This window comes from Manis javanica, chromosome 3 (genome assembly GCF_040802235.1).
Source record: "Manis javanica isolate MJ-LG chromosome 3, MJ_LKY, whole genome shotgun sequence".
NCBI lineage: Eukaryota > Metazoa > Chordata > Mammalia > Pholidota > Manidae > Manis > Manis javanica.
The window spans coordinates 157629097-157773275 of NC_133158.1; the positions used below are offsets into that span (position 1 = coordinate 157629097).

Below are 144179 nucleotides of genomic sequence, written 5' to 3' on the forward strand. Positions count from 1 at the left end.
AAGAGAATTGGATGTGAGCATGACATCATCAATATAATGGTACAGCTGCACCGTTGGCAACATGGGAGAAATGTTTCCTGTGGTTGTTTTAAATTTCACAGCCACATTTGGGGGTAATCTGTTATACAGCAGTAGCAATCAACACAGGAAACATTTCTCCCATGTTGCCAAGTCCTGGTCAACAAGTCCATGACAAATGGTGTGGCTGTGGAGGTATCCCTGTGGAAGGACGGTGAAAGTCCATTGTTGTCCTTCCCACGTGAAGGCAAACTGTTCTTGACTTTCCTGCTCAATTTCAATGGAAAGGAGGCATTAGCAAGATCTATGACATAATGGTATGTTCATGGCTGAGGGTATCCATCAAGTCTGGAATAGAGGGGACAGCAGCATGCATAGGGGATATGACTTTATTCAGTTCTCTGTAACCCACAGTCATACGACAGGAGCCATCTGGCTTTTTTACTGGCCACACTGGGGAATTGAAAGGACTATGGGTGAGCTTTATAATACCCACCTTTTCCAGCTCCTGGAGAGTTTCTCCAATCTCTTTACGCCCTCCAGGCAGTTTGTATTGTTTGGTATTAGTCACCCACCGAGGTACAGGCAAAGCTATGGGTGGGTGCCTAGCATGTCCCCTCAGAACTGCCTTCACCACACGTACTCTCAGTCTGAACCCATAGACCCTGCAGGATATCAATCCCCAAAATATATTCAGGGATAGGAGATATATACACAGTATACTCTTTAGGGGGTAGACACCCTATTCCCAAAATGTATTTAGGCTTTTTTCACTCTGACAGCCTTACCTCCAAATCCATCTATGACAGTGAGGGTCCTGGGCAACTGCTCAGGGTTACCATGTATCAGTGAACATTCAGCTCCTGTGTCCACCAGAGCCAGGACACATTGTATGTTCACTGGGGACCAATGGATAGCTATTTCAACATGTGACCTCTGGTCCCCACCTGGTCCCTCAGGGCAGATACCTTGACCTTTCCCTCAGTCAAACCATGTTCCCCAATCACCTTCCTGTGTGGGCTCAAGTGAGGTTAGCTCATTCTCCAGCAGAAAGTCTTGCAAACACACAGGTCAGACTCATGGCTCTGTCTCTGACCTCTCCTCTTTGGTCTTAATAGTTGGAACTGCTGCTCTGATTTCAGCTGCTGCCAAAGCTCTAGTAAGATCCTATTTGACTTCCCATCTAATTTTGTTCCATCTGCTCCTGCCCGTATTAAATCAACCCACACTTGGGTCCTCATAACCTTCATGGGGCCCTGTAAATTCTTCTTATGAGTAACAGATCTTATTTCTTTCTGGGTTCTCATTGCTTCAGCCTCTCCTAAGTCTCCTACTGTACATGTCACCTCACCTATGGGATGGCCTAAGTCTGGGGAAAAAATGGCCACTAGAGATCCAAAGAGCGATGTGGGAGCCATTTGAAGTACAGTATTTCTCATTCCAGTAGTGAAAATCTCTTCATCTGTGCTATAATTCTCTGGACTACAGATGGCATTTCTTATGCCTAGCTCTTGTAACACCTGTTGGAGTTCAGCGTATGTCTGCCATCTAACGAGAGGATGGTAGATCACCTGGATTGGGCCACACAGCACAAAGCGCAGCCATAAGCCAATCAAGGAGTGAGTGACTCCCTGGGGTCTGGTGTACATTTTGTAATCGCTGTCTCAAGGCAGGCTGCACTGTCAGGGAAGCCAGCTTTCCCATCTCTGATCCTGACAGAACAGTTCTATCCACCCCTAAGTCTCACAGATACAGGAGCCAAGCTGATATTGACTCTGAGGGCTTCTGCCTAAACCAGGAGCCCAAATCCACCAACTCAGCCTGAGTATAGGGGTGCACCACAGAGTGCTCCACGACCTGGGGAGGGGGCTGCTCCTCTCCTTGGGGAACTTTCAGCTGCTAGGTCTTTATTTCCTTTACAACCACTGGGCATGTTTCCAATACAGGAGGGGCCAGTGTCTCCAGCACCACCCTTTCATCCTTCCCCAGCTCCTCCATTTCTGGGGCTGATGTCACCTTTCTCTCCCCTCCCCCCAGTGCCTCCTCTGCTACAAACTTTACCTTTCCTTTTCTACAGTGCCTCACAGCAATGCCAGCTCAGTCTTCAGAAGCTCTCTTACCTTCACCTCAATGCTTCACACTGTCGTTTGCGCCACCTCCGCCTGTGCTTCCCTCAGGAGTTTGTCTTTTTCCTTATGGCCTCTTCCTCCTTCAGAACCACCTGGCAGCACTGCCTTTTTGTTCTTTTAGGAATTTTTTACCTTCAGTGGCACCTTGCTGCCGGCATTCTCGTGCTGCCTCCTCTTGCATCAAGGCCATCTCCTTCTTCAGGTAATCCAGCTCATGTTCTCATACTGCCATTTCTTGGGTCTCTTCTGTAGATCTTTCTAATACTGTGAGAAGCAGCCAACCCACATTTCCTGCTGCCTCACGCACAGTGCTCTGTCTCTCAAAAGACCTACTTACTATACCAAGGGCCACCCCTACAGCCTCAGGTGTCATCTCCATTTGCCTCCAGTCCTGGGGTGGGGCCCAGTGCTCTAGGAGGCAAACCACCTCAGACCACATACCCACTGGGGGACAATCCACTGTCTCCGTATTCACAGGGGCAGCCCGCTGAAGCACCCCTCCCATAGGGCAGCCTGTCTTTTTCCTTGGTCAACAATGAGCCCTGCTGACTTTTGCCAATTGTCTTACCAATGGGTTTCAGCCCTGGGCAAGTTCACTATGGATTCAGTGTGACCAAAGAAATTGACAGCAAAAAGTTCTTTGGGGTGAAAGGGCTTATTATCCCACTTGTTCTCCCTGCTGGCTGTTTGTCCAGCAGTAGCATCTCTGCCTCCACGCGGAGCACTGGGCCGCGCTTTCTACATAGCGCAATAATAGCTTATTACCTAAGGGTGTGGAAATGGTAGCCTTGCAACAGACCAGTTACATCATCAGGTGGTTTAGGTTCAGTGACAATCCTGGCCATAGGAACCCCAACTTCCCCACAAACACTTACCAAAATTCTTTGTAAACAATATGCAAACAATGTGTAAGCAATATGCAAACATTCCCTATTGTATTTAAAAACCCCTAACTTTTGTTTCCTAGTGGAACACAAATTGGATTGTGTGGACAAAGTGAAGGTTCTTATGGCCAGGGTTCTCACGTGGCCCCGGTTGTCCTGCTCACTACATGTTTGGGCAATACGTTGCTATTGACTCTGTAAAGAGCCCTGCCCAGTGCTCTGGGTGACACAGCAGCACAGCTGCAGGAGAGCAGAGAGCAGAGTGGTGGCAGTACTGAGGATAGAGACTGAGATGGCTGTGGGAGCAGAGAGACTCGCTCTGAGTGGACAGGATTCTAGTGATTGACCTGCCACTGTGCTAATAAAGTTGGGTATAAATCCTTTCACCCCAAGAACATTCTATTGTCATTCTTTGGTCTCATTGAATCCATAGTGAACTTGCCTGGGGCTGAAACCCATTGGCAAGACAGGTTGCTATCTGAATCTGTGCTCCCTGAATTGCAATACTGAGACCCCCAAATAAATGTTTTTGTTTTATCTCAGTTTCTGCCTCCTTTCTCTGCTGACACACACACACACACACTCAAACTCACATAAATTATAAACCTTTTCAACCACATACAAGTAGACAGAGACCTTAAGGAAACACATCTGGTTATTTCTGGGTGGTTGTATTATAAGTGATTTGATTTTCTCTGTTTTTACTTTTTCCCATTTTCCTTGCCAAGCTTTCTCATTCAATCCTTTCACATCTAGCTCTGTTAGCAAAGAAGGCCTAGATCCTTCTCAAGCCCAATCCAGGTAAATCCCACACTGTCCAAGTCTATGTCTGTTTCACTGGGCTCTGAAGTCTTTTACTGCTTCTCTGTTTATTTTTCATCCCTGGGCCCAGGTCACAGGGTAAGACTGTTCTTTACCTTAGCTCTAGAAAATAGTTATTTCTCTAATGACTAGGCATTTAAAAATGCCTGGAACTCAGGTGTTTTTAAAACATGTACACAAAATTCTCTGACACTCCTATTGTGTGATGGAATCTGTGTCCTCTCTTCTTCAATATAGGCAGCCTTGTGAGAGACTGTTTCAACCAATTAAGTATGGTAGGAATATACTATGTGACTTTTGAAGCTGGGTTATGAAAGGCAAAGCAGTTTGTAAATTTTTTTCGTGCAATACTCATACTTGGAGTCCTAAGTCACCATGTAAAGTCGGCCTACCTTAAGGCTGCCATATCATGGGTTAGTCTCAGCTCTGTGGAAAGACCACACACAGGTGCGGAGCCCAACAATGACAGTGAATGAGCCCTCAGGTGATTCCATCTCTGCAGGATTTCTCCCAGCCTTCAAATCTTTCCAGCTGAGGCCTGGACATGGAGAATCAGAGTCAAGCTATTCATTCTGTGCCCTGAGTTCCTCATGGCAGAATCTGTGAGCTTAATAAAATGGTTGTTTTAAATTTCACTGCCACATTTGGGGGTAATCTGTTACACAGCAGTAGCAGTGAGCACAGGAAACTCTCACCCAACTCACATCAGACCTCTAACAAAGAGCTGAAGCTGGCTTTTTCTCTGTGACCCAGAAGCCAAAGGCAACCATTCTCCTCCAGTTGACATAATGCTTTTCCAAAGTGTTCCATCAATCCAACCAGCCTGAAAGAGAAACATTGCTTCCTATTACAGAGATGCCCAGGAGGCCCTCGGAGAGACTCCTTTCATTAAGTCATATCTTTTCCTTAGTAAGGAAAGATTCTTAATAAGTCATACTCTTCACTGTGAAAGTTTGGATCTCTGGAATTTAAGGACTCATTTTCTTTGTCTCCCAAATTCTAGAAATCTTCTCACTGCATAGAGATTAGTGACACCATCAGTGATGGAATTGTATTAGCAAAGCCTTGTGAGGATTCAGGAAAATGTAAAACCTCCATCTCATTTTCAACAACAAACTTTTTATGCTATCAGATCAAAACCAAACTTTCTTCAAATGATGTGGCAAAACGCTACATAGATGTCTTTCACCAAAGGACATAGAAAGTCTCAGCAGCCATTGACGAGAAGGGTATAAATAATGACTTGGATTGCTTTAACCAGAGACAGTTTGGCCAGAGACCAAATCTTCACCTCAGCCTTCAACACTGTGTGGCCTCCTTCTCCAGCAGGACCCCCTTCACACCCCGTTCTGCCTTTCTAGGCTCACCTCCTCTCACACCCACCTTACTCACTACTGATCAGAAATTTGTGCTCATGCTTCTGCCTGTGACCTCCACATCTCCAGAGAAGCCTCTCTCTCTCTCAAACCAACTGCTCCTTCACCTAATCAAATCCCCCTTTAGATCTTTGTTTAAACGTTTTCTAATTAGAGCCCTCTCCACTTAGGGCATCCCTCCGCACTGCATACCCACCACAGCCACTCTCCCCCTGCCCACCTCCCTTACCCCCCCAGCATTTTGTGCTTCCCCTGCCAGAACATTTATCATCCTTGTAATTCCTTTTCTCAACTTTTCAGTCTCTGATAGACTGGGTGTTCCAGGAGGACTGGCAACACTTCTGTCTAATTCGACAAACATCTTGCGTGCACTCAGGAAGCACACATTATCCACAGCTTTACAAATGAATTGCAATGTTTGGCATTTAACAAAGTATCAAAATAGTTTGAATAAAAGATGTTTTCATTTAGACCCTTTCAGCCACATCTATTGATTTAAAACACCACTAGCACATTTTATTTATTCAAGGGGAAACATAAATAAAGGTGAGCAGTTTAGTGAGAACCACAAATATGTTTCCGCTGACAGATGAGACCAGCACAGGCTATCTACAAATCTTATTAAAAATAAGAAATGCTTTAATACAAGATTAAACATGTTTAAACATGTCAACATGTTTAAAAACATGATCACCTTGTCCCTTTAGATCAAGTTTAGATTTTATTAAAGTCAAATAGATACAGTCAAATGAACAAATTTACATGTTATCAAAATGTATTCTATGTAAACAGAACACCAGTTAAGATACAGAACATCTCCCTCACCACTGAAAATTTTTAGTGCTTTCCAATCAATCCCCCTCCTATCCCAGCATCAAACACTGTTGTGATTTCTGTGCCCCATACTCAGCATCACAAAAGGAGAAGCAAATGATATAGGTAGCTACATGGATGAATCTCAAAAGCATTATGTTGGATGAAAGAAGCTAGATATAAAAGAATACACATTATAATTCCAATTCTCTGAATACTCAGATTTTAAAATGCTTTCTTCAGCACACTTTTGGCTGCCCCATGTGCTGACACAGATCTCTGCTGCTAAGACATACAGCACATACAAGGTCTCAGGCTTTGAAGACATACACGTGGGGAAAAAAATCACTTAAAAAAATACAACAAAGATGGTTAATTTAAAAATAGTTTTATCAAATACTTTTCATTCTTTCAAATTTCATCCAGCAGACTATAATCACCTTTTGAAATTTCTAGCCTCATGATTCAATTAATTCAATTAATTATATGTATGATGATTGCTAGATGCACACCAAGACCTAGTTATCTACACGATAGGAAAGCAAGTATGTTTAAATAAATTCTCTTGGCCCCAAGTTAAATCTTTTTAGCTCCTTAAAACACATACAACCTAATGTCCTTAAAAAACTTCATTTGTAACTCTGAGGGAAAATCTCGGGGCAAAATACCTCTAAAACTGAAATCACTCAAAAGGAAAAATGAAGTTTAAGAAACCTGTTTACTTCTTACAAGCAGTCGTCCAGTCTCTCTGTTGACCAGGCTGCAGCAGCAGAGAGAGTGACACCCGACCTCTCTCATCCAGAAAAACCTTTGCATGCCTTTGTAATTACCTATTGATATCTATATGGATCACTTCTCTCAACCCCTTGAAATAGCTATTGATATGGAGATGACTACTTCTGTCCAACCCTTGGAAACATCTACTGATATGCAGATGCACTAAAGCCAGGCAAGAGATTCTGGAAGAATTACAATTTTACCCACACCATTATTCAACCCCTTGGAGAAATGACAAATATTTTATAGCAAACAGTTGATATGAAAATGAATGCCTTCTGAGAAAATCACCATAGCATCATGTTATTAATGATGCCTAGTCAAGATCGACTTTACAAAGTACTGGCATATATTTTATCAAAATCAGAAAAGCTTTATATAACTTTATGTAACTATCAAGTAGTTACAGTTTTGTAAAGTTGCCTGTAAATTGCCTCGTTTTCCTACTGACATCTACTACCAAATGAGAGTGGCACTCCCACAGAAAACATTTTGGTTTTTATTACATATTATTATTTCAAACCTGATAATATATCACACCTGTCTTTAATGCTTTAAATGTCAGTTTTCTGATAATTTTGGTAAGATTCATAATAAATCATAATATAAACCTGCAAAGTTACATTACTTTTCATTTATAACAAAAAATTAGAATTTGACAGGAAAAATTCATGGCTCAACTGAGCAATCCCTCACTGGACTGAAAAGGTAAAATCTGCAATAGTCTCTCTTGCCAAAATGGTAGCATATGATAATAGGCTTAATAGTAACTTCCTAGCATCTGATGAAAAAGAAGTAGAGAAGTAGAGATTTATATATAATAATGCAAAAGAGAGGGGGCATTAAAAATGGGGAAGAACAATTACAATATATAGTGTTTAGATCAGGGGTGAGCTTATGGTTAATATTATGTAAGAACAGTCAAAACCCTGTTTTATTAATCCTGGTAAGTAAAATAAGTATATATTAACTACTGACACTGGTTAGAAAAGGGAACAATGAATTGGGTCTATATATGTGAAAGAAAGGGAGAAAAATATAAATGGACTCATTCATTCTTTAGGTATTTATTGCATGTCTGCAATTTTCCAGGCATTGTGCCAGGGTTATGTGAAATATAAACATGAAATCAGTCACGGCCCTGCCTCAAAGGAAAATACAACCCATGTGTGAGGAAGTACGTCCACTTTGAGACAGCAAGGATGGTGAAAGGACGCAGATGAAATGGCAGGCAGGGCAGAGAGGGAGGGAGCATTTGTAGCTGCAGGATCGGGGAAGTCTTTTAGTGATAAAATGATTAATTGCTTCCCTTTTTTAATGGAATGTCCAGACACCAACAAGTTCATTCTTTAGTGACTTAAACTCATCTTTTTTAAAAGGAATATACCTTCAATAATATGTTGATCACTTGGACTTCATATGCCTTTAGTGATGATGGTTTCTATCAAACAAGACTATGGAAGTCCCTCAGTTTTTTGATAAATGAAGTTTCAGAATTTGAAATACAGAAATATTTATAAATCCATTTCAAGTCTATCTGTCCCTTGCCCAAATTATTTTATAAAAACCACTAGTTTCCCTTTAAGAAATGATTACAAAAATGTAATTATTTGTAACCACAACCAAGACAGTTATTTGCTGGGGGTGGGAAGAGGGAGGTCATCAATATTTACCAATGACAGTGAGGTTTCTTAGCTTCTAGTTTGATGACTTGAGCCTAATGAAATCACCTTATGCCTCCATCTCTAAAACATATGATTGTAATTGCAAAGATGATTGCTTTAGTTAATTAATAGGATCTTATAATGCAAGTATTAAAATTTCAATTTAATTTAATTAGAAACAGAACAAGCAACATTTCTATTCTTCTGGAACTTTTAATATAAAATAGAATTTGGGGGCGGAGCCAAGATGGCGGCATGAGTAGAGCAGAGGAACTCTCCTCCCAAAACCACATAGAATTATGAAAATATAACAAAGACAACTTCCTAAAATAGAGACCAGAGGACACAGGACAACATCCAGACCACATCCACAGCTGCGAGAACCCAGCGCCTTGCTAAGGGGGTAAGATACAAGCCCTGGCCCAGCGGGACCCGAGCACCCCTCCCCCTGGCTCCTGGCCAGTGGAAAGAAACCGGAGCATTTTTTTTTTTGGAGAGTGCTTTTTGAAAGCCTTACAGGGACACGGACCCCAATATCAGGGAACAGGGCAGTAAGGCCGGGGAGCAGGTGCCTGAGACTGGCACCTGAGGACAAAGAAAATCGCACGTTTCTCCCTTTTTTTTTTGGCAAGTGCTTTTTGGAAGTCTTAAAGAGACAGGGACATCAATACTAGGGAAAGAGGGCAGCAAGACTGGTGAGCGGGTGCCTGAGACCGGCACCTGAGGACAAAGAAAATCACGTGTTTTTTTCCTATTTTTTTTTTTCCTCTTTCGTTGTTGCTGTTGTTGTTTTGGTTTGGAGAGTGCTTTTTGGAAGTCTTATAAGAGCAGGACAGGACACTTAGCCCAGAGGCAAGGAATATGGGGATCTCTGGGCACTCTAACCCCCTGGGCAACAGGGACCACAGAGGCCCATTATAGAGATAAATAGCCTCCTGGCCGCTCCTCATCCAATGGGGCTCCACCATTTTGGAGGAGCAGCCCCAGCCAGGCCACACCCACGGCAACAGCAGAGATAAACTCCATAGCACCCGGGCAGGTAGCAGAAGCCCTGTCTGCACAAGGCTGCCAAGCATAAGCCACTAGAGGTCGCTATTCTCCCAGGAGAGGAAGGCCACAAACCAACAAGAAGGGAAGCTCTTCCAGCTGTTACTCATACCAGCTCTGCAATCTATCTCTATCATCATGAAAAGGCAAAACTACAGGCACACAAAGATCACAGAGACAACACCTGAGAAGGAGACAGACCTAACCAGTCCTCCTGAAAAATAATTCAAAATAAAAATCATGAACATGCTGACAGAGATGCAGAGAAAAATGCAAGAGCAATGGGATGAGATGCAGAGAAAAAGCAAGAGCAATGGGATGAAGTCCGGAGGGAGATAACAGATGTCAGGAAGGAGATCACAGAAGTGAAACAATCCCTGGAAGGATTTATAAGCAGAATGGATAAGATGCAAGAGGCCATTGAAGGACTAGAAACCATAGAACAGGAACGTATAGAAGCTGACATAGAGAGAGATAAAAGGATCTCCAGGAATGAAACAACACTAAGAGAACTATGTGACCAATCCAAAAGGAATAATATTCGTATTATAGGGGTACCAGAAGAAGAAGAAAGAGGAAAAGGGATAGAAAGCCTCTTTGAAGAAATAATTGCTGAAAACTTCCCCAAACTGGGGGAGGAAATAATCGAACAGACGATGGAATTACACAGAACCCCCAACAGAAAGGATCCAAGGAGGACAACACCAAGACACATAGTAATTAAAATGGCAAAGATCAAGGACAAGGAAAGAGTTTTAAAGGCAGCTAGAGAGAAAAAGGTCATCTATAAAGGAAAACCCATCAGGCTAACATCAGACTTCTCGACAGAAACCCTACAGGCCAGAAGAGAATGGCATGATATACTTAATGCAATGAAACAGAAGGGCCTTGAACCAAGGATACTGTATTCAGCACGACTATCATTTAAATATGATGGTGGGATTAAAAAATTCCCAGACATGCAAAAGCTGAGGGAATTTGCTTCCCACAAACCACCTCTACAGGGCATCTTACAGGGACTGCTCAAGATGGGAGCACTCCTAAAAAGAGCACAGAACAAAACATACAACATATGAAGAATGGAGGAGGAGGAATAAGAAGGGAGAGAAGAAAAGAATCTCCAGACAGTGTATATAACAGCTCAATAAGCGAGCAAAGTTAGGCAGTAAGATACTAAAGAAGCTAACCTGGAACCTTTGGTAACCATGAATCTAAAGCCTACAATGGCAATAAGTACATATCTCTCAATAATCACCCTAAATGTAAATGGACTTAATGCACCAATCAAAAGACACAGAGTAATAGAATGGATAAAAAAGCAAGACCCATCTATATGCTGCTTACAAGAAACTCACCTCAAACCCAAAGACTAGTACAGACTAAAAGTCAAAGGATGGAAAAACATACTTCAGGCAAACAACAGTGAGAAGAAAGCAGGGGTTGCAGTACTAATATCAGACAAAATAGACTTCAAAACTAAGAAAGTAACAAGAGATAAAGAAGGACACTACATAATGATAAGGGGCTCAGTCCAACAAGAGGATATAACCATTCTAAATATATATGCACCCAACACAGGAGCACCAGCATTTGTGAAACAAATACTAACAGAACTAAAAAAGGAAATAGACTGCAATGAATTCATCTTAGGAGACTTCAACACACCACTCAAAGGATAGATTCCACCGGGCAGAAAATAAGTAAGGTCACACAGGCATTGAACAACACACTAGAACAGAGGGACCTAACAGACATCTATAGAACTCTACATCCAAAAGCAACAGGATATACATTCTTCTCAAGTGCACATGGAACATTCTCCAGAATAGACCACATACTAGCTCACAAAAAGAGCCTCAGTAAATTCCAAAATATTGAAATTCTACCAACCAATTTTTCAGGCCACAAAGGTATAAAACTAGAAATAAATTCTACAAAGAAAACAAAAAGTCTCACAAACACATGGAGGCTTAACAACATGCTTCTAAATAATCAATGGATCAATGAACAAATCAAAATAGAGATCAAGGAATATATAGAAACAAACGACAACAACAACACTAAGCCCCAACTTCTGTGGGACGCAGAGAAAGCAGTCTTAAGAGGAAAGTATATAGCAATCCAGGCACACTTGAAGAAGGAAGAACAATCCCAAATGAATAGTCTAACATCACAATTATCAAAACTGGAAAAAGAAGAACAAATGAGGCCTAAAGTCAGCAGAAGGAGGGACATAATAAAGATCAGAGAAGAAATAAACAAAATTGAGAAGAATAAAACAATAGCAAAAATCAACAAAACCATGAGCTGGTTCTTTGAGAAAATAAACAAAATAGATAAGCCTCTAGCCAAATCTATTAAGAGAAAAAGAGAATCAACACAAATCAACATAATCAGAAATGAGAATGGAAAAATCATGACAGACTCCACAGAAAAAGAAAGAATTATTAAAGACTACTATGAACTTATATGCCAACAAGCTGGAAAACCTAGAAGAAATGGACAACTTCCTAGAAAAACACAACCTCCCAAGGCTGACCAAGGAAGAAACACAAAAAGTTAAACAAACCAATTAAGAGCAAAGAAATTGAAACAGTAATCAAAAAACTACCCAAGAACAAAACCCCGGGGCCGGACGGATTTACCTCGGAATTTTATCAGACACTCAGAGAAGACATAATACCCATTCTCCTTAAAGTGTTCCAAAAAATAGAAGAGGAGGGAATACTCCCAAACTCATTCTATGAAGCCAACATCACCCTAATACCAAAACCAGGCAAAGACCCCACCAAAAAAGAAAATTACAGACCAATATCCCTGATGAATGTAGATGCAAAAATACTCAATAAAATATTAGCAAACCGAATTCAACAGTATATCAAAAGGATCATACACCATGACCAAGTGGGATTCATCCCAGGGATGCAAGGATGGTACAACATTCGAAAATCCATCAACATCATCCACCACATCAACAAAAAGAAAGAGAAAAGCCGCATGATCAACTCCATAGATGCTGAAAAAGCATTTGACAAAATTCAACATCCATTCATGATTAAAAACTCTCAGCAAAATGGGAATAGAGGGCAAGTACCTCAACATAATAAAGGCCATATATGATAAACCCACAGCCAGCATTATACTGAACAGCAAGAAGCTGAAAGCATTTCCTCTGAGATTGGGAACCAGACAGGGATGCCCACTCTCCCCACTGTTATTTAACATAGTACTGGAGGTCCTAGCCACAGCAATCAGACAAAACAAAGAAATACAAGGAATCCAGATTGGTAAAGAAGAAGTTAAACTGTCACTATTTGCAGATGATATGATACTGTACATAAAAAACCCTAAAGACTCCACTCCAAAACTACTAGAACTGATATCGGAATACAGCAAAGTTGCAGGATACAAAATTAACACACAGAAATCTGTAGCTTTCCTACTAACAATGAACCAATAGAAAGAGAAATCAGGAAAACAATTCCATTCACCATTGCATCAAAAAGAATAAAATACCTAGGAATAAACCTAACCAAATAAGTGAAAGACTTATACTCTGAAAACTACAAGTCACTCTTAAGAGAAATTAAAGGGGACACTAATAAATGGAAACTCATCCCCTGCTCATGGCTAGGAAGAATTAGTATAGTCAAAATGGCCATCCTGCCCAAAGCAATATACAGATTTGATGCAATCCCTATCAAATTACCAGCAACATTCTTCAATGAATTGGAACAAATTATTCAAAAATTCATATGGAAACACCAAAGACCCCGAATAGTCAAAGCAATCCTGAAAAAGAAGAATAAAGTAGGGGGGATCTCACTTCCCAACTTCAAGCTCTACTACAAAGCCATAGTAATCAAGACAATTTGGTACTGGCACAAGAACAGAGCCACAGACCAGTGGAACAGATTAGAGACTCCAGAAATTAACCCAAACATATATGGTCAATTAATATTTGATAAAGGAGCCATGGACATACAATGGCAAAATGACAGTCTCTTCAACAGATGGTGCTGGCAAAACTGGACAGCTACATGTAGGAGAATGAAACTGGACCTTTGTCTAACCCCATATACAAAGGTAAACTCAAAATGGATCAAAGACCTGAATGTAAGTCATGAAACCATTAAACTCTTGGAAAAAAACATAGGCAAAAATCTCTTAGACATAAACATGAGTGACCTCTTCTTGAACATATCTCTCTGGGCAAGGAAAACAACAGCAAAAATGAGCAAGTGGGACTACATTAAGCTGAAAAGCTTCTGTACAGCGAAAGACACCATCAATAGAACAAAAAGGAACCCTACAGTATGGGAGAATATATTTGAAAATGACAGATCCGATAAAGGCTTGACGTCCAGAATGTATAAACTGCTCACATGCCTCAACAAACAAAAAACAAATAACCCAATTAAAAAATGGGCAGAGGAACTGAACCGACAGTTCTCTAAAAAAGAAATACACATGGCAACAGCACATGAAAAGATGCTCCACATCGCTAATTATCAGAGAAATGCAAATTAAAACTACAATGAGGTATCACCTCACACCAGTAAGGATAGCTGCCATCCAAAAGACAAACAACAACAAATGTTGGCGAGGCTGTGGAGAAAGAGGAACCCTCCTACACTGCTGGTGGGAAAGTAAATTAGTTCATCCATTGTGGAAAGCAGTATGGAGGTTCATTGAAATGCTTAAAACAGACCTACCATTTGACCCAGGAATTCCACTCCTAGGAATTTACCCTAAGAATGCAGCCATCAAGTTTGAGAAAGACAGATGCACCCCTATGTTTATCACAGCACTATTTACAATAGCCAAGAATTGGAAGCAACCTAAATGTCCATCGGTAGGTGAATGGATAAAGAAGATGTGGTACATATACATATACACAATGGAATACTACTCAGCCATAAGAAGAGGAAAAATCCCACCATTTGCAGCAACATGGATGGAGCTGGAGGGTATTATGCTCAGTGAAATAAGCCAAGCAGAGAAAGAGAAATACCAAATGATTTCACTCATCTGAGGAGTATAAGAACAAAGGAAAAACTGAAGGAACAAAACAGCAGTGGAATTACAGAACCCAAAAATGGACTAAACGGTACCAAAGGGAAAGGAACTGAGGAGGATGGGTGGGCAGGGAGGTATAAGGGGGGGAAGAAGAAGCGGGGTATTAAAATTAGCATGCATAGTGGGGTGAGGGAGAAAGGGGAGGGAGGGCTGTACAACACAGAGAGGACAAGTAGTGATACTACATTTTGCTATGCTGATGGACAGTGACCGTAATGTGGTTTTTACGGGGAACCTGATATAGCGGAGAACATAGTAAACATAGTATTCTTCATGGAAGTGTAGATTAAAGATTAAAAAAAAAAATCAGTTCCTGTGTGCTGACCTCTAATGAGTTCTACACAGTGGTATAGAGGGCATGTCAAAGTGTGGGCAAAGTGTCTGTTTCTATGCAGAAGATCAAGGCCTAGCTTGGCTACACAGAAAATGAACTAAGATACGATATGAGGAGGAGCTTCTGGCATCTGCACTCTCTGGAGGACTTGTGCCGGGGGTTGATCATCAAAAAGCCTCCACAGGGTTCGGAGTGATGCTATGGTTGTTGCTGCGTCCACCCCACCGTTTCCTGGACTTCCCATTGGAATGAGGAGGGAGATGTCTAGGCTGGCATGTGCATACAGTGAGACAACGAATTTGACCGGATCTGTACTGTTGGAACTCAATCAGGAGTTGGGAGGGGTGCAAGTTGTAGTGCTCCAAAATCTTACGACTATAGACTATCTATGGTTAAAAGAACATATGGGATGTGAACGGATCCCAGAAATGGGTTGCTTAAATTTGTCTGACTTCTCTCAGACTGTTCAAGTACAGTTGGACAATATCCATCATATCATAGACTAATTTTCACAAATGCCTAGGGTGTCTAAATGGTTTTCTTGGCTTCACTCGAGATGGCTGGTAATTATAGATTTGCTTTGTTTATGTCACCGTATTCCTATTATGTTAATATGTGTGCGCAAGTTAGTTAGTAGTTTAAAACCTATACATACTTAAGGTACTCTACAAGAAGATATGTCAAAGAAATAATCAACCCTCCCATGTTTTCTTCCTTATGCTACCTCTATAGCTTTTCTTCTTCCTTCCTAATTACAACCCTTAAATAGAATTCGTGCCTCATATCGAATTTACCGAGTATCATAATTCCTCCAGGTGGTAAAGATACCTCGAGACAAGTGCTGGGCATAGAAGCCACAGGGCATAAATCTGCAAAGAAGTAAAAAGCTAACCTTTTCAAACAATATGGCTTCTCTCTCACTTACCAACTTTACATTTCCCTGTATGGCCCCGGAAGATGACTGGTTAGCCAGAGACGGGTAAGATTCCTCAAGGGAGGAACAACCTAAGACAGGCACAGTCGCAGGGGGGCCATCAGGTGAGAAATTGGGGAACAACAGTGGTGAAGCTTAGAACCTCTGTTGAGACAGAGCTTCTGCATCCATGGATGTTTTATTGCCCTTGTCTAGCTCAAATTAGCACATAGTCTACAGGCATACACCTGATCATCTACAATTGCTCTCTTACAACACTAAACTATGTTTTCTACCTTTATCTTGCATCTACCTACCACTTCAGCAGTTTATTAAAAATAAAAATAATAATAAAGGGAGAAATGTGAGATCCACATATAAATCAAGTATAAAAATCAAATGAATATTCATATTTGACCTGATTGTTTATAGGTCATAATGCGTGATCAAAACCGAAAGTTTCTGTGATGAATGCCCTTGTACTGTTCACCATGTAAGAACTTATTCACTATGTAAGAATTCGTTCACCATCTAAGAACTTGTTCGTTATGCTTCAGAAGATTGGAGACTGAAGAGAACTAGTCTTGAGATGGATTAATGACTGTGCATTGAGCATTGACCCCTCTATACAGAATTTTATTGTTGTTAACAACCATTTGATCAATAAATGAGAGATGCCCTCTCAAAAAAAAAAAGAATTAAATATATTTTTCTATGCATCACTTGTATACAAATGTATGTATATATGTTGCATAACCTTAATAATAATAACAATAATAAATATTAAGTTGCTGTGTGTTAAGTAACATACCAACAATTTTAAAATTTTGCTACTTTAGTTCATCACCATACCATGAGGTAGGTACTGTTCATAATTCTCATTTAGTGATGGGAAAATTGAGGCTTAAAGTAGTTAAGAAACATACACCTAGTTAAATATCTCAGATTAAAGACATGCGTTTAGGTCTACCTTCACTAAGAATCCTGCTAAGATTCTTCATTCTTAGATAAAGTGATTCTTAGATAAAGTGAAGGAATAAAATCCAGATGGGTAAACCCAAAAAGTAATATGAATAAGATGAGAGTGGGTGATGTCAGTAAATTATGGGGAGACGTAAAGCAGACAAACCTGTGGCAACTGTGCTAGGGTAAAGGCAGCTGAAGTCTGAGCGCCAAGGAAAGGGATTCCGATGAGAAACAAAACAGTTCTTTCCAGAGAAAGGTTTATAATTCGGAGCTACCAAATACCTTGGAATGTGAGTTTAAGTTGTACAGCTACAAGCAAAAGAATTGGTTTAAGGTCTGTATAGAAAGTTCACAGGCTTCAGATGCCCTGTCTTACATGTTGTGGCCAGAAACTTCCTCACTTGATTTCCCACTCTCTCCCCTCCAGCAGCACGGAGATTTATTCTCTGCAGATTATGGAACAAGGGGCCAGGACTCAGGGACCTACATCAGATGAAAATGATCTAAGACAACACACTGAAAATGAGACAGTTAAAATTCTAAACATGTAATTATTAATTCAAAGAAAAGCAGAAAGCATACAAGAAAGGGAATGAAACCACAGTATATGACTTAGTTAAACAGTGAATATTATTTAAACAGCCCTAATCATTCAAACCTTAGATATTAATATAACTAAAATCAGGACATACTTTGGGAGTCTTGGAGACAGAGAGAGAGAGAGAGAGAGAAAGAGAGAGAGAGAGAGAGAGAGTGTGTGTGTGTGTGTGTGCGTGTATAAAAGTACTAAATCCTCAACTTCTTGCTAGCCAGTGAACAAAGATAATGGGCTATGTTGCTATCAACCATTTATTCATTCTTTCTAATGGAATCTCAATATTGTTTAAGTTTCTAAAGCAAACTCCTTCCCATATAACTCAGAGATAGCTGACTGTCCACAGCTCTAGGGAAAGATCCTGACCAGCTAAACAGGAATGGCTAATCCCTTTCCCCTACCATGTTTGGTTTAGGAATGACTGTGTGACCTCATTCTGGCCAATGGCACCAGGAGAAGTCTCTGAACACTTTTTTTTGGCAACTTCTGGACAAAGACATGAAAAAAGGCAGTTCCTTTTCTTTTTGGGGATATCTTCCTGTAAGAGAAATGCCCAGGACTCCTGCACACAGAACCAGGGTGGGGTGGGCCAAGAGCATCAGAAAGAAATAGAGCCAGACACCCAGCACTCTGTCCTGGGAACCTCCCTGTTTCTGGACACCTGTGGATGTGCAATAGTAAATTTTCTTTAAGGTCAGCCAGTTTAAGAGATCAAGAAATCAGGTTAAGATCTCACAAGTATTAAGCGGTAGAATTAGGATTGGAACCCAGGATGTCCTCAGTCAAAGATCTGAGATAATGTCATATCACCATTGCTGAATTATCTTCAGAGAATACCTTAAAAATGGGAATCAATTTGTGACAGAAAAAGAAATTAGAGTAAATGAAAGTTAGGTGACATACTCTATTGGTCAAGACTAAAGACTGCATTAAAACAACTAATAATTTACCTTTCATTGCTTTATTTTTGCAACAAAAATGGTATTTGGTAATTATTATTTTTTTAGGAACTAAAGTATCAAAATAATTATTGCTTTTGTTCACAATATACTTTCCAAAAAGAGTGATACTGAGAGTTGACATGGGCAAAAAGAAAAAAACCCACAAAAGCACATATTGTAACATTTATTTGTTTTGATTTAGGCAAAAAACTGCACTTACTGAAAACTGAAGAATTGAAAGGGAGGCATTTGAGGAATTCATTTGATAATATTTCTCATTTTGAGATATTTTTAAATTTTTAAGGAAACATATTATTGTTTAAAAACTTGTTCTTTAATTTTTTTGCCTCTTATAATCTATACCTAAAACATTTAAAAAAATACTAACAACTTTTTGCACCTAAATAGTGTTTCCACTTTGGGCTAAAATTGGTGTTAATTATCTCTGAAATGTGATTTTTAAGAATCATATTAACAGCCAGAAAAAAATAAGAAGGCTACACATTAAGAAAGTGACATTAGAGTAGTAATTAAGAAAAACACTGTGACTGGAGTAACAAATAAATTAGAGGGAAAGCAGTCACCAATGGCTACCTTCAGATACCAGAATGGTCTTATGATAATGCCAGAGAAATTTGCAAAATATGATGCCTGCTGGGAGCTCACTGAACATTTCACCTATGATAAAAAGAGGCTCATAAGCAGTCAGTAAGTGGGTTGCCTGATCATTATGGCTATCTTTAAAAAGTATAGAGGGGCTCTGTGGATTGTGATCTGTGTCTAAAATACAGAGAATTGTGTCTGATGCAAACAACCTCTTATGGAAACCTGTAAATGGAAAATGCTTTAAAGAACACAACACTTACTATTCTCTGTGCTGCATCTATCTGGACATGGCATGGTACATTGGCCAATGTGATCCTTTTTTCTATTGGCACACCCCTTCAAGTAAAATCTCCTTCATTTCAGTTGTATTGCAAAAAATTTTCCTTTATTGTATATCATAGAATTCACTTCCCAGATTTTAGCAATGACAGAATAAAAATACTAGTACTTTGATGGCATATTTCTGCATAGTATCCATTTCTCTAAGACCGAAGCTTTATAATTTTCTATAATTTTATCCTCTGCTCTTTTTTTATAACATCTAATATTAGAATTATTTACATCTTCTTATTGAATAATGGATCTGTACATTTTCCTAGTTTGGTTATGCTTGATTTTCAATCAGCATCTTTGGAAATCTCAGCAAGTGAGATGATAACACAATTGTTTAGCTTGTAGTATTCTGTTTGAATCAAACATTTATAATCAGTGTATGTTAATTCAGTTCTGCCATAGTCAGGTCTGCCAGAACAGGCATGCCCCAAATCAGCAGACCAGCCAGTCATGGGACAGGCACACAAGGAAGCACCCATTGCAGGTGGTAAGCTAATGCCAGTAGGAGATCTGAAGAAGGTTCAGGAGCTGGGAAGTGACAGAACTCCATTCTCTGGAGACTTATGAAAAGACAAGGGAAGATCTCCCCCTGAGATGAACTAGGCTATCAGATAAGGATCCAAGATAATGCTGAAGATACGTAAGGCATGTAAAGAAGACCTCAGTCACAGAGGGGTAAGTAACAGTACCATTGTCAGAAGCTGGGCATTGCTTATGATCAGAGTTGACTCAGGAAGGTCCAGCTCCATGCTGAGCCCAGGAATTGTTGGTCACAGACTCCCTATATTACCAATACTTGTGGAAAGGACTGGGTCTAGTTTCTAGGGATAGGACAGGATCAAATAAAGTTTATATCATTTTAGGGGCCTTTAAGAAAAAAAAAACTATAGAGTTACAAATATAAAATAAGGTAAAGAAGTGAGTCTTTATTTAGGACAAGGATAGAAAACCTACCAATTTAAAGGATTCTTGGGACTCAGGTCTCTATTTTCCTTAAGCTCTCCTTCGATGGATTCTGAGAAATGCTTTCTTAGTGATTGTTCCTAATTACACCCTGGCTTCCTTCCCAATCTAGGATATTGTACAACTCCCAGCCATTCCCAGCACTCACAGAGGCACTTGTAAGTGAAAGTGAGGAGTGTTGATATTTCACCTTTATTAACTTCAGGGCCAATCTGCTCTGGGCAGAGATGATTCCTGAGAAAAAGGAAAAATGTTCCTGAGGAGTGGGAGAAGGAGGGACCATAAGGGCAGAGTTATGAAAAATTGTAAGAAACTATTCTATTGTTGAATAAGGAATTTTTGACACTCTATTGTGGTTAATCATAATATCATTCTTGTGTTACCTATGTCAACAAATATGTCATAGTTTGAAACTTTGGTAAAATATGTTTTGAAGACTGAATGCAGAAGCCACAAACTTCTGCTGACCTTGTAGAATGACTCACATCCTAGATAGCTTCCAGTAGTACTAATAGTCATAAACATCTGTTAGGATCATCTTTGGAATACTTGTGCTTCCTGGCTCTCTATACTATCCTGGCTTGCTCTTCTTACGTTGAATCTGGAGAGTTTAGCTTTACAGCTTACATCATTTTGCTAGGTATCAGGGTTTCCTATCTACCTGGGGAAGATTCTATACAATCATGCTCAAATGACTAAAACATATAATAAAAGTTAAGAAAAAAATGTCCTTTGCCTGGAATGAGACTTTCCAAAAAATGTACTTTTGCTGAATGAGAACTGGGATGGATAAATAAAGAGTTCTTATCTTTTTCTGAAGACAGTAAGAAACCAGAGGAGTGAAAAATTTAAAAAGATAACCCCTTGCACCTGTTTTTTGTTGGGTGAAGAAACCTATTTTGCTTATGATATGTAAGTAGTTCACTTTGTTTACTCATACTGGTTTTGTTTGAAAGTCTCATTCTTAAAAAAGTCATTTTAGGCTTGGAGTTGATTAATGATTGTGCATTGAGTCCCCTATACAGAATTTTATTGTTGTTAACAACCATTTGATCAATAAATATGAGAGATGCCCTCTCAAAAAAAAAATAGTCATTTTGGACCTCATTTCCCTCAAGTTGCAGCTTAAAGAATTTAAAAAGAAAACCGCTGGCTCCCACAGAGCATGCTACAAACTTCTCATATATAGAAAGTACCTTCAACTTGGTGGCAACCTGCTTGCCCTAAAATTAGAAAGGCTGCCCCCTCCACCACCACCCCCAGCCCCCACATCTGCAGGACAGGCCTGGTTTAGACTAAAGAGTCACAGCATGAAAGTTTGCTTTACTGTGTCCTCCACACCCCCATCTCCAGTTTACATCTTATACTCACTGTGGTTTCTGCTCCCATCTAAGGTTTTACATCTTACATCATTTTGCTAGGTATCAGGGTTTCCTATTCTTAAACTTAGGTAAAATCAGTGCTAAAATCAGTGTTCTTTTCGCAGGCTTCCTCCTTTTTCCTATCTCTCTTCTGTATATTTTTTTCCCTACTTGTCTGACTTTATTAATCTTCTTTGCAGACTCTTCCCCTTCACAAAGGGTCTTCTCTGAGTTTCAGCTCTTGGCTATATGGTGCTTTTTCCTTCTGATCCATTTCATTTAACCTTCACCTCCCTCTCCATTCCCAGGGCTATTATATGTGTCCCCAGGGATTACTCCTAGTTCATTCAACAAATATTCATTGAATAAATAGTCCTGACTTCTTTTTTTTCTCTTACACCCACATTCAAACCATCCAATTTTGTTGGCTCTATGAACTGACTTGCTTTTACAGCTGCCAACTGGGTTGAAACCACCATCATCTCTTGGACCACTGCATTAGCCTTGTAATTGCTCTCCAGGCTTTGAATTTCATTTTCCCACCCATCTCCCTTAGTCTTTGTCTAACCTAGCATCTGGACTCTGTGATCCTTTTCAAACCCTACATCAGATCTCATGCTACTGCTCTGTTTAAAACCAACCAAATGACTCTCCTTTTTTCAACTATGGTAAGAACACTTACCATGGTATCTACCCTCTTAACAGATTTTAAAATGTATAATACATTGCTGTTATCTACACAGTGTTGTATATACAAATCTCTAGAGCTTATTCATCTTGCATAACTGAAATTTTATGCTCATTGATTAGCAGCCTCCTCCCCACAAGTCCCCCAAGTTCCTGGAAACCACCATTTTATTCTTTGCATCTATGAGTTTTATTTTTTTAGATGTAAGTGGAGTCATGCCATATTTGTCTTTCCATGACTGGCTTATTTCACTTAGTATAATGTCCTCAAGGCCAAAGTTGTTATGGAGCTTTTCACTATCACACTGTCTGCTTATCTGATTACCCCCCACCTCCTTCTTGTTGCTTCTCTAGGTTCATCTCCTATTAAACTTACCCACAGTGACTGAACTGCACATTTTCCACTTGCCTTCTTACAAAACTGCAGATATGTTCTGGCCTCAAGGTTTGCACTTGGTGCTTGAATCCTGGCTCAGGGTTGGCCTTGGCAAGAACCCAAATGAAGATAGTGATTCTAACCCAAACTCTACAGGATAAAAATGACAGTCTTTAGTCTGCTTTGGGAGATAATAAAGCAAACCAGACTGGTTAGGCATAGGGAATAGGGAGAGGTGATTAGGTTTCATAGCGAAGGACTTTGAATTCTACGTTAAGGGATTTGAATCGTTTCCAAATCTTTGTGTTTGGGGACAAAGTAATTAAAAGGACTTTCCAATACGATGAATCTAGTTGTGGTATATAGTGCTATTACACTGGGATAGGGAGGGTCTACAGGGATGGCAATCAGTTAGGAAACAGTTTAAACAGTACAGAATATATTCAGGTAGGTCTTTGTGAAGTGGCAGTGAGAATGGAAAGAATAGCTGGAGAGAAAATGTGAAGGGAACGAATGACAGGGTTTGGCATCTAGCTCTGTGTGTTAGGAGAGGTTGGGGAAGAAAAGTAGAAAATGTTTCAGGCTGTGTAAGTTAGAAAGCAGCAGTATCATTAACAGAGATGAGGAAGTTGTGAGTAGGATCTGGATTTGATGGCTTAAAGACATCTGGAGTTTGTGCCAGTGGAATGTCCAAGTAGAAATGTTCAGCAGACTGAAATGTTCAGTTGGGAATATAAGGCAGGAAAGGTTTGGTTTCAGAATTGGGACTCTTTCACACGGCGATAAATGTGTCTGGCTATTTTGAAATACCAAAGAAACACTTTATGCAAGTCTCACAGTTCAGATCTTATGACTCTTAGTGGAGAAAGAGGAATGACATAGTAACCACATTTTTGGTGGATGTTGCACTTGAAATACACATACACTTTTGATGGGGAGAGGCTGTAAGCATACATGAGAGCAGGACGGGGTGTGGGAGGGCAGAAAGCTAGATTTTAACGAGGCAAGTTCTAGAAGACATTAAACAACCAGGAAAGCAAGAAGTCAAGTTCCATAAGTTTGGCAGAATTCAGACACAGCAGACAGGCTTGGAAGTCTGAGACTGAGATCTGGCCAAGAGATGAGCCATTCCTAGCAGAGTCCTCAGACTTAGAGGATTGATGCTGTTTGCTTTCTGACTAGTTTTATGGAGGGGTGCTGCCATGCACTGAAGGAATCCATCCCTTAGCTTTTTCTTCTTCAGGCTAAATAAACCTTATTTCATTCTTTACACAGGTCATACTTTCCATTTCTTTATTTGTTACTCCTCTCTGAACTTTCTCCAATTTTCCTCTTAAAATACCGAGACCAGACCTTCAACACACAGTTACAACCGGCTTAGTTCTGGGCACAGGCGATGATTTTCTAAAGTGTCATGTCCAGGCAACATTTCTTTGCAGGTTTTCCACCTGCTTTTAATACGACCAGTTAGTACTCCTTTTATCTAGATACCATGTTAATTTTAGACGAAATATAATGATAATTGAACATATCTTTTTAACCTCAAAGGCTCAGAGTTGGAAAGGGTATTGGATCAACTCAGGTTTTTTTTCTTCCATTTTAGGAAGATAGAGGTAGGACAGAATACTTTCATACTGCCAGTCTGATGTTCTTTTTCCGCATAAGATAGCTCACTCGTGCCAGGAAGTATATGGGGCAAAGTTGTCATGCTTTTGCCTCAATTTGTACTTTTGCCCTGCTCATCCCAACAGTTTCAACACTGGGCTAGCTAAAACGTTGATGAGAAGAAATACAGAAAAAGGGAATTTGTTTAGACATGAGTCAAAACTGGAAGCAGGGAAGACGCGCCAGGAAGCTGAGAGATTACTCTGACATCTCTGAAAGTAGTTTTCCATGTGGACCAAAGATCTTGTAAGGCACAGCCCCAGGTTACACACACTGCACTCCAATTCCACAGGCTTTTCAAGCCATTATTGGAGAGAGTCTGCAGCTCTCTTGGCACAGGCGGGAGGAAGAAATGTTCACTGGTTAAAAGCACCTCGGTTTACAGAGTAAAAACAGGGCCTTCCATTTACATGATTAAAAAACTCCCCCTGAGTTAAAAGGGGTGTAGGGGTGGGGTAGGGAACACCCACTTCCATAGCTTAGTCTGGAGAGGTCTCATGCAGCCGAAACTGCGAAGGATTTGCAGTCACTTCTGCCTTGCGGATAGTGTTCACATCCAGAGCAGCACAAATTCGCACCCCTTGAAGCTACCGCGAAGCTTCTGGGCTGGGGCAGCGCGGCCAGACTCCGGGCGGCTCCTCCCCCGTGTCCCAGCCCACTCCGAACTTAAGTACAGGCTCCATTGTTTCAGCCAGAGGCCCTGCGTGAGCCTCTCCACGTAGCCGCAGGCAGCTCCTAAAATAGGTCGGAGTTGAGCAAACAATCCCAGACGTGAAGCTGTAAGGCGAACGGAGGTCCTCGCACCGGCGCGGGCAGCAGCGCGGAGCGCCCGCCGGCGACCAATAGCTGGGGTGCGACCCGCCCCGTCCGCCCAGTCACCTCCCCCTGGGGAGCCTATAAGTCTCCCGCGGCGGCGGGGCGCCTGTTCCTCCGCGTCTCCGCCAAGGCCTGAGCTCGGTCGCCCTCCCTCCCCTCGGGCTGCCAGCGCGGGTCCGCTACCCGGCTCGGCCCGCCACCTCCCGCCTGCAGTCGCCGTCCGGGGCCGACCAGGGGGCCCCGCGCTCTCGCGAGAAGTGCGCCGCTGCAGGGCGGTGGGGTGCGGGAGCCGACGCCCGCCCTCGGTAAGCCGAAGATGGGGAGCTGCGCGAGGAAGCGGCAGCTCTTGCTGCTGGCGCTCGTCCTGCAGCCCTGGAATCCCTGCCTCGGTGCAGACGCGGAGAAGCCCTCCAGCAACCCCACAGGTGAGCACTCCCGCGGCCCGCCCCTGTCCCGCGAGGATCCTTCATCCACCGCCCTGGGCAAGAACCTTGCCAGGTGAGCAGGTGGGGGCCCGTCCCTCCCAGGACCGCAGAAGTGAGCAGGTCGGACCCCGCCCTTCCCCAGGAGCACCGACGTGAGTGGGGCGGACCGTCCTGTCTCCTCAGGACTGCCGAGGTCTTCCTAAGAACCGCTCTTGGGCTATGCTGGTCCCGGGAGAAGTGTGGGAGCCCGGCCCTTGTCAGCTCTTGGAGTTCCCCTCAACCGGAGAGCGCACGATTTTCCTTCAGCACAAGTCGGGGTTTCCTTTTGATCTTTGCAGGTCGTTGGGCACCAACACCTTTCCTGCAACTCTCCTGTCTCCTTCCCTGGAGTTGGCTTGATTTGTCGTGTTGGATGAGGCAGCCCTCCCTCTGTGACCTAAACATGGGGCTCAGTGTATTTTCTGATTGATAGTGACACATTCCTTCCAGCGCCCTAGGAAGCAGCCGGTAACACCTACCTCTTGCCAAAATCAACGCTCAAAACCTTGGTTGTTTTCAGCAAGGCTGCCAGGCTACCCAATACCTCCAGGCGGCAGCCTTCTTCCTTGGGGATTTGGAGGGGAAGCTGTGGATACACAGCTTCTCCCCTTAGCCACCCCTTTCCTAAGCCTGGTTCCATTTCTTGTTTTCAGAAGCTGGAACTGCAGCGAATAGTCCAGTCCAGTTCATGTAAAACAGACCTTTTTACATTTAGCAAGACTACAGAGTCTCACCACATGTGTTTCTAAACAAACTTGCTGCCCTTTGCCGCACACGGAGATATCCTTGGAGTTCTCCACTTCTGTGCTTTCTCTGCTCAGCTCCCTGAAATTAGATCTTGTATTTAAATGTTCTTTGCTGTACATGTTGCCTTTTTTAAAAAAGTTAGGATCATTTTGTCGTTTGTTGTTGAGTAAATAGAGCGATTTTCTGCTTGAGCTTTCAGGTTTACATTCAGAAGTTGACATTTGGTGAAGAGTCCAGCTAATCCATGTAAGGAGTAGTTTTATCTTCATCTTTAACTGTTCCAGAAAACTGCAGTGGGCTAAGTTGCCCATCTTTGTACATTCCTGCAACAGTGCTTGGATTCTTAGCTTGAGAAACTTTAGCAGTCAGATGGGTTTTTATCAGTTAAATGCTGCTTTTCTTTCTCTCAGAAATGTGATCATTTCAGAATGGATTTCTGAACTCTATTTGGTTCATTTAAATCTGAACTAAAATTTTTTGTAACTTGAAAATTTTCTTTTAATGTGTAACACCTAGGAAATAGACAATGCCTTCGGCAAACCTGGAAATGGAGACATTAAAAAAAAAACCAGAAAAACGACTTTCTTTGTTGAAATACCCAAGGAAATTTACTTGGAAATACAATAACCTCTAAGGGCTTTGCTATTTTGGAGAACTTCTTCGGCCTTCGTATATTTTATTTCACTTCATTACCAATGCCTTACTTTTAATAGAAGGCATCTCTTTGTAGTCGCCTTTACATTTACAATTGAAATCGTCTTCCTTTCCCACCCTGGCTTTTGAGTTTCATGGAAGTGGACAGTAAAATCTTAATGGATTGTTAACATCAGAGAAAGGGAATTTCATATATGAATGTTTTCCTCAGAAAATGACCACATAAAAGCCACTCCTGCAGTATGAGGACTGATTGCTTTTTGGTGGTGAGTGTGGGAATTCATTTATCACCTAAATGCAGGAAAATACTGATTTGTAATAGATGGAGCCAGCAATAGCCAGTTTGATTATGAACTTTTGTGTAGGTAGATGTGATAACCTGATATATATAGACAGTACACTGCTTGATAACATGGCCAGAATCATGGACTATGTTTCATTTTCTCCCTAAAATATTGCAACTGAAAATTGCTAAATTGGAAAACTGTGTTTATGTAACTATCAAGTGAACTTTAGAACTCTTAAGTTGTCTAGCTTAATAGGAAGTCCTTAATAAAAGTACTTATCTTTAATCCTCTACATTTATCACCATATCCCAGCTAACCATGAAGACAGATTAGACCAGGGTTTCTTGGTCCTGTCAACATTTGAGCCAGATAATTCTTTATTATGGGGAGCAGTCCCGCACTCTGTATGATGTGTAGCATCCTTGGCCTCTACCTGCTATATGCCACAAGCACCCTCCTCCAGGTGTGAGAATAAAAAAACTCCTGGAAATGAAAAATGGTCAAATGTTTCCTTAGGGGCAAAACTGCCCACGATTGAAAACAGTTGGGTGAGTCAAATCTATGTGCATTTGAGGCAATGTGGCATTACAGTGTTATGGAAATTATAATAACTATTTGTTGAAAGCAAATATATATAATGATTTTCCATTATTCTGCTATAGAGGAAATGTGCTATTTGAATCACATTAATCAATTTTTGGAATATAGGTTTTCCTAGCTTTGATACTGTGTGTTGATCAGAGTTGAGAACACTGCTTTGTATTGTATTTACTGAGGGTTCTGCTTTATCCTGTGTTCATTCTTTTTTGGTTGCCACTTGTTCTTAGCATGGAAAGAATCTGAACAATATTTTGGTTAAAAATAATAATTTTCTCCTAGAATCAATTATAGGAATTTCACTTTAAAATTTTATTCCCGTGGAGCTTTCCAGGCAACACTCTCCTAGCGAGTGTATACAATTCAAGTTTATACCCTTGATTTCTATTTCCTGCATTTTTCTGCCTTTTAGATGAGAGGAGGAGAAGAGTGTATGTATTCTTGCCAAGCATTTGCATCTATGTTTCCAGACCTGAATCAAATTTTTTTGTGTGTGTTTTCCAGGGTACCTTGAGTATTCCATGATCTAAATTGGGCAGAAACCAAGTTTTGGGCAAAAATGGCGGAAATGGATTCAGATGTTTCTGTCAAGACCAGTATTTTTCAACCATGTTCATTTATAAAACTCTTTAATTTACTCTGGCACAGTCAATGAAGAAAGGAAAGGTTTGTCCCTATCTGCTGATGCAAACTGGCAATTTTGGGGGCAAATAGGGAAAGATCAAGGCCCTGGAGAAACCTCTGGAAGGGAGAGAGAAGCTTACTCTCTTTGTTTTTTCTGTGTTCTGGGCTCCAGCCACACAGAGAAATTCATCATCCTTAAACAGATTATGGCTTTCATTTCATAAGATAAAAACAGACATATGAAGCAACTCTAGAAATGTGAAGACAATAAATAAAAATTAAATTGAAATACCCTTTTATGACCCATCACTTTGACTAAAGCATTTTAAAGTTAAACTGATCATACCAACTGTGGTGAGGATGGGAACTCTCAAGTAGATGGAAGCACAACATCTTTGGAGAGCAATTTAGTAATGTCTAGTGGAACTGAGAATACATATAACCTAACAAACCTAGATGTATACATGCACAGCTGTCTAAAATTTCTTTGCCTGCCTGCTTCTCCTTGAAATTCAATTCATTGTTTAAATCTCCCACCTAGGAAATTCTTCCCCTTACTGTTTTTTGTTTGGTTCTCTTTCTGACTTCTCAGTGTGGTAGGTTTATACAAATCATACCTGCTTTGTCTGATAGATGCTATGGTATGTATGCTATATATAGTAGGTTTGTGTTATAAATTGTATGAAGTGAAGGACAAAATCTTACTCATTTTTGTGTTCCTTGCAATATTTTACCTGTCCTTTTACCCTTGTTAAGATTCTCAGTGTATGTTTGTTGGGTTTCTGTTCCACTTGGAGAATTGTGAAAAGTAGCATGTAGTCAGTGAGATTACTAGCTGCTCATTTTCCCAGAATTTTTAACTAAACTTACTGAGGTTTCTTTCTCTACCTAGGGACCCATACTCTACCATGATCTAGCAATGTAGCAATGTCATTTCAGGCAATCCCTTATTTCTGAACTGTGGCTGGCAGTTCTCCATAGGTTGTATTTTCCACTCTACCTTCCACATTCTGTATGTAGTCACACCTCCAGAAACACGTTTATGTAGTTGGACACCATGATCCTTGTTTATAACATGGTCACAGGGAGATGTGCAATGGGTATGTAACTTGCAGAAGATCACATAGCTGAAAAGCAACACAAGAGGGGTTTATGCCCTTTCTTCAGGCCATACTATGTGTCTCTTTTGGTATCTTCATTCTTGTGGTGGACTTTTGGGACCTATGGGAAAGAAATAGAGACTAGGCATCAGAGACCTAAAGCAGCAAAAAGAACACTTTCCTAAAGAGAAAACACATAATTTGTAGGTTTATGTAAATGGAGGGGAAAGGGATTGGCACAGGCTAAAAGAAAACTGGGCCCTAGGCCAGGGTGGCAAACTATGGCCCATGGGCCAAATCCAGTGGACCACAAACAGCTACCTGGTTTTGTATGGCTGGTGAACTGCAAATAGTCTTTACATTTTTAAATGGTTGAGAAAAATCATAAGGAAAATCATATATCATGACGTGAAAGTTATATGGAATTTCATATTCAGGGGCCATAAAGTTTTACTGGAAATATTGAAAATATGGGAAATAACTTTTTTAATGGCTCACAGCCACATTCACTTGCATATTGTCTGTGGCTACTTTGGTGTAACAAGGCAGAGTTAAATAGTTGCCACAAAGAATGTATGGCATGTAAAGTCTAAATTATTTACTATCTGGCCCTGTACAGAAAACTTTGCTGGTTCTTGCCTTAGGAGATGACATTCCCACTTAAGCTGTGGCTCATGTAGATCTGCTGCTCTCTTGGAAAAGAGCAGGGTTCTGGACAATAGTAGCTGATCCTGGGCATTTGAGAGAGAGTCTGTTTTTCATTTTAGACTTTCCAGTGATTGCTATGGTGTTCTGAATTCAAACGTACAACTTCTCTCTTTCATCTTTTAAAACCCAGTGCTTGATATTAACTAAACATGTACTTTGGTGTAAATAGTGTATTCATGATTAGAAAGGATTAAAACACTCAGACGGCTGATTGGAAAGGAGATGCATATTTCTCCTTCAGAGTTTGTGGGTGTCCTGGAATTTTGGTTTAGAATACAACTTGGCCATGAGTTGGTGGATTAGTTCCTGGGAGGAAATGATTAGTACACTTATCAATGCACATTTTTATTCTTCAGCCGTTGCTATAAATTCAGCTAAACTGAGAAATTGGTGACTTTTAAAGTGACAAATACTTTTTAAAAACATTTTACAGTTTGCAATTTGCTGTGGTGTGTTTATCTCACTAAACTAAACTTAAATAACAGAACTGATTTTCAGAGCAATTGAGGTAGTAGTTAGCCAAGAAATAGTCATCTAGAATAGGAGAATTATAGACATTGTGCTATGATTTGTGATCCTTATACTATGTATTACATTAAGGCCTATTTGGTGCAACCTGTGTTTGGAAATGATGCTACTGAAGATGGTCTAGCAGTACAGAATTGATTACTACCCAATTAACTATGTCACAAGAATGCCTCTTCAAAAGTTATTGTTTATAATTAAAAATGTAGTAAATTCAAGTAAGTTTTAATGTTTCCCACTCAGTAACACAAAGAATGTTATTGTTATACCCAGAGGAAAGATTTTCATTACATGTTGTCTTCTGTGTCTTAAAAGAGGGAAATTGACTTGTTAATAATTTTAATTTAGGCTTTTAAAAGTAAATACCTTTATTAATTTACAGACTTGGTTACAGCATTTACAGATTTAGTTACTGGATTAACTTAAGTATCTTTGAGGCTATAAATTGTATTGCTAGCATACTCTAGCAATTTTTTTAGGAAAATAGCAATCATTTTTTTATTTGAAATATGGATGTCTTCCTTCTTCTTAAATTTATTTTTTAAAGAAGATATGGTTAATTGAGAAAATGCTTTGTTATTGTGGAAATACACCTTCATTTTTCTATAAGAAATCTGGTTTGAATTGTAAAGGTTTAGAATTAAGCTTTGTCTAGGTAAAACTTTAAATAACAGGTAGACAGTCTGCTTTCATTTCAAGAACACTCAACACTGAAATCATTTATTGTTCTTTTTGGCTTTTCCTACAAGGGATATCATTTCTATGTAAGTTTCTGAGTGATGGAGACAGTCTCCAGTCATCATCAAGACAGATCCATAGGGTCTGATGTAACTGGGTATCCTTCACTTTGAGCTGAAAGTGCATATTTCTGAAAAACTACAGTATTTATAATCAAACTTTTCACTAGAAATGAAAAAAGCCCCACATTTTAATTTCAATACAATTCAAAGAACATACAAATAAACTGTATAATATATACTCTGTAATAAGTATACAAATGTATTCTATAAAATGTGTATAACAAATAAGAGTTTTGGTGAACATACAGCTCAAATGAAGGGCTGACTGAGGGGTGGTCAGAAAGTTTTTAACAAATATGATTGTGTTTCTAAAATAGGCCAGAGTTAAAATTCAGCCTCATTTGCTATATTTTTATATTGATTTTAATAAATTTTTATTATTTTTTATATATAAGACATACTTGTTTCAATTACATTAACTGATCATCTGCTCATTTTCTTTAGGGTTACATTCTCAAATTTTTAAAAGGAATTCTATTTATTTTCTGGTTACTGCTAATTTGCTTTATAGTTCCTTCCAAAGAGAAAGAGAAGATTTTCCTCTGATTTAATTGCTATGGTTCTGCTTCTCTGTGCTGTGGACACGATTAGTTATTACTGGTTCTTATGAAGGAACTTCTGAGGCTCACACAATTTTTACTGCTCTCACCATCACCTCAGTCACTCCCAGACACTCCAAGGACACTAAGGAGATAATGAATGTGCATCATGTCATACAACTCTGCCCTCCCTCAAGCAACAACAGGAAGAGGTGCATGAAACTGGCAGTTTTGGGTTCCTGATTTTGGGGCCTTGTTCGGGAAAAGCCCCAGAAGCTATATTTCTTAATTCCAAGTTACTACAGATTTCCATCACAGAGCCAGGGTCTCATCAGCAAGTCTCTGTGATTGACTAGTCTTTTTTACTGGTTTGAAGCCACAGCTTGTAAGGGGACTTAGGGTATTAATTACTTACAGGTACTACATATAGGGCTAAGGAGGGAGCCCAGGTACTTTCAGGTATTTTAAGTGCATCCTCTAACCTGTTCTTTAAATATTTCATCCTTTTCTTCCTGTTTCTAGCAGTATATTAAACACCAGCAGCTATTTCAGCATCTCAAAAAAAAATGCAAATATAGAATTTAAACCATTTCTTAAAGAAAAAAAAAACATGGCTAACAATTTGCAGGCAGACTAAAATGGCCTCTCTAATTCAGTCACCTGGGAAGTCTCACAGAGCTGTTATACAGAGGGCAAGCTGGCCCTTTGATGGGATTTTCCAGTTTTGCCCAAGTGCTCTGAGGCCCTTGTCTTCAGAGGTGGCCCCTCTCCTGTTCTAGCCTTACTGGATCCTTCCTGGCCTCCAGCTGGCACTACAACTGCGACCAGAGTGCCCTGCTTGTCCAGACCCTCTGAAATTCCTTCTGGCCACGTCTGGAGAAGGACAATTCTCCTTTTCTTTTTAGTTTAGTTTAAATGGGGTTGGAATTTTTTAAAGTGACTTTACTAGGTAACCAAGAACAAACAAAACAAAACCCCAAACTGGAAAACCACTGAAGCAAAGAAATGAAAAGATTTACAAAATAGAGACTCAGAGTTCTTTCTCTGCTCTGACTTAAGTACAGTTAGAGACTGACATAACTGGCACATCCTTGGGGGTTCATGGGCTGTGTCCCTGCTCAGCTCTGTCTCCAGTCTTTGATCTCACTCCTCGCTTCTCTAGAGTTGGAGTCCATAAAGTCCATGGGTGGATAAGTGTTGATAGGTTGTGAAATAATAAGAAATACATAATTTGGTCTCTGACCCTGGTTCCTTCTAATATTTGGTCTTTGACCCTGGTTCTTGACACAGAGCTCCTAAAACCCTTGCAATTTTCTGATAAAACTGTCTGACATGGAACTCCTAAATCTCTTTGAAGTTTCTGGGTGATAACAGTATCTTTTATTCTAATGAGGCAACTCTTGGTGGGCTCTTGGATGAAAGCTGGCCACCAGAAAGACCAAACCATGAATAGAAGTTTGAAACTTTCAGCCCTACCCCTCATCTTCTGGAGAGGGAGAGGAGTTAGAAAATCAGTTAATAATCAGTCATACCTATGTGATGAAACCTCTGTAGAAATCCCTAAAGCATAGGGTTTGCAGAACTCTGGGTTGGTGAATGCAACCATGTGCCAGGAGGGTGAAGCACCCCAGCTCCACAGGCACAGAAGCTTCTCCATTTGGGATCCTTCCAGACATTGCTTTGTGTATTTCTTCATCCGGCTGTTCATTTGTATCTTTTAAAATATCTTTTTGTAATAAATCAGCAATAGTAAGTAAGCTGTTTTCCTGGGTTCTGTGATTCTTTCTGGCAAATTATCGAACCTGAGGAGGGTGGTCTTGGGAGCCTCTGATTTGTAGCTAAATCAGATAGAAGTTGTGAGTAAACTGGGACCTACTACTTGTGATTGGCCTTGAAGTAGGGGTAGTCTGGTGGGACTGAGACCTTAAGCTGTAGGGTTCACATTAATTCTGGCTGAACAGAATTGAATTATAGGACACCTTAGCTGTGGAGTATTGGTTGGTATGGGAAAGAGTCCACACATCTGGTGGCAGAAGTATTGTGTGTACTGAGTAGTATAGGAGAAACTGCAGTGTTTTCCCTAGACCTAGCTAGACTAGAAATTTTTTTCCATAAGGACTATCAGCATAACCCTAGCATTAGGCAACCTGTTCCCATTTATGGTTGTGCATTTTTGCCTATAACTCTTTTGATACTGCTTTGATTCTTTTTTTTTTGAATAGTAAATTACATTTGCTTTTAGGAATCTACATACTTTGTCAAGTCTACATTTATTTAACTTGACTTTAAAAATTCTTCCAGAATACATTTTTATCTAGAGGTAATTAACAATATTGTAACTTCTTATATACAAATGTATAGTAATAATAATTCCCATTATTGTTATGTAAGACTCTGAAGTGTGTCAATATTTCAAATTTTAATTTGAGTTATTTATTGGCTAGTCTGTGTTCAAACAGGTCTAAATTCTAATCCTTCCACTCACCAACTTTGAGTCCATTACCTCGCCTCTCCATATTTCCTTTGCGATTTATTATCTTTGTAGCTCTGTTACTTGATGTTTCTTGAATTCTAAGTGTCAGGATGTGTACTAGAGAAAAAGTGCTTCAGGAATGAGAAGAGGCCTCAAGGAAACTTAGTACTGATACATTTATTAGATAAAAAGAAGCATAGGTACAAAGTTGTTTTGTATTTTAATATTCTAGTTATTCTCTCTGGAGCTGGACTTGGACAGTCCTGGATACTGCTTTTTTCCTAACTAACTTTTGATTTAGAGGCAAGAAAGTAAGGCCAAGGATAACTGGAATTAAATTTACATTTTAAAATATTCCAAGTGTTTTGATAGGAGAGGAGAAAACAGTCTGGTCTTTATATGAAGCTATTTTCCATTTTCTGAGAGGAATTGTGTACTCTCAGCACATTTAAATATTGTAAACTGTTTTAAAAAAATTACTTTATATTCCTCTGCTTCAGTCCCGACTGTTCAAGTCATATTGGTTAATAAAAATGATGCTGGGAATTATTTAGAAGTTAAACAAAATTTTTAATGAAATATGCTATTTAAAAATTGGAGGCCCTCCTCCAAATTGTTCCTAAACAGTTATCAAACCATCTAGATCTACTCTGTGGATTAATTAAATATCTTTAAAATATGATTGCATTTAGTAAACTGGAAACATGGTAAATAGAAAATCAGTTTGTGGGAGAAAAGTATTTATGTGTGTGTATGCATGTTTCTAACCATGAGAGTACTTTTAAGCCTTAAAAATGGAGTAGAAAGTTGGATGCTTCTTGATCTGGACTTTTCCTTGATACAGTGCTTGATCATCCTTGCCACAGCAGCATTTATTCTACTTGTTTGCACCCTAGAATGGAATATATCTAGTGAGTTGTGTATAGTCTTAGACCTGATTATTGGAGGGGATGGTGGTGCCCATTGCTTTTTGTCTTTTCCTGGCTTTCCCCCCAACTGTTTGCAGTGGGATTTTAAGTAAATTGAAGGAAGCAGTTAAAATAAAACATTTGGAGGGCTCAGTGGGTGGCTTAATTTAAAAAATATATACAGTTGTTACTTTTTCAAGGTAAGGTTACCAAAAAAAATCACAGAACCATTTAGCCTGGATGTTGTTTTTGGAGATTAACTATGATTTATTGAATAGTAGCATATGTTTCTCCTGTAGAATGGGTAAGGTTAAAGAAAAATCTGTGTTATTAAAATGATAAACTAACCTTTGCATTACTCTTTAATATAAAGTAGTTGATATTTTATTTTCCTCAAGTATAAGCATAGGATTTTTTCATAGGATGTAAAAATCCCAAACAGCCAAGCTTCTCTTCTCCATAGCAAGTCATTGAATGGCTCTGTAACACTAGTTAATACCAGCTGCAAAAACATGGTGAGCTGCAGTTTAGGGCTGAATGGATAGATAAGATTTTTCTGGTTGAGGTAACAGATAAACTAAGAAGTTGATTTTAGGCCTCACTGCAAACTAGGAAGTGACTACAGTTGATAGTTATATCTCCCTTTCTATAATTGGATTTAAATTCTTTGTAGATGTGGTGTATGAATTTTTCTTAGTTCATACATTGCTGGAATAGCCCACCCTTGAATTAGGTCAAGCATTTTTGAATTGTAGAAAATCCTTTTGAAAGTGAGTCTTATTCAGTGTGAAGAAGTGATAGATAAGAGGTGGAGGGTTTAGTAGAGAAGGGGAGGTGAAATTGCCTGCAAACATGTTAGAAAATTGTAAAACACTTGATTTGAATGTGTTCAGACAATTAAGAAAAACACGAATTAAAAGCCACTGCCCCAAATGGTGGCAGAGGGGAATTTTCCTTATGTAAAATTGGTCATGCCATAAACATAAATATAGTTTGAGTAGTTTCATATTTGAGTAGATTTATTTATCTGGATTATGCTAATTGATGGTATAGCATTTCATCTTAACCATAATAAATTATACATCCTAGCCATTCTTGCCATTCCATGACTCGCACCCAGCAGTCCTGTGTGCATGGACCCTTGCAGGTCACACACCTTGAAACAATGTATGGTACTGAATTCACTCTCAACTTGGTTGCAGGGAATTTGCTGTCTGCTTTGGTGATCACCACAGATTCAGAAGCCCCTCCCATCTCCTCTTTCCCTCCCTCCTTCCACAAAGTGGAAGACTGGAACACTCTTGCAGAGTCACCTCACATCTTCTGGAATTTACTTACAAATAGAAACAGCCAAACGTAGTGGGGAGGAACCCATCTGTCTTCTAAATCTCATAGAAACAAATCTGAAAAAATGGACATAATTTTCATTGAGAAACTTAGCTTCAAAGGATTGGAGGAATAGAGCTTATTATTTAAGTCTTTTTGACAGTAGGGTTGTTATGTGTGGGCTCAGCCTTACAGGAAACACATGCTCTACTTATTAACATGGAACTGTGTTACAAAGTTCTAAAATTATTGAATGCTTTCTCAAGTTTCAAGGACAACTACTAGAGAAAGTCATGGGAAAAAAATGAAACAAAACTATAAAATGAAACAACTAATTAATAGGTATTTATCTCCCCTCATCCACTTTTTGTTTAGCTCAGTGGATCATAACCTATGTGGGGAACAGTGTAGTGCAATTTGTCTCTAATTATAATTTTATAGTGTTTATTTGACTTTCAGCTACTTACTCATTTTCTTATTTTCTAATGCTTTCATCTTATACAGTACTCTATTAGTTTTCCATAAATACTGAGCTAACTCAAGTCACTTTTCTGAGATGAAACAATTGGGGCTTACTCAAGGCTTCTGGAATTTCAGAAGGTCAAGAGATAATGGAAAAATTCTGGCTCATTTAGGAAGGAAGAACTTAATTTGACTCCACTTCTTAAATATTCATGAAAGCAAAAGTACAAAAATTGTGGGTCAATAACTGTAGTTTGCTGTACTATATAACTATACTTTATAACTAGAGATTGATATTTAAAGATTTTTATTTGAAAGTGTTCTTCTTTTTACTTTTGTAGTTTCTTTGTTCATAGCAGAAACTATAAATAAACTTGTGTCTAAAACTTCTGAGTAAATCTACAGAGGAGTATCTCACATTATAATTACAATGCTGGTCTTCCTCAGAATTATTTGGAGTTGGGACATGCAAATGTTTCATTTTACTGGATTTGTCTAGGCTCTAGGCTTCCCACAACCGAACCGGACATGTATTTATTTTTAAATTACATTTGTATTTCTTTACACAAAATTACTATTTGTGATGATACCAGGTGGTAAATATATACAGTGCAATGTTAAAATGAATGAACAAACAGAACTGTATTGGAAATGGATAGGTCAAATTAATAAATGCCTATATAAGTTTAATATGCTGCCATGGGGATTTTAGCTTTTTGGTTGTGTGTGTGTGTGTGTGTGTGTAAAATGATAAATCGCAAATATTTTTGCTTTCATTTTGGTGAAAATAAAAATAAATCTGGATTTATTCTGATGACATTCACCTAATAACATGTGCCAAGTGTGCAGTTTAGCCCTTTCCAATGTTTTTCATCTATAAATCACTCTGAAAGCTATAGCAATAAATGATAGATCTTTTATAAGAAATGTTGAAGCACCAGTAGGAATCAGTAAGAACTAAGATGTAACAAACTTCATGAAGATGATATAACTGCATTTAGAAATTGTATTTTTGGTTATAATGAAAATACATGTGTATAACTGGAGATGAAGACATTTAAGAAGATTAAATTTTTCCATCATCTGTAAACCATATAGAACATTGTATTTTATTCTTTTTTTTCTGTTCAAACATCTGTATTTTAAAAATAAATTTAGGGTACAAATACATATTGACAAACATAAGGGATAATTTTCTGTTATACCTTATTCACTAAACCCTATATTGTAACTATTTTCTGATGGCTTCAAAAACTCTTCAAGTCATTATTTTTAAGTAATATTTTGATATCTGTTTGGGATTATACTATAATCTGTATAACCATTATCTTATTTGATGCATAGTTTCCTTGCAATATTTTTAAAAGAAGTCCACTTTCTTCAGTATGCAAAAAATTATGAGTAGAACTAAAAGTAAATTAAGCATTATCACATTTGTTTACACTACTATCTAGTTTCATATGAACTTTACTATTCAAACAGTAGAAAGTTGGTGGTTGTTTACGGACTGGGAAAGAGATAAAACCAAAAAAAATTTTTCTACCAGGTCTGTTCTACACTGTGTATTGTTGTGCTCACAGAGATGGCTTCTTTTACTTCCTCACTATGCAGAAATTCAGAAAAATTATTACAGGGATGTCTTTGAAAATGAGCTTTGGTCTCCACTTCTACAGCATAGGTTCAAGAAACAAAATATTAAAATCAAATGATACGACACTCTTGTATCTCATTGAATATTATCAAGTTGCTTTCTAGGAGGCTGTATAGATTTTTATCTCCACCAGCAGGGTACCAAATGGTCTGTTGTATGGAATTCTCAGCAGCATTATCTTTAAAACAATCTGTTACAGTTTTTAGGGGAACATAGGTTTCAGTCTCTTTATCCTCCTTTTTATTTCTTAAATGTATAGTAATTTCTTGCCAAAATAAAAGCATTTGTTGTCACTGCGATTTCTTCTGTGAGTTGCATCTCTCTGTCAATGGACTGTACATTCTAGTGGAATGAGACAGGACATAAATATATCGCGTGGATATAAGTACTGAGAAGAAACATAAAATGGGAATTGAGGGTGAGAGTGTTGAGATTGGAAATGCCATCATAAGTCGTTTCCAGGAAGGTTTTTTGTATGGGTTACGTTTGAGCAAAGGCATGAAGGGAGTGGTTATTGCTGGGAGAAGAGCATTACAGACTGCAGAAATCACAAATGCAAACTCCCCGGTCCGAGAATGTGGTTGATGTGTCCCTGAAACAGCAAGTTTTTTCGAGTGCCTGCAGTGGGGCGGGAGAAGCTAGTGGTGGAAGAGGAGATCAGAATGACAGGACCAGATCACTACGGGACTGGGAGACTGGTAAGAAGGTTGGATTTTATTGAGAACAAGAAGGAAAATGTGGAACATTTTGAGGCAAAAAGAGACAAAATCTGTGTGAATTAGAGTAAATTACCTCCTTCTAAATGGAATAACACTAGACTTCAGCCCCCTTTGTCCCTTCTAGCACCTTTGTTGGGTGGCTATGTGGAGTACAACTGCTCAGCTGTACATTGTAGCCCTCAAGCGATAGAGCTGTAGATGTGTCTGTCACTGAAGGGGCAGGATAAGTGCAGGGAGATCCTTTAGGAGTTCATTTCAGTGGTCCAGGGAAGAGATGCTGGTGTTCAGATTTAGGCTGCTCACAGAGAAGTGGTCAGGTGAGGCTGGATTCTGTAATGCTGATAGAATTTCAGAGAGATTGGATCAGGGATGTGAAAGGAAAAGAGGAGTTAAAACCTCGTATATTAAAATTTTAAATTTGCCTAAAAATCGACATCAGTTAGAAATACACTCTACCTGCCATTCTTTATATTCTCACTCTCGTTTACATGACTTGGAACTTCCTTGAGGTATTTTGGTAACTATTTTACAATTATCTTAATCACCATTACTAAAATTTATAGTCTTATTTGGTATCCATGATGTTATCCAAGTGTTTACTTAGTAGGGTGCTAGTGCTGAAAAACAGGCTCCCACAACAGAAATTTTGCAAAGGAAGTCTGAGGGTTAGACTCTAGGAAGAAGGCCAGACAGCTGCTGGGTTTCACTGAGCTGTGAGTTTGGGAGAGAGCGCTCTGCAAAATGATGGTTGATATGCTGATAAATGACTTAGCAGCTTGAGAAGCAGATTTTTAAGTTTACAGAAATTGCCTTATTACCGAAGGAAGGAAGAGGGAAGCAAATGTAAGATAAAGTTGCTGCTCCAAGCCTCTGCATCAGCTGTGGTTTGCACTCACACATCAATATATTGGATTTGACAGGGGATTGGAATGTGCTGATGTGCCTTGCTCTTATAATTTGATGCAGTTTTGTTAAAGAAAGAGCTTTATTTTGAATTTCACTTTTATTTGTTATTTGCTATGCTTAAATATGTTGAATGGCAAGTACCAGCAGATTTATGTGTCCAGAAAAATACACCCCTCTCCTCCTGCTTTCCATTTACTTCAATGAGAAAATTAATCTTATAATAAAAGAGGTTTGAGTTTTGTAGTAATGTCACTGACCATACTTTGCATAAAAAAATGCAGCTCACTGTAGTTGGAAAAAGATCCCTAGGTATTCTGAATGTGCTACTTACAGTTTTCCAAAGGAGAGGGAGGGAAAAAAAAAAAACCTGGAAGAAGAGACTGAAGAGGAATAGGTAAAGAGAGAAAATTAGAAATGTCAGGAGGGAAGAGTTTCATACAGCTGGACAGTGAATTTGGCACTAAACACCTTTGCTAATTGAATCAAGACTTGTTGGATTATATAATTTTCTATTTGCTGAAAAAAGAAAACACGTTGATTTAGATGACCAAAATGTTTGGAAAAAAATTAGTTTCTTTTAATGAAAGGTATTACATAACAGTAGACAGTAGTAGCTTCAGTTGTGGTTTATTGACTTACTTTTAAAGGAATAAATATTTTCTTTATCTTTTTGAGAAGTAAGGAAGGAACTATGATGAACTATAACTTGGTAATTGCTTTTCTGACTGGAGCATTTGGTCAGTGACACAGTAGGGCTGTTGTTACCGATCCTCTAACTCTGGGAAAGAAATGAAAAAAAATCCAGAATAGCTGGCAAAGAGGGGGCCTCTGAGACATCAGTATTGCTGAATTATATTCAGTTCCACTCCCTTACACAAACAACACATTTCTTCACTTAATGTCATCTTTCCTTCTGGTCTCAGTTTTAAGTGTGAATTCCTGAGTTCATCCCTGACCTTCCCATTTAACACAGCTTCCTCTGTTAAAATCTCATATCTCATATTTACTTTGAATTAATTCTTAGCATTTAGAATATAGTTAACTTTGTACTTTTTGGCCACAATTTTTACTTGTACTTATTTATGCAATTGTTGCTGTCTGCCACTTGTATTCCCACCCCACACTATATTGTAAGATCCATGAAAATAGAAATTGACTCTCCCAAAAGTATTTGAGTGCCTTCCTTCCTTCCAAAAATATATAGTAAATGCGGTGTGTCAGAAGTTGGGGATACATCAACTCTTGAAGTTTACATTGTCCTAAATTGTGGTGTTTTCTTTTTTACCAATTTTATCTTAAATGTTTAGCACAGTGCCTGGTTGACAGAGTGGTCAATAACTATTTGTTTAAAGAATGAAGATGAATGCTTTTGAGGATTATATGTAGGGCTCAAAGATACGTGCAGTTAACGTTAAAATATGTAGTTCCGGAATATAAACTTCTCTTGAGGCTAGGTCTCTTTTCTTCTGTCACAGGCTGAAATTTCCAGGTGCCTCTGTGGCTGTCATACTCCTTTGGTGCACAAGAGTTTCTCTCTGATCACAGAGATCTATCTCTCTGACAAGGGAAATAAGGATAATCCAGGGATTCTGAATGATTAATTGGTCTGGAAGGGGTTCTGGGCATCAGTGCTTTTAAAAAGATTTTTAGGTGTCTATATTATTCGAGCAGGGTCCAAAATTACTATCCCCAAAGTGTATGGAATATGTAAAAAAGGTTCTCTTCTCTTCAAATACTAGTTTTATTTTGACAGAAGAATTTGTAGGTAGGGTGTGTGCATATATGTGTGTGTTTTATTCTCCCAAAAGGAGTTTGAATTTTTTCCAGGCCATTCTAATAATTATCAAAGTCACACAATTTGTTATCAAATACCATGGAAGCCTAAGATATTTTTCACTTCTTTAGCCTGAGAATGTTTTAGATCAGCCTGATTTTCTTTTCATAAAAACTAGAACCTCTCTAATGTTAGCTATTATTTTGTAAACTGCATCTGGGGAGTGTATATAGTTTAAGTATGTGGCAAGATAAATTTCTAAAGACTTCATGTGGTAGTGATCATTTTACTATTGATAAACGTTTATGATATACAACATAATAATTTTTATACAGTTAACTTTGTACTTTTGGGCCATACTTAATCTAAACATCCAGCTGTTTCCTTATATTTCTTATGATTAAGTATAGGAGAACCATTTACTGACTTTATTTAATATATAGTATGAACAAATGAGTTTTCTATCTTTCAGTACATAATATATTAAAAGAAATATAAGGGGGCAGTAACTGTAGAAACATGCTGTGTTGTTAGTAGAAGCAGTCATAGTGACACACAGACATCAAAATGAAGACCAAGAAATTAAAGATCAGAAACAGCATATAAGAAACATTCTGTCTGGGACCACTTATGGGGATAAATAGCTGTGTAGAATTAGATGTGTTTTGGGGGAATACTGCATCACTCTAAGGCATAGTAAGAAATGATCATGAAACATCAAGAAGAGTTTATATTTGTTTGGTATTCTTTGCTCAGTTGCAATATTTCATTGAATGGTTTCTGTTAAAAATGTTTAAAAAAGGTAAAAGATTCCATGGTTTAACTGATGGGAATGCACAATAACTAAAAATGCTAACAAAGCAATTTGTGAATTTGAGAAATCTTTCCTATTTTTCTTTTGAGCCATACTGTGTATTTCTTAGAAACTACCAATACATAGTATGGTTTAATACAGACTCTTTGAGACAATATATATATTTAACAATCTACCACTTTATGACATTATTGTGAGTTTTCTTCACTTTGAGAAATTCTGGAATTAAAAACGAATGAGGAGTGTTAGAGAGGTCATTGATGCTGAGAAATACTGAATGCTTACCCCTGCTTCTAGGTCACCATGAAATCAGACTACACTGGGGAGTTCTCTGTTCAGTAATGTCATGAACCCTTTCAGCAAGTGAAGTCTCCTTGCTTGACTCTGGAATGTAGAGGCTTTGTGAGAGCTTAGATTTTTGAGGATTTCTCACCACAGTTCCATGTGACACTGGCAAAACTTTTCAACCAGGGGATCTTCGTTCCTGTCACTCAGGTTCCCTGAATGAGCTGCTGACTCATTTAGATACAACCTGACCTCATATAGGAGCATCCTGTCCTTGTATGGATTTATACTGCTGAGATTAGAATGCATTCAGAAGAGAGCTATTTTATTAACATCTGCTTTAAATATGTGTCTTCTTTATGACTACTTAATGTCCTTGCTATGTTTTTGTTCTTTTTGAGGAACCAGTTGGGGAACCATTCTCTGAGGTGTTGCAGCTAAGTATTAGCTCAATATGATCACACAAGAGACAGGGAAAGAGAGAGGAAGGGAGGGATCAAGTTTTTCACACTGACCCTTCCTCTAACTGTGCTTTGCCAACAGCTGATATTTCTTTACCCCTATTGCTTTTTTATCAAATATATATTTTTAACTGAAGTATAGTTGATATGCAATATTATATTGGTTTCAAGTATACAACACAGTGGTTCAGTAGTTACACACATTATTAAATCCCCACTCCAACTAGGGCAGTTACTATCTGTCAACATAGAAAGATGTTACAGAACCATTGGCTGTATTCTCCATCCTATACTACCATCCCTGTAACCAGCTTATATTACAATTGGAATTTTGGGGCTCTTTTCTCCTCCTCAGCCTCCCCACCCAACTACCCCAACCCCTCTGCTATGGTAACCACCAGTCACTTCTCAGTGTCTGAGTCTATTGCTATTTTATTCTTTGTGTTTTGTTTTTATATTCCATAAATAAGTGAAATCATATGGTAAATGATTAAAAAATTTTTTTCTGTGTCTGGCTTATTTCACTGAGCATAATACCCTCTAGGTCCATTCATGTTGTTGCAAATAGCAGGACTTCTTTCTTTTTTATGGCTGAATAATATTCCATTGTGTATATGTATCTCACCTTCTTTATCCATTCATCTGTTGATGGACACCTATCTTGCTTAATAAACATAGGGGTGTATATGTCTTCTCAAATCAGGGATTTTGTTTTCTTTGGGTAAATTCCCAGAAGTGCAGTTACTGGGTCACATGGTATTTCTGTTTTTAGTTTTTGAGGGACCTCCATACTGCTTTACAAAGTGGCTGCACCACTTCACATTCCCATCAACAGTGTAGGAGGGTTCCCTTTTCTCCACATCGTCACCAATACTTGTTATTTCTTGTCTTTTGGATAGTTGCCATTCTGACTGGTGTCAGATGATATTTCATTGTAGTTTTGATTAGCGATGTGGAGCATCTTTTTATGTGCCTGTTGACCGTTTGTATTTCTTCTTTGGAAAAAAGTCCATTCAGGTCCTACACCCATTTTTTAATTGGGTTATTTGTTTTTTTGGTGTTGAGTCATAGGAGTTCTATATATATTTTGGATATTAACCCCTTATCAGAAAAATCACTTATGAATATATCTCCCATACTGCAGGTTGCCATTTGTTCTATTGATGGTATCCTTTGCTGTACAGAGGCTTTTTGGTTTGATGTAGTCCCACTTGTTCCTTTATTATTTTGTTTCCCTTGCCTGGGGAGATGTATCCAGAAAAAAAATTGCTTGTGCTTATGTTCAAGAGATTTTTTGCCTATGTTTTCTTCTAAGTGTTTTGTGGTTACATGTCTTATATTTATGTCTTTAATCCATTTCAGGTTTTCAAGTTTATTTTTGTTTATGGAGCTACAGTAATCAATTTTCATTCTCTTGCATGTAGCTGTCCAGTTTACCTAACACCAGTTATTGAAGAGACTGTCTTTTCCCCATTGTATATTCATGGCTCCTTTATCATATATTAATTTCTGGGTTTATATCTGGGCTCTCTATTCTGTTCTATCAATCAATGGGTGTGTTCTTGCGCCAGTACCATACTGTTTTGATTACTGTAGCTTTGTAGTATAGCTTGAGAGACCAGGCTGTATCTACTGTGGGTGTCCTGGAGAGTGTGGTTAGCTCCTCCCCTCCTCAGGACAGGGGTCATGCCAGGGTGTGACAGCCAGGTGTGGGGAGGGGGTGTGGTAGTCTTTCTTGCGAGGGATGCACAGTTTGACTGAGGCTGCCTGCCAGGTATGGCTAGGCAGAAGTTGTTTTGGAGAGGTACCTGCTAAGGTGTGTCCTCAAGACCACACTCAGGCAGTGCAAGCAAGCCACGCTAGCATGGTAAATGGAGAGTTTCATAACTGACTCACATAAGTGTCTGGCCAGGTAGGCCGAAGTAGGGCAAGAAAAATGGCACCAGCATCTCCTCCCTCTACAAAAGCTCTTGCAGATCCCTGCCCCTTTGGTGCACATTCTGTAATCAGTCAGTAAATTTCCACCTGTAATCTAGGTATAATTCAAACTGCTGCTTCTATGCTGGGTATCAGCCCTTTAAGATCAGAGACTTGGTTTCCCATAACCCTCTGCTCTCCTGGAGATAAATCCCTTTGATTTTCAAAGCTCCTAGAGTTAAGTCCTGCTGATTTTCAAAGCCGGATGTTTGGGAGCTGGTCTTCTGCAGGGCCAGGGGTACTCAGTGTGGGACCTGATCCCTCTGCTCCTCTGTGCCTGTTGCATCCCTCCCACTCTTAGTTTGCTGCATTGAGTGGGGAGGTTGTATCACATCTGTGCCTGTTGCCTTTTGCAATGTGGCCTTCTCCTTATTCTTTAGCTGTGGAAGAACTGTTTTGCCACTATTCAAGTCATCTTCAGTTACTTGTACATATGTAGCTGTCACTTTGGTATGTTTATGAGAGGAGTGAACTTAAAACCTCCTCCCTGACCATCTTCCTGCTTTCTCTCTAGGTAGTCTTCCATTTTCAGTACTAGGTCATACAGCAGACAAACTAAACATGTGCATGTATCATTAGTAAATATGGGAACCCCAAAAGAAAACTAAAAAAAGGTAATAACTTTAGCATGTCTACAAACTTTTAAAATTTGAAATCAAGTTTAGAAATATATATTATGATTCAAAGTATTTATACAGGACAGAGGTGTTCTTAGTCCACATTGACCTTTCAGGTGCCTAGGGCCTCTGGAAATCATGATCTGATCCTGCTTCACTTGGTATCTGTTGTTGGTTGACCTTCTGGTTCTAGAAGAGTTTATCCTTAGCAGAATGCCATCCTACTCCTTGTCTCCTGGATCATTTGTCACCCAGTCTTTTGTATATAACTGGCAATACTCACTCTCTCTAGTCCCATATTGCTAGGGAGTCCACCTTGTCCTGGTTTGCCCGGAACTTTCCAAGTTTTAAAACTGAAAGCCCCGTGTTCTGGGAAGCCCCTCAGTCCTGTGCAGACTGGGATGGTTTGTCACCTACAAAATACCTTCCCCCACCTCACAGCACAACTCTTAATTTGCTGTCTGCTGTCCAGGGTGGGCTGTGGAAGGTCATGCACCCATCCGAATGCTAATATGTGTGAAGATTTTCCCTGTGTAACTTCAGTGGTTGGATGCCATAAACTTTTTTTTCTTCAAACATTCCTTTCTTCAAACCCCTTTCTTACAAAAATGGTAAGGAATCCTCTGATGTCTCTTTGACACATCCTTTTTTAGGTTTTTCCATATTGAAATTGTGGCATGAATTTTCCTTAAGACATTTTTGTTTTGAATTCCTTTTAACGATTTCACTAAATGAAACGCTTTCCCTTGTCACTTAGACTCCATGACTCAGTTTATTTGTCATGGTGTTCAGGTGACTCAGCCCTTAACAAAGCAACAAAATTGTGCAATATGACCTAGGAACACCATATTTTTAGTCATTGGGAATCCTGAGTTCCAGCCCTAAGTTGGTTATCACCACCTAGTTGTAGGATCCTGGACAAGTCTTGTTTTCTGTACGTCTTGGTTTCCCCTCTGTAAAAGAAGTAGGACATGCTAGATTGGTCCACAAGGTCACAGTTTATGTTAAAATTAAATGACTCTTAGTGAAGGAACAGGGTATGATTGTCTTAGGGACCAATTGCTTCTTTCCTGGACTCTATTTGGAGAATCTTCTGTATCTCTAGCCTGGCCTCTCAGCCCAGTACCTCATACCCAGCCCATATCAGACACATAACCAGTTAGGTCCATAGTGCCTCTTTCAGATGAAGACTTGCTGACTGTAGCTAGAAGCATAATGGTTCAGGCACCCCCAAACCCCTCCATCCTCAGGTTTAACCATTAACTAGGAGGACTCAGGATTTAGTATTTATCACTGAAGCTATGATTTGTTATTGTGAGAAGATACAGGCAAAATCATTAAAGAGAAAAGGCACATGAATCAAGTCCAGGGAAACCAGACACAGATTCAAACAGGGACACATAGACAGGCATAGCCTGATTCCCCAGCAATGAATCATGACAACATATGTGAAAATTATTTATCAGGAAAGCTCATTAGAGATTGTGTCCAAGGTTTTTATTAGGGTCTGGTCACATAGGCAACCTCCTTACCAAAATCCCAAACATCTAGAAGGAAAGCATTAAATACATTTTTGTACAATTTAGACACATTCTTACCTGGGAATGGTAGAACACCCCCTCCATGTCTGCCTTGCCCCACCCCAAAGACAGCTTTACAGTGCCAGCTAAGGATAAATGCAGCAAGCAGGTCTTAGGAATAGAAATCTCAGGTTTGCTATGCTGTCTCTTTTCTGCACATGTCATAGAACTCAGTTTGCTTCTAGCCCCTTGACTGACTTCTCACTGCCAAGTGAGGTCACATGAAATATTGGAAAGAAATGAACTTTGGAGAATAGCTGAATTTCTACTTCTGGCCTTGCTAGTAACTTGTTGGGTGATAGAGTAAGTTACTTATCCTATTTAAGGCTTCCTTTCTTCATCTGTGAATTGGAGTTAATAAAGCTAACTGCAAAGGTATTTTGTTGAGAACAGATTATTATCTACACACGTAAACATGAAGCATAACATCACCTGTCCCTGAATCCACTCATTTAACAACTGTTTATTAAGAACCTATTTACTAAACACTGCGATAGGCAATGGAGGTGTTGTGTTGAGCAGAAGGCATCCTGCCTTTCTGGTATTTATAGTCTGGTTGGGGAGAGAGACTTTAATTTCAAATAATAATCATACAAATTTATATACTATTACAATTTGTGTTAAGTGCCCTGAAAGAGAAGTTGAGAGTTCAGTAAAAATATATAATGGGTATTAACCTATTCTAGTGGGTCAGGGAAGGTCTCTCTGAGGAAATGACGTATGTGTAAGAATCTCAAATTTGAATAGGCAGTGGCAACGTCAAGATATCAGGAGGGACATTAGATAATGGTCTTGCATAATCTCTTCTCTTTTGGTGGGAGAGAGCAGGCACTGTTGGAGAATCAAAAAAGGTCAGTGTGGTTAGAGCATAGAGAGCAAAAGGGAGAGAGGTATGTATGAGATTAGAGAGGATAGAGGTATTTAAGGACCAATTGAGTTCATGGAGCTATGCTACCATCCTAAAGCTATTTAAGGGTGTTTAGCAGTGGGATGACATAATCAGATGTCTAAGTGTTTGGAAAGATCACTCTGGCTGCTTTGTAGAGAGATGATTGAGGTGGGTTAAGTGGGTTTAGGAGGCCATTGCAGGAGCCTAGGCTAGTGATCATCATAATTTGAGTTAATGTTATAGCTTGCTTACAGTTGGAGATAAATGTGAAGATTTGAGAAGGTGTATTTAATATTTTCTTGCTAAATTATTAGAATGAACAGCTTCAATTTGAAGTGTGTGTGTGTGTATATATATATATATATACTCAAATAGATAAATATGTATTTATATAATTTATATATGTATATGTGTATATATGTGTGTGTGGTGTGTGTGTGTGTGTGTGTGTGTGGTGTGTGTGTGCACACACACACCACACACACACACATTTTACCATACTTGCATCATAAGCCCTTGAGGTGAAGAGATACTACATTCTTCAGTAGAGAAAGAGATGGTGTTAAAACCTGCTGACATTTGCACAACTACAACTTGCCTTATCCGTACATTTACTGAATGAAAATAGTAAGGAATCTCCTATCCAATACTATCCAATGTATAAAACCTACAGTATGTCAGCCACTTTGTATATATTACCTAATTTAACTCTCACAGCAAACCTATCACATAGGTGCTATAATTACACACATATTTTAGATGAGACACAGAGTTTAAGTAACTGACCAATTTCTAGCAAATAATAAATGGTGGAGCTGGAGTTTGAGTCCAGGTAGTTTGGCTTCAGATTCATATTGTCAACCATAGTGGCAACCTATGCCCTCTAGGCCAAATCTGGCTTATGGCTGTTTTTTTTATAGGCAGCCAGAAATGAAAAAAAAATTTTTTTTAAGCATTTAAAAGAAAAAAAGAAAAAAGAAATTCTGTGACAGAGGTTTATGTGACCGCAAAGCCCATTCAGACTTTTACAGTAAAACTTTTCTGGCCCCTGCAATATGCTGACCATTAGGAAGAATACATACATGTGCCTTAAGTAGAAAGTTGAGAGCTACTACTGATTTTTACAAATTAAGGACATGTCTGGTTAGCTGCAAAGTGAGAATAGTGTACTCACAATATGGTAGAATTATTTTTCTTGATATTTGCAAATTTAAAATGAAGAACCTGTTTGCCTGGGGAAAGTTTCTTGGGAAAATAGGAGGTTTATCTCTCAGTCATGGGATCAAAGGCAGCTGGGTTCGTGCTGAGTTACTTAATGTGATGTCTGTCATTAAGATGGTGAATTTCAGATGGATTTTATGTTCTGATTTTGCATTGGAAACAGGACTTAATAGCAAAAAACTCTGTTTTTTTAAACCTATGGTTTGATTTTGAAAAGAAAAATCATTAATTAATGATAAATTTTTGCTTTTACATCAGCAACTGTGTGGAGAAAGAAATGGCTATGTATTGCACCCCTTCTCCCCTTCCAGAATTATAAGTGCATTAAAAAAAGAGAACATTGGATGTCTTGGCCTTTCTAAAGAATTCTTGATTCTTGGAGAAATTTTCATATTCATTTGAATTTTTGTAGAGAGCTAAATATTTAGCCACTGCAATATTTATTACATCTTACTATAGTGATAGGTGTTTTGAGGAACTTTGTAAAGATGATTACAGAAGTTTTTTTGTTTGTTGTTTTGTTTTGCTTTTGCTATGATGTGATTTTCATTGGCAAGTGGTGGTTGTATTCTACCACATTCTGCGGATGTATTACATGTTTTTTGTTCATGCAAATTATATTTGTCTATTTCTAATAGAGTCAGACAGTGGTTATAGAGGTTACATTTGGATCCAGTTGAGCTTCCATTTGCCTTTTTGACACCATTGTAAACTGGTTTGTAGTGGTTGATGAGTGCCTTTTATTCAAGTCTATTTCCTCAATCATCTCCCTTTATCATTTTGGTTGTGGTGGGTAGATTGGGTAAGGCACTACTTATAGTTGTTAAATTATAATTTGGTTGGGAAATTTCTGCTGTTTCATCTTTTACTTAGATGATTCAGACTGTTAAGTTTTACACTAAATATTTTTCTGTCATTTTTCAGATTGGAGGTTTAGGGATTGTGTATAAAGTTGAGCTTTCTTTTTTTAATTGTAATTTCCAAATGTAAACAAAAGGAATCCAAAAGTCATCACATATGGCCAGTCTTGTTTAATTTTTATCCTCCTCTGTTGCCTCCTGTCTATCCCAAGTAACTTTACAAGTCACAAACACTATACTTTTCATTGGGTAAATCCTTTAGATTTATGTCTTTAAATTATAAGACTCTTTAAAAAAAATTCAATACCATTAGCATGCTAAAAATTTCAGTAATTTCTGAATATCAACAAATATCCAATTAGCATTCCAATTTTCCTAGTATTCTCAGAAAAACCTTTTGCATTTAGTTTTTCAAATCAGTAGCCAGCTGAAGTCCATGATTTGCATTTGCTTGAATTGTCTCTTAATTCTGTTAATGTACTGTAACAGTTTTCCTTCCCGTTTTTCCGTCTGCCTTTGATTCCTTTGTCTGTTGTCCTTATATTTTTGGTAAATTTGTAGTGTAAATTTTAGAGAAAGCTAACAGGTGTATCAAACTTAGGTTAACTTTTTTGGCCAAACATTCTTCATCAGTGATGAACAAATTGGGCTCTTAAATGGTTGTGCTTGTGACCTATCAGCACTTCCTTCTTTTACTTCCTTCAATTGAATAAGATTTATTTCTTGTCACTGTAATGACACTGAATAGCAGGTAAGGGGAAACATGTTTATATATGATATCAATAACATTCCCTCCCTTTAACCAAATTACTTACTTATTTGGTTTTTTGTAAAGAGCAGAAGTGCTGAAACAGGAATCCTTACTTGGCATAGGATTTCCAGACACAGTCAGACTATACATTTTTAGTTTTGCCTTCTGAGTCATTGGATTTGGTAACATTTCTGTCTGTGCAAGGGTCTGGCCAACATTACTTTTCCTATTAAAGGTGATGAAATCCTTGACTTTAATTTTATACTGGAAATGATAAGTTCAAAAACCCATCTAGTCAAAATTTAAACCTCTGCTTGTTCTTAAGATTTATGTAGAAAAAGTTAAGTAAGTCTTTAAATGCAGACATTTTTTTCAGAGACTTTAAAATAAAGCTCTTTAGTCTTATAAAATAAAATCTAGTATTCCCTATCTTGAAATTTATTGTGAATGGTAATGTCAAAATTTGAAACTTTTGGAACTTTACAAATGAAATAATTTTTTTAAAAAAGGATAACTAACTGAAAAAGTACTCTTTTTTTATGTTTAAATGGGACCTGACACTTTATGAAAATGATTTATGTATATTAATATCTATGTTCATAGAACTGTTTTCCTTTTTTTGTTTGACTAATGAATGTTTAAATTTATTATTTCTTTATGTGTATTGCACTTATTTTACTGTGTAGTTATTTTCAAAATTTGAAGAACTACTTTGATTTATATATAACTTCCAATTTAGTCCTATAATTCATTAATGCTATTTCTGATGATCTATCTATTATTCAGTAGACACTTAACACCTTCTGAACTTTTTCTTATTGATAATGGGCAAGAATCAAATGATACCGTGCAATGCGTAGAATTTTTTTTTTTTGAGAGGGCATATCTCATATTTATTGATCAAATGGTTGTTAACAACAATAAAATTCTATATAGGGGAGTCAATGCTCAATGCACAATCATTAATCCACCCCAAGCCTAATTCTCATCAGTCTCCAATCTTCTGAAGCATAACGAACAAGTTCTTACATGGTGAACAAATTCTTACATAGTGAATAAGTTGTTACGTGGTGAACAGTACAAGGGCAGTCATCACAGAAACTTTCGGTTTTGATCACGCATTATGAACTATAAACAATCAGGTCAAATATGAATATTCGTTTGATTTTTATACTTGATTTATATGTGGATCCCACATTTCTCTCTTTATTATTATTATTATTATTATTATTATTATTATTATTATTATTACTATTTTTAATAAGATGCTGAGGTGGTAGGTAGATGCAAGATAAAGGTAGAAAACATAGTTTAGTGTTGTAAGAGAGCAATTGTAGATGATCAGGTGTGTGCCTGTAGACTATGTGTTAATCCAAGCTAGACAAGGGCAATAAAACATCCACGGATGCAGAAGATTTCTCTCAAAACAGCGGGGGTGAGGTTTTAAGCCTCACCTCTGTTGATCCCCAATTCTCACCTGATGGCCCCCCTGCGACTGTGCCTGTCTTAGGTTGTTCCTCCCTTGAGGAATCTTACCCATCTCTGGCTAACCAGTCATCTTCTGGGGCCATACAGGGAAATGTTAAGTTGGTAAGTGAGAGAGAGGCCATATTGTTTGAAAAGGTTAGCTTTTTACTTCTTTGCAGATTTATGCCCTGTGGCTTCCATGCCCAGCATTTGTCTTGAGGTATCTTTACCACTTGGGGGAATTATGATACTCGGTAAATTCGATATGAGGCACGAATTCTATTTAAGAGTTGTAATTAGGAAGGAAGAAGAAAAGCTATAGAAGTAGCAGGCGTAAGAAAACATGGGAAGATTGATTATTTCTTTGACGTATCTTCTTGTAGAGAAACTTAAGCATGTATAGTTTTTAAGCTACTAATTAAATTGCGCACACACCTTAACATAATAGGAATACAGTTACATAACCAAAGCAGATCTATAATTACCAGCCATCTCCAGTGAAACCAAGAAAACCAGTTAGGCATCCTAGGCATTTGTGAAAATTTATCTATGATATTATGGATATTATCCAACTGTACTTGAACAGTCTGAGAGAAATCAGACAAATTAAAACAACCCATTCCTGGGAACTGTTCACATCCCATATGTTCTTTTAACAGTAGATAGTCTGTAATTGTAAGATTTTGGAGCACTACAACTTGCACTTCTAATTCTTGGTTGAGTTCCAACAGTATAGATCCAGTCAAATTTGTTGTTTTACTGTATGCAGAGGACAGCTTAGATAACTCCTTGTTCATTCCCATGGCAAGTCCAGGAACCAGTGGGATGAATGCAGCTACAGCTGTAGCAGCGCCTGGATCTTTGTTGAGGGCAATGTGTAGAATTTTAAAAGGGTGTTGATTTTATTTTCTTAATCCATGGGTCCTCTGTATCTTCAGGTTAAAAAAAAAGTCCCAGCCCTGTTGACATTTCCTGATGCACTTGTTACTCTTATGCATTTTCCAACCTGTCTTTTCCTGATAAGCATTTTCTTTACTATTTTATAGATATTTTGAAATGATTCCTTAAATTTACCTACTTCTACTAAAAAGTGGTATTGTGTTGGATTGAAAATAATAGCCCTTTATAAAATGATGACTAAAAGCTGTGTATTTACTATGGCAGTGATGATTTTGGTTCCTTTATTCATTATAAAGCACTGAAAGTGATGTCAATGTTGTGCCTTTTAAGACTTTTAATTACGAAAATTCATCAATAGGGGAAAAAGCTGAGATTCTTTTTGTAAATTATTTGATCCCAATTCATCAAAATTTGTTTTTAAGAAATAGGATCAGTCTCATAATTGGGTCCTTGATTTGTATGTGTTGGCGTTTTGATGAATGTAATGCAGTTCAGGTCTCACCATTGTGTGTAATAAATCGTGGTGACTTAATAGGCAACAGTGAAGCTGGTTGATTAGATAATGTCTAGGAGAACCTCAGTCTTTACAGATAAAAGCTTTTTGTATTTTTATGGGAGTATTTCTCCTAGTGTTGAAATTCTTTTTTGAGGGCATGGCTTTCCTTAAATGTTCATGCACTTTCTTACTGTTAAAATAATTCATTTGATGGCTCATTTGGCTGTACTATAACCACTTTGAATTGCCTGTTTATCAACAATTCTTTGTTTAGCCTTATGAAGATTAACAAGCCAGAGCATTCCCATGGGTTTAATGAGGATGCTAATCACTTATAGTGAGTTGTAAAGTGGGAGCTTTTAGCCTCTTGGTAAACCATCTTACCGTTATTCCTGTCTGTCTTTGCAGATAAATTATTAGTCATAACTGTAGCAACAAAAGAAAGTGATGGATTCCATCGATTTATGCAGTCAGCCAAATACTTCAATTATACTGTGAAGGTACAGTATACTTTTAATTCATAGAGATGTTAGAATATGTGCCGAAAGTACATTTTTCGTAACAATAACAACAGCAACATGATCTTCAGTCCATAGAAGGACAATGAAGTTTGGTTACATAATTGCTATTGGTTTACATATACATACTTGATTGATTTAAAGATATATTTTGGCTTTTTTAATATTCTGCCACTAAGGTAATAATTTTTAATATTTGCTAATGCTTTGTATAAACATTTTTCTATAAAACAACAGAAATTGTATGTATTTATGTTTCTTTTTGGGGTGTCATATACAAGCAAAACATTATGAAGATTTGACAGTAATTTTTTTCTTTGAAGAATTTTTTTCTGTAATGGACGTGTCTTTATAGTTTCTTTGCATACAGAGAATTGGAAACATCACTGGGAAGGGTATACCTTTTCTGTCCATTATTAAGAGTTGCTTTTCCTATTTGTTTGCTTTAGAGGAATTTGGGGACATTATAAAAATATTTTAGACTTGTCTCCAGGGATGTATCCCATTGATAAATGATCAGAGGAAATCTGGAGAATATGATAAGACTAGTAAACTAAGTTGTGAAAAGCTGGCCTATTTTTATTTACTCATTTATTTTCTTTATAGAAGTGAGGATCTGTCAGCCAGGTCTTTTCTACAAATAAGAGGAGAATGGGAAGGTATCCCAGGTAGGAAAATAAATGAACAAACTTCACACATTTACAAAGAAATCCCCCAAACAACCCACAAAACTTAAAAAAAAGGGGGAACAGGGAGACATTGCTTTGCCTAGGGAGAAATTAAGCTGTTCCAGTATGTAATCTAGAAAGAAGGCAGTATTCGTTACATAAGCACTGGAAGACTAAGTACAGATGCCAATATAGAACAAATTCCTAGAGGCTAATCTTTGCTTGAAAAGAGATCTAGTGCTAGCAACTAGATGTTTAGTACAGGATAAATGAAAAATGTGCTAGAAGTTTGTTAGGCTAGAGGAGAAATATAGTGGGTGATAGGAAGCACCCTAGAAATAACAGAAAAATCAAGGTAAAATAATCTGAAATCCAATGATGGGAATCTTTAGGGTTCAGACTAGGGAGAGTGTGGAATGTTTCTTATGTGTGAAGTACTGTGTTAGGGACTTTATATATGGTATGCTGTTGATTGATTACATAAACCAGGTAAGATAGATACTTCTTTGTTTTTGAGTGAGGAAAACGACTTGGGGTATGTAGCTGTAAAGTGTCAAATCTTAGACCACAGCCTCCTTTTGACTGATGGGAGTTTTTAATTCTTCTGTTGTCTTCCCATTATGAGATGTAGTGGTTCTTAAAGTGTAGACCTCAGACCACTAGCATCAGCATTTTCTGGGAAATAGTTAGAAATGAAGATTCTCAGGTCCCATATCAGACCTACTGAATCACAAACTCTGGGAGTAGGATCCATAAGTCTGTGTTTTAGCAAGCCTTCCGTGTGATTTTGATGCAGGCTAAAGTTTGATACACTGATGCAGTAGAAAGAAAATAGAGAGCAGAGCTTAACATAATGCACTTCACAGAGTATGCTCTCAATGAGGCTGGGCTTAGAATTACTGCAGTATTGGACAAGTGCAGAAGGATTATGGAACAGGACAGTAGGGTGACAACTCTCAGGGCCAGAGGAAGTCATTTTTTTAGGACAAGACCTAATGCTTCTATTAGACGAGACCCAGTATGAATCCAGATCCACATCACTGCATTTTCTTGGCCAGCATTTGTCCCCCAACCTTCAGTATAGGTATTGATGAAGTGAGCTTAGGATCTGAGGGTGGGAGCCCCATGGACTTTGCCAGCCAGGTTTATATTTGGCTCAGTGTTTAGTAAAGTTGGAACTAATAATGTTTGTTCTCTAAATTTATTTTATCCACTGTTTTTTGTATTTATTTTTAATTTCATTCCCATTTGATTTCATAAATCTCCTAGTAGATCATTATCTTGGAACTTGAGCCTTTGTTTTGATGAAATTAAGATACAAGTTGTATGTGGTGGAGGGGGACATACACTTCCCTCCTCCAGGCCAGGAGTGTAACCATGCACTTCCAAGTCAGGAGGCAGCTGCTGAGGCTAAGGAAAACAGCGATGGGAATGGCTACAAGGGTAGCTCTGATGAATTATGCTCAGGCAATTTCTTGCAATGATAAATTACTTTTAATCTTTTGAGGGTAATGTAAGTTTAATATTTCTAAGGTGAAGACGGTGACATTTGGCATGCTGCCTTCTGTGTATACCTGAACAAACCATTTGGCTCAGTAGGAAGATGGCTCAAGGGCCCTGTGTCCGGGAGTCACCGAGCATCAGTGGCTTTCATTGTTCGGGATGCATATTTCCTGCCAGATTGAAGTGTTATGGAAGGTTTCTTCATTTTCTTTTTCATTTTAGTCTGAACAGATAGAAATAAGTTATGAGAGATACTTTTTGTGGGCCCCCCAGCTCCCAGCCTCCTTGAATTAGACTCTACTTTTGAAATGGTAAATGTGGAAATGGCATTTAATGGGTGAATAACACTGAAGAATTATGACCTGACCTAGGCATCGTTATTTTCTGTCTAGCATCATGATTTAGTAAAATGTTTAAGCAGTGCTTACTATGTAATACCATACAAGTTGCTGATGACTCCCAGTTTTTATGATACTATCATAATCGGAGTTTTGCTCAGGAATGAAATGTTAATTTCATTTATAGGTCCTTGGACGAGGAGAAGAATGGAAAGGTGGTGATAGATTTAATAGTATTGGAGGGGGCCAAAAAGTGAGATTAATGAAAGAAGTCATGGAACATTATGCCAATCAAGAGGATTTGGTTGTTTTGTTTACTGAATGGTAAGAGAAATGAACTGTGGATTTTTAAGTCTATATTAAATTATTTTTTTAGTAAATTTAAATTCATATTTGTAGATTATAGATTACATTATTTTATTCATAAGGGATTATTGTTTTAAAAAGTAGATTTTACTTAGAATTATAAAGCCACAGTCTGGCATAGTTATGTAATATGATCAAATTTGTTGAGTTACCATAAACACCAATGAAAAAACAAGGAATGAACTAGCATTTTTTTTTGTAATATGTCTCAGTCATGACTTGAGATAAAGTAAAGATCATGGTGAGCTTTTTTATTGAAGAGTAACTCAGTGGATTGTGGTCAACTGGGATTAAATAGATCATGAAAAGTTAGAAGTGAAAAATAAGAAAGCCTATGTTTGCTAAGAAAAAAAATGCTTTCTAATAATTTTTTTGTCTGTATTGTTTTACTTCCCTTCTAGTTAATTTGAAATGTCCACTGTCTTTCTTTACCTTCTCCTAACATGTTTTTAATGATGTCAGGGTGTCATGAGTTATTAGTGGGTACCACTTTCTATTTTCCACTTTCTCTACCTTCTTTTTTATTTTTATTTTTTAATCATTAATTGTTCATCTTAAATTCCCGTGCATTTTCCCTCTACCTCAGGGAAGTTTCACTATTTCTTTCCTTCAGTTTGAAAATCCAAAATCACAAATTGTTGCAGGTGAAAGTAAGAGAAATGCTTTTTATGCAAATGAGCAAATAGGAAAGGATTAAGTTTTGAAATGAAAATAGACACAATGAAGTCCTGGTGCCATCAACATTTAAAAGTTTTGGAAGAGTCCATATACTTGCATCTTTAGAACTTCCCTAATGTCCTCTAGGAAAGGAATGAAGTTCTGCTTATAGTTACCTATTTCTGCAACATAAGATGTGGTATATCTGCTGTTAGCATGTATACTGGAGAGTTTTTCTATAGAATCTTATAATATATACATTTCTACCCTTGGAAAAAGAATAAGAAGCTCATTATAACTATTTGGTTTAAATGTTGAATATGGTTTGGTTTAAAATTACCATGGATTTCAAATAACCATTTTAGTCAACTTGAACTTGCTGCTTGTACATTTTGATTTTGCCTTTAAGGAAAATTCTCCTTGTAAAAGTTACTATACGTGAGCCAGTAGTGGTTTTAGTTTCCTAAGCCTCCTTTTGCATTTTAGGAAGAGCTCCTTTTTCTCTGCCTTCAGCCTCCTATTCCATTTCCTCTTTCCACCATCTGAGAGTTGGCATTAACGGAAACTGGTTTAATAAGGGGTCAATTTATTTCTAATAAGAAAAGGGACACTTTGAGGTATCTGAAGCCTGCTTGAGGTTGCATTTGTTTATTTAGGCAGTGCTTTAAGACAGCTTGATAAAAAAAGAACAAAATTTTAATGGAAAATGCACTGCCAGGTACTGTTAGTGTGGGATGTATTAGTGAACTAAACAGACAAATTTCTGACAACTTCTACTGTGAGTACAGCCAGCTGAGTGAAAGGATGGAGGCCCCGCTCAGCCAAGCCACTGTCTAAGAAGAATCATTAACATTCTCTGTCACCCACCATGGGCATCCTCCTGGAAGTACCTGGAGATGAGGAGAATGTAGCCAAGGAAAAGAGGGATGTGCAGCTGGTGCCACTTTGGAGCTTGTTTCTCCTGTTATTAATTTTTTTTTAAACCGCACTCTTTAAAAAAGGTATTGTATACAGAGTCATCAATACAGTTGAAAATTGTGGGTAACCTAAGGTCTGGGAGAAATGAATTAGGCTGTTGATAAATTATTTAAAATGGGATACCATTCTGCTAATCTTCTAATTAAGCTCACCTCTAGTCAAAGCTAGAATTCAAAATATATTTATTATATTGATTTTAATAAACAAATTAATATTTCTTAAGTGATTTTTAAAGAACAGTTTCAACTTAATAGTTTTATGGAAATACAGGTCACTGCTATATGAAAAAATATACAAATTTATATACTTAATTTAGATGGGCTTTTTAAAAAGACAGCTTTATTGAGGAATAATTTATATACCATGACATAATAGTCCTTTTAAGTGTAAAATTCAGTAATTTTAGTGAATTGCACAGTTGGGCAATTATCATTACCACTCAATTTTAGAACACTGCTAGTGTCACAAAATGATCTTTTATAAGTTAATTTGGAAATAATTTTATAACATTGCTTCCATGGGAATATGTATTCTAAACTGACTTTTGCATGAATGTTTAAAATTAGAGACTAGATGTTTATATACTCTGAGGGTAAGGTTTATCGTGTTTAATTTATATAAAATTAAATATTTGTCAAGGGTTTGGGTTCTTAAAATGGAAACTGAAGTCTTCATAGGAAAAAGTCCGTGAACTTTTTTTTCAAGTTATTTCATATGGCAGGGTGTGTATGTGTCTGTGTTTTATTGCACTTAAGATGATTTGTAAAGCTGACAGTTTTGCCTTCATTAGAGCAACTACCAATAAATAAAATGAATTTGATAATCTTAATGGACCAAATGCTATGAGTTCTTTTGAATAGTCTCATAAAGATTTTGGGGACAAATATTGAAATTTGGTAGCTGCAGATTCCCTTATGGGGAAAAATTATTATATAATGATTTTGTAATTCACCTTAGTCAAGGTGATGGAGCATTTTGAGTTGTATAATAAGGTACTTTACATTACTTCTAGAATTACATTGTAGAGGATGTATTTCTGTTACTCCAGTTACATTGTATACAGACAGAACAAATTATTATTATATAGTATGACCAGTTTAAAAAAAAATGATATTTAGACCAATATGTAACAAAAGGTGTTTGTCTAAGTAAATTAGGTACATAGTGAAAATCCCCACAAACTTGTTATGTGCTGGATATAGTAAGATAACAGCCAGCAGAGTCCAGACCCTAGCTTAACCATGTGGTAGAATATTTTTGGGTATAAGATAAATGTCTAATGAAACTTTGGTTGTTTATTCTTTTTCTTTTAGACTGAAGAAAATTCTCTAGGAGAAAAGTAATTGGTAATGAAGTCTATGCTATTATTTGACTTTGAATTTGGACCTAGCAGAAATTTTTATTTTTGGTGGTATTGAATATAGCTAATGCCAGTAGTCAGAATGCACATGTGCTTCATTTTGAAAGACTCCCAGTATATGAAATATTTGAAAGACCTATTTGCTGGTGGCTATTGGGCTACCAAAGGAGTATTTCCTCTAGGAAAGTATTTACCCAAGCATTTTGGTGTACAGAAACACCTCAGTTCATTAATGTATGTGTTTAAATATATTAACAGTATGACTTTGAGGTAAGATAAAGGAATCAATTTTGCAATTTATAGGCTTTTGCTAATGACAGTCGTAAGAAAGACTGAAGTTAAAACACTAGACTGGACTTAGTCATTGTTACAGTCCAAAAGTTGATATAGAATTAAAATGAATATAAAGTAAATCCATTATTATAGTAGTTTTCTAGCTGTGGTCTGGGAGACTGATCCAAGATAAAGGAACACTAATTGAGAAGTGAGGAATGTCTTAATCACACTGCTCTTTGCTGTTAGGGTATATGCCTATCATTTTGATTGTATATTGCTAGCTTCTATTTACTGATTATGTTGAACTATAATTGTATTTCCAGAAATTCAAGCTGGGGGCTACTGGTTTATAAATTATTGGGATAAATAACAAGGAATCAAGAAATATTAGATAACAATAAATTACATTAAAAGAGGGAAAAACAGATCTTGCAAGAGGGAGAAATATAATGGATACTTTGAAACTACTTTTAAAGATTATTTTTCTGCATTCATTTGGAGAAATAAAATTATTTATAAAGGTAGAAGAGAATCCACATTTTCTAAATCTCAAAAATTGAAATTAATTCAAAAATTTGAATTTTGAATAAAAACCATGAAAATGACACTGTTGCTTCTGACTTTCATGTGTCAGCCAGTGTTTGTTTCTGTTGGCTTCTAATTGAATTTATTTTACTGCAAAAGTGAGATCAGAGAGCAGATTTTTCACTTTGCATTTAGTATACTTAAGTGCAAACTGTGATCCAGGCTTTGAACTTAACTGTATAGGAAGAGATGAACAGAAATCTACCCTCAAGGAACTCTCATACTAATGCTGGGAACAAAGCTGAACAAACCTAAAATGAAAGAAAAGTGGTTATTTTCAGAAAAACTTGAATGTTGGAATAGTCTCTTTAGAGTCACTTACTTTTAGAAAATTGTGAGATTATGTTTTATTGGATGATTTTGCTGTGGAAATATTTTTGGTTTTGTTATTGTGATAGGAAGTATAATTTATGTGTATTAATTCTGTAGGTGATTAGATCCTATCTTTTTGTATTCTTTGAAATACATATTTTATCCCTCACATAATTCAAGTTCATAATCAGTATGTTGACATTTTATATTGTAACACAGTTTGTACAGAAGACAGAGTAAAAAGTTTCTGAATGCAAGCTCTTCAAGTATGATGGCTATAATTTTAACTAACTATGGCAGATTTGTTGGATGGACTCCTTCCTGGCAGTGAAGACAGTTTAAACTTGCAGACACAAAGAGCCTACTCATTAGCAGTGGACAACATTTCATTACGATAGCATGAAGGAAAACCAAAATACATCAGAGTTTTCTCAGTTTCTTTAGTACGTTTTTCTTCTTTCCTTTTTCTTTGAAGGAAGGATTGAAATCATTAGCTGTCATTTAGATATATTGCACTGCCTTCTGGCTCATCCAGATATTACGAAATACGTTTAGGAATTAAGCAGCAGATAAGTGACTTTTTTTCAAATTTTTCAAATGTTTTTGTTAATATCTGCTGAGTATATTTGTGGGTATGTGGGAATGAGGAAGAAACAAATTGTACACAAAAGCATTCAACATTAAATCCATACCATGGTACTCTTCATATGTATTTGTCTATTTTATGTGTGTGTGTATAAATATGTATACACACATATGTATTATATGTTTTTCACAAACCATATTGTGTACACCTTGAATTTTGTTCAGGTAAACATGTTTAAGCATATGTTATGTGCAAAATATGGTACTAGCTCCTGTGGTTGGATCAGGGGGCTGACTGGGACAGAATCTCACCCTCTTTATACATCTTTCTGTCCATAGCTCTATATATATGTTGTATCTGACTGTTGTAGCTATGTAATAGTAAATGTTGTAGATTTAAAAATAGTTTTTAAAAATTTCTTCACTGATTCAGTGAATACTGATTGTGCACTAAATATGTGTCAGATATGAAAGTTCCAGTGTTGCAGAGGTAAAACTTAACTATCACTTAAAACTAGAGGGCGATTTTCATTTAATTAACCATCTTTTAACCATTTATTTTACAAATAGACAGACCTAAAAACAAGTGGTGTGCCTCACGGCCCCACACATACCTAGCAGCTAGAGCAGTTTCACGTCTTACCACCATTCTCTCGTTGGCTGCTGTCTCTGCTAGGTGTTACTCCAGTGTACCCCATTCTCAGAAAGCAGTCTGGAGAAAGTGACCCTGCAGCTCAGCCGTATCCTCACTGATGCCTCTACCAGCCTCAGTAAGAATTCTATATTCTAGAAACAGAATTACAGACATCTCAGTAATGTTTAGTTTTTAAGTTAGTACCCACTTTATATGAGCCAATTCTTTTCCCTTTCCTCTATAATTTCTACATAAATGTAATCATTTCCTCTCTGATTTTATTGTATTTTATTCTGCAAATTCAACTGGGTGGACATTTTCAACTGGTGTTTTTTTTTGGGGGGGGGTGCAGGGGTGTTTCCATAGTATTAGTTTGTAGTATTATCTGTGGAAATACAGATTTCTATTAAGATGAAGGCATGATTAAGGATAAAAAAATCAGGTGTGTTGCTACTTATGTGGTTCCATGGCATTAGTCTTTAAGCTTTTAAACACTAGCTACTAACAGTGTGGATGATTTTAGCATTGGGCTTAAGTTTATATCAGTGTCGGTGAAGAAAGTGTTGAGTTAAGGAGGAACGAATAACTAAGGTTAGGGAACATTTCTGTTGCTTTCTTCTCTGGCTCCCCAGGAGCTTTTGATTCTTAAGACTTGGGATGATTCATTCATTCATTTACTCATTCATTTGTTCAACAAGTATTTATTATCTTCAAAATACAAATCTAGGGAAATATACACAGGTGAATAAAGACATGAATCTGGCATATGAAGGAAGAACATGCAGGTGAGCATAAGATAGTTGCTCCCAGCATGAATAGCAGAAAATAAAACGTTTGGTGAAAGATGAGAAAAGCTGTGGGAATTAAGAGGAAGGAAACAATCTTTCCCATTTATGCTGATCAAGCAGAGGTTTGTAGAAGAGGTGGCATTTGAAATGGGTCTTGAAGGCAAATTCTTGAGACCCGATTGGGAAAAGATGTGTTAAGCAGATGAAAAATCATGAGTAAAGATGTGGATGACAGATCAAATAATTCAGTTTGGTTTCAGAACAGGTTATTTAATGGAAAGTTATTAATGTGAGGCTGATGCATTTAGACTGAAACACTATGCTCATTTGTTTATTTATTGCCTATGCTTTTACACCACAGTGGCAGAATTGAGTCTTGTGAAAGAGACCATATTGCTCTCAAAGCCTAAAGTATTTTCTGTAAAAGGCTAGAGAGTAAATTTGCTTAGTCCCATTTTAGATCACAGTTGAGAACCCCACTGATCCAGACAAGGGACTAGCACAGAATGGTTTTCAGGAGAGTTTGTCAGACAGTTCTTACTAGAAGTGGGAAGGTGATGGATAATGTGGAAAGAAGCTTGTAGGGTTTTTTAATTAATCTGGTCCAGTGTTCTCTGGTGGAAGTCGGGAGGATTTGAATGCTAAATAGATTAAGTAGATGAAATCAATAGGATTTGGCGAGAGATGTGATGAGAGGGCACATAGAAAGGGAGGGGGCAAAGCTGAATGAAAGATTTTTAGCTTGGGTGACTGGTTGACGGTGCCACAGAAACAGGGAATACAGACGACAAATACTCGTAAAAGTTTCAATGACCTGTCGGAGATCAAATACTGACATATCTGGTGGAGGACTCACATAATTCACATAACCACAGAATGTGGAACCTTACGGTTTTTGCAGGACCCAGGAATATTTACCACAGTTAACTGTGGAAAGTTTTATTCTATTCTTCATATTTAAATAGACCAAACTCCTATGAGAATTATTTTTATGACCCTTGTGAATTTTTTAAAAAGCCTGACTACTTGGGTTGGTGTGGCCAAAGTAATTTTAAGTAGAAAAACTTTCTTGACCTTTGAAAAATATTAAATTGGTTCCACAGAAATAACAATGCCACTAGAATAAAATAGGAAATCTTCAGTACCTTAAATTTCTTTTCAAAGTCAAATCCTCATTTGAATTATGTGAAGATAGTTTTTGCCATTACATTTTACTTTAAAATAATTGCTTTTTGTTATAAAGGTAGTTAATGTATGCTTGCAAAATAACCAAATTATAAAAAGTAGAAGTTGCTCCATCTCCTCCTTTTGAAGCTATTGACTTCTGTTAAGCTTGAAATACATGGTGTAAATGCTATTACCTTCACTAGGATTGCAAAAACATTTTCCAAACATGCATTTATAACTTTGAATATATGATGCTACCTACAAAATTTCTGAACCAGTTTGGTCCAGATCTCCAATTATACATAAGCTCTTTTTTTTCCATCTCTAGGCAATGTGGGTTTACTCTGCAATGTGCATAGCAGTCTCTGTATCAGAAAGTTTGATTTATTTGCACTGTCTCTCATGCCTCACTTACCCATAAAACTGTTCTTCTATTCTAATCTTCAATTTAAAAACATTTAACAGTCTGTAGTCTTGAGGAAAATACCCCTGTAAAAAAGAGAATTATCTTAGGAAGTAGAAATGTTAAGTGGCTATTTGAGGAAATCAATTGTATTGATTTATAAGAAAAAGAAATTTCATATAGTTTTGTATATATGATTTTGAGAAGTCAGATTAATTTAGTTCTTAAATAATAGGGAAAAGTTGGTTCAAAGTTAGAACAAATTTATTCAGATTTAAAATTTATCTTAAAATTTATGTGTGTCTGGCCAAAAATGAAATTATTTTTTAAACTAGAGATTGGTGTAAACTTAAAAGTGAATTTTCCTTCTGCCTTTCCCTTTACTCTAGTCCCTTTCTTTTAGTAATAATAATGTTAATATTTTGTTAACTTTATTGGGTGCTATAATGTACCATGTATTCTTAATTTTTTATGTTTTATAATAACTTGGTGAGATAGTTACTAAACATTTTATACTAAAGAAACTGAAGCATAAAGAATATAAGTAATTAACTTGTCTAAGGGTGTTCAGATAGCAAGTGGCAGAGCTAGAATTAGAAACCAAATGTCAAACTTTAAATTGTATGACCTGAGTCACTTTATGATTATGTTACTAATAGTATTAATAGTTTCTTGCTTATTGATCCTGAAAGAAAAATACAAAGTACCAAAATGTATATGTATATATGTGTATATACATATGTATGTTATGTTTATATATATTTATGTTTTAATTTTGAAGTGTCACTTTGGAAGTAAAATGACAACAAATGATAAAATTGAAGTCCTTTAGGACAATTTAGATGAAAATAAATAGTCTCTCTTGCTAATTCTAATCCTATTTTTACTATTTTTTAAGAAATTGGCTAGGCTTAATTGCTAAATTAAGTTGCACATTAGCAACATTTTAATCCTCATGTTTTTGTTTTTATTTTTTCCAAAGATTCAGCAGTGGTCTATATAGCTAGGGTGTGTATGTCAAATACTTTTTACTTGTAAAGTCTGGTTAACCGTGAAGAGGAAAGAGAGAGAGATGGGAGAATCAAAGGACAGGCAACTTTCCTTGTAAAGACCAGGACAGCATGGAACCTGGAGATTACAGGAGCACATCAGGTCCACACACATTCTGCTGGATGGACTGAGTCATGTGGCCACATCTATCTTCAGAGTAGTCTTCAGCAGGATGGCCATTCGCCCAGTTAACAAGGGGGAATTCTGTTATTAAATCCAGGCATGGGAATGTGTGACGGGTCAGTTAGCATCTCTGTCACAAGTGTAAACTTACACTCATTTGCTAAAGTAATTTTGAAAAACTTCATTAGGTTTTTATTTTTATAGAGATGAGCAATAATGTGTTTTATTTTTGTAAAATAATTAATATATGGAAAGTTATTAAATTTTGCCTAATTCATTCCTACTATGCTAGCTTATAACAAGCTCCTTGACAGCAAGTTGGCTGGGAAAGGTTCATGGGCCAACCTCCTTGCTCCTCCATTCAGCTATCATGGCAGTGCATCTAGAGTTTTGGCTGTTACAAAGACCTGGTGCTGAATTCAAGAACATTAGTTCTGTTCTTATTGTTTGCCACTTTAAGTCATTATCTTGGAAGCCTTTGGCCTTGAGGTACTCTAATGTAAAAAAAAGTGCAAAGATTGTGGTTGTACAAGCCTAAAGAACTCACTGCAGAGTGGAAGCGTATTAGGTAGAGACTTGACACTTCATGTACTTTGTTAAGTCTTTGTGATTATGTGGATGAACTATGACAAAGTCCCCAGAAAAATCAGTGAAACTATAGGCATTAAATTATACTGTAAATTTTTACATTATTTTTTCAACTTTATTGAGCTTTTAAAAGATGTGCTTATCTATAAACTTTTATTTTAGGATTTCAGGTGAATAGTGATTCAAATAGAAATTCACATTGATGACATTTAGTAACTGAACACATTGTCAAAGATATATAATGTAAACACTAATAATTGAATACAATCCATATCGTTTAAGAGGAGGGAAAATTGTATGATGTACTCTGTAAATAGGTGGTATTAATCGTGCATTGGATTCTGAATTCTTACTTTTCTTTGATACTGTGTCTTAGTTTATGTGCCTGAATTCCTTGCTAAATACACTTGCTAGTGTATTTTAAAACTTCTTTTCTTCCTTATTAAACAGCTTTAGTGTCATATTTGCTGGTGGTCCAGAAGAAGTTCTAAAAAAGTTTCAAAAGTCAAACCACAAAGTGGTCTTTGCAGCAGATGGAATTCTGTGGCCCGATAAAAGACTAGCAGACAAGTATCCCATTGTGCACATTGGGAAACGCTACCTGAATTCGGGAGGTGGGTAAGATACTGTCAGAAATGTGTAATGCAAGTCATAGTAAATTATAAATATTGATGAAGCAACCTCTTTTGGTATATGTAACTAGACATGAAGTTTTAAATAACCATTATCTTCTTACTGTTTTGGAAAATTATATCAGTTTAAAATCCAGAGTGCATTTTATAGTTGACAAAGCATTTTCCCATGTTCCCCACATTTAAGTGACTTCTAAAGACAGTTTTTAAAGGAAAAGCCACTTGGATCCAGGTCTTCTGGTTATGGTGTCATTGAGAATTTTCTGGCTATAGAATAATAGGTTTAGTAAGTTTCCTTTCTTATGAAAAAGTGCAGACTACAATCACATAGCTTTAAAAATAGACATTACTTAATTTTATGTATATTTTAAAATACATTAGAGTAAATGAGTGATTTCTCTTTAGTTCACTAATTGAAAATATTCAACACTGAGTATCTGGATATACTTAACAGTGCTACATTGGCTATGTCTCCATGGTTTAAAGAAACAAATTATCCTACCCACCTTTCAAAAAATGAAATTTGTACATTGTTGCGACTTCACATTACTCCTTAGGTTGAGATTAATGTAAACATATGGTCAGAAGACATAACCAAATAGGATTGGAGACATATTAGAGAAACAAGTTTAGTGGAAATTGCAAGCCATGTTAGGAAAATAGATTTTTTCAGGGGTGATTTACATATGTATAACTGATACTATTTGGGCTAGTTCAAATGTGAGATAGCAGCATGTCTGGATTCTAGGCTTTCTCAGCTACTTAGAGGGCAGTGGAATCTGTAGCAAGTAATTTACTTTCTCTAAGACACCTCACTTCCATCTCTATTCATCTGCACGTTGTTTTAGAAACCCATTTCCCCCATAGTTACACCTTGGAACTTTGTCAGTCCATATATATATATCGTACTTCTGAAACCTTCAATTCCTTAAGTTTGTACTGCCTAGTTTCAGCTTACTTTTTCTCACTATATGGTACATCTACACTTGATGTTTTTTGAGACCTTTTGGTCATTTTATTTTTCTCCTATCTATCTACCTCCTTTGGATTTACATCCACATTCAAGTCAGAACATAGGGTTACTCATCTTTGTCATCCTGTCCCTATTGTCTCAGCAGTCTTTTCCACCTAAGTCTACAGCTCAAGCCCTGACAAAGCCCCTCTGGACAGCTGCCCACTCTTGACTCCTTTGAGTCAGGTGCTCAAATTTCCAGGCCCTCAGGAACACACATGGCTTATCTTTTAACTTACCTAAGTCATAGATAGTTAAAAAACCATTTAACTATGGAACTCTGGGGTAAGTTTTATATTTATTAATTTTTCCAAACATGACATGTGTACTGAAGTATCATAAGTAAATTCATCTAGTTAGTGACATATATACTCAGGAATCTAAATTTCAGACAGTCACACAGTACTGTGGAAACAGCAAAAAAAACTAGTAAGTGAGTGCCTTTGAGAGCAAGCTTAAGTAAAAGGTGTTTATAAGTAGGAAAAAGATCATGAAAGGACATCCAAAGTCTTTGTCCTTTTTGCAGTCAAAATAATTAAAAAGATGTTAGAAATTTTAAATATTTTCAATAAGAGTGTATGTAATTTCATGAATGATATATTGAGAATTATTTAAGGAACATGAGTTTTGTTTAGTTTAAAAAAATATCTTTATCATGGATACTAAGCATGTTTCCCTTTGAGGAAAAGTTCAGAATATTAGAAACTACTGATTTGAAATAATATTGCATTTTGATAGAAAAATATAAATCATATAAAATGCTATGAAAATAGCTGTAATTCTTTTTTTTAGGACATTTGAGGTTTAAAAAAGGTAAGGAAGCAATTTTTTGAAAAATAGTGATATAAACCATTGGAAAATGTAATGTGTCAGGCATGCTTGGATGTATTTTTCATCACAGAAGATTGGTCATAGGAATTAAAAATGCAGTAATTTTCAGTTTTTTAACTTTTTTTAATTTGGTGAAAATAACAAAAATGAGCCACCAGTTCTTGTTTTAGCCATGTTTTCATTTTGTCTTGTTTTCTTTTGGTAACAGTAATATTGTTGGACCTATTTCTTACAATTCTTTTATTCCTATGAGGAAATTTTAATTCTGAGGATAAATAATTAGGTTTCCTTTCAATTCACAAGAGTAACATTGGTCCTTTTTCAGAAATATTGCATGTCAATGAAACATAGCAGTTTGGCTGCATTTCTGAAAATTCAAACAGGGAAAAATCCTCCTGTTGTCTGTGTCTTTTATAGACTACTGTTACTGGCAAATTTAATGCTTATGCTCTTAGGCCAAGGGAAACATTCCAATTTTAGACTTCTTTTCTCCAGACTATGATACACAAAACCTGGCCACAAAGTGGTTTAGCAGGTACAAAAATGACTAGCTCGAGTAAAGGAAAAAATCCCAAAATGTTCTAGATATAAAATTTCTTTGGGATGTTCGCAGTCAGTGACAAATCCAACATTTCTTTGATTGCATTAGCTTCTTTGCGCAGGCATTAAAACCACTGTGGTGGAGCTTTTATTCCCCAGCAACAGTGAATCCTCTACAAAGGATTGAAGGAGGGCATTTTAGAAGGTCAGAAAGAAAACTCCACTTTCTTACTCTATTTTTTCTTAGTAATACTTTTTCCTTAGGAACCTTGGAAACCATTGTTTCCCCTTCTTGTGTCAATTAATTTTAGGAATGTGTTTACTCCAAAAATCTTTTATTTGGAATTGGTAGTAAAACCTCATGCTATTGTAGTTTATATATAAAACAAAGGATGTTCAATAATTATATTTCTGTCATGGTGAGCTGTGAAATTCCAACCTAAGGTTTAGGCCTGAAGTCTTTACAACTCTATGCAACTGGTCAATGGCATGAACATAGACATGAGTGGCTGAGTAATAAATTGGTGTTTGAATAATAAATTCTCCATTTTTTCTCTGTTACATTGCAGGATTTATTGGTTATGCTCCATATATTAACCGTATAGTTCAACAATGGAATCTCCAGGATAATGATGATGATCAGCTATTTTACACAAAAGTTTACATTGATCCACTGAAAAGGGTATGCAGTAACTCCCATTTTCAATGTAACCTCCTTTTCCAAGGTAGTTACTGGAGCTCTGGCCACTGCATCCATACCCTAGACATTTAGCTGGCAGAACAGGAAATAAGGGTCCATTTGTGTCAACTTTGTTTAAGTGACCTTTGTAGAAGTCTCACAGAATACTTCCTGATATTTTTATTTGACCAGAATATATGTATGTGGCTGCACATAATAAGCAAAGGAGATTTTGTTCTTTATTTCAAGTACATGTATCCTACTACCATTCTGAATTCTGTCATTAAAAGTTGGGGGATATTGGGGATAATAGCAATTTGCCATGGCCCTAGAGAGAATATTCCTGAGATTGATTTAAATGAAACTTTGGAGAAAAGTAGAACTAAAGTTCCCTAATTTGGAACATTTTTAGTATATTTACCTGAAGTAAGTTAAGGTTTCATAAGTTAACTTCCATATAATTGATAAAGTTATAAAATTTACTAAATTGTGTACTTGTGGTGCTGTCATTAGGAAATGTAAGTTTGTTAAAACTCTGTTTTACAGTGAGTTTGCAGCCATAGTTTCTTAAATATTAAGTCACCTAGATATTTTCATTACACACTCATACTTTAGAAACTTCCTTCTTAAAATGTTTATTTTTCTTCATCTGTTTTTTACCGTCCACTGATTGCCTGATGTGGAAGTCCTGAGGATTTGGCCTCTCATCTGGGAGGAGAAATCTGCTCTTGGCCTCAGTGCTAGCCCATGCAGCATGCTTGTCTGTCTCGCTGTCGCTCTACTGTGAAAGCACTCTGAATCTTATTTAGCTGTCTTTGCTTTAGGATCCTCCTCTGAAGTTCACTGCTGGGTTTGTAATATTTTTAATTGTATAACTCTTGTGTAAGTTTCTCTCTAAGCATATAATTTTATCTGGTTAACATGTGTGTCTTAGTCTGCTTGATTGGCATAACAAAATACCGTAGACTGGGTGCTTAAAGAGAAGATATTTATTTTCTCATAGTTCTGGTGGCTGAAAATCTGAGATCAGGGTGCCAGCCTGGTTGGGTTCTGGAGAGAGCCCTCCCCTGGTTTGTAGACAGCAGGCACGTCACATGGAGAGCGAGACACACAAAGACACAGAGAGAGAGAATGCACACAAACTCTCTGGTATCTCTTCTTTTAAGGGCACTAATCCCATCATGAGGTCCCCACTCTCCTGACCTCAGTTTAACCCTAGTTGTTTCCCAAAGACCCCATCTCCAAGTACCATCACATGCGGGATTAGGACTTCAATAGGAATTTTGACAGGATACAAACATTCAGTCCATAACAGCACTGCAAAGACAATTTTAGGAATATTATTATGACAGAGCAGTGTAAAGGAAAAATGAGTAGATTGAGAATCATATGGTTTGTAAAGCAGATGAATCTTTATAATTAGACTGATTAATTACAGACTTATTGTAGCAGTGCAGTGGGCAAGGTTATGCTGCAGTAACAAGCCCTAACCCCAACAGTGTAACACAACCAAGGTTTATTTGTCTTGCTACCTGTCCATTGTAGGTCAGCAATGGGGTTTCTGCTTAATTTATTACTTGGGGACCCTAGCTGATAGAGCAGCCATCTCAAGCCTTACTGATTCATGTGCCAGAGAGAAAGATCACACTTAGGGTCTTAAACTGGTAATTGCATGTTCCACATTAGAGGTGATAATTTAATTTTTGCTGACAATTTACTGGTCAGAATTAGTCATAAGGTAGAGAAATGGAAATATTTGGAGAACAGCATGAATGCTTTACCATATCCTTTATCCTCCAATTTAATCAACAATAAAATTATAATCTTCCTGTCTTTCCAAATATATTGCCTGAATGGCTTACTTATAGGATCTTTAAATTCCCCCAAAGAATAAACTATATTAACATGATGGGTTAGCTGCTTTTCTTGTCCTTTTCAATATTATCTCTATTCTTCTTTTTAGGAAGCTATTAACATCACATTGGATCACAAATGCAAAATTTTCCAGACCTTAAATGGAGCTGTAGGTATGCCTACAATATTGGATTGCACATGTATATAAGTGAACACCTGCATTTTCAATCATCTGTCCTTTGTTATATCCATTTTGAGGCTATGACTAAGGTTTACCACATAGATTTTGCAACTTTTAAAAAATAATGGACTGAGCTAAACTTGATATAGTTAAATACATTCAGTTAAAATTATTTCCCAAGATTAGTGCAAAAAAGATAAGATAAGTTTCTGGCCTTAATAACTTAGGACCATCTGTGGTCTGTAAATATATTTTAAAATTGATTACCCAATTTTCAGTATATGTTATTTGTATTGTGAATTGCTTAGGAGTATTAGAGTATTTTAACTTAGCTGAAAGGTAACTGATAACTAGGTGTGCCCCCTGTGGAATGTATGTATGTGTTTGTGTGCATGTTTGTTTTCCTAGATAGACATATATCTTGATGAAAATGTAGTAATACATTTGATTAATCAATATATTAAAAATTGAAGTACATCAATTCATTAATACATTCATACTTTGAAAATTAAAAATACATTGTAATTTAATGCAATTCTTCAAGGCAGTTCATACAGTAAAGTGATTCTCAGACTGGAAAGCATTTAGCTTAGAGTGCTCAGGAAATACAAGGAAAATAACTTGAAAACCATTCTGTGCTGATCTGTCTTGCATATTCCTGGAATTTGCATTAGGCCCGATTTTTAAGAACTGGAAATGCTATCAGTGATGGCCAGTTGTAGAAACCTTGTTTGTGCCTGGCAGTGTTCTATTTGCCATGCATATATTGTCATTACCATCATAATAACCTTGAAAGGTAGGCAAGGATCCCATTTTATAGATGAATAAAACAGGACAATAATTTAATTGATCTAGGATCACATCACTTCAAAAGGCAGACGTAGGACTGCAGTGATCCTCTCCTTCCACCACATACCTCAGTGGCTTAGCACCTCAGTTTGCTGGCACCAGCTTGGAATAAGTGAGGTGTTCAGAACCTGAATGTGTGTCAGTGTCATCTTTCATTTTGGGTAGCTGCTGATTTGAAGTAGGCGATGTTTCTTTAAGTGTCATAAGACATGGAATAGCATGCTGAGGAATTTTTTAAATTTTAGTATCATTAATATACAATTACATGAGCAACCTTGTGGTTACTAGATTCCCCCCACTATCAAGTCCCCCCCACATACCCCATTACAGTCACTGTCCATCAGTGTAGTAAGATGTTATAGAGTTGCTACTACCTGAGGAATTTTACAGCAACAAGATCTATAGATAGATGCATATGCATGTGTGTATCAATACATACACACTCTCACACTTTAAATTACTAAGACCTGTTTTTCTTTTTAACCCAGATGAAGTTGTTTTGAAGTTTGAAAATGGCAAAGCCAGAGCTAAAAATGTGTTTTATGAAACATTACCGGTAGCAATTAATGGAAATGGACCCACCAAGGTGAGTCACAGTGACTTCCCTGTTTCCTTATTTCCTGGAGATAGACTGTGGGGGACTATGTAGAATGGCATCACTGTCACCACTTCTTCCTCTGTGTCTCCTCTTCCTCCTTGTGGCTTTATTTTGGTACCAACAATTTACTGCCTTTATCTTTTACACAGTATAATTATCTGATTTCATTCCGATTAATCGAACTGATGATTTCACCTCAACAAAATGATGTTTTCATTTTCTTTGTAAGACAGTTAGCTTTAGTGTTTAATAATAATAGCTAACTAGAGAGGGAGCCCACATTTCCCTTACACAGGGTATCCTGTCTGAATAGACGATGTTGAGCTCATTAAGGGATTATTTATTTCACCTGAGTCACCATTTCCTAAGTTAATTCTGGTAAGACTGAGCTGTAACTATATGGAAAGTTCCCTCTGGTGCTAATTTTATACCAAACTTTATGGGTTATCGTTGACAGAGACATAATTTGACTAATGAAATTTTGGATGCTTTTCAAATATAAATAATTGAGCTTGCTGAAAACATTATTGACTTCAAACTTTATAGGTAAGTTGGTCTGGTATCCAATTAAAATGGAACATGAATTATGTATATACATACATGTTTAGTAGTGAATATGTTTAAAACAATGTTCTGAGATACTGAGATGCCTGGTTTACTATTAAGTACCTAGAAAAGAGACGAACAGACTTGCACTGTAGAAAGAGAAGCTGGAGAGATGTGGTCTGCTGTTTCAGAGGAGTGAGTAGTCTGAATTCCAAGAAAAGCTATATTCACAGGAAGAAATGCAAGGGAAAGCTCATACTGAGAGCTTGTCTACCACTACCATCAGTGGGGAACAGCAGATTTCCCTTCTCTTCTAGTTAATTTTTCAGCTTTGCTTTTCATCTCGTCTCAGCCTCCTAGAAAGCCATCTTCCCATGTGCTCTTCTTTATCTTGTCTCAATTTTCCTAGCTCAGTTGTCTTCTCACTAGCATTTTAAAGAACCCTCAAGCCTTTCCTAGCCTATAAAGAAAACAAAACTGAGCCAACACAAACTAAAGCATCCTCTTCAATCCTCACTGCCTAGTCGGCCTATCTTTTCTCCTCCCCTTCTCAGGTACACTCTTTATAAAGTAGGGACAACTCATTGCCACTGCTATTCCTCTTCCTCCCCACCAGGAAATGCTCCTGTCAAGGTCTGTTGTGACATCCTTGTTAGTTAGCAGACACTCATCAGGCCTCATTTTAAGGGAAAGAGTATTTTGAGTCCTAATTGAAGGACTCGAAATAATCTCCTTTGTTTCCGTGATTCTCAGCTGGTCTGTCTACGAATTTTCTGGGTTTTTCTCTTCAGTCTCTCTTTTTCTCTTTTTAAATACATACTTTAAGAACCTAGCACTCTATGTGTGTGTGGAGGTGGTCTTTGGGAGTTGGGGTTGATCCTCTTCTTTTACTGTTTTAGTTATGTTCCACACTGTTTATCTGAGACATTTTCCTTTTCTCATTTATATACATTCTTGGGTAATTTGCTCTATTTTCATGTCAGCAGATCCTCTCTTAATGCTGATACTTTTAAAATTTTTGCTGTAGCTCCTATATCTTTTCGGAGCTCCAGGTCTAAATACCAAATAGGTAGATTTATTTGTGTGTCCTATAAGATCTGGAGTTCAAGACCTCCAGTTCTGCTTCCTCTTCCATCCAACTGATTAACCAGAACCTGGATTTTGTTTTGGCTCTGGCTTCCCACTCCTAATCCAAGAGCTATTCTTTCTAACTCCTGGCATGGTTATTTATTTAATTTTCTCAGTGCTGATAGCAACTTCCTTAGTTGAGTCTATCTGCAACCTCTTGCTAATGGCAATCTTCCTTCACCTGCAGCCTGTAGCTAGAGTATTCTGTTGAAGCAGAAACCTGATCACATTACTCACCTGTGTATGCCCTTAAGTTCCAAATCCTCACCTTGTCTTATAAAGCTCTTTTTAAGTCTTGCTCCTGTTTTAGTGGTCACCAGTCTACCATCCCATTTACTCTCACTCCTGATTCTACAAATATCCACACACATTTTCACATTCAATCATTCTTTCCCTCTTTTTCTCCTCGGCTCCTGCCATACTGAATGACTTTGAACTTTGCAAAAGTTTCATGTTTCTTCTTCCTGCAAGTCTTCTGTATGCATATTTCTCTCATTCTGGAATCCTCTGTCCCTAATTCTGACTTGCCCTACTCACCTAGTAAGTCCTAGTCATCTTTTAGGTTTAGTCTTTACTCCTCAGGTCTCCTGTACTTTTTTTTTATTATATTTGGAACTTCATCCATTACAGTATGCAATGCCATGTGCTGGACAGGGATGGAATTTACCTACTTTTTTTCCCTCTAACTTCCTGGGCCCTTAGCCTAGGAATTACAGAAATCATACCTATCTCACTCATTTTTTTGTTTCCCCAGAGTCCAGCACATGTATACCTTATAATAGCTTCTCAATAAATTGTAGTTGAATGTCAGAGTCTATAAACAATGTTATGACCTGGTATTATCTTGGGAGTGGTAAGGTGGGTTTTTTTCTGGCAGGGCAAACAGTCACAAAATTTCTGTGGGTCACCATAACTTATCCCTAGGCAGATAAATGGACATATTTTGCCTATGAAGCCCTTTACAATGTGTGTGTGTGTGTGTGTGTATGTGTGTGTGTTAATGTGTGCATGCACACACATGCACACACATGCTTCCTCTCTTGCTGTTTCTGTTTTAGCTCTTTGTCTGATACCCTTGGTGCCAGTTAGGCAAGGGCTTGTATAACTGGACATCTATAAGTAAATAGTGTGCTCATTCTCCTTGGTAATGTAATCAAATTTAAGTATCTTTAAAAAGGGAGCTTGGTACTGAGAATTTAGCTATTGTTGGGGAGGCTTGATTATTCAGTGTCATCACCAGTTCCTTCCAAATTCCCAGGATACTGTGGACTGGAGGTTTACAAGGTGACTAAAGGACTTCTCATAAGAAAAGAGTTCTAATCCTTAATCATTTAGAAAAACTTGTACATACTGGGAAATTTTATGGCTTTCAGGAAACATTCTCAGTTTGGGCTAATATCACAATTAAAGGCATTTCAAGCATTATGATGATCCTATTATACTTTCTTAATGTAGTCTATCCTCCTATTATTCTATATGGCAACAAAAAGTGAAGTAAGTTTTTTGTTGTGAAAATTATATTTGGTATAATAGAAAAATTTGAGAAGAGGTTATATAAATAAGCATTCAAAAAATGCTGATACTTTAATAATATGTTAAAGTTAAATAGAGGCATATTAATATATCACATTTTCCCTGTGTCCAGACTAACAGGGAAAGAAAAAAGATTACTCTTTAGATACGAACATTATTTTTTAATCATTATAAAAGGTGGAAGGACTTTTTTTTTGTCCAGACCTCAGCTCCTCGTCTATGAAATGGCACGGCTGAATGTAGGTGCCTCCAAGCCCTCTCATTTCCGGACCTGCCTTTTCGCTCAACAGCCCAGTCATCAGGCTGCTGACGAGTCCTGTCATAACTGGGGTCTTAGTGGAGGGTGGCTGATGGCGAGGAGACGGGATTGTGTGCTGGGAAGGATGGTTCCCATCTCCCTCAGGCCCCATGCCCTAGGTTTTTACTTTATTTTATTTTTATTTTATTTTATTTGTTTGTTTGTTTATTTACTTATTTTTTAAATTTTGGTATCATTAATACAATTACACTAAGAACATTATGTTTACTAGGCTGCTCCCTTCACCAAGCTCCCCCCACATACCCCTTCACAGTCACTGTCCATCAGCATAGTAAGATGCTGTAAAATCACTACGTGTCTTCTCTGTGTTGTAGAGCCCGCCCTGTACCGCCCCCCCACATTATACATGCTAATCGAAATGCCCCCTTTCTTCCCCACCTCCCTTGTCCCTCCCTTCCCACCCATCCTCCCCAGTCCCTTTCCCTTTGGTAACTGTAAGTCCTTTCATGGGTTCTGTGATTCTGCTGCTGTTTTGTTCCTTCAGTTTTCCTTTGTTCTTATATTCCACATATGAGTGAAATCATTTGGTACTTGTCTTTCTCCGCCTGGCTCATTTCACTGAGCATAATACCCTCTAGCTCCATTCATGTTGTTGCAAATGGTAGGATTTGTTTTCTTCTTATGGCTGAATAATATTACATTGTGTGTATGTACCACATCTTCTTTATCCATTCATCTACTGATGGACATTTAGGTTGCTTCTATTTCTTGGCTATTGTAAAGAGTGCTCTGATAAACATTGGGGTGCATCTGTCTTTTTCAAACTGGGCTGCTGCATTCTTAGGTTAAATTCCTAGAAGTGGAATTCCTGGGTCAAATGGTATTTCTATTTTAAGCATTTTGAAGAACCTCCATAGTGCTTTCCACAATGGTTGAACTTATTTACATTCCCACCAGCAGTGTAGGAGGGTTCCCCTTTCTCCACAACCTCGCCAACATTTGTTGTTGTTTGTTTTTTGGATGGTGGCGATCCTTACTGGTGTGAGGTGATATCTAATTGTGGTTTTAATTTGCATTTCTCTGATGACAAGTAATGTGGAGCATCTTTTCATGTGTCTGTTGACCATCTGAATTTCTTTAGAGAACTGTCTATTCAGCTACTCTACCAATTTTTTAATTGGATTATTTGTGTTTTGTTTGTGCAGGTGTGTGAGCTCTTTATATATTTTGGATGTCAACCCTTTATTGGATCTGTCATTTATGAATATATTCTCCCATACTGTAGGATACCTTTTTGTTCTATTGATGGTGTCTTTTGCTGTACAGAAGCTTTTCAGCTTGATATAGTCCCATTTGTTCATTTTTGCTTTTGTTTCCCTTGCCTGGGGAGATATGTTCAAGAAGAGGTCACTCATGTTTATGTCTAAGAGATTTTTGCCTATGTTTTTTTCTAAGAGTTTTATGATTTCATGACTTACATTCAGGTCTTTGATCCATTTTGAATTTACTTTTGTGTATGGGGTTAGACAGTGATCCAGTTTCATTCTCTTACAAGTAGCTGTCCAGTTTTGCCAGCACCATCTGTTGAAGAGACTGTCATTTCTCCATTGTATGTCCATGGCCCCTTTATCGAATATTAGTTGACCATATATGTTTGGGTTAATGTTTGGAGACTCTATTCTGTTCTATTGGTCTGTGGCTCTGTTCTTGTGCCAGTACCAAATTGTCTTGATTACTGTGGCTTTGTAGTAGGGCTTGAAGTTGGGGAGTGAGATCCCCCCACTTTATTCTTACTTCTCAAGTTTGCTTTGACTCTTCGGGGTCATTGGTGGTTCCATGTGAATTTTTAAACTATTTGTTCCAGTTTATTGAAGAATGCTGTTGGTAGTTTGATAGGGATTGCATCGAATCTGTATATTGCTTTGGGCAGGATGGGCATTTTGTCGATATTAATTCTTCCTAGCCAGGAGCAAAGGATGAGTTTCCATTTGTTAGTGTCCTCTTTAATTTCTCTTAAGAGTGTCTTGTAGTTTTCAGGGTATAGGTCTTTCACTTCCTTGGTTAGGTTTATTCCTAGGTATTTTATTCTTTTTGATGCTATTGTGAATGGAATTGTTTTCCTGATTTCTCTTTCTATTCATTGTTAGTGTATAGGAAAGCCACAGATTTCTGTGTGTTAATTTTGTATCCTGCCACTTTGCTGAATTCTGATATTAGTTCTAGTAGTTTTGGAGTGGAGTCTAGGGATTTTTATGCACAATATCATGTCATCTGCAAATAGTGACAGTTTGACTTCTTCTTTACCAATCTGGATTTCTTGTATTTCTTTGTTTTGTCTGATTGCTGTGGCTAGGACCTCCAGTACTATGTTGAATAAGAGTGGGGAGAGTGGGCATCCCTGTCTTGTTCCCTATCTCAGAGGAAAAGCTTTCAGCCTTTCGCTGTTCAGCGTGATGTTAGCTGTGTGTTTATCATATGTGGCCTTTATTATGTTGAGGTACTTGCCCTCTATGTCCATTTTGTTGAGAGCTTTTATCATGAATGAATGTTGAATTTTGTCAAATGCTTTTCAGCATCTATGGAAATGATCATGTGGTTTTTGTCCTTCTTTTTGTTGATGTGGTGGATGATGTTGATGGATTTTCAAATGTTGTACCATCCTTGCATCCATGGTATGAATCCCACTTGGTCATGGTGTATGATCCTCTTGATGTATTTTTGAATTTGGTTTGCTAATATTTTGTTGAGTATTTTTGCATCTATGTTCTTCAGGGATATTGGTCTGTAGTTTTCTTTTTTGGTAGGCTGTTTGCCTGGTTTTGATAGTAGAGTGATGTTGGCTTCATAGAATGAATTTGGGAGTATTCCCTCCCCTTCTATTTTTTGGAAAACTTTAAGGAGAATGGGTATTATTTCTTCTCTGTATGTCTGATAAAATTCCGAGGTAAATCTATCTGGCTTGGGGGTTTTGTTCTTTGATAGTTTTTTTTATTACTGCTTCAATTTCTTTGCTTGTAATTTGTCTGTTTAGATTTTCTGTTTCTTTCTGGGTCAGTCTTGAAAGGTTGTATTTTTCTAGGAAGTTGTCCATTTCTCCTAGGTTTTCCAGCTTGTTAGCATATAGGTTTGCATAGTTTTATTATTCTCTAATAATTCTTTGTATTTCTGTGGGTTCCGTCATGATTTTTCCTTTCTTGTTTCTGATTCTGTTGATGTGTGTTGACTCTGTTTTTCTCTTAATAAGTCTGGCTAGAGGCTTATCTATTTTGTTTATTTTCTCAAAGAACCAGCTCTTGGTTTCATTGATTTTTTCTATTGTTTTATTCTTCTCAATTTTATTTATTTCTTCTCTGATCTTTATTATGTCCCTCCTTCTGCTGACCTTAGGCCTCATTTGTTCTTCTTGTTCCAATTTCGATAATTGTGACTTTAGACTATTCATTTGGGATTGTTCTTCCTTCTTTAAATTTGCCTGGATTGCTATATACTTTCCTCTTAAGACTGCTTTTGCTGCGTCCCACAGAAGTTGGGGCTTTGTGTTTTGTTGTCATTTATTTCCATATATTCCTGGATCTCCATTATAATTTGGTCATTGATCCATTGATTATTTAGGAGCATATTGTTAAGCCTCCATGTATTTGTGAGCCTTTTTGCTTTCTTTGTACAATTTATTTCTAGTTTTATACCTTTGTGGTCTCAACAGTTGGTTGGTAGGATTTCAATCTTTTGGAAATTACTGAGGCTGTTTTTATGGTCTAGTATATGGTCTATTCTGGAGAATGTTCCATGTGCACTTGAGAAGCATGTGTATCCTGCTGCTTTTGGATGTAGAGTTCTATAGATGTCTATTAGGTCCATCTGTTCTAGTGTGTTGTTCAGTGCCTCTGTGTCCTTACTTATTTTCTGTCTGGTTGGATCTGTCCTTTGGAGTGAGTGGTGTGTTGAAGTCTCCCAGAATGAATGCATTGCATTCTATTTCCTCCTTTAATTCTGTTAGTATTTGTTTCACACATATTGGTGCTCCTGTATGGGTGCATTCATGTTTTTAATGGTTATATCCTCTTGTTGGACTTAGCCCTTTATTGTTCTGTAATGTCCTTCTTTATCTCTTGTTACTTTCTTTGTTTTGAAGTCTATTTTGTCTGATACTAGTATTGCAACACCTGCTTTTTTCTCCCTGTTGTTTGCATGAAATATCTTTCTCCATCCCTTGACTTTAAATCTGTGCATGTCTTTGGGTTTGAGGTGAGTCTCTTGTAAGCAGCATATGGATGGGTCTTGCTTTTTTATCCATTCTATTACTCTGTCTTTTGATTGGTACATTCAGTCCATTTACATTTAGGGTGTTTATTGAAAGATATGTACTTATTGCCATTTCAGACTTTAGATTCGTGGTTACCAAAGGTTCAAGGTTAGCTTCTTTACAACCTTACTGTCTAACTTAACTCACTTTTTGAGCTATTATAAACATAGTCTGATGATTCTTTATTTCTCTCCCTTCTTATTCCTCCTCCTCCCTTCTTCATATGTTGGGTGTTTTGTTCTGTGCTCTTCTTAGGAGTGCTCCCATCTAGAGCAGTCCCTCTAAAATACCCTGTAGAGGTGGTTTTTGGGAGGAAATTCCCTCAACTTTTGCTTGTCTGGGAATTGTTTAATCCTTCCTTCATATTTAAATGATAATCGTGCTGGATACAGTATCCTTGGTTCAAGGCCCTTCTGTTTCATTGCATTAAATATATCATGCCATTCTCTTCTGGCCTGTAAGGTTTCTGTTGAGAAGTCTGATGATGATAGTCTGATGGGTTTTCCTTTGTAGGTGACCTTTTTTCTCTCTCTGGCTGCCTTTAATACTCTGTCCTTGTCCTTGATCTTTGCCATTTTAATTATTATGTGTCTTGGTGTTGTCCTCTTTGGGTCCCTTCTGTTGGGAGTTCTGTGTTCTGATAGCGGCACACCTGCCGGGCAGCTGTGTACCAGCAACAGCCTTTGGGTCTGGCCTGGGCAGTTGTGCGTCAGGCTAGTACTCTGGTTGGCTGCTGGGAGAGCGGCTGCTCCCTCTGGCACCGCTGCTGGTATGCGTGGGTCTCTCCTGTGTCCCTCTGGGGCTGCCACCACTGGAACGCGCGGGCCACTACTGGGCCACTCGGTCGCTGCCGCCATGGGCTCCTGCGGACCTCTTCCGGCCCCCTCTGGTGCCGCTGCCATTGGCGCCCATGGGCCGCTCCCAGGCTGCTCAGTTGCCGCCGCAGTGGGCTCGCACGAGCCGCTCTCAGTCCCCTCTGGTGCCGCTGTTGCACGCGGTCTGCTCCTGGTCCCCTCTGGTGCCGCCACCCCTGGAGCATGCTGCCACTCTCCCACTATTGGCCTGGTATGTCAGGGTCTGCGACAGTTGGGGGAATGACTGGCAGGCTTCTTAGTGCCATGAGGGGCTTCGGAACTGTGCTCCTGCACAGGAGTTTAGGGCACATAAAGTTCCCCGCGATTCCCAGCTGCTGGCTAAGTGTGCCAGGATGACTTCATCCAGCTGTGGGGTCCCAGTCTCTTAAAGATTTGCAAAAAGCACTCACTTTTCTTTTGTCTCAGGGGCACTGGTTGCAGAGACCTGCCACAGGTTTTGCTTTTCCATTTCTCTTAATATCCAGCACCCCATACACCTTGTGTCTGCTTTCTGGGTGCGGATTTCTAGAGCTAGTTGTTTAGCAGTCCTGGGTTTTCACTCCCTCTGCATTCCGACTCCTTTCTTCCCGCCGGGTTTTGGGGTTGGGGAGTGTTCGGGTCCCGCCTGGCAGTGGCTTGTATCTTACCCACTTTGTGTGGTGTTGAGTTCTCACAGATGTAGATGTATCCTGGCTGTTGTACTGTATCCACTGGTGTCTCTTTTAGGAATAGTTGTATTTATTGTATTTTCATAAATATATATGTTTTTGGGAGAAGATTTCCACTGAACTACTCACCCAGCCATCTTGGCTCCGCCCCTTGGAAAGACTTTTTTATATGAGTTTTTTACGTTATTATTTAGTAAGGGATGATTATAATGGCAGTGGTTTTGAGCCATAACCATTGACCTAACATTGACCTAAACATTGACCTAAATGATAAGCCATTTTTAAGTTTTTTATTTAAAAATATATGTATAATCTGTAAATGATAAATTGTTTTTAGTGTGTTATAAAGTATATAAAGACAAATTTATTTCTTAATTACTTTATCTAAATCTCTTGCAGCTAGAAAGAACAATTTTTAAATTGTAAATAATTTGTAAAAATCACTTAACAATCTCACTGCCTTCTCATATTGTTTTCATTTATAGCTGCTTTCAGTTTTTATGTCCTTACAGTATATCTATGAGCACTCATATTTTTCACTTGTTTTCATACTGGTATACAGGTAATAAAATAACTTTGTGTTTTTCAATTACCATTTTATTTAAAATATGTTCCTGAATTTATTCTACATATTTTCACACTTATCTAGATATAAGACAAATCAGTTTTTAGATATAGACTATGATTTCTTCTTTGAAGCTTTATTTTTTATTCTTGAAGCTCCTTTATTTTTAGTAACACATTATGAGATGCTTATTTTAACACCTAAACTTTTCTTTTAAATATCAGACAATATACATCTTATGGCAATCATTATGAATTTGGTAAAATTTTATATGAACAGAAGTTAAACAGAAGATCAAATAACAAAACTTGCACATGAAAATTCATATTTGGAACTAATTTGGTACACTTTAAGAGTAGGGACCTTAATTTTGTGCATCTAAACCTCAATGATGAGTCACTTTGACTTTGAGTAATTGGATGATTTGAAAAGTAAAAGAAAGAAAAGATTTGGTTGGAAAAGTTTCTCTGCCAATAAAATGACATCATCCTGGAAATGTTTTGATATTGTGAAAGAAGGATCAGGAAAGAACTACCACCTAGTAGCTGGGGACTGCCCGGAACAGCCTAACCACATAAACAGTTCTCTGTATTTTCCAAAGCTGCCAGCATAAATGTCTGCAGTTTTTAATGAAGAAAACAGATGTAAATAGAGGGTGGAGGTGGTGGATAATCTCTGCCTGTCTGGTAGGGCATCCAAAAGAGGGAGGTTTCCAGTCAAAAGTGATGTTTTAAAAATATTTTAATTATATATGAAAATTTAATTGAGGTAAAAAGTAGAAAGTGGGAAGTTAGATAAGCTTTCATGCTAAGTAATGCCTTTGATGCTCTGAACTTTTAAAAAATACTGCTCATTTTCATATTTACATACAGGTTCTAAAAGACTGATTAATAATTCATGAATACTTAATTTTTTATGAGATTTCTGAGAAAGTAAAGTGGCAGTCTTTATATGTAGATGGAAATTTTAAATATGACCAATTATTTGGGTGATATTTGTTCTTCCTTAAAAAAAGTTCTTTCCCAGCGTATTTTAAACAAAAGTATGTATTTCTCATTAGACTTAAAAAAATTCCTTTTAGATATAATTTTTAATAAAGGATTCATTTTTACATGCATCTCTATTTTCTTCCTTTATAACCATAATATCATATAGAATGTGAATAATGAATGTTTGCATTTGTAATTTGTCAAGTGAAATTTTTTGTTTTTATTATAAATGCACATGAAAATAACCACACTGACTCTTAAACTGTCAGTAATGAATGTCATAACTATGTATTTTCTGCCTTATATTTTGTTTCCTGAATTTTCATATGGTTCAAAGGAGATGTGAATGAGTTATTTTTCCATGTTTTGTGATTGTGCTACACAGATTAAATGTAACTCTGCCTACAATACCTATATGACACAAAGATTTTCCCATTGTAATTATTACTGTACTTGTTTCACCAGCATTTGTTTTAGTTCTAGTACAATAGAAATGTTTGGGTTGAACCCCAAATATTTGAGGGAAATCTGGTAAAATGATACTGGACTACTTACCTAGTCTATAGCATACAATCTCTTTTAGGATTTTAGGAAGCTAGAAAAATCCACTTGGCACTTCTGTATGTTGTGACCATCATATTTAATGTGTAGACATGTTTTTTAGTTCATTTCACCTTTCCAATGAAAAGTTACTGATTATGAAAGCATAATGATGATTTTAGGTGCTTCCTTTTAATAATAGTATCAAAATCACAGCCAAACCTAGCTTGCTATCACTTCACTCTCTTGAGGTGAAATAATTAGTTTGTGAAAGGAAATTAAAAAAAAAAAACCTTTCATACCACGACAGGTTTTAAAATTGTAGTAGACAGTGTCATAATTTTTTAAAAGTAAACTGGCAGAATTTTTCCTTAAATGTTCACATTGTAGGTATGTTCAAGATTTGTTTGAGGGCTCATAGCTCATTTTCCTTCTCCTCCATCTATGTTCTTTCACTCTCTCTTCCACCCCAAACACACAAAAGGACTCAGATTTTACAGATGCCTAAAGATGCTTAAGGAGAGGGAGAAAATAACTCACAAAGGAGATGCTCTTAGAGATCTGAAAGCAGTAGGTGGGGAAGCAATATTGTGCTTTATTGCTGATAGGATTTGTGGGGTGACTTTAATAGGGCCTTGTTCTAGACCTGTTTTAATCTGCAGGCTATCTTTTCCTGAAGTCAGTGCCCTTGAATCACTGCACTGAAGACTAGTTTATAGTAGGTAGCATAGTTTCCTGGAAGAGTTTAATGCCTTCTGGTGGTAAACTATATACAATATTTGTTTGTGGTGATGGCTGGTAAGAGGTCACAATGACACTGTTTGATTGGCAGTAGGTGTCTGTAACACACCCTCAAACATATTTATCTTAATACTAAATTGCTATTCATATAACTGCTTTTATTTGTGTTTTTTTTGCTAATAAGTCTTTTGCTCAATTAAAATTATGTTTAATTGTTTAACATATTTCTTTAATTATGTCTCTTTGGGTATTATTTCTTATTTAATGAAATAAAACATGATTTACAATGCATTTTTCTTGGGCACTTCTAAACAAATTTTGCCCTGATATTTGATTCATAGCCTGGAGAGAGAATTTTCTTCAGTATGTATGTGTCTCTGGTTATAAATATTAGTAGAATTAAAAACTAAGAGTTTATAACTAATACAGTATACATGCTTTGAAGTTAGATGTTTTAGAATGAAAATGCATTGATGGGAGAGGCTTAGTTTTCTTAATATAGTTTTCTTCGTTTACTAGATTCTCCTGAATTATTTTGGAAACTATGTACCTAATGCATGGACACAGGACAATGGCTGCACTCTTTGTGAATTGGATACAACTGACTTGTCTGCAGTAGATGTAAGTGAAATTGACTGTGTGAAATATTGTACTGAAAAGTATATGATCATGAGATGCAGTGATTTGTAGGAAAAAAAGGCATATTATTTTATGGTTTTGATAGATAATGGATTTATAAAGCTAAAACATGATGATTTATAAAATTGCTAGATTCGTGTATTCCTGAATAGCTCTTGAAAGCAAACACAAATAATAATTGAGCCCAATAGAAGAGGCTTAGTTGTTGATATTTAAAGCTTGCTATGATTATATGCTCTTGTTTAATTTTAGTCTGCTAATTTGGTCAAAGCATTGAGAAAAAAATGGTTATAATGCTCCAGCATTTGTAGTGACTAATTTTATCTGTTTGATTTTTAAATTTGATGATAAAAAGTAATGATATGTGATTGTATAACTGACTGTTTTAATTGTTTTATAGCTAGTAACTCTTTTAAACTTCACAAAATCCCTTAAGTAGGTACTACTATTGACTGAGTTTTACAGATGAGAATACCAAGATATACACAGGTTAAGTAACTTGCTTAAGAGCATGGAATTTTTTTAAGTGTTTGAGTTGGGATTTAAATTTAGGCATTCTGCCTCTACACCCTAAATTTTTGATCACTGTGAAATTTTACCTGAATGTATGTATATACTATAAGCCAAATACATTGCTACTTTTTGAGTAAATGAGCAATTATACTTCAAGAGTAAATGAGCAATTGGAAATAATTGTTATTTATCTATAAAACATTGTTATGCATCTTCCTTCTGTCATCAGCTAGAACAGTTTTAGGATATCCTATAGTAACATTTTTCTCCCAGAAAATTGCTCTTACAACTTGGAAGATTATTATGTGTATAAACAATTGGATTGTAGGGATGATTTTGTCATTAAGGCTGATTCTTTTCTTTATTCACCATAGGTTACTGAGAATCTACAGAATACCAAACAAGTAGAATCAATAAAGGCAAAAATAAAATCCCAGTAAAACAGTTCTGGTAACTCCTGGACCCATACAAATATAAAACACTCTCATTGTAAAGCACTAAACCTCCTGAATTCAATAGTTTCTATTATCACTGTCTGACTAAAAGGAGGATAAAGAGTAACTTGTGCACGTTTAGGAGCTTATGAATGGAACCCTACTTTACTTGAAAATAAGACTTCTTGGCCAGTCTCTCAAATAACAAACTGAATGTTTCCTATCTGGAAAGGGTGCCAGAACATTTCTGAATGAAATTGCATCATGAGGTTTAAAAATTCATCCTGATCTTTTTTGCAGAAAGTAATATTGTCCTCTGGACGGAGAGCTAATTCTTTTTATCTGTTAGTCTTTTATGTAAACATTTTGGTGCAAAGATAAAAGAAATATTAAATTTTTAAATCTTAATTTTTTGGTTTTCTTACAGTTTGTTAAATACACTAGAAAGGAATACCATTATTTTATGCAAAATAAGTTATGTGTTTTATATTTGTAGCTATTATTCAGTAGGGATATAAAACTTAAAATTATGTGAGTAGTTAAGATCTCAGGCCAACTGTACTCTTAGATGTAGGTCACAGGCAAGTTTCTTTATTTGCAAAAATAATAGCGGCTATTGCCATGGGGCAATTCAAATTTAGCAGATTATGTTGAGTTTATATTCTAGTATATTTTATGTTATATTAAGACTTGAATAGAATTTAAAGTAAAACCACACTCATAATAATCTGTTTTTATGTTTTCCATAAAACAAAGGTCCATCCAAATGTAACAATAGGTGTTTTTATTGAGCAACCAACCCCTTTCCTGCCTCGATTTCTGGACATATTATTGACACTAGATTACCCAAAAGAAGCACTTAAACTGTTTGTTCATAACAGAGTAAGTATTTAAGTAATGAATATTTTATATAAAAACTATTTTTGATCCTCTTTGGAATAATGTTATTTATTTATGTCTAAAAAGATCAACTGGACTAAATTCAGTGGGGGATTTTGGGAGTAATCATGCCCTGCCTATTCAGGAACTAAGGATTTTAGAGTCTAGAGACTAGTCATATAGTACGGGGATGAGCCACATGACTCTGTCAAGTTTTGTAGATCAAAAATGATTGACTATCAGCTATTTTCATATGGCTCAACTTAATGTATAATGAATAGTTATCAAAGGCCTTGTATTCCTTTGCCTTTGGGTTAATTATGATACTTTCTTTTTATAGAACAGGTCATTAAATTGTTTGCAGCTTATGACAATCCCATAACATCAGACCTTGAAATATTATTTTGAAAAACAGTATTATTTTGCTTATCACACAATGGCATGCTCTTCCCCAAAGGATTTTGATATTGTCATTTCCTTAAAAAAACTTCAGATCCTCCCAAAAACCTCCCACATATAATCTAAACCTTAAGACATTTATTTTTCTCAATATTTTTCCACTTCTCTTTTCTGTTAAAATAGTCGGCATTTAACATCATCTAGAAAAACTCAATAGTTATAAACTATGCTATTTTCTCTTTGTCCTAATACTTTTTGTATGACATTGTTCTTTCTTCCTAACATACATGTCAGCTAATTATTTGCCTTTTCCAGAGAATAATTTAAATTTGCAGAAAACCAGCTAAAATGAGTTTAGAAGAGTGACTCATTGAGTATTTGTTTTGTAAAATGTGTTGTAATATACAAACTTAGTTTAAATGGTCTTGTTTTCATGTATTGTGTCTCCTGTTTATATTTTTCCTCCTTTCATGGGACCTAAAACCCCTGGATGGTGGGAGTTTTTATCTTCTCTTATCTACCATGAACTCTATGCAGCTTTTATATAAGTAGTTCTAGCACTCTGTGAAAAGCTTTCAAAAATACTCAGAGAGACTTGATACATGAAAAGCCCTGACATGCTCTAATGATGAAAACAGATAACCTCACCTAAATTTTAGCATAATTGAATCATACCAACTTGATGACTTTTATGTTGATGGTTTTCCTATTATATTTCCTTATCAACAAATTTTTGGGAAACTTTGCCCTCTTTTCATAAAAACACACTTTTATATGTGACCGTTAATTTTTCTCTCTGATTTCAAAGAATATTTTAATATTTATTTTATAATGCATATTTACATTTACAAATTAAATCAATATATTTTAGGGTTAATAGACATTTTTAATGGATATTTTATAACACATGTCTAAGATTTTCAGTTCATAAACCATTTTTTGCTCTTGAGTTAGAATCATAGCACCCAGGATTTAAATATGTATGCAAGAACCCTGTCTGAGAATAGATGTTGAAAGAAATTTGAAGTGTTTTCTGTTTAAAAAATATTGATGTTAATCTTTTTTGATTCTTCCTGTGACATTTAGGTAATGTTTAAATATAATATACTTAGTATTGGTTATTTTGTCTGTAATTGAGTGATTATGTGAATTATGGAATACACAATACATAACTTTGAATGTGAAGCCATTGCCACATATCAATACTTCAGTCATCTTTACTGTCTTATATTCTCACTAATTTTTGATTTTTTAAATATGTTACAGGAAGTTTATCATGAAAAGAATATCAAGGCATTTTTTGATAAAGCTAAACATGAAATCAGTACTATAAAAATAGTAGGACCAGAAGAAAATATAAGTCAAGCCGAAGCCAGAAACATGGGAATGTATGTTTTAATAAATTTAAACATTTTTTACTGAAAGAAACATTAAAAAGAAACAAAAACTTTACTTCAAAATTAATACCCTCAACTTGGATGTCCCAACTGTGTTTGTGCGACTGTGTGTGTGCATGTGTGCAAAAATGCCTCTACTGGTAAGACTATATCTGTGTTTGTAAGTGTGTACATGTAAAGGGCCATGGAAGTTGTTTCCATTTTTCTTTGAGTAGCTAAGACTCAGCTTATTTAAATAAACTCTTAATTGAACTTCAGATCAAGGTGTTTAAAAAATACTCGAATGGTATGTCTGATGAAGCAGTGATTTAAATGTCTGTTACCTGAAGGTTAAGTGTGTTTCAGACTGTGGGAGAAAAAAGGTATTCCCACTTTCTAGTTACCTACTGATCTAGATATTACTGTAACCTTCAGAAGAAATATTTTAGGTCCTTTGTTTAGCTCTCTTAATACTTCTGATAGATTACTAATAAAATTTTGGTAATAATTAAAATCAATCGTTTATTCAATGAATGCTAATTGAATATGCCAGAGAGTGGATTAAGAATTGTTGGTAAAAAGGTGTATAAGTCATGGCGACTTCTCATTAGGAAATGTTCTGTTCTTGTGCTGTGGAAGTTCAGAGCCAAGACTCATGGATAGTACCCGGTGTTGGGGTAAAGGGCTAAGCAGGGTAAACAGACCTCAGAAACACCAAACAGATGTTATTACTAATGATTCCATTGCTTATTCATTGGAGAATACCTTGGGTCCACATTCAGTTTAATGTGCTCTGTTGTGTCTGGCTTCCTTGGCTCAATACAGTGTTTTCTAATTTACGCATGTCATTGCAGTTATCAGCAGTTCATTCCTTTTCATCACTGACTAGTACTCTATCATCTGAATACACCACAAGTGGTTTATATACTCCTCTGTCGATGTACATTGGGTTATGTCCAGTTTGGGGCCATTATAAATAAGACTGCTGATGAAGATTCTTTATTACAAGTTTGTGTGTGTATGTACATATGCTTTAGTACATTTTGGGAAAATACCAAGGATTGGACTAACAAAGGCACAAGGTTAAAGTAGATGTGTATTTAATTTTATAAAGCACTGCTACATAGTCCTCCAAACCCACTGCACCATTTTACCCTCCTAGCAGCAAGGTTGTAAGTAGAACTCCAGCTGTTCTATATGTCTGCCACCGTTTGATATTGCCCATCTTTTTTATTTTAGCCTCCCTACTGGATATGGAAGTGTCTTACTGTGGTTGTAATCTCATTTCTTGACGACTAACTCTCTGTGCATATATTAATTGGCCATTTGTATATCTTCATTTGTGAAGTACCCAAATTTTTTGTGCATTTTTATTTACATTGGGTTGTCTTTTTTGTTATTGTTGATTTGTAGTTCTTTGTGTTTTCTGTGTACAAGGTGTATATGTAATGTTTTGTGAATATTTGCTTCATTCTGTGGCTTTCTTTTTTACTTTTTGAATATTGTGTTCTGTTGAGAAGGAATTTTAATTTTAATAGAACTTTATTTCTCTTTTTTTTATGCTTTGTACTTTTGGGGTTTATTTTCTGTTTAAGAATTCATTCTTATTCCAATATCATGAAAATATTTTTTTCATTCTTTGGAATTTTTCTTATAAAAGCTTTATGGTAATTTATGTTTGTGATGTTTCAATCTGTAATTTATCATGAATACATTTTTGTGTTTGGAATGAAGTAGAGGTCATATTTTGTTCTTTACAAATGGAGTTTCAGTTATTTCAACACTTTTTATTTAATGCTTTTCTTTTCCTATGTAATTGACTTGGCATTGGTCAAAAATCAGTTGGCTGAATATTTATGAGTGATTGTAAACTCTTTACTGATTCCTTTATCTTAGATCAATGCCATACTTTATTATTAGGGAATTATATTAATCTTAAAAATCAGGTAGTGTAAATCCTTCAAATTTTTCCAAGATAATTTTGGCTATTTTATTTATTTATATTGAGGTATAACTGACATATAACCTTATATTAGTTTTAGGTGTACAGCATAATCATTTGATATTTGTATACATTGCAGAACGACCAAAATAAGCCTAGTATAGTTACTGTCTGTCACTATACATAGTTACAAAAATGATTTTAAAATTTTCTGTATTTTTTTGTGTGCAGTTTTAACAAAATTTCCTGTCTGGACTTCTATTTGACAGTTGCTTAGAAACAGATGTGGTATGGAGACATATAGAGACATATACTGACATTAGCAGAAAGTGGTAACTAGAATCAGAGGAAAGCTCAGAGAGAGAGAGAACCCTAAATGCAGAAACCATAATACTTGGAAGCTATTACAAATGGTGCATCCCTTGGTGTTCCTGATGATAGTGCTACAAAGTCCATGAAGGGAAACATACATCATAGTCAGTGTCCCCTGATAAAAAAAGGGAGAGTAAATGTCTTAGAAAGAACTCCAAGCAAATCAAGCTTAAAAAGCTCAACACCTAAAGAGTTATGCACTTCCAAATCCATGAGTCACTTAAAACTAAGATGTTGGATGTACAAGATTTTGCATTGTGTGTGTGTGCAAAAAACATTTTGATTTGTGAAAAAAGTTGATAAACAAATTGCAGTAAATTGTGTTCCCTTTCAGAGAGAATTAAATACTAAATTATAAATTGTCATTCCGACTAGATGTTTGATGTCTTAAAGTATTTAGTGGCTTGAAAATATATTTCACTTGGCCTAAAACTAATTCTAGTGTTGATCTAATTATGAACATCTGTGGATAAGTTGACTGGAAATTTTAGATAACATTTATTCTTTTGGATATTACTACTTGTAGCAGATATGTTAGAGAAAACTTGTTTTACACATAAACTTTATGTTAACACTTTCAGCCAGCAAATATTTACTTTATGTAATTCTTATTTCATTTCTTTTTCAATGTCAGGGATTTTTGCCGCCAGGATGAAAACTGTGATTATTACTTTAGTGTGGATGCCGATGTTGTTTTGACAAATCCAAAGACTTTAAAAATTTTGATTGAACAAAACAGGTACTATATAAGATTCAGTGTCAAAGTATTTTTGATATGGTGATCGTTTTCTGTGTCTGGGGATGCACTAATTACTTATCTGTATTTAGTGAATTAAGGGAACTCACATGAACTTATTTTCTACATCTTATAAATTTTAATTCTCATTAGTTTTCTTTTGAAAGCATCACCTAGAAAACAACCTGATGAAAATTAAAGCATTTAATATTAGTTATCATCACAAATGCAATGTTTAATCAATTATATTTGGCTTATTTTTATGTTTAAAGCTAGATGACATTATGATGTATCTATAAAATTTGGAAGTGTTTTATTCTCTAGTTTTTTTAAAAGTCGAGCTTCATGAAACTTCTGACCTAAGAAGTTATTGCAAACAGAGTTGTAAGTTCTTAAAAACTGAAAGTAATCTCAGAGGTACAAGTTATTACACAGCCATATCTATGATTTACTTAGTATCGAGCTTTAATTATCACTAGGCAGCACTTGTTTTTATTTAATTAAATTGAAGTGGTAAAAAGATACCAGGTGTCCCAGCTTATAATGATATTAACCTTCATTTATTAATACTACTGCTACTACTAATAATAATATTACTAATAGTATTACTGATAGCCCACCTTTATTTAATGGTGCTTTGTAAGTGCCAGGTATTGTTCTAAGTATGTTTAAATATATTAACACAATTGTTTACAAATAGAATAACAGTGAAATGTTAGAATTACTGTTTTTATTTTGCTGAGTAAACTATATGAGAAATCTATTACACTATAGTAACTGACCTTATATATATAATAATAATTTGTCAATTTGATAATTCAGTTACTACTTCAAAATCTAAGAACTCTCAGTACTAATAAACAGTCCCATTATATAACTATCAATAGATATTTATCTAAGATAACTATCTGCAAATTGTAGGTAATTTTCACAACATGTGAATAAGCTTTGATCATTGAAAAGGAGAGCAGGTTACCCTAGAGATAGGGGATGGAGTTGTAATTTGTAACTCTTAAAACCTGTGGAGTTCAGTAATATTTTCTTCAATTTAAAGTGTTAATTTCCTCTTAATTTGATTGAAATTCAATATTGTATAATGTGCATACACTTTTAATAATCTTTATATGTTTTTAGTATATGACACTTTGGTAGGTATTTAGTTATTCTGGTAGTGAACTATTTAATGAATTTGTATTATGTATTTAGCATACATCCCCCTTAATACCAATCTAATGTTTTAAACCTTGTAAAGAATAAAATTTCCCTCATAAGTAACTCAGCTGACATCTAGGGCCCTTGCCTCTTGAAGAAATAATAAAACTCAGGTTATTTCTCCAATTCCATATATTTCTGTTAATTATCAAAGCTTTAGATTCATATGATACCTGTGGTTCTTGCTTCTGTATCCAAGCATGTAGTTTCCATAAATAATTTACATACACCAAGAATGTTATGAGGTTTAGTAGCCTTGACTGAAGGTTAGAGGGGTAGGGAATGGGTCACATCTTAGGGCATGTAGTTTCCTAACATCTCATCAGCTCTCTTTTCCCCTTCCTCTTCCTATTTCTGCTATTTATTGCCTTGCACCAGTTTTACTCCTTCAGTTAAGTAGTGCAATTCATTATCGCCCAGCTGCTGTCCTCATTCAGTAGTCCCTCCATATCTGTGGGGCATATATGTCAGGACTCCCACTGGGTGCCTGAAACTGAAGATGGCACTGAGCCCTGTATATACTGTTTCTTCCTATACATACATATACCTATTATAAAGTTTAATTTATAAATGAAGCACAGTAAGAGATTAACAACAATAAATAATGAAATAGGACAGGTATATAATATACTGTAGTAGAAATCATATGAATGGGGTCTCTTTCTCTTAAAATCTTATTTACTATACTCTTACTGTTCTTGCGATGGTGGGAGATTATAAAATGCCTACTTGATGTAGTGAAATCAGGTGAATGGTTCGGGCATGTGACATAGTATTAGTTTACTGTTTGCCTCCTGATGATACCTCAGAAGGAGGACCATCTGCTTCCAGACTGCGGCCGACCACAGGTTACAAGCTGTGGAAAGTGAAGCCCGCAGATAAGGGAGGACTACTCTATTTCCATGCTCAACAACACTGAGGCACACAGCAGACAAATTTTGGTTTCAACATTTCTTTACCCAACCCTCTTGGGGAGGCAGCTGGGTTTCTAAATTATAAATTTTTTTCCTATTAAGTACTTGACCTTGTCAGTTAATGTCATTGAATTATCATTGTTTAAATTAACATAATATATAGATTATAATTTGTTAGCCTTTCTAGTATTGTAGGTAATCTAAACAAAACAATGTAAGTCTGGGTAACCAGGAAAAATGAATCAAAATCATTATTTGTACGATGTGTATTTACAGACTGTGTTTTACTTTTTATAGGTAAGAGAAAGAGTACTTCTGATCCTCACAAGATTGGAATGCTGTGAAATAGGGTTTTTCGTAGAGAGTAGTGGGTCCATAAACTTCCTTTTGGAAGAGTTGTGGTAGCTTTTCTTAAAAATTGTTTGATACCACTAGAGTTCACTTCATTTTAAAAGGAACTCCAGAGGAATCTCAGATTTTGTTACTTAATTTGGAAACACATTATAAGTTAGACCTCCCTAAGAAGAAATCTGAAATGCTTTGAATTCGTAACATGCTCGTCTCAAAGGGACTACTTTCCTGGTAGGTCCTAAGACAGAGTGCCAAGGCAGTTACACTCTATTGAGTGTTCTAAAATAGGAGAAGGACCAGAAAGATGTTCAGTGTTGCCAGAGCGGGCACAACCCATTTTAAAAGTTGTAAAAAAAACAAAAACAAAAACAAAACGACACCAAAGACATCCTTTAAAGTAACTGAGGACTTAACTTTAGGAAAACTGGCCTATTTACAAATATTGCAGTCCATCTTCACTCATTTTTAAAAATTCAGCAAATATTTATTAGATGCCTTAATACATCAGGGAGTATTGTGTCTTTCCAGTGAAAATGAAAATATTTGACTTGATTTACTATAGTTTTTAAAATACTTCAAATGATTAAGTTATTAAGATAGTTTCTTTTTTTTAGATATAAATAAGTACCTTAAAAGTCATTTTTATAGTTTAAATAACATTTTCAATTGCTTTTTCCTCTTATTCTTTAAGGCATATCATTAAAAAATCAGCAGTGTAGCTAAGAAAAAGCATTGGGAAGAAATTCCCTTTTTATTTGACTTTTAGTTTTTTGGACCAACCACTTGTGTATTAAATGAAATTTATTGTTTTATGTGACATGTCAAGCCCAAAGCACATAATTATGAGATGACTTAAAAATAAATAATTGTCTGAATTTTTTTTTTCTCTCCAGAAATATTATTGCTCCTCTTGTAACTCGTCATGGAAAACTGTGGTCCAATTTCTGGGGTTCATTGAGTCCTGATGGATACTATGCTCGATCTGAAGATTATGTGGATATTGTTCAAGGGAATAGAGTGTAAGTTACTTGACTTAATTATAGAATACCATAATGTAATATGCCATAAACTAAAAATGTGGTCTTGTTAATATGACTTGAATTTTTTAAATTACTTCCTCTTTATGTTCAATGAAAAATTGAAAATTTTTAAACCACTTGGGATCCTGAAATACTCATGTAAAACTAGTATCAGAAAATGGTTTTTAAGGTTCTAAATTTTTATGAGAACAAACTCACTGTTGTGACTAATACTGAGAAACAATATATGGTTACCAGTGGTAGCCATCTTTTGATTGTTACAAGAGTAGTATTCTTCCGTTAAAAGTTTGGAAAAGGAATTTAGCTTACCTAATTTATATAGTGGCCCGGATAAAGGTTGTTTAGATAGTTTTTAACATTTATAAACAAGCAAAGAAGAACAATAGCAACAGCAAAAACCTTTCAACATTTCCTGTTACAAGAGTTTTTGTTGAAATAGATAATATTCAGATTTAAGGATCAGTTTCTTCACCAGTGTCTGATTTCCATTTCTAAAGTTTGGAAAGAATATGCTCACTAAAAAGTGTATGCATGATTGATATTTATTTCAGGGGCAACAGTTGATATTTTTTAAACTAAAAAATAATCAAAATAATCATAATTGAAATACTGTTTTCTTTACCTTAAGATAGGATTAAGGAAGAATGTCATTCTTTTTTCTCATACAGACAGTGGGCCAGAGTGACTGAAATGTTATATGCTTTGCCTAACTTCTCAAATATATCAGCCCAACTAAAAAAGGAAAGCATTCTCTCATGACTAAAAGATAATGTGACCTTAAATTTAGAAAAAAGTCACATACTTCTTTTGGAATAGTTGAGTGGTAAAAAGATGTTTTGCTTATGAAAATAGTAAATTTGAATGATGTAAATGTGATACTGGCTTTTATTAGCCACAATTAAGAAGCATGATAGTTGAGAAAATACTATTAAGATATTCCATTATTTCAAAGTACTTCTATTGTTTCTGGGATGATGTATATATGCCTGATATGTCTGTGGGTACAGCAGAAATAGAATTCACAGAAATAGAATAGAGAATATGTTCCATTTAACTTGCTTTAGGCACTGGTGATTTTCTTTACAGCCTCCTATCATTATCTAATATGCAAGGAAAAGAGTATGGGAGAGGCTTTTGATCTAGTAATACAAGAATGCATTTGATGTTCAAAAGCTACATGAAGGAATGACATCTTATGACATGTATGTGTACGTGTGTGTGTGTTATTTTCCTTCAAAACTGAGACACTGCACACTCTGCCAGTGATTAATTTCTGAATTCAGCAGCCACACTGAGTATTTTGTGTGGCCATTCCCTTCGAGACTCATCTAATAAAGAACAAATGATATCATATTCTTTTTAATGTCTAACTACACTTCCTTGGTCACGATCTTCCCTTTCTGTTCGCTGAAAGCAACAGGCATTTTCTTTCAGCTGAAACCTTTCTTACACTGTTCTTAAAAAATGAGTCATATTTAGAGTGAGGAGACAAGTGTGGGAAAGAGTGAAGGACAAAATAAAGTGTTTCCAGTATGCACATACTTCTGGCTCTATTTCTTCATATCTTCCTTTTTCTACAGAAATTTGAGATGGCTTAACAAATTTCAAGAGAATGTATTTTTGGAGAATTTTAGGCTGTCTTCAGTGGTGTGCTAGTAATTGTCTGACAACTGCAGCTTATAGTTGGGTTCTGTAAATGGGTGCTATCATGTCCAATTTCAGGCTGCCGATGTGAAGTCACTGAGTGTAGGCTCGGGAAGTGAAGCCACATGCTTTGCAGAGCCAGTGTGAGCTGACTTTAGTACACCACCAGTTGATGTGATTATTTTTGCTTTCAAAATGCCTAATATTAAATGGAAACACTTTTTGTACTACAGAATATTATGCTCTAACTGTAAGAACAAAGTGAGGGATGACAGCCAATATGCCAAATAGATATAACCTTAAAATGAAGTTTACATAGGGAGATAATGATTTATCTTAGAAAAATGTAGTGTATACCAAGTAAAATGGGAAGGTACATTTTATTTTTGATAACTATTTTCTGAATGTACACCAAAGATAGTCAGTATGTATATATATGTATATGTATATATCTCATGTATATGTGTGTATATATATCAAATATCATTAAATGTGTTTTCATTTGTATGTAATTTGATTCAATAATTTACATGTACAAAATTTAAAACATATAAGGCATTTATTTTAAAAACAAAAATAAATCTTAAAATATTTTCTATTTGTGGTATCTTGGAATGTTTTATCTTTACTTTCAGAGGTATATGGAATGTCCCATACATGGCTAATGTGTACTTAATTAAAGGAAAGACACTCCGATCAGAGATGAATGAAAGGAACTATTTTGTTCGTGATAAATTGGATCCTGATATGGCTCTTTGCCGAAATGCTAGAGAAATGGTAGGGTATACAATGATGGCTTGCTTGAATGTTCTTATAAAATGGCTTGCTTAACTAGTTGATGGGTCATTGTGTTTCGATGCCCCTTTTCTTTCTATTTTGTAAGTACTAGCCAATTTTTTTGGTTCTGTATTGAAAAATAGGGAACAATTATAGAGATTAATTTGTGAACATGTACCTGTAAAAACAATTTTAAAAATGTTAGGTTTGGTGCTTAGGCTTACTCATAAGCAACAGTAGGATTTCAGTAGTAATCATGAATGTGTCATAAATCAGTGCTGCATTTTTAATAATTCATTTTTACTTCCATTTGAAATTCTGTAGCAAAACCTGACCTTATTAAAATCAATCAGATAAAGTCTTAGTGAAATGATCATGTGTACACATTTAAGAACACACTTTCTTTTTAAAATCAGTGTCTATATTTTCTCTATCATTAATAACTCCACACTCTTAAAAAGCAGGTTTCTTATCATTGAACTGGGAGAAGGATTGATATATTTAGTATATTTAATATATGTGAAAAATTAATTATACATTGCTATCCATTGGGAAAAAATCAGAAAAGTTGGCAAGTATTTTTTTCTACTTTAATAAGGCATGTGTTGTTGGACTATATTTGTTTTTCCTACAAACCTATGTGCATTGTTATATGGAACATCTTCAGTACTTGTGGTTGTCATTTGTGCTCATGTTCTGCTAATTTGACTCAACAGCGCATCCTGGAATGGCCTCTCACATATTTTTTCCTTTGTCTTAATTTTGTGTCTAATGAAAGTTCTACTAAGGAATGAGCTTGGATTTATGTTTGACTCAAAAACAAGAAAAGAAAGGGCTGGAGTTGTTTCTTTGTGTGTGCTCTAAGCTTTGCTTGTTCTGCATGTTTTCTACGAAAGACATTACCAAATGTCAGCTTTTGATCAAGGGCTGCTGTTTTTATTTACCTAACAATCAGAGAGTGGGTGTGCAGGTCAACTTACCCAATGCTTCTCTTCATTTTAGACTTTACAAAGGGAAAAAGACTCCCCTACTCCGGAAACAATTCAAATGCTCAGCCCCCCAAAGGTGTTACTTTTATTTATTTTATAAAAAGTTTATTTAATTAATACTAGATATGGTAGGTGTTACTTTTATTTATTTTATAAAAATTTTATTTAATTAATACTAGATATGGTATGTTGCTTAGCAGTAAAGTTTCTCTGAGACTCTTCTTTCCATTTAACTTGGTAAGATGTGGGTATTCATTGGTTCTTAATTTGTATATGTGTAAATTTTGTGTGTTGGGAGTGGGCATTGTGTGATATTCAGCTGTTAGTTCTTTGGGCTGATTTACAATTTATGGTTGACAGTTAAAAATTAAAACCCAAATTCTTTTCACTAGTTTTTTTAGTTTTTGTTTTTTTTAAGGGAGAGAAGAGATAGGAGTAAGTATAAAATGTACCTTGATTAAAGTGAGATTTGGGTATTCATTAATTTTCTTTTTGTTAAAACTAACCCATTTACTATTAAAACAGGTACAAAAAGAAACAAGTTTACCTTAGTGGTGTTTGCCACATTTATTTGGTTTGGGTCAAGGACTTGAGACTGATTTTCCTTAGCTGCTTGAATAGTTTTGGTTTTTAAACATCAAAACAATAAAAAAATGAAGACTGGTGAAATAATATTAACGTTTTAATTCATGCTTAGAAGTGTGCTGTCTTCTTTGAAAGGGAAAGAAGCCAAAAGAGGTACAATTCGTTGCACTTTGGTGTCTCAAAAATATTTCTACTTTCAAACAGGAATTTTTTCCCCCAATGTCTTCATCTAGGATCAATGTGAAAGGGTTAAAACAGTCGTTCTTCCTCTTCTTTTTTTCAGTTGAGTGTCAGTGCTATCAATTAGTTTTGTGTGGTGTCTGAATTCATAATGAATCAAAATTTTATTTCTTTTATTTTAAATCATGCATATTTTATATGAAAAATAAAAGACGCACATTTATGTTCATAAGTGAAATATAAAAGTTGAAATTAATATCACATATTTTTCCTGTGGTTGAATTTATTTTATTGTACTTTCCTCTGAGACTATTAATACTATTATTTTTTGGCATATAGGATGTGTTTATGTACATTTCTAATAGACATGAATTTGGAAGACTATTATCAACTGCTAATTATAATACTTCTCATTATAACAATGACCTCTGGCAGATTTTTGAAAATCCTGTGGTATGTATTTCATACTCAACTTCATTTGGTCCTTATTTTCTTAGAACTCTAAGTAATATGAAAATGTAGTGAGAGGCTTTAAATTTTTAAAAAATTCTTTAATTTTTTAAAAAGATGTAATTAATTATGGCTTTTGACCAAGAACCTTTTTTTTTAAATTAAGACATACATTATGTTTGGGGAATGGAATTATCTGTTTCCTTGATTTCTCCCTATATTTTTCTGTTTTATATATTTGAAAGCACCATCAAATTTTTAGTCACAATTTCAGAAAAAAATGTTTACAAGTAGTTCACATATGACAGTATTACATTTTGATTTTCAAGAAGGAAATTTAAGAAATGGGAAGGTATTTTATTTTTGATAACAATTTTGTGAATGTACACCATAGATAGAATTGCAAACTAAGCAGGTTCAGCATATAAAGTCTTAAGATTGAGGCAGCAATTTCCTTTTAAAGTCTAAAATTATTTCTTAAAGATTTGAAACATACAAGAATTAACTCCTTTTTTGTCTTACTTGGGCCTGTTTTCTTTAGTCATGGTGACATGGTTATTCAAGGGAAAGTAATCTTGAATAATCATCTTTGTAATACTGTTATTTGTGGTTTTCCCCTTGCTAGTAATAAAAGTTTTCAGTCCACCTTATCTTTTATCTGTAGGAGTAGTTGAACATCTGGGAATAGTAAATTTAATGGTCAAGAATACACTGTTAAATAGGAAAAAAATATCTTTTGACATTGTTTTAAATGTTGAGAGCACTTCTGTTCCATTTTAGCTGCATATCTTCATCTTTCACAGGAGAATTGGAAAGGCTTTTTTTAAATGGTGAGGTTGGAATTACACATTTTACTTTGACACTGAATCTCTTCTATTTTGAGGGATAAAATTATTTGACATCCTGCGTCATATTAGTTTCCTGAAAAAATGTCCCAGTTACATCCTGATTGTGGACATTTGTGTAAGAATTCAAAACTTCGGCGAGTATGCAATGAAAAAAAAACATCAGAAATAAGTGGGAACTGCTTTTCTTTCCATGGCTTTACTTTGTTTTTAGTAAATTAGCCTGAACAATATACCTCTTGGAGTGATACCCCATAGCAAAATATTGAATGATTGTCCCATTATCAGAACATCTAAGAAATTAGTGAAGTCCCAGTTTGTTCAATGATATTTGAATGGTAGTCTAAAATGAAAAGCTAATATTAATGCCTTAATGTAAAATCTTAGAGGATTTTTTTCTTCAACTTCAAAAGATCAATAATGATACCAGGAAAAACTTGAAGATTCTGAAATGTTATGGATGATTATTTACTTGTAATTTTTTCCATAATTTGGAATCAGAGAAACAGTCAATATTAAAGGGAACAATGAGATAATATAATAAATTTGATATACTATGTAAAAATGAAATTTATTAAATTTGAAGATAAGTTTTATTCTTCCATATAAAAAATGTCTGAGCTACATGTAAGCAGAAATATGCAAAACTAAGAATGGTACATAAATTATCAGGGCCTCTCTGAAATCTGGTCTCTAAAGATATATTTTAGATCAATTTTTTTTAAACATATTTTGATTGGAGTTATTTTACATCTGTGCTTCAGTCCTTCCTTGCTGAGAAAATAAAGCATTTTGTTAAATTGTCTAAATACATTTAAGAACAGATTTTTTTGGATACTAAATTATTCCATATTTTATATGCTCTCTAAATATTGGGTTTTTAAATAAAGCACTTGACCAGGAAAAAGATTCCTTAGTTGATGTTGACAAAAATTAGGGTATCTTAGTGTGTGGTTCATGTGTCAGAGATTGGTCAAAGGTAAGAATCAGGTTCATGAATTAACATGAAGAGGAGCTGTTCTTCAATGTATGATCCTATACCTTAATTTCAGGAACTAAAAGAAGTGAAAATGTTAGTAACCCCTGATCATTCTTTGATATATATTAAAAACTAAAATGAAGACAGAAATCTTAAATACATTTTAAACAATCAAAATTATTTTAGAGCAATTCACTATAAAAGTATAAGTAGGACACTAGTTGATTAACTAGCTAACTTTTACAAATATTTGTAGGTAGGATTTTGGTCCTTATCTTTTACTTTTAAACACACATGAATTTTCCTACCGCTATGTATATGTATAGAATATAGCATAGAAATCTAATCATTTTAAGATTACCTAATCTGAAAGTATAAAATCCTGAGGATATAAAACTTCATAAATTAAAACTTCATAGAATGATGTGAGCATACAAAGAATCAAGCAAAATTTTTAAAATGTAAACCGTGGTTTCTGAAAATTCCTGTTTTGTCTACTACACATAGTCATTTATAAATTGAGCAGTTTCTAAAATGCAAGTACTTCATATTTTCTGTTAAAATATTTATGAAGTGGTATTTGTTTTAACCTGTGCATTGATTGTTTTTTTTTTTTTTTGGTAGGACTGGAAGGAAAAATATATAAACCGTGATTATTCAAAGATTTTCACTGAAAATATAGTTGAACAGGTTTGTATTAATAATTACTATGTTGTGGGGAGCATCATGCTGTATTTTCTAGAAGAGGATATTATTAATGAACTACTGTTTCAGCAGAGAATGTTGCAAAATGTTACAAAACTACCTTTTACATAGAATTCATGTCTTAGTTACCTATTTTACAGCCTTAAGCATTGTAAAAACGTAGAATGTGGAGATTAACAATAATTTTAGGTTATGCCTTTTTTTTAGTATACTCTCAGATGTCATAGTTATCTCAAACCACGAAAGAAAGGAACCTTTGGCAGACCTCTGGTATAGGTTTTCTTCAGTGAAAGCTTATCTTTGAAAGAAACTAGGCTCCAACAGCCTCTTCTCAGAGAGGTCTTTTGAAAAATGAACTCTATTCTAGGTGAATGTTTTAAACTATTGCTAATACCTTATTGCAGAGAACATAAACCATCTTTGATTCTGAGATAGTCATTTTGTATTCTTTGAGAAAGAAAAAATACTTCTAGTTAAACAATGACACAATGATTTCTAGTCATTTAGAATTTTTTGCTTTATATGTATATTGAAAGAGCTGTTTTAGACTTATTAAGCCATAGGTGTTATCATATTTTATAGGGCACTGTACACATACTAACTTTTCATTTCAAACTGGCAAATCATACTGTAAATCATTTAAAAAATTTTTCAAAGTCAAGTCAACTCAACAAGTGCACACACACAGATATACACAGGATGGGGACAGAGTGAAAGTCTGACTAAATGTACATGCACTGTGGCATTACAACTACATCACAGTGGCTTACTGGCCAACCGTGACGCTAAGATACATGTTAATTTCACAGATGGCAAAATGAGAAAAAATAACTCTTAGAAAGCATTAAAAAAAAACCCCACTACTGTTTGTAACTGTAATGTCAGTAATGTTGGGCAAGCTTCTTAAAAAGACATCTAAGTGAGATGAATATTGACTATTCTCTCCTATTAGGTTTAAAATATCCTTTATTATTTAAATGACATAAAATGTTCTTTTTAAATGGTGTTGCCATGTTTTATAGCCTTGTCCAGATGTCTTTTGGTTTCCCATATTTTCTGAAAAAGCCTGTGATGAACTGGTGGAAGAAATGGAGCATTATGGCCAGTGGTCTGGGGGAAAACATCATGTAAGTTAAAAATTCATACAAAGAACTAAAGAACTAAAGTATGTCTGGGGTGGGATGAGGGGTAGATACTTAGAGAATTCAGAGGGGATTTGTCCTTTTTGTCATACATCTAAAGAGTCTGGCACCTAAATGAAGGGGCTTGCTAAGGCTGTGAGGAGAACTCTGCCTAACTGTGTCTCTCTTTAATTGTTTAACATTTAATCAGTCTGGGCCTCAGTTTCTCATTTATGCATATAATTATGCATAAATGGTCCCTACTAAGGGTCATTGCCCCCAGGCTGGTGATGTTAACAGTAATATATGTCTATTGTGTGATATTGCTCTTCTCCAAAGATACTTTTTATTCTCTGCAATTTCAAAAAAATAGTGAGCTATAGTAAAAATACCAAGACAAAATTTATCTGGTTGACTGCCAAAGCAATTTTTTTGTGTGGTGTAAACATAGGAAAAGGAATCTCTTTGAATGTCTTTGGTGTAAACATAGGAAAGAGGAATCTATTTGAATGTCTTTGGTATAATTCAGTTTTACATTTACATTCAGTGTCCAAGACTTGTCAGAAGTATTACTGTTGATGGTTCAATGCATTTCTTTTCCTTTGAGAATTCACAGATGCCAGCTCCTTAATAATACCCAGGGATTTTAGTGGCATACTCTGGAATATTGCTATTCTTCTCAATTACAGGTTTACCCGAGCTAGTTAGCTGATCAGGGAGACAGAAGGTCAAAGTATGAGGAAGAACATGAAGTCAGCAGGTTGAAGGATAATGAAAAGCAGTCATGGAAGGGCACCACAAAATAGAAGTGGGAAAAATAGCAAGAAAAGTTTGTTTTCAGTGATGGGCATGTAAGTGGAATCTATGCCCAGGTTTGCTGTGAAAAAAACTCATTTTTTAGGGAGAATTAGAGGGCTTTGGAAGTCAGTTTTATTTACTATATAGTTAGACCTCACATTAAGTAAGTGGGAAAGTAGTCTAGTGACTCTGCAATACTTCACGTCATCATTGATACGTTTGCACAGCCACGTTCTCTAAGTTACTTTGATAATTTTGCAGTTAAAGCTGATGGTACACCATAATTGAACAATTGTTATTTTTATTGTCTTTTATGATCTTGTGGTTGAAAGAAAATGCAAGATAATATACATATGAATTGCATGCAGAACACACTTTATGATGTCATTTATGCTCTTTCTAGGATAGCCGTATATCTGGTGGTTATGAAAATGTCCCAACTGATGATATCCACATGAAACAAATTGACCTGGAGAATGTATGGCTTCATTTTATCCGGGAGTTTATTGCACCAGTCACACTGAAGGTCTTTGCAGGCTATTATACAAAGGTAGTTATGCTGCCATTCATCCTATTTCCTACCAGTTTTTACACAAATGGCCTATTTTATATTTTTATTGATAAGCAAATCCATTGGTTTACTTTGCTTTTTTTAGGGGTTTGCTCTATTGAATTTTGTGGTAAAATACTCCCCTGAAAGACAGCGTTCTCTTCGCCCTCATCACGATGCATCTACATTTACCATCAACATTGCACTCAATAATGTGGGAGAAGATTTTCAGGTAATTATGGCTTTTATCTTTTTCATTTTTCAAAAGAAATACATCACTTTGAAAAGGACTTTGCCTTATTTTTTTTATTTTAGATTGTGCTTAGATGGCATAATAAGAATTTTACCATTGATAAAAAATTAAATATAATAAGCTGATACGTTTATTTGTGCCATTTCTTTTAGGGAGGTGGATGCAAATTTCTAAGGTACAATTGCTCCATTGAATCACCAAGAAAAGGCTGGAGCTTCATGCATCCTGGGAGACTCACGCATTTGCATGAAGGACTTCCTGTTAAAAATGGAACAAGATACATTGCAGTGTCATTTATAGATCCCTAAGTTATTTACTTTTCATTGAATTGAATTTTCTTTTGGAATGGATGACTGGCATGAACATGTCTTTGAAGTTGTGCTTGAGAAGATGAGAGGAATATTTAAATAACTTCAACAGAACAACTTCACTTTGGGCCAAACATTTGAAAAACTCATAAAAAAATCGTTTGATATTTCTTATTGTCTGCTCTGAGCCTTAAAACACAGATTGAAGAAGAAAAGAAAGAAAAAAAGTAAATGGAAGTATTTATTTCTATGCCTTATTCTCTCTGAGAACAATGATAATTTTCTGAATTTGTGTTTCAGTGGATGAAATATTCAGATAATACCAATATACAAGTGACAAGTGAGACAAATAATGTTTTCTTATTAAAAGCCTGGAAGAATTTTATTTATCAACATGTAGACAAAATGGATATAAATGAAAATTAGCAATTTTTGAAATGTTGGAAAACGGGTTTTAAGTGAATTTGTATGCAACTAATTGTTTAAGTACTTCCTGACCACCTATGCAGGTACCTTTTATAGTAATTACTGAAGGGACATAAAGAACAATGTCACACAATGTTTTCCCTCAAGAAACAATATAAAATACAACTGAGACACAGGTCTGGTAGAAAACATTTTTGTTTAGATTTTTAGATTTTGTCTTTTTTCATTTTGCATTAGAAATCAAGATATATGTTCCTTCAGATGAATTTTCCAAGATGGATTATTCTAAGTAGATGCTAGATTTAAGAAAGCTTTCAAGCCTTCCTGTTTCTTAAAATACATTAAATATTGATTTAAGATTAGCAAGTGTCCTTATGTCAAAACAGATTTTTTTGTTTTTGTTTTTTAATTTTAGAAAATAATGAGGAAAAAAACTTTCATTGAAGTTAGTAGTAGAATTTTTTATTTTTTAAAAAACTTTGTTAAGTACTTGAATTTTATGTCAGGAAAATAGAATTAGTGAGCCTTTCTTCTTCCCTTTTGCCCTTTGTCTCCCTCTTTACTCTTTCTAGGGAGGGTTATTCACTTTTTTGTCTTCCCAGCAACTTCCCACTCTTTTTTACTACCTTCTCTTTGTCTCACTTTTAAAAATTCCCCAACACAGAAAAAATTTGTGACTTGATTTTTCACCATTTCTCTGAGTGAGATTTAAAAATCCTCTTTGTAGCTACTATTTTTAATTTAAGGTTAAACTTGAAAGAAAGTTCTACATCATGGTGCCAAAATTCATTTTTCTAACACCATGTGTTAGAAAATTATGAAAAATAAAATAATTTAAAATAAGTTTCTGTTGTTCTCTTTATTACTGGTGATTTATCTTTAGAAGAGAATGTATGACAGAGTATCCTGACATAGTATTTGGATGTATTTTTTATATATGATTTCTTCATTTTGCTTGGTAAATTTATTGATATCGTAACTTAAGGAAATGTCTTTTTATTGAATCATAAATTGAATTGTAGTATCTTCAATCTCCAAGTGACTAGGGATTTGATCTAACTTATTTTACAAGTGAGGACATAGAGACCATACATTTATTCAATATATATTTATTTATTCAGTGGTGTTTTGCAAGTCTCTGCTATGGGCCAACCTCTGTTGGATATGGTGGTGAGCAGATGTTACAATTACTGGGAGACAGACCTAAGGAATAAGGAACTTATTCTCTCTCTTTTCTCTTCTTGGCAGCACTTACTCAAAGTAAATTCCTACTATCTATCAACTTGGTTGAAGAGACGTTTTAGTAATTATTTGTGAATCGTATTACTATAGTTCAGGGATGGTATTCCAAATATATAATAACTAGTATGTCATGGATGCCAACCAATCAGAACAGGCTCTGGTTATAAAACAAGAGTTCCACCAGTGCAAACCAGCTTAATGTCCCTTGCAGTACACTTCAGAGGAAAATCATTTACAAGATCCTGTTTCTCAGCTGTGGTCCGCATGAGTGATGGCCTATAGTAACTATTTTGATCTCATGCCATGTTAGAAACTGGATCAAAGCAGTTTATCATATTTTCTATTTTCCCTCTTATCCCAGATTTCATGAAATGATATGGAATGTACTTTTAAAAAGAACAGTTCATAATTAGTGAGGGAAAGTGCGAAAAACTTCCATAAGTAGATCAGAAAAATTGAAAGGTAGAAGGCAGACAGGATTGGATAGATGGATAATACTGCAGCTTGAAACATACTCAGCTCTGGTAACCACCAATCTGTTTTCTGTTTCTGTGAGCTTTATGTTTTTAGATTCCCCATATAAGTTAGACCACACAGCATTTGTCTTAAAGCTCTGTTGGACTTACTTCACTTGGTATAATGCCCTCAGGACTCATCCATGTTGTCAGGAATGTCAGTATTTCCTTCTTTTTTATGGTTGAGTAATAATTCATTATTTATATGAAACATTTTCTTTACCCATTCATCTGTTAGTGGACACTTTGGTTGTTTCTATGTTTTGGCTGTTGTAAAGCTGCAGTGAACTTGGGGGTGCAGATAGCTTTTTGAGGTAATAATTTTGTTTCCATCAGGTATATTCCCAGAAGTGGAATTGCTAGATCATATTATGGCTATTTTTAATTTCTTGAAGGACCCAAATCTTTTAATTTGGAAATATATTTGAATATTGTTTAATATAAAGAAATAACAGTAGAAGAAAAAGGAAAAAGTTCCTATCACTTAATTTGAACAAATGGAAATATATTAGTGTTTGTGAGTACATGTGTGCATACACATACATATATTAGCTATATATATATATATATACACACATATATATACATGTGTACACACACACATGTATATAAAGAGCTTTAAATGCTCATCATGGTGGCATTTTTTCCTAATTCTTAATGTACATGGGAACCAGTGTGAAGATTTTCCCTATTGTGGATACTTTAGTAGTAATCCAATACATTAACTTTCTCCATTCTGCTTCATATTTGAAAAATACTAATAATTTACCTATATTGGGTACTTACCTAAGAGATCAAATACACCTCTAAGAATAAACATATGAATTAAGTGGTCCATCTTAATGACAAAGTCTCTTTATATATACTTTACTCCTATTTTCCTGTCTACCATAAGCACTTATTAATTTTCCTGTTTGCTAAGCCCTAAAGCCTATTCTGTATGACACTACTTTTGGGGCCTCTCATTCCTTTGGAATATGGAGGGGTTTATTCAGTGGATCTCCTCAACATGCAGGAAAGCCAGATAAAATTTGTAGTCATGGTTGAGGGCAGTCTCAGTGAATACCTCTCTTTGACTAGATGTTGACTGTTTTGGAAAATTAAAGTCTAAGACTTCATGAAAGCAGCCTTTGTCAAATACCACTGTTTATCTCTGGTCTTTTAGAATAGCAAGCTACAGACTTCTTTTAGAATAACTATTAAGAGAAAGCCATTGGGGAGAGAGAGAGGGGAAATGTATAAAAGTCTTTAAAGAAAGCAATGAATTTTGAATTGTATTTGAAAATAAATACACTAAGACATAATCAATGAAAAAGTAGAAAACTACATGTAGACATGCTTTAAAAGAACTATGTAGTTAAATTATTCTAATGAAAGGAATTCAAAGAATTGGAAAAAAACATGCTAGGGATGTATAAACTTTTTAAATCCTAAATCTTCCTGTCACTTATTTTTTTATCTTAAAAATTAACTTTATATTTTTGTTTCATTATTAATATACTAAAATAGATAAGAAAACATTCATTTGGAAAAGTAAGTTCTGAGTAATGGTATTTGTCTTTTGATAAATCAAGTAACTGATTATTTTGGCATGCTTTTTTGTCTTTACTGAAAAATGACTAAGGAATCTGAATATTTATACTCTTATGAAAATTAGGAAATTCTGCATATTTCACAATACAAAACATAACTAATCATCTTAAAAAATAGTTTTAACAGATGAAATAGAAAAGATCATGTATGCCATAAATAATTTAAAGCAAATACTGTTTTTTCAAATCATCCCCACCCCAAAGTAAATATTGATTACAAAAATATAATTAAGAGTGGAGAAGGAGAAAAAATTTCATGTAGATTTGTAATGAGTAATGAATTTCTCTGTGCTTATATAATTTTCAAAAATAATTTAAAAAGACATTTTTAATACTGATTGAAGGTCCATAATTTTTCCTTAAGGATGGTAATGTGAAATGGTAGAAAGAATCCTTAAGGGAATAATACTGTAATACATAATTCTGCACCTAGTCAGAATTTTATATTTAACAAAGCTCAGTAAATTCTAAGTGGGAAATGGGCAAATTAAAGCACATATTTCTTTTGCAAAACATTAACAGAAGATTGATTCATTGAAAAATTTGCATATTTAAAATATGGTATTTCCTATTAAACTTTTAGTAAATTATTTTAATCTGTGTTTGTATAGTTTCTGAATCTTGCCAAATTGTGACATCATAGCCCCATCTTGTGGTCAATGTAGATAACAGTCTAAATTGTAAGCAAAAACAGTTTTAAATTTTTAAAAAATATTCATGCTTAAAAATTTTTTCTTAAAGGATAATATAAATAAAATATCATTGGATTTTTTTAGGAACTTCTATTTATTTTTGTAGCATGCCACAATAGTTTAAGAGGAAGAATTGGGACACCTTAGACCTTATTCTGAAATAAGGGATGGCCAGCATATTTCCAGGTGGCACTGATGAAGTAATTTGTTTTCTATTCTTCAGCTACTTTGTAAACTGCTTATTTATGTTCAGTGGGGAATATGGGCCTGAACTAATCAGTGTAGAAGTAGACAGATTCAGTTACAACTGATAACAGTAAGTGGTTTTGAGTAGACAAAATAACTTACATAATGTTATAGAACAGTTTCATAAACTCTGATTGTAAAAATAAATATATTTAAAAACATTTCTTTATGGCAAGCAAAGATAAATCACAATTCTTTTCTTCATAATCATCACAGAGCTGGTAAGTGTAGCAATGAGGTCAAAATTCCTATTGTGCAAAAATCTACTGATTCAGACAAAGTAATAATATCTATTTTAGCTTTTTGAGGATTAGTGAAAGTTGTCCTGCTGAAGGTGTGAAGAAAGGAGATGTTCTAAAGTAGTTCTAATTTACTTCAGCTCTTGCATATTCGGATGTTGACCATACATCCTTTTTGATCATCTTCGCTTCCTTTAGGTCACCTTGTGCCCTGTCTACTTCACTGAATTCAGGTTTTCCTCTTCTAACTCTAGAATACCTTCATTGATTTTCAGATTGTCCCAAAACAGCTTCCCTATTGATCTTCTGTGAGCCCAAAGTAAAGGAAATTTTAAAAGAAAGTATGATAGAAACCCAGATGATTTGGTGCCTGTGATAGGTCTCCAAAGATGGTCCTCAGTGAGCCATGCCTCCCAGGATTTCCTGCCTTGGGACAGTTCCTCCCTGACCTGAATCTGGGTGTGCCTTCTGGAACAAGTAGAGTGCAACAGAAATGACTGTAACTTCCAAATTGAGTCATGAGATACCTTGTGGTTTTGATCCCTTGAAACAGTCACTCTTAGGGTACTGCCTCAAGAATCTAGGTGCCATTCTGTGGAAAGCCTGTGCCACACAGAAAGGCCATGTCCAAGTGCTCCAGCCAACAGCTAAAGCCGAGATCCTACATCATTTGGCATCTGAGTAAATCATTGAGACAGCAAGCGCAGTTGAACCTACAGATAACTATTGTCCCCATGGTTGACTTCTGCCTGCAAACATGGTGAGTCTCCAAGAGAAACCACCCAACTGAGCCCAGTCAACCGTAAGAGACAAGATAACATTGTTTGAAACCACTAAGTTCTGCATAGTTTGTTACACAGCATAGGTAACTGAAGTGAGGATAATTGCCCATACTACCTTTTAATGGGGCCCGCTTTTCTGAGTAACTAGCATTGTTCTGAGCATTTCAAGGCACATTATTCTCAGAACACCTAGCATTGCTCTAAGCACTTAGGATTGTTTCTGTACCTTTGATTTTCCTGAATAAGACCATGAGCTCTATAAGGGAAGGGGCAGGCCTTATTCAGTCTCTTTACTTTGAAAGCCTAGTATATAATTTGACATATAGTAGGCACTGATGTATGAGTGATAATTGGGGGTTGTTTTTATGTCATAGATTTTATTATATTTGATTCAAAATGATCCCTGAAGGAATAAGAGTTTTGAATTTAACCAATAGACCAAAAATTAAAAAAATCTACGTGTACTTTGGTTATGATGTGTGCAATAGAAGTGACTGTATAATTTCCAGGTTGAGTAATGAGATACCTTGTGGTTTAGATCCTTGGAACAGTCACTCTTGGGTACTGCCTCTAGAATCTAGGGGCCATTCTGTGGAAAGCCTGTGCCACACACAAAGTCCATGTCCAACTACTCCAGCCAACAGCTAAAGCTGAGATTCTGTATCATTTGGCATCATGTGAGTAAATTATTGAGACAGCAAGCACAGTTGAACCTACAGATGACTGTTATTGTATAAGCAAGTTATGATGTGTGCATTAAAGAGTTGAGAAAGGTTGTGCTGTTTATTCCTGAATAAAGATATTCATAGGTGGCCCTAAATTGGATAGAATGATGTACTAAGATGTACTGAAAGACTGAATAACCTGCTTGGTGGCCATATGTGCATTAGACTTTCAATAGGTAGTTTGAATTGAATTAATTCAATTATACAAATCTTAAAACAGTTGCTCATAAAACACTTTAAAAAGCATTATGTTGATAATACTGATGCCGGGGTTCTTATTTGCAGAGTCGAAGAATGAACTTAGCAAACAGTTAAGGTAGGGAGACTTTTATTTAGAGATACAGTGAGAGAATAGAGGCTTACACTTGGAGGGGACAAGAGAGTCTGTACTGTGCATTTGTTTAGGGGATTTATAGGCAGTTGAGAGACAAAGAGCTAGGGATGTAGATCCACTAGATGGTCTTTAAGTGTTTATCTTTAAAGAGACACTAAGTTTCTTATCAGTTTTCCAGACTATTAGAGTTAACATAAGAAATTTACTGCTTTGATCTTTTCTCAGAGTAGCAGTTTCTTGGTTTGGGAGTATATCAGTCAAGGCTGCTTGTTTTGCTTTCAAGCTGAGCTGAGTTATTGACTTGATTAGGACTGGAGGAGGAAAAGCAGCATCTGGGTAAAGTTAAAGATAAACCGGGCTTCTTAGCAGGCTAAAGTAAATTTTACAATTTAGCAGGCTAAAGTAAATTTTAAAATAGCTTTAATTGATACAAACAAGACATGGGCTATGCTGAGGTATTTTCTCATCTGGGAGATGTTCAAACATTCCAGGCTAGGTTATTCCTGGCCTTTTAGTTTTAACTAATCTTTACTGAACAATGCATATATTCTTAGCTTGATATTTTACTTTAGAGAATTAATGTGACTCTGTCTTTGTTTAATTGTTTAATATGGAGTTTTGGTAGGGGTCTTCCTCCAGAGGCCTTCACTCTACTCTGACTACACTCACGGTCCCTGTCTCAATACTAATTAAAAAAATTCTGTGTTTTATCAACGAACTTTAAGCTAATATACAGTTCTAAAACAGACATGTGAAAACAGTGGGTTTTTCAGATGCCAAGGAGAGTGTGGCCTTGATGTGTACTTCCACTGAAACTGTCGTTACTATGGTTACAGATGCACCGCTCATTGGGTATGGCTTGTTGATTTCAACCAAACAGAATTTTAACATCTCTTCAATATGGTCCTAGAAATGTGATAAATAATAGAATTAAAACTATAATTTCAAAAATATGGACTTGTATGAATCTGTTAAAAAATGGTTTAGGAGAGCCATAGCTGGGTTGATGTCTGAACAAAACAGACCTTAGAAGCCTCTTGCCTGCATGTAAGTAATAGTTTGAGTAAAACAGGCTTGGGAACTAGTACTTTCATATAAATATAGAGAAGACATTTTTAACTTTAAATTGGTAAAGGATTTGGCAGATGTGAGACATTTGAAAGTTAACAAGTGTAAAGTCATGATGACTTGGGAGAGAGCAGTGAGATTCAGGAGTTACAATCAATCTATGTTTCAAAGGAAGAATGAAAAATGGACAAACTCACATTTAACATGCCATTGATTAGAGGGTTACATCTACTAATTTGGGACATTTGGCAGTTAAGATTTCAGGTTATTCTGTTATTTTTGGGAAGCATGTGCGCACTGTTTAGTTTCTTCCTTTAACAGACTTTCTTGTGAACATTTAGCCCACTGTTACTGTTTGTTTAAAGTCAGACAGAGCAAGAAGTGTACAAAATGTACTTGTGTGTGTGACATGATTAATGTGTATGCACTCTCAGATGCTTGCAGCCTGGAATCTGAATCTTCAGTGATGGTTTACTTTTGTGACAGTTATATGTATTTTTCACTGGATACCATGTGCTTCCCAGATTTCCTACCCACTCATAGTTAAGTGGTGCCATGTGGCTGCTTTTGGCCAGTTACTTCTGAACAGAAGTGATGTGGATCATTCCCAAGGCCCACTGGAAGAAAGCATTACTACAAAATAAAATAATAAAAAAACCTTTAAAGCATTAAAAGCCCACTGTAGCAACCTTGAAGCATGTATGTTGAGATGTCTGGGTCCTGAGTCACTATTTGGAAGGGAATTTCCCTTAGATACCAGATCCAAACAGATGTGTGTGAGAAAGAAAGAAATCCTTATGAGTTAAGCCATTGAGGTTTCCAGGCTTGCATAATAGCTTCTTTTTACCTGACTAATACACCACTCACACATTTGAAAAGATACATCTTTTATTTGGAGAAGGTAGATTTAGGTATGTATTGATTTTGAAATTTAAAAAACCTAAGAGGTATTTTAGGGATTAGTGGTTTGATTTGTTCATCCAACAGCAGAATCTCAGGATTGGAGGTGATCTTACAAGCTAGGTAGTCCACAGGCGGAGCCAAGATGGCGGCGTGAGTAGAGCAGCAGAAATCTCCTCCCAAAACCACATATATTTTTGAAAATACAACAAAGACAACTCTTCCTAAAAGAGAGACCAGAAGACACAGGACAACAGCCAGACTACGTCCACACCTGTGAGAACCCAGCACCTCATGAAGGGGGTAAAATACAAGCTCTGGCCCGGTGGGACCCAAGTGCCCCACACCCCAGCTCTGGGCAGGAGGAAAGGAGTCGGAGCGGGGAGGGAGAGGGAGCCCAGGACTTGTAAACACCCAGCCCTAGCCATCCGCACTGGACTGCAGACACAGTGCATGCGTGGGGTGCTGGATACTAGGGAAACAGTACAGTAAGACCTGTGAGTGGGTCCCTGCAGCTGGCGCCCTGGGGACAAAGAAAAGCGAGTGCTTTTTGGAAGTCTTAAAGGGACAGGGACCCCACAGCTGGATGGAAGCATCCTGGGACACTTAGTCTAGCAGCAGGGAACTCTGGGCACCCTAAACCCCTGGATAGCAGGGCAGCTCAGAGGCCCCTCATGGAGATAAACAGCCTCCCAGCCATTCCCCCTCCAACGCGGCTCCACCATATCAGAGTAGCAGCCCAAGGCAGGCCACGCCCACAGCAACAGCGGAGATAAACTCCATGGCAGCTGGGCAAGAATCAGAAGACCTGTCTGCACGCAGCTGCCCAGCACAAGCCACTAGAGGTCGCTGTTCTCCCAGGAGAGGAAGGCCACAAACCAACAAGAAGGGAAGTTCTTCCAGCTGTCACTTGTGCCAGCTCTGCAAACTATCTCTAGCGCCATGAAAAGGCAAATTTGAGGCAGACAAAGATTACAGGGACAACACCTGAGGAGACAGACCTAACCAGTCTTCCTGAAAAATAATTCAAAATAAAAATCATAAACATGCTGATGGAGATGCAGAGAAATATACAAGAGCTAAAGAATGAAGTCTGGAGAGAGATTACAGACATCCAGAGGGAGATTACAGAAGTGAAACAAACTCTGGAAGGATTTATAAGCAGAATGGATAAGATGCAAGAGGCCATTGATGGAATAGAAAACAGAGAACAGGAATGCGTAGAAGCTGATGCAGAGAGAGATAAAAGGATCTCCAGGAATGAAACAATATTAAGAGAACTGTGTGACCAATCCAAAAGGAACAATATCCGCACTATAGGGGTACCAGAGGAAGAAGAGAGAGGAAAAGGATTGGAAAGTATCTTGGAAGAAATAATTGCTGAAAACTTCCCCAAACTGAGGGAGGAAATAATCGAACAGACCATGGAAATACAAAGAACTCCCAACAGAAAGGACCCAAGGAGGACAACACCAAGACACATAATAATTAAAATGGCAAAGATCAAGGACAAGGACAGTTTTAAAGGCAGCTAGAAAGAAAAAGGTCACCTATGAAGGAAAACCCATCAGGTTATCATCAGACTTCTCAACAGAAACCTTACAGGCCAGAAGAGAATGGCAGGATATATTTAATGCAATGAAACAGAAGGGCCTTGAACCAAGGATACTATATCCAGCATGATTATCATTTACATATGAAGGAGGGATTAAACAATTCCCAGACAAGCAAAAGTTGAGGGAATTTGCCTCACACAAACCACCTCTACAGGGTATTCTAGAGGGACTATTCTAGATGGGAGCACTCCTAAGACTAAACAGATGTCACCAGAGAAAATAAAATCACAGCAAAGAAAGCAGACCAACCAAATACTAACTAAAGGCAAAAAATAAAATCAACTACCCACAAAAACAGTTAAAGGAAACACGAAAGATGACAGAATAAAACAACCAACATATAAAGAATGGAGGAGGAGGAATAAGAAGGGAGAGAAGAAAAGAATCTCCAGACAGTGTATATAACAGCTTGATAAGCGAGCTAAGTTAGGCAGTGAGATACTAAAGATGCTAACCTTGAAACTTTGGTAACCACGAATCCAAAGCCTGCAATGGCAATAAGTACATATCTTTCAATAGTCACCCTAAATGTAAATGGACTGAATGCACCAATCAAAAGACACAGAGTAATAGAATGGATAAAAAAGCAAGACCTATCTATATGCTGCTTACAAGAAACTTACCTCAAACCCAAAGACATGCACAGACTAAAAGTCAAGGGATGGAAAAAAACATATTTCAGGCAAACAACAGAGAGAAGAAAGCTGGGGTTGTGGTACTAGTATCAGACAAAATAGATTTCAAAACAAAGAAAGTCACAAGAGATATAGAAGGACACCACATAATGATAAAGGACTCAGTCCAACAAGAGGATATAACCATTCTAAATATATATGCACCCAACACAGGAGCACCAGCATATGTGAAACAAATACTAACAGAACTAAAGGGGGAAATAGAATGCAATGCATTCATGTTAGGAGACTTCAACATGCCACTCACCCCAAAGGATAGATCCACTGGACAGAAAATAAGTAAGGACATGGAGGCACTGAACAACACAATAGAACAGATGGACCTAATAGACATCTATAGAACTCTACATCCAAAAGCAACAGGATACACATTCTTCTCAAGTGCACATGGAACATTCTCCAGAATGGACAACATACTAGGCCACAAAAAGAGCCTCAGTAAATTCCAAAAGATTGAAATTCTACCAACCAACTTTTCAGACCACAAAGGTATAAAACTAGAAATAAATTCTACAAAGAAAAGCTAGGTAGTCCAAATTCTGTCCTACCCCCACTCTAAACAGATCCCTTTCAAGCTTCCCTAGTTGATGATCACCCAGACTATACTTGAGAACGTTAATTTAGAGAATGATTGTTTATTGGGTGTCTGTTACAGGCCTGTCATTGCACTGAAATTATAGATATGACTGATTGTAATCATCCTTGATTATTATCTAGTGATGGGCAAGTCACTGAATCCTGACACTGACACAGAGACGGCAAAGCTTTTTCTGCTATAATCTTTCTTTTGTAACTTCTACTTAAAATTTATATTTTTATGTTTGGGAATAATAGAAAAACAAATTAGTGCCTTTTAATGTAGACTTATCTTTTAAGTTGTCGCGTGCCCTGTCCTCGCCGGCAAGAACAGCATGCAACAACAGCAGGATTCTTCTGCAGAAAGCTTTATTCTTCAGCTCTTTGTGAAACAAATGAGTTGGGCAGGACCCAGAGGGGAAGGAGAGGCTTGCTTATATAGTTCTCATGCTCTGACCTGGTTGGTGCGGCTCCATATGCCTTATTAGCATAACCATTTGGTGGGTCTCATTGGTCCTTATGCCAAGGCGCAATTAGCATGTAGTTTAGTGGTGTGGGATGATTTGTCATTAGGAAGTTCGGGGCCTTCCGGCTGCCCTGCATGGGGCGCTATTTTCTGAGCGCGGCTGCCAACATCTCCCCCTTTTTTGTCTAACAGAAGCTCAAGGCGGAACTTGCCAGCAGAGGCGGAGACAGAGGCCTGACCTCCATCATACTTCCTGATGCCCCCTTTTTGGAGAGGGGTTCTGGGCATCTACCCCTATGCAGTCAGGCATGCCTCTCAGAGGGGTCCAAGACCTCTTGCAGTGCTTTGCCTCGCATCCTCTGGCTGGCGTTGGGACCGCTTGGTACAAAGGGTTTGGACCCTTTTTCTCAACCCTCTTGCACCATGAGCTTCTTAAAGAAAGCTGTGATTAAGCATTGAGGTACTCGGGCCTGGTGCAGTGCCACATGGGCTCAGGGTGCAAGAGCTACCTTAAGCTAAAGCCGAGCTTCCTTCTTAAGCATGTTGAGCCACACTTGGGGAGAGGCGCCAACGTCTATCGCCATTAGGGCTTGAGCAAGGATCACCTTGTCCTGCTTATGTTGGTTGCGGAGTCTGCATAACAACCAGAGTAAGAGCATGAGACCTCCAAGCAGGAACACGCCCATCCCAGCCATGCCCGCCCACTCCTTGACGTGGGAGAGAGCTCTGAGGAACCAGGAAGAGAGTCCTTCCGCTACGGAGATATCTAGACGGGTGGAGTTGATGTGGATAATTTCTCGCCGCAGCTCTTCTAGTGTCCCATCGAAGTCTTGGGACCAGTTTCCTGAAAGATACTGGGACAGGTCTCGTGACAGATTAGCTGCCCGTGTAAAATTTTCATATTGAATGCTAGTGATGCAGAGGGCACGATATTTCCGCTCACATCCCAATTGGGCCATTTGCCAGAGCACCTCCATTTGTTCCTCCACGAGATCTATGCGTTGATTGAGGATCATTATTCCTCCTTTCAGTTTGCCATCAAGTGTGGACTGTTGGTCCAGGGCAGAAGCTACTGAGGCTGCAAGGTTATTGAGCTCTGTAGCCGATTTGATGGAGGTGTCTAAAGCTATACCAGCGGCGGTGGCTGCGACCGCGGTCACGGAGATCAGGAGCACTATGGCGGCTGTAACACCGAAATCGCGCCTTTCTCGAAACAGAGTCATGGTGTTAGGGGCGTCTACGGGAACAGGGACCCAACGGGGGATGCAGACTACCAAAGCATTGGTAAAGTTACGCGCATCCCAACACTGAGACAGAAAGCAGGTTTCATTGGAGCAGGAGTCAAAGCTACTATTGGATAAGATAAACAGAAATGGGGGGTATACGCATACTGGAGAAGGTGGAAAAAGGGAATTAGGTGACTCTGGACCTGATTTTGCTGAACACGTGTAGTTCTCGTTGTTATGGGTCATGATCATGTTCCAGTGTGCGCGCATGTGGTTATTCTCGCACCAAAAGGTGATATTTTTTACACCGATTCCCCCACCCTGGAGGGCGGAAAAGGGGGAGAGGTCGGTACACGAGCCATTGACTCCACACAGCATCCATTTATGGAAGGGGTTCATGCTCAGCTGCTGACGAAACTCGCCTTCGAGCACCTTTACTGGCCACCAAGCCTCATTGGCTGGCCGTCCCTCCATATCTGGGGAGATGGTAAACTCCTGCCTCTCAGTTGCCCACGTTACTACAGTTGACTGACAGTCAGTCCAGGGCCACAGCTCTCCCTCATAGTCGCCCACACAATGGGAGGCATATTTGGGTTGACGAGGCCTGTCGGTGGAATTGTTCCTGGGAGAGTGTACAAATGTGCCATTGATCCAGAGAACCATCTGGTGGATAGTCATGTTCTTATAGGACGGGCTCCCTTCCTTATTAGGCCCTTCAAATTTAGCTGACATAACGGGGAGGCTACTGGCCTCTAGAATTATGTCACTGAACCATCCGTATTTCCTCCGTTTCAGGGAGATACAGCCAGCTAGATTCTGAGTGGTGAAGCATAATGACCCATTAGTTACGAAGGATCGGTTTTCTCCCAGGGGAGCTACTAGGGTGTCTTTAACTAAGTAGGGCAAGTTCATACTAGTATTGGTAGTGAAAAAGCGCGGAAAAACGGCTGCATTGAAACGGACAGGCATAGGCTTAGGAAAGGCAGACAGGATTCCCCATCTCAATACTCCCTGAGTCGGGGTCTCCAGTGTCAGGAGCAGGGTCAGGAGGTACAGCGAAGTCATCTCCTTTGTTTAGGACTTTCCTCGTTAGGCGCTCCGGGATCCAGAAGGGATTTTCTTCACCCTGGGGGAAAACACACACAGCTCCCCTGGATCTGATTATGATTGGATCCGGGCCCTTCCATTGGTTAGATAACACGTCCTTCCATTTTACTAGTTCTTGTGGGTCTTTTGGCCACTGATTATGGCGATCCGCTGCTGTATGGCTTTGAGCATCCAGATTCAAAAAATTTATAGTGAAAAGTGCTAGGGCTATGGCAGTTTTTGGTGTGGGGGGTATATCTTCAATTCCCCCTTTTTGTTTAAGTAAATAGGATTTGAGCGTGCGGTTCGCGCGTTCCACAATCCCTTGACCCTGTGGGTTGTAGGGAAGGCCAGTGATATGTTTTATCCCCATGTGATGACAAAATTGAGCAAATTTTGTAGAGGTATAGGCTGGGCCATTGTCTGTTTTCAGAATCTGTGGTAACCCCCATGCGCTCCAAGCTTCAAGGCAGTGCTGGATGACATGGGAAGCTTTCTCTCCTGACAATGGGGAGGCAAAGATGACTCCTGAACAAGTATCCACGGATACATGTACATATTTCAGTTTCCCAAAAGACGAAATATGCGTCACATCCATTTGCCAAACTTGTAAAGGCTTAATACCTCTGGGGTTGATCCCAACATGAGGTGTGGGAAGGAAGCTGCAGCAATGTTGGCAGCTAAGGACAATGTTCCTAGCTTCGGCCCTGGTTATGCTAAACCGCTTGCGCAGTGTTTCGGCAGTGACATGAAATTGTGTATGGAATTTTGAAGCTGTGGTGATAGGGTCTAGCAGGGGAAAAGCTATATTTCTGGTTGCGAGGTCTGCCAGGTGGTTGCCTTGGGTCATAGGCCCGGGAAGGCCTGAATGTGCTCTGATATGAGTTATATACAAAGGAGATTGCCTATGAAGTAGTGCTGATTGTATCTGTTTGAACAAAGTGGCTACTGGGCTGGACGCTTTGATTAGCCCGGCCACTTCTAGAGATTTGACTGCATTAACTACATAACAGGAGTCAGACACAATATTTAAAGGTTCAGGAAAGATTTGTAGGACCTCTAAGACTATGCGACATTCCACTATTTGTGGAGTGTCAGGCGTGTAGCCTTTTGTCACAACTTTGCCATCATGGACATAGGCACCTGTGCCTGTCTTAGACCCGTCCGTGTAAACTGTTTTTCCATGAGGCAGCGGGGTTAGGCTAGTGACCCGAGGAAATACTAGGAGATGATTTTTGGCGAAGTTGATGAGGGGATGTTTAGGGAAATGATTATCAAAGGTTCCTGAGAAACTGTAAGCAAGTATGGCCCAATCATCGTTCATAGCACATAATACTTGTATCTGTTCTACGCTGTAAGGGGTTATAATTTTAGCTGGAGCCTCTCCGAAATGTGTCATGGAGGTTTTTACTCCTCTCAAAGCAAGTTTGGCCACGGCTGCTGGATAGTACTCTATTGTCCTAGCCTGAGAGGCTTGGGGATGAATCCAGATCAGTGGGCCGTGCTGCCATAAGACTGCTGTTGGCAGCTCTGGGGTGGGAAGGACACACAACTCAAAGGGTTCATTCGATTGCACTCTATTTAATTGTGCTGTCATCAAAGCCTGTTCTACTTTGCGAATGGCTTGTAATGCCTCAGGTGTGAGGGAGCGCGGTGACGTTAGTTGTGGGTCTCCTTCTAGGGTTTTAAATAGTGGAGTCAATTCAGTGGTGGGTATCTTTAAGTATGGGCGCAACCAATTAATATCCCCTAGGAGTTTTTGGAAGTCATTCAAATTTCGCAATTGATTATGTCTTATCTCAAGCTTTTGGGGGAAAATTACATCTGTGTAAATGGTTGCTCCTAGGAATTTGCTAACACTAGATTTTTGGACCTTCTCGCTTGCTATATTCAGTCTCCAATTTTCTAGGGATCTAGTGAGATCTATATATGCTTCTTCTATTTCCGCTGGTTGTGGGGAGCAAAGAAGGATGTCATCCATGTAATGGATGATCTTTAGCGTGGGATAGGTCTTACGAATTGGGTCTAGCGCTCGCTGAACGTACAGTTGACATATGGTGGGGCTATTTGCCATTCCTTGAGGGAGGACCTTCCACTGAAATCTGGCATCGGGTTGTTCATGGTTAATAGCTGGCAAAGTAAAAGCAAATCTTTCCCTGTCCTTGGAGCTTAGAGGTATAGAAAAGAAACAATCTTTAATATCTATTATGAGCACTTTCCATTCTTTGGGTAAGGCAGAGAGGAGTGGCAGTCCCCGTTGTACGGGTCCAAGCATTCTCATTTGAGCATTTACTGCTCTCAGATCATGAAGCAACCTCCATGATCCTGACTTTTTCCTGATTACAAATATGGGTGTGTTCCATGGGGACACAGAGGGTTCTAGGTGTCCCACTTGGAGCTGCTCTTGCACTAAGCAATGAGCTGCTTCTAATTTTTCAGAGGATAGGGGCCACTGAGGAACCCATACGGCCTCCTCTGTGAGCCAAGGTATGGGCATGGCATCTTCAATGGCCCCTATGAAAAACCCAGTCCGTGACGGTCATTCTTTACTTTGGGCAGGATGGGCTCTATGTGTCCCTGTTGGTGTTTCCCCAGCCCCTTGCCAGGGATGTATCCCATGTCCATCATCATGCCTTGGGCGGGGGTGGAGTATTCATTAATGAGTTTGAGGCCTAAGTCTCTCATGACATCCCTCCCCCATAAATTGACCGGTAGAGGGAGTACATAAGGGGTGACTGTACCCTCTTGTCCTTCAGGGGCTCGCCATTTCAATGGTTTGGCACTAATTGAAGGGCTTGACTCATATCCTAAACCTTGTAATGAATGTGAGGATTGGGTCACAGGCCACTTGGAGGGCCACCAGGTTGCAGAGATAATACTTTTATCTGCTCCAGTGTCTAGGATTCCCTCAAAGCTCTTTCCCTCTATTTGAAGAGTTAATTTTGGTCTGTCTGCTAAATCTAATACTATGAAGGCTGAATCCCAGTCAGAGGAGCCGAAGCCCCTTTCTCCCCTCTCCATGTTGGTAGCAGGATAATTGGCGTGGAGACTAGGTAAAACTAAGAGCTGGGCTATGCGGTCTCCCGGGGATATAGGATAGATTCCTCTGGGAGCCGAACACATGATTTTTACCTGTCCTTCATAATCTTGATCTATGACTCCGGGATGAACTACCAGGCCTTTCAATGCAGCAGAAGAGCGCCCTAGGAGTAACCCAATGGTATTTGGTGGTAGGGGGCCTTTAAAGTCTGAAGGGATAGGCTGAACTCCCATCTGTGGAGTCAACACTATTCTGGTGGTGGCACGGATGTCCAATCCCGCGGAACCTGAAGTGGCTCTCCTTGGGGGGCCTGGTTGTTCCCGAATGACACTTGCGTGCTGGTTGCCCCATATATTTGCGGGCCCTGGTGACGGGGGCCCCTCTGGGCGTTTTTTGGCAACTCTAAGGGTTTCCCTTCTATATCTTTAATAGACCGGCACTCATTAGCCCAATGCCTGCCTTTCTTACACTTAGGGCACAACTCAGGGGTCTTTTGGGTTGTTTGTTCTGAAGCTGGGCTCCTACACTCTCTCTTTATATGTCCTAATTTCCCGCATTGAAAGCATTTGATACTTCTGTTAGTGATCCTGGCTTGTTTGTGGCTCTGTAATATGGCCGCGGCTAGGCCCGCATTGGTGAGTGGCCCTCCTATTTCTCTACAGGCTTTCAACCAGGCATGTATCCCTTTTTGTTTCCAGGGTGTTATCGCCTGTCTGCATTCCTTGGTACATTGTTCAAACACTAATTGCTCCACTAGGGGCATTGCTTGTTCCTGATCTCCAAATATTCTGCCTGCGGCCTCCATCATACGAGCGACAAAGTCAGAAAATGGCTCGCTCAGCCCCTGAATAATTTTTGTCAAATTGCCTGATACTTCTCCTTTGTTGGTGAGGGCTTTCCATGCCTTGGCGGTGCACGTGTTTATTTGTGCATATACCTGTAAGGGGAAGGCGGTCTGGTCGGCTACCCACTGTCCTTGGCCCGTCAGCATATCATATGACCATGCAGGCTGTCCTTCGGCCGCGTTTGCGTGTGCCTGGGTCATGCTGATATCATGCCACAATGCCTTCCATTCTATGTATTGCCCCATACTAGAAAGGCATGCCTTAGTTACATATTGCCAGTCTGCGGGTGTCATGGCTGTCTCTGTTAATCTCTCAACTTGTGCTATGGTATAGTTAGCACTGACTCCATAAGCCCGAACGGATTCTGCTAACTCCTTAACTTGTTTATGGCTCAGGGGCTGGTGAGAGCGTACACCGTTATCTTCAAATACAGGAAACATTTGTCTAATTGCCTGAAGAGTATCTGGGTGGCAAAAGGAGAGTGCGCCACTCACGTAAGGTGGCGGGGCAAAGGGCGTCGGGGGACACCCTGCTTTCATTTTTTCCTTGGTCCGCTTTTCAACTTTGCTGGTTCCCTTACTTCTACACTCTGCGGTTTTATTTTCTTCCCCTTCCTCTGCGGACGTTAATTCCTCCTCAGATTCCCTATTGGAGAGTTGGAGGTCCCTCAACTCTTTCCAGGGGTATTTACTATTTTCTCCGAGGCGATTGTCACTCGCTTCTCGGGGCTCTTTCGCTTTTGCCCTAGGCGGGCTTTCTCCCTCACTCTGAGGTTTCTTTACCTTCGTTTTTGTGGCCTTTTTTCGGCCGCGCGCGCTCTCTGTTTCCCGTTCCGTTTCTGACATGCTCTCTTGGATATCTGTCAATGCTCTCTGACCTTCTTTTATTACCTTTTCACATCTCTCATCTTGCAGACAAGCTCTAATCAGTTTCCAGAGGGGCCTGGTGCCTCCCCTCAGGCTACCCTCCTCCTCCTCTCTATCAAGATCTTTCCCCAGTTTGTCCCAGCTCGGGACTGAGAGGGACCCTGAACAAATGAACCAGGGGGCCACACGGTCTATCTCCTTCACAAAAGATCCTAAGACTTTGCTGGAGACCTTCAAGTTTCGCTCTTTGAGAGCTGTCTGCAGCGCCGTGACTAATGACGGTGCATTCCCCATGGTGCCTCCTTATTTACAGAGAACCATCAACCATCATCCTAAAAAGCAGGGGCCTCTCGGAACTTACCCCTCCGGGCTTTCTTCTGACCTGCAGTTCTGAATCCTCTCCAGATGTCTGAAGGGTCCTCCCTGTGCCGGTGATGTTCTGGTTCCCGGGTTTCGGCACCACTTGTCGCGTGCCCTGTCCTCGCCGGCAAGAACAGCATGCAACAACAGCAGGATTCTTCTGCAGAAAGCTTTATTCTTCAGCTCTTTGTGAAACAAATGAGTTGGGCAGGACCCAGAGGGGAAGGAGAGGCTTGCTTATATAGTTCTCATGCTCTGACCTGGTTGGTGCGGCTCCATATGCCTTATTAGCATAACCATTTGGTGGGTCTCATTGGTCCTTATGCCAAGGCACAATTAGCATGTAGTTTAGTGGTGTGGGATGATTTGTCATTAGGAAGTTCGGGGCCTTCCGGCTGCCCTGCATGGGGCGCTATTTTCTGAGCGCGGCTGCCAACATAAGTATTTAACAGCATTAATCACAACTGGTTCCTCTCTCCCCTCCATACCCCTCTGCCTCACCATTTCATCTTCTCCACACTTAAAATACAAGACTCTTCACTAGTCCCTGTGTGACTACCTTTGATCTCTTCTTCCTGCTGTGTGTGGCTTGCTGATTTTACAGTGTTAATATCACTTCAGGTACTTGCCTTTATATTTGGAGTAATTTGTGTTGGTGTGCCCAGATCTGAATTCAATATGCTAGTTAGGGTATAAGTGGTACAGAAAGTGAAGAGTTACTCATAGTTTGGATTTTTGTTAATACAATTTAGTATCAAATTACATTTGGGGGCAGGGAGAGGGGCAAACTATTATACTGCCGACAATTTATGGCCAGATAAAATTGTATTTCCCTTCCCATTAGAAGAGGCTTCTGAGTCATGACTTCACTTTATAGTGTTTTATCTTCTTGTTTTCAATTGAGCCAGGGTCTAGAATGTATTAAATTATTTGTTTTAAATTATAGCTTTAGCTTGTCGCAGTCTTTGTGAAAGCTGATTCTCTCCCTAAACACGATTTTGTCATTCTCCTGGTTCATTTTACCCCAAATGATGAGCAAATCTTCAATAACTGCATCTTGGTAATTTACAACGCTCTTCAGAGAAAAGCCCGACCCAGACTGGAATGGCCTGCCACACTCTGAAAAACTGTAATCAGAGTGTTGATTATGGCTACAATCTCTGTACATTTTTTTTTTAACAAACAATATATTCATGTGCAGTTAAATGCAAATAAGTATAGAATCCTGAGGTTTTAGAGCAGTGCATTAGAGATTATGTAGTTCAGTGGTTCTCAACCTTGGCCTCCTCTTAGAATCACCTAGTTTGAAAGTATTTAATGCTATGACCCTCAAACAGACCAATTAAATTCTATTTTCTGGGGGTGAAACCAGCCCATCAATTATTTTTGAGCTTTCTAAGTGCTTCTAATATGTAAGAAAGATTGGGACAATCTGATCTAGCTCAGCCCTTGAAAGTGGCAAAGATTCCTAGCTTGGTCAAATGTTAGCCAGGCTCTTGAACCTGCTCCTAGGCTCATCTGTGCCCTTCCTTATAAAATGCAGTTTAGCAGAATTCCCCCAAAACTTGGTACCTGACTGGGGCCTTCATCCTTCACCATCCCTCAGGTGATCTTGGATCCCCCTGGTGTGCCTTCCGCAAGAACCATGTTAGGCTGGTCTAGCCAGAATTCCCCCTTTCCCTCATGTTTCTTCTTAGGTATTTTCCACTCCCCTACCCCACCCTGCTCCTAGGCTATACACTCCCCCTTTATCATGCCATATTCTGCATTGGGCCCAATTTCTCTCCCTCACTGCAAAATCCCATGCGGTGGTCCCTATGCCTATTACAAATAGTATTGAGTAACGTTTGCCTTACTGTGCTTTAACAGGTGTCTTTGAACAACTTTTTCTTTAACAAAGATGTTATTATTTCTACACCACACAGTACTTCTGTGCTTAGCTTACTGCATGAGAATTTTCAGCCAACTGAACCTGTGTTGAATGAAAAATGTCTGATTAATTGTTAAGTGGAAATCTATGATCAAATTTCTGTATTTAAACACAGAAATAACCACTTCTCCCTAGGGTATGCTACATCCAGAGACTTGATCAGTGCTAAGGTGTGTGTTAGCAATGCAAATGGTTTGTCATTTTCTGGTTTGCTTTCCAAAATAAACATTTCAGGTTTTCACAACTATTTCATCACCCTGCCTTCTGGGACTACCTATTTTTTTCTTCCTTTGTCAACATCACACTTCGCAGTGTGTCTCCTTGGATAGGACATAGAGCCATCTGAACTACAGCAGTGGTTCTCATTGTCTCCTTTAATCTCGTCACTATACTTCTAGAAATAAAGCATAAGATTTTACCATCTTTTATAGGGGTTCTACCACAATGATTTAAAAGAAAATACTTGATCAGTGGTTTTCAAACCAGGCAGTGCTTTAAGGTCACCTGGGGGAGCGTTTAAAAAATACTGGCTCCTATGTTCTAGCCTTGACCAAATAAACCAGAATCTCTGAGGCTAAGGCCCAGGTACAAGTATTTTTTAAAGCATTTCAGTGATTCTAAAGTGTATCCAAATAAGTTTTGCTCTTAAAGGAGGTTTCTCAAACTGTATGTAAATGCAATTTTTTATTTGAATGTAAATATCAGACTTCTGTTCTATTCCAGTTTAATTATCTCTTGATAATAGGATTCCCAGAATTTCCAAGGGAAATTTATAACTTTATAAGGTCAATTTTCAACAAAGTTAGAACATTAAAATTACTATTCATTTTTAAATTGCTGTTTTTAAAATTACTATTTTAAGCATAAAATGTTTAGAAAAGCTTTGAAAGGGTTTTGAAAAATGCAATTCAATTTAATATTCCTTATATTGTTGGGTTTATGCTTAGTATAATTTGTACTGTATATAAAAGATTCCTATGATCATACTAGAATAAACTTGGATGATCATTGATAGCAAATTAAAGAGCCCAAGAAGCATGGGATACAAGAATGGTTTTCCAAATTCAAGGACTTTCCAAATAAAACAAGAATTAGTCCTGTGCTAGTTGTTGGCTCTTTTTATTTAAAACACTGGATTTTAAGGCATATTCAAATTAAACTACTTTTTATTCCTTTGACTTTTGATATCTTTCAGCTGTTAAAAGCAGTGTTGTTTCAGAAAGTTTGGCAGCAGGAAACTTTAAGTCTGGCACATCTGACATTCATCACAGTATTGAGTAACAGAACAACGGCAATTATTTAAATTTGCATCTCTAGGTCGTTTGGCAAAGGCATTTTTTTCTCTTCAGAGTTGTAAAGATTGCTTGAGCATTGCAGTGCAGTGAACTTCATAAAAATGTATTGGCCTTCTATTTAAAAAGCAAAAAGCAGTCTTCATACAGTATCTCCCATTAGATTTGCTCTATTGAGTACATTGTTGATGATGATCATGAACGATTTCGAAGGCGTTGGTTTGTAGGCCAAGACATCATTCATTGATATTCATAATATCCACCACAGCGACTTAAAATGAATTAGAGATAGTTAAAGGAATAATTTTAATACCATTAAAATGAAAAAAAGAAAGATTAGAAAACATTTAAAGGAAGTGGTGAGAAGTTTATTATAATTGCACAAAAAACTTAATTATTAAGTTCTCTTGATAACCAAGTCAAAAGAAATACAATGTTGTCTATCTAGAGGCCTCTTTATATGGCCACAAAGGCATTCTACTCTCCCTGGCTATCATCATTTTTTCTTCTCTTTACATATTAGACCTTTGCCTAGAGATTCAATCTTGCTGCTTTCAGGGCAGCTCTAATTCTCTCTGTGCTTAAGGGCCCCAAGTTGATCAGTAACAAGGTAACACTGGTCTTATTTTGCTTTGACTTTTTCCTTTCAGTTCTGTTAACCAAGATTTATTTGGAACCTATGGAGAAATTGTGCACCCCATTTCTATAACTGGATTTGTCTTGTTCCTTTAGTCTGAACACCTTCCTAGATAAGTTGATTCTCACTGTTACCCTAAGACGACAGTTCTGTCAGGGACAAGAGGTCAGTTTGTGCTTTAGAAAGGTAGCAGTTAGGCTTTGCCACACAAAAGTCTACATAGCAAACCATTGCCCAAACCCAGCCTTAAAATCACAATAATTTAATCTCATGGATCAATGAGCCGTCTGGGCTCAGTTTAATGGGAATTTCTCAGCCACAGATCTCTGGTTTCTCTCCGAGGCCTAGGGCTCCCTCCAACATGTTCTCCTCATGACGATCTTAGTGGTATAAGGCGACAAGTGGAAACACAGGAGGCCTCTGAGGGTCTCAGTTTTAAACTGGCTCGTCCTCACTTCCACCTTATACTTTTGCCAAAGCAAGTCATAGCTGAACCCAAATTGAGGGGTGGAGAGATAAACTTGGACCCTGTAGAAGAGACTGCAAAGTGCAAGGTATAACATGTTGAAGCAGGAAGGTTTGTTGAAAGGTGTAAAATGTAAAATAAATATATTTAAAAATTGTATTTGCAATTCTTAAAGTAATTCATTTTGCCAAATAAGTATTGTGATATATGCCAGTAGGATGATGTTTTATTAATTAATTCATTTGTTTTAGCAAATGACTTGAGGGCCCAGTACAAAAGCATCTGCCTTTTCTTCTGATTCATTACATAAAAGTTACTAATCTTGGAGCACCTTATTAAGTATTTTTTTAACTTTTCTATTTTTGATGTATAGTTCTATAGTTTTAACATATGTATAAATTCCTGTAACCACCATCACAAGGGGAATATGGAATAGCAGCATCACACCAAATAATTCATTTTTGTTGCCCCTATAATGACACCAACTAACCTCTTCTCCTTCCATATAGTTTTGCTTTTTCTTGATTGTCATAGGTGAAATCATACAACCTTTGGGAGTTGGCTTCCTTCACTCAGCACAATGGTCAGGATTCATCAATAATGTTGCCTGTATAAATTATTCCTTTTTATTGCTGAGTAGTTATCCCATTAATTTACATAGATTAATTACAGTTTTTTAATTTATTGACTTATTGAAGGTCATTTGGGTTTTTTTTCAGTTTTAGGTGACTATGAATAAAATTTCTGTAAATGTTCATGTACATATTATACATAACCATATGTTTACATCTCTTTAGAGTAAATAGCTAAGGGAGGGATTGCTGTGTCATCTGGTGAGTGTATGATGTTTATGGTCAGATTACATGATTTATATCATTACCATTCTTTTAAATTGATTGTGGTTTATACTGTGACCCATGATGTGGTCTCTCAAGGTGAGTGTTCTGTGTGCAAATGCTAAAAATGGATATTCTGCTGTAGTTGGGTGCAGTGTTCTAGAAATGCAATTGACTCAGTTGTTTGGTGGTGATGTTCAGTTCCTATAAACACTTATGATTTTTTGTCTACAAGTTCTGATGATTACTGAGAAAGGAATGTTGAAATCTCCAAGTATAATTGAGGTTTCACATGTTTCTCTTCTCAGTTCTGTCCATTTTTGCTTCTTGTGTTTTGAAGCTCTGTTGTTAGGTGCATACATTTAGCATTGTCATGTCTTTTTAATGTATTGACCCTTTTACCATTATGCAATGTCCCTTGTTATTTCTCGTAATGTTCTTGGCTCTTGTGGGTAAAATTGTAATATTTCCAGAATATCTTGCCTGGCTTTAGTGCATCTGCATATCAACAGGTGTTCCTCAGGGGTGGAGAGTTACAGTTCATCTCCATATCAATGGGTAATTACCTGGGCTATAAAGGGCTTATCTGAACCTGAGAGGATAGGGGAGGGCTTGCTTGCTTCTGCCCCAGCAGGAAAGAGATGGCCCTGGACTGCAGTTTCTAAGCAATAAATGGGTTTTAAACTTTATTTTTCCCTTTGACTAATTTTGGTTTTAGAGGTATTTTGCCCTGGGATTTCCTTTCCCTGGAGTTACAGTTCCCTCTTTTTAATTCTACTCTTTTTTGCCTTCTTTTGAATTACTTAGACATTTGAAGTGTTATGTTTTAATTTGTCCATTAGATTTTTGAATATACCCTTTTGTATATGTAACTCTAGGGGGAAAATGTGTTTCCAGCTTGGGGCAAATAAACCTTCAAAGCTGAAAGCAGTTAAAGGGAAAAATAAAGTGGGTGAAACTCATTTATTGCTTACAAGAGGTCATACTCCTGCTCCCCCATGTCTCTCCCATCCCTGCTGAGAAGAAAACCAAAAAAAACCCACTTCTCTGGTCCTGCCATGGTGGCCTCTCCACCCCCTTATAATCACCTATTGATATGGAGATGGACTACTTCTCTCTACCCTTGGAAACACCTAGTGATATGAAGATGCACTAAGACCAGGCAAGAGATTCTGGAAATACTGCAATTTTTTTGCATTTAATATAGATATTTAATTATCTAAAATATAATATTAAAGTACAGATACTAAGTTTTCTCAATCTAGCTAGAATTAGCATTTTACTGTTTCTATTCAAGTGTAGAAACCTTGCCATACTCCCTTTATGTTTTAGATGTAAATATTCATTAACTCTATATTCATTGAGCAACCCACCAAACAATGTTACAGTTTTAACTTTGAGTAGTTTAAAGAGCTTAATTATTTTAAAGAACTTGAAAGAAAAACACACTATTATATTTATTGCAGATGTTTACTATTTGTATTGTTGCTTTTCCTTTATTCCAGTTTTATGTTTCCCTTTATTTGAATAGTTATTCTATTATATGTAATACATTATTTTTCTCAGACCACTTTCAAGATCTTTTCTTTATCTTTGATTTTCAGCAGTTTGATTATGATGTGTATGGGCATGGATTTCTTTGAATTTATCCTGTTTGGAGTTTGCTGAACTTCTTGAATCTGTAAGTTTATGCCTTACCCAAGTTTGGAAAGTTTTCAGGCATTATTTCTTTAAATATATTTTTTTCTGCACAAAAATATTTATCTTTTTTTCTTGGAACTACAATGACACAAATATTTGATCTTGTTGTCCTCAGGTTTTTGAGACTCTACTCTTTTTTATTTCAGTTCTTTTCTCTCTATTGTTCAAATTGATAATTTCTATTGACTTACCTCCAGGTTCATTAACTCTTTCCTTTATTATCTCCATTCTGCTATTGAGTTTATTCAGTGATTTTTTAATTTTTATTTTAGTGGTTTTTTTTTTTATTTTATTTTTATTTAATTTTTATTTTTATTTTATTTTTCAGTTCTGAAATTTCCATTTGGTTCTCCTTTATAACTTCTATTTCTCTGATAAAACTTTTTATCTTTCCATTTGTTTTAAGAATATTATTACTTCTTTGAGTATTTATAATAGCATCTTTAAGGTCTTTGATAATCCAACACCAGTTCATGTTAGGTTGATGTCTGTTGATTTATTTTCCTGTGGTAATTAGTCAGACTTTCCTGATTCTTTTATATGTAAATTATTTGAGGTTGGATGCTGGACATTTTGAATATTAAGTAATGAAGATCTACATCTTGATTAAATCCTATGGAGAATGTTTTTGTTGTTGTTTTGTTTTGTTTTAGTAGGTAGTTGAGTCAGTTAGGTGTCAGTTGTGATTTCTGACATGCCTTACATAAACTACAGTCTAAAAGTCAGTATTTTTCAAAGCCTTTGTTATGTTATTCTGCTCTGGCCTTCATTATGCCATCTGGAGACTGGGCTAAGGCCTGGATGGTAGTCTACCTCAGTTCTCAAAACTGTTGGTACACTATTCAAGGTCAAATCCACTGCTTAGCTCAGGAGTGAGCCAAAGGGTTCATATAAAATGTTTTGAGACCCTTTTCTTTCTCCGTGGTCTCCCCCAGACTGTCTGGATCTCAAGTTCCCTCCTTCCTGGCCTTCTTCTACTCTCCTTATCCTGCAGGCACATCCTGAGCCTGCTTCTTCTTCAAGATACAAGTGGCAAGAGAATAGAAGGGAAGAAACGATATTTTCTTCTATGGTCTTTGGATCTTATAGTTTCTCTGGATAGAGAGAATTCTGCCTTCAGGTAGCTACCTGGCTTCCACTGCTACTGCTTCACAGGCTTCCAGTTTCAGGAGTGGAGTTTGATGGAGATAATGCTGGTGGTGAAGAAGAAAAGACCAGGCAATTTCCTCCCACTCTTTTTGTCTCCTAAGGTCTCCATTTCTCAGTCCTAAGACCAAAAAAAAAAGAGTAATTTATCTTGGAGTTCTTTTTGTCCATGCCTGGTACACTATTCTGGGATTCATGCTGACTCAAGGACAAGGAGATATGGGTGGAAAAAGAAGAAAACAAGGAAACTTCTCAATGATTGCTTGTACTTTTTGAATTCCGGTTTTCTTCCCCAAGCCACCTGCTACCATTTACTCACTCAGTTCTCCATGCTTTCTGTGAAGGGCTTTTGGTTAAATTCAGCTGGAGACACAGAGTGGCATTACTTACTTCATCTTACTGGAACCAAAACCTTCATGTAAATTTTGTAAACTTAGGTGCTTTGTCTTCAAAGTGGCTGTGACTGATACTTACCCTTTTTAACTCCTAGGATATTTACAGAAATAAAATGAGATGACATATGTGAATAAAATTAAGGTTCCTGTGCATAAAATGAGAGTTCCTGTGGCCAGGATTCTCACCTGGCCATGGTTGACCAGCTCACTGCACACCTGTGGGCAATATGTCTTTATTGACTCTATATAAAAAGCTCCACCCAGTGCTTTGGGTGTGACACAGTGGCACAGCTGCAAGGCTGTAGGAGGAAACAGCGGAGGTTGGAGTGGTGGCAGGCCGAGGACAGAGGCCCAGAGGATGGCTGTGTGGGGCATCTGTGCAGACAGAGGGGCCCAGAGGCAGAGACTGGCTTGCTGCATACAGACTCACTCTGAGTGAATGGGATTTTAGTGACTGACCTGCCACCTGGAAATAAAGTTGGGTATAACCTTTTCACCCCAAGAACATTTTGCTGTCAATATCTTTGGTCACTTTGAATCCATAGCAATCTTGCCTGGGGCTGAAACCCATTGGCAAGACAGTTCCTATGGCCAGGATTCTCACCTGGCCCTGGTTGGCTGGCTCAGTACACACATGTGGTCAATACATTGTTATTGACTCTATATAAGGAGCTCCAGTGCTCAAGGCTGCTGGAAAGCAGAAGATAGAGTGGTGGCAGCACTGAGAAGAGAGACTGGGCTGGCTGTGGAGGGTTGAGAAGCCCAGAGGCAGAGACCAGCTTGGAGTGTGCAGACTTGTTCTGAGTGAAATGAATTCTAGTGATTGACCTGCCACCATGGGAACAAAGTCAGTATAAACCCTTTCACCCCAATAACATTCTACTGTCATTTCTTTGGTCACATTAAATCTATAGTGAACTTGCCTGGAGCTGAAACCCATTGGCAAGACAACATATCTGAAAGTGTTTTGTCAACTGTAAAGTACCTTATGGTTGTGATGATGGTGATATATTGACCTTTGAATACTTACACGTAATTCGAAAACAATTTTTTCCATTTCAACTTTATCATTCTTGGTAATTTCCGAAATATGTACTGACCTGTTAATAAATATTACAGTGTTTTAAGTCAAGCACCCTATGTTTAACAAAGCTGTCTTGCCAGTGGGTTTCAGCCCCGGGCAAGTTCACTATGGATTCAGTGAGACCGAGGAATGACAATGGAACGTTCTTGGGGTGAAAAGGTTTATTACCCAGCTTGTTCTCCCAGCAATAGGTCGAGCACTAGAATTATGTCTGTAGGCCTGTAATCCTCCTTCACCTCTGCCTCCGCCCAGAACACTGGGCAGCGCTTTTTATATAGTGACTCAGTCAATAACAACTTATTACCTATGGGTGTGGAAGCAGTAACCTAGCAGCAGGCCACTTAAATCATCAAGTAGTTTAGGTTCAGGTGAGGATCCTGGCCATAGGAACTTCAATTTTCTCCACAAAAGCTAAAGAAGTTTCCCCACTGCAGGACTTACTAATACCTCTTTTCAAAATGTACATTTTGAATTCCCAAGAGATAACTAAATAGACTTAGGGACTTTTCTGTCAATTCTTTTCTTTGTTATGGGTCTTTTAAACAGAAATAAATGCAGAACTATATATTATAAGACATTCTAGAAAACTCTAGATAAGAGTGTTGTAAGCTTTGGTAGAACCTTTACTCCTTTTAATCACCTGTCAAGCAGAAAATCTTGCTCATAGATAGACATGTGATAATAGAAAGGAAAGATATTTGGAGGAACATGGGGAATTAGGGTGTGGATAAAGTGAAGGTTCCTATGGGCAGAATTCTCCCCTGACTCTCGCTGCTTGCTCATTGCACATGTTTGGGCAATACGTTGTTATTGACTCTGTGTAAAGAGCTCCACCCAGTGCTTTAGGCTGCGTGTCTGCAGGAGAGCAGAGGCTGGAGTGGTGGCAGTGCAGAGGACAGAGAATGAGATGGCTGCAGAGGCTGAAAGGTGCAGAGGCAGAAATGAAGGAGGAATACAGACTTGCAGACTGTTGGATGCAGACGTAATTCTAGTGCTCGACCTATCGCTGGGAGAACAAGCTGGGTAATAAACCCTTTCACCCCAAGAATGTTCCATTGTCATCTCTTTGGTCTCATTGAATCCATAGTGAACTTGCCTGGGGCTGATGCCCATTGGCAAGACAAAAGCACATGGACATAAAACAAAATAATGTATATTTAGATACCTTTCTGAAGTTTCATTCAACTAAAAGTGTTCTGTGGCTTCATTTTTCAAACCATGATCTAATAGTGTAAGAGTAGTTAGAAGATACTATTAAAATCTGGTACTACCATGAAAATCCAGGCTGTGTACTCATACTGTTTTTTTATATTAGAATTAAAGTCCAGGTATTTAGAAAAATGTTATCTGAATCCTAATATATTTATACCTCTTTCTTCTTTCAGTTAAAAATAACTTATAGAATTTAGGAACATAACAGAATAATGAGTTTTATGTATGCTATCTCACTTTCCTTGTTGAACTAATTGTTTTCTATCATTAATGGCCAAAATTGGACATAATTCAGAATCATTTCTCTCTTCCACTTTAGATTTTTGTGTAAATTCATTTATAGAATCAAAAAGTGCAAGCCAAATCTATTTATTAAGAAAGAAAATGAAGACAATATAACTTTAGACAAAGAGGAATTTGACAAAGAGGACAAAGACAAAATCTTGAAGGTAAAGTATAGACATTAACTTATATACAGTGTAGAAGCTCAAATGTACTACAGAAGAATAATTCTAGAAAAGGGTTATTGAATTGTCAATCTGTTGATGTGTATGTATACTTTAAAACCTGGTAAGTAGAGGAATTTACATTTACAAAAATCCTGCTTTGACCAAGAATTAACTCTTTAAAAGATAATCATTATGCATTTTATCACATTATAATCCAGTTCTAATTATGGCCCAGTTCACCACTACTTCTCCCTTGAGGAATTTATCAACTCCCTGTGCTTGTAGTCTGTGCCACGCAGACAGACCTGGGGTTTTCCGTCCATGCTTTTTGAGAGCACAAACTACCATTCCTTGCAAATTTACAAACCTAGGATAAATAAAGCATAGAAAGTAGTAATTCAAGCTCATCCACAGTAACAGCAAAGTCACATTTGGGGTCAAGTCTGGCTATATCTAGAATCTGACCAACATCTGGCTTGCATTATTAAGAGATCAACTGTACTGGCTAAAGAACAATATGTTGTGGACATAACTCAAGACATTCTGCAAATACTCCTATTTATTCAAACAATTTATATATAGTTCATCTGTTTTTCTTTTCTTTTTTCTTTTTTTTAAGAGGGGCCAAACTTTTGTGAAAGGCTGCATTACAAAAGGTTGATATACTCCATATTTGAGCAGGAGAATTTCATCATCAAGTTATTCAGAATGTTAATTTATGGGCAGATAAAAATTTTGGATGGTACAAAGCACTCAATTTCTCTTCTTCTTCCATTATCAAGGCTTGTAAGTGGAAATATTCAATTTTTTAACCTTCAAACTCAAATTTTCTTAATGTTCCCTGGGCAGAACACTGCATCAACCCTAAACTACTGGGCCTTGTAAGAAAAGTCTGTTTTGAAAAATGGAATTTTAAAAACCGTAGACATACCCTGGATACTAGAATTATTGTACCTTATGTATTAGGAAAGAAAATACATAGGCTTTCAGATTCTGAGGATTGAAGTAAGCAAGAAAAGGCAGTATTTTCTTTGGATAGTCAATATAGCGATAATTTGTATTTTACAAAATCATTTTATATCTGTTTTTAAACTCTCATTTTGTTTCAGTTTGAAACTTTTGTTCAAAAGAAAATCATCTGTGATAAGAGACACAAGCTGTTTCACAAAGGGCCTGTATCAGGAAGCAAGCTGTTAAGACTTGCAGACTGTTATGTTAAATTCACTCTTCAGGGCAGCAGATGAAAAGTGCCTTTGCACTTCAGGTTTAGTTTATTTCAGAAGCTTCCTATGATCAGAAATCTGAGGCTGGGGTAGACTATACCCTTTATAGGAAACAACAGCAAAATGTAAAGGAAATCTCTAATTGGTTGCTATAAACTGAATTATTTGTGTGTCCCTCAAATTCATATGCTGAAACGAACTGCCAGGGTGATGGTGTTAGAAGGTGGGGCTCCTGGGAGGTCGTTAGGCCATGAGGACAGAGCCCTTGTGGATGGCATTAGTGCTCTTAGAAGGGCTGAAGAGAGCATAGTTCTCCCCTTCTACCATGCAAGGACCATAGAAAATACAGCCATCTATGAACCAGGGAGTAGACTCGCACCAAACACCAAATCTGCTGGCATCCTGATCCCAGACTTCCCTGTTTCCAGAACTGTGAGAAATAACTTTTTGTTGTTCTAAGCCATGTCATTAATATTCTGTTAGAGCTTTCCAAATGGACTAAGATACTGAGGAAAGTTTACTTTGTGGGTTTTTTACATAGAGGGTCACTGATTGATCCTAATTATCTTCTGTCAACTTCTGTCAATTGGGAAGGGGAAGGTGGAGAGTTGAAGGTTAGAAATACTAATGGAGGCAGAACTTCTGATATTTAGCAGAATCATGTGCTATCACTTGCTCTTCAGGTCTCTGTTTCTGAAGGAGGAATTCTGCTGGGTTCTTTTTGAAGCTATATATAGTTGCAACAATCCCTGGAACTGTCAGAGTTTGGTTTTTCTACACAGCTAAAATGTACAAATAAGCTCATTAAAATAGCTATTGGCTTATCAGAGAAGTCCTCCCTAATTACCATAAGGTATACATTTCTTCTTGCTCCAATTGTACTCTATCCTGTTACCCTGCTCCATTCTTCTTTCGTGGTACTCATCACTCTCTGACAGGCATTTGTTAATTAATAGCCATTGAAATACAACCCATGTGGGTGAAGACTTGTTTATTTTGTTCACTGCTATCCTAGAACATCTAGAATAGCCCTTGGCCTTTAATGGACATTCGATAAATGTCTGTTGAATAAAGAAGTATATAGTTGCATTACAGACTATAAGTCCTAAGCCAGGGCAAGTCCAGTATGCTAGTGCAGTGCATAGGAAATGTCAAAGGAAGCTGTCAAGGGAAGTGCTATCTAAGCTGAGCTGTGGAAAATAATAAATTAGACAATTAAGGTCAGGAGGAGAGAGTGCATGAAATGGCAACAGGAAAAGAAGTCCACGGGAAGCTGAAGGCTCAGTAGGGGTGTCACATCAGCCATGTAAATCATTTAGGTCTTAGACTTTACCTTATGAGCAGTGGGCACTATTGAAGTGTTTTAGCAGATAAATAGGGTCAGCATTACATTAAATTTTTTAAAAATTGAAGTATAGTTGATGCACAGTATTATATTGCTTTCAAGTATACAACACAGTGGTTCAACATTACTCCCAGTGTCCATCAAGTCACGCACATTATTAAATCCTCACCCCCACTAGTGCAGTTACTATCTGTCCCGATAGTTGTTAAAGAACCATTGGCTATATTCTCCATGCTGTGCTACTATCCCCATGACCAGCTTATATTATGATTGAGAATTTTTATGTCTCTTTATCCCTCTCCCCAGCCACCCACTCCAACCCCTCCGCCATGGTAACCGCCAGTCACTTCCTGGTGTCTCTGAGTCTACTGCTGTTTTGTTCATTTTATTTTTTATATTCTACAAATAAGGTCAATCTGACTACAAAAATGAATTCATTGTAGGGTTTTAAAAAATGGAGAAGTGGATCCCAGTTAAGAAGATATGGTAATAACTCCAAAAACATGCTGTCCTTCAATCTAAGAATGAAGAACATCTGGCAGATTATAGGCAAATGAGAATGCTGAACAAAGCAGAAATGTGTAATTGATTGGACACAGGGAGAAGGTGAGAGAGAAGAAACACTCACAGCCAGATTGCTGAGTCGGGCAGGTGGGTGTATAGTATTAGTAAGTTCTACCTACTGGAACAAAAGTATGTTTGTTTCTGGGGGAAGATGATGACCTCGTCTGGAGATACTGAATTTGATATGCTTTTATGGCAAGTAGATGTATGAGCCTACATTCAGGATAGGGCTTTGCCTAAAAAGACATGGGTGTGAGAACCTTCAGTATAAAGGTGGTATTTACTGCTACGTGGTTGGCTGAGAACTCCTCCCCAAGCCCCCTTCCTAACAACGAAAATTGTTAGAGCATAAGACGAGGCCTATGCATGGTTTCAGGGCTAATGATAGAAGGTGAGGCATTGTGGGATGGGGTCGGCAACAAGTTTCTCGTGATGGACCAACTGAGGGGCAGGCCGATGTTTACAGGTATCCCGGCAGTTTTGCCTCTCCCACAGGAGCTGACTCTAGGTCCCCCTCTATAGGAAAGCAGTACAGAAGGAAAAGGTGTCACTAGAGAGGTATAATAACAGGTGTTCTGGATTTTGAAATACATTAATGTATTATTTCTCTTACAGTAATGACATTTCTGGTAATGAAATTGATTATTGGAAAGTTGTATCTTTACTAATACTGGTAGAGAAAAATAATTCAAAACCAAATTACTTTGACCTTTATTTTACTCTCTTCCTCAATGTTAATACTAAATACTAGACATATGTTTTCTTCACCCAACACATTTGTCTTATTGACTAAAGCTGTCAGTAATAGCCCACGACTCTGAAGATTTCGTTAAAAAATACAAAACATATGAACCATGTTTAATTAAATTCTGCTGGCTGAAAGCACATGAAAGAAGTATTCATTTCTTCATTGCTCCATATTGATTTTATAAAATCTCCAAATCTTTGAAGGGTACTGCTGATGACAATAACCACATCAGCTTTTCAGAGAATAGTGCTTTGGGCTTCCAGGGATCACAGACTCATTTCCAATTACTGTAAAATATTGCTCTCCCCAATTCCCTTATGCATTTAAATAGTAAAAATCTTTGGCTAAAAGCAGACATAACATAAATATTTATAATTCATAGTACAATTCTGAAAGTAATCATGATTGTGTGAGAATCTCTATAAATCCACCAAGCCAAATACTGTATAGGAGCCAATTTTAGAGTAAAAAAAAGACACATGGGATGCTGGATGATTATAAGACTGAGTTTTGACTGAAGGGGCTGTAAGTTGTTGATATTGATTTTATATAATTTTCAAACACTGTTTTAAAACTTTTTCTTGTGTGTGACTGAAGGTGCTTTAAGGGATCTTTTCCTTGAAGAAATATCTTTTGAGCCATATTTATAATCTAATCAAATAATATCAGTCTTTATAGTGTTAACTTCTCTTCATTCTGGCTTTTGACTATTCCCTCTCATCTTTTATTGCCTTTCTTTCCTTTTGACCTTTTATGAACTTATTTTAGGCAGCATCTTCATGCTTCTGATTATTTAGGACTTTGCTTCTCTCAGGAAATCTTTGACTCCAAGTTTTACTTGAGCAAGTTAAGTGAGAGACTTAAAAAAAACCAACTAAGATCTTTGTTAAATTCTTATTCCTGAAGCAGCTTGTATATTCAGCTCAGCACCAACATTTTGCAAATGCTTAGTAGAGAGAAAAGACATAGATTCCAAAACATTAGTTCCAGCATGGAATGAAGATTTCAGCTGCACTGACTCTGACTCTTGGAACTTCCATACAACATCAGTGTTTAACATTCTTTTCCCTCTTGCCTCCCGGGTTCAGAGATTTACTTGATGGAACAGAGCAACATTGGCTAAGGAGCTAGAGTTTATCTGGAGACTTTTCAGCCATGCTGCTAAGGAAAAGGAAGCACAGAAGCAAGGCTACTGTCAAGTCCTGGAGAAAAAGAGACTTATGAAAACATCTGCATGTGTACAAGCCAGGCAAGTACTTCACTGGGAAAAAGGAAACCTGTGTCCTAATATGACCTCTGCTCTACCAGCAACTGTTTGATCTCAGCCAGTCTCTTCTCTTTTCCTGGGCCAATTGCTCATCTCTTAAATGTTGCATCAGATCCCAACTCTGGCAGCCCATAGATGAGGTTTATTTGATTCACATAGTGCTCCCATTTCTTTTTTCCTTCCATCCCTTCTTCCCTGCTTCATTCATGTGTTCATCCATTCTCTTTTTCCTTCTTTCTTGTTTGTAATCAAATATTCTTAAGCACTTACAACCCCAGGAGATAGTACCACACACCTATGAGAACAGCCAATATCCAGAGCACTGATGATGCCAAACGTTGGTAAGACAGCATTGCAAGACAGTTTGGTGGTTTCTAACAGAATTAAGCATACTCTTCCCAGACCATT

The 144179-nt window shown here is 37.1% G+C and overlaps 1 protein-coding gene across 2 annotated transcripts; it reads left to right on the top strand.

The window, feature by feature from the left end:
* Window positions 1-25076: 25076 nt before the first annotated feature.
* Window positions 25077-109208, top strand: PLOD2 (procollagen-lysine,2-oxoglutarate 5-dioxygenase 2). 2 transcript variants are annotated; one of them, XM_073232239.1, is made up of 20 exons: window positions 25077-25590; window positions 55156-55247; window positions 57962-58098; window positions 68097-68260; window positions 71231-71343; window positions 73304-73367; window positions 74713-74810; window positions 87468-87569; window positions 89291-89416; window positions 91079-91200; window positions 94137-94241; window positions 97609-97734; window positions 100035-100176; window positions 101179-101241; window positions 102270-102383; window positions 104829-104894; window positions 105932-106036; window positions 107232-107378; window positions 107485-107610; window positions 107784-109208. In XM_073232239.1, the coding sequence occupies exons 1-20, from the start codon at window positions 25482-25484 to the stop codon at window positions 107937-107939; spliced, it is 2277 nt and encodes a 758-aa protein (XP_073088340.1). In that variant the 5' UTR covers window positions 25077-25481; the 3' UTR covers window positions 107940-109208. The 2 variants fall into 2 exon arrangements, with proteins under 2 accessions (XP_073088340.1, XP_073088341.1); XM_073232240.1 differs by lacking the exon at window positions 101179-101241.
* The last annotated feature ends 34971 nt before the right edge of the window (window positions 109209-144179 follow it).

Excerpts from the sequence above, each read along its gene's own strand:
- PLOD2 (XM_073232239.1), top strand. The coding sequence starts at position 25,482 with ATGGGGAGCTGCGCGAGGAAGCGGCAGCTCTTGCTGCTGGCGCTCGTC. Across the intron at positions 91,201-94,136 it reads GAAGCCAGAAACATGGGAAT|GGATTTTTGCCGCCAGGATG; the intron begins GTATGTTTTAAT and ends TTTCAATGTCAG. Across the intron at positions 100,177-101,178 it reads GCCGAAATGCTAGAGAAATG|ACTTTACAAAGGGAAAAAGA; the intron begins GTAGGGTATACA and ends TCTTCATTTTAG.